The following is a 144,179-nucleotide window of genomic DNA, read 5'->3' as shown; positions in this document are numbered from 1 at the left end:
TTTTGTATTCCATATTTATTGATAGTTTTGTCATTAAAATTGACAAAGGGGGATATTGTTAGAGCACTGCTCGGTCGAACTCGCAAGCGTTGTTATCTTAAGCTTGTTTGTCAAGTTTAGTTGCTAAAACTATAAGTCTCAATTTCTAGTCTACTTATATCTAAGTCTCGGACTAGGATAATAAGTGTAGTTGAGCTCTAGACTCCATGGCGTTCATCTTGCAAAGACGACGAAATACTCAAGGAATTGGTGGAACTTCATCGACAAAAAGGTATGTGGGGACTTGAACTTATCTATCACTCAAAATTCTATCTATCTATTTTATCTCCTATCTTGAGACAAAAGTCGTATTTCTATATAGACTTCGTTTATACACATTTGCTATTTCGAGTCGAGTTTATCTCACTTATCTATTTATCGAAATATGTGTTGGTAAGATTTCGCTTTGGCCAAGTTCGTCTTTACTCTTGAAGAAAGTCATGTTGTTTATTTCAATAACTTTAAAATCGCTTCGATGAAAAATAGTTTGTGAATAACAACTATAGAACATCCTCCAAGAAAGTTTCAATAATTGAAATGAGAGTTTAGAACATGTAACCATCTTTGGATATAGACATTATGTGTTATCACTTTTGTGTAAAAGTCCAAAACCAGGAACCCGAAGTATGCGTACTCGTACTGGCGGTTGTTGGAAATCCAGGTGAGTATGCGTACCCGTACGCGTACTGGCGGAAAGTTCATGTCTGTGAATTTCTGCTGGAGTTTGAAAGTGAAAACAAACTCAATCTGGTTACTTAAGTACGCGTACCTGTTCGCATACTTAGGTAGGTTACTTTTTAAAATCGGTTTTTTCATGAACTAAAACATTTATATAATAATGAATGCAATCTTTGTAAACCGTGGCTATAATGTTCATGAATCGATTCGAGTGAATCAAAACCGAATTTGCTTCGATTGTGTCTTGTATACTTCTACGAGATCTAAGAAATTGAACAACTCTCTAACTAGTTCATTTGATTCAATTGAACTAGTTATGGTGAAGTTCAATAAGGTTGATATGAAAGTTCTCATAAGGCTAACCAATGGTTAACTATTGTTGAACCAACTAAGTGTACACGTTTAGGTACGGTTATTCAAACCTAAATGAAGTTACATTTCATGTGTATATAACAAGCTAAGTTCGATCTAACAGTTGAAATAAATTAGCTTGAATCTAATCAGGTTTTCATCTAACGGTGAATATTGAATGCTTTGTTACCAAGGTAACTTAGATTGCAAACCCTGATTTGGAGACTATATAAAGGAAAACTGTAGCAATTGGGAAACCTAATCCCCACACCTCCCGTGTGATACTGTTTGTGTAAGATAGAGTCGATTCTCCTTTAACCTTAGGTTTTTCACGAAACCTTGTAGGTTAACAACTTAAAGACTTCATTGGGATTGTGAAGCCAGACCCAACTATTTTCTCTGTAGTTGTGTGATCTGATCTTGCTGTTTCTATCGTGATTGAGTGCAATCGTAAGATTGGGTTGAGATTTATATCTTCGATAGTAAAGATAGAAAAGTACTCACAAACACCTAAGATTATTGTGAGGTGATTGATATTTTTAGGATGTTCTTCGGGATTATAAGTCCGGTATATAAATTGGTTCATGTTCACCTTGATTTATCAAAAGACGGAACAAAAACTCGTAAGTATTTCTATAGGAGACATATTTATCCATTCCTGTAGACTTTTCTATGTGAGACAGATTTGTTTATTAAAGTCTTCGACTTTGGGTCGTAACAACTCTTAGTTGTGAGTGAGATCATCTAAGAGAATGAAGTGTGTAGTATCTTGCTGGGATCAGAGACGTAAGGAGCGCAACTGTACCTTGAATCGGTGAGAGATTGATTGGGGCTCAACTACAGTCCAGAACGAAGTTAGTTTGTAGTAGGATAGTGTATTTAGCGGCTTAATACAATATGGTGTTCAACCTAGACTAGGTCCCGGGGTTTTTACTGCATTTGCGGTTTCCTCGTTAACAAAACTTTTGGTGTCTGTGTTATTTCTTTTCCACATTATATTTTGTTATATAATTGAAATATCACAGGTTGTGCATTGAATCGATCAATTGGTAATTCCAACCTTTGGTTGTTGATTGAAATTGATTGATCCTTGAACATTGGTCTTTGGTACCGTTCAAGTTATCTCTCTTATATTCAATCGGGCTCGCAAATTATTATTTGTTTGATTGCGGATTGAATTGAGAGACTGAGATATAACTCTTTGATATGCTTTTCTTAAGATTGAGTCTGACTGTCTAGTTGATTCTCTTGAAAGTATATTGGAGTTAGTCCATACAGATTGCTGAGCGAAATATTGGGTGTGGTTGTTAGACCCCCGCTTTTTCACGTATTGTTACAAAAATAACTCACGAACTGGAAGTAAGTACACGTACTTACCCAGTCGAATATTTTCAGATGCATCAAAATTATTTCTATGAGATAATAAACATTTGAAAAACTCTCAAAAACACCTCTAGACATATTTGATCACATTATAACCTATGGTTGTTACTCAAGTTTAAATTCTAAAAGTGTTATATGAAAATGGTCAAGCTTATAGTTCTCCTGACTAGTTTCGGCTAACATTTCATGAACAAGTCATTATACACGGTTCGGTTATTGTTCATCCTAACCAGAGTGTATATTCTGTTGTGTTTATCTCAAGTCAAATTTTCATCCAACGGTGGAAAAAGATTGCTTGGTTCCAAAGCTACCCTAGCTTAAATCTAAAGAAACTTTCGATCTTAAAAGTATATAAAAGGAAAACCTCAAGCAAGTGGGATTTTTGAATCCCCGACACTATTCTTGTGTGTGTCCTAGTTGTAAAATATATTTGTCCTTTCCTTTAAACCTTTTTAGGTTTAGCGACTAAAAAGACTTCACTTAGGGATTCGTGAATCCAGGTCCGACTATCTTTATCTTGAGTTCTTGTATCCTGATCTTGCTACTGATTGTTGATTCTCACTCTGATCAGAAAAGATAGATAGAAATCATAAATTTCTTGGTCTCAGACTTTGTGATTCCACAAGTTAATTCCTGTATAATGATTATTTGTTGAAATCGTAGTAGGTTTTACTTGTGAGGTGAATAAAAATCTAGGATGCTCTTCGGGAGTCGTAAGTACTGAATACTGAGGTTTGCTAGAGCTAGTATTCTGCAAACGATTTCCTATCTCACCTTGATCTAACGATCAGAATGAGAATCACATATAGGTTTTTCTGAGGGATGCATATTGGTATGAAGTCTTCACTTAGATTTAAGCAACTCTTACGCTGTAAAGGAACTCATCTAAGGGAATCAATTGCGCAGAGTCTTGCGAGATTCAAGAGGCATAAGGAGTGCGACTATAAATTAATTACTGTGATGGTGGATTTGGTCTCAACTACATTCTAGTCCGAAGTTTTTATAGTAGACTAGAGTCTACAACGGCTTAATGTAGTTTAGTGTTCAAGTCTGGACAAGGTCCCAGGATTTTTCTTCATTTGCGGTTTCCTCGTTAACAAAATATCTGGTGTATCTGTTATTTTTTTCCGCATTGTATTGTTTATTTATATAGTTGAATATCACAGGTTGTATGTAAATCAATCAAAGTAGATACGTCCATCTTAATTGTTGGATACGACTTGATTGATCTTGGATATTAATCTTTGGAATCGTCCAAGTACTCTCACGGTATAATCTGGTTCACAGACTTGTCTCTGTTTACATATTGATTGTGAGAGAAAGAGATATCGACTCTTGATATATTTCTTGATTGAGGTTCATTAAGTTATAACTATCAAAATTGTATTTGGGTTTAGTCCATACAAGTTAACTACGAAAAAGTTGGTGGTGTATTTTGGTATCCCCCGAATTTTCAATTGGTATCAGAACATGCAAATACGTGAAAGACCTAATAAGTTTGTGTTCGAAGCAATCTGAATATATAGACAAAATTACAATCTCGATAAACGTACCACCAACCCTTGATGGCACAAATTACTTACGGTGGAAAATGTTATGCATTTTTTACTACAAGCTCGTGACTTTCAGACATGGAAAATTGTTGTAAAAGGATATAATGTTCCATCAGTTGTTGGAGACGAAACTGTTAGCGCATTGCTCGGTCGAACTCACAAGTGTTTCTATCTCAAGCTTGTTGTCAAATTTAGTTGTCAAAATTATATCTTGATTTCTAGTCCACAATTAGTTAAGTCTCGGTCTAGGATATAGGTATTTAAAAAACGAACTAGTCATCATTTTCGTTCTACCGTTTGAAGGAGAAGATCCACTGAAGATTTTGGATAAATTCATCAACAAAAGGTAAGTGAAGACTGAATCACCTATATCTCAAGTTATATCAATTTTCTATCACTAATACGATGTCGCGTAACTAACTAGACTATTATGCATAGACAAGAATTTCGAGTCAAGTTTATCTTGATAATTACTTCCCGGAATATAATGACTAAGCTTAATGAACATTTGTTCATACTTGATAAATTTCGGTTAAGGACTGTTTATTTTTCTGAATCAAAATCATGATTCAAGTTTTATCGTTCAAAAATAGCCTGGAATAGTTATATGTGTCATTGATGTTATTCGGGAATGTTTTGAATCGATTTAGAGAGAAATATATAACTACTCTGGATTCAGATACAAGATAGTATTATCAGTCTTACAAAGCGGGAAAATTGTTATAAGTCTGAACCCGTATTACATGTATTTTACACGTAGCGGAGTATTTATATATCTACTTAAAGATTTGTGATACGCATATTTTTATGCACATCATGTGAAAATCAATTTAACTCGTGAACCGGATCTATATGCATACTCGTATGCAAACCATTTTGGAACTGTGCATAAACCGGGAAAATTGTTATAAGTCTGAACTCGTATTACATGTATTTTACACGTAGCGTAGTATCTATATATCGACTTACAAATTTGTGATACGCATATTTTTATGCACATCATGTGAAAATCAATTTAACTCGTGAACCAAATCTATATGCATACTCGTATGTAAACCATTTTGGAACTGTGGTTACAGAACCGGGTTTAGTATCCAAAACGGTACACAAACAAAAATATTTATATGTTCCCGAACTCAGTATAGTACCCAAACCGTTACACAAACATAATAGTTCTTTGAACTCCATAACCGGTCGTAGTCTTAAGGTTTCCAAACCGTTACGAATACCTAAATAGTTATGTCAACTCCGAAACTTGTTTTGGTTAAATGTTTACAAACCATTACACGTACTCTGACCGACCTGAGTCACGAACGACAATGGTATTTGTACTTTGTGCATGTACTAACCATATCGATTATTCTATGAGATAATTAACATTTGATTAATTAGCTAAAGCATTAGACTTATTTGATGACATGATTGTCACTCAGATATAATGTCTTATGTGTTCATGAAAATGAGTATTAAGATTTTCCGTCTAACCACGTTGAACATAGTCTTTGTACAATGTTCGGTTACGGTTTCACCTAACCACAGTGTATATCTTATTTATGTAAATCAGATTCAAAGATTCATCTAAAGGTGGATATTGTTTGCTTGGTTCCAAAGCTATCTTAGCTTAAGCCTAAAGCAACCTATGCTTTGAATGACTATAAAAGGGAAACTTCAAGCAACTGGGATCTTTGAATCCCGATACTACTTTTTGGTGTGTCCTTGTTGTATCTAGAGTCGTCCACTTCCTCACCCTTTTTAGGATTTAGCGACTACAAAGTCTTCATAGGGATTCGTGAAGCCATGCCCAGTTATATTTCCTTGATAACTCGAGCATCCTGATCTTAATCGATAGCTGAGCTTCTCACTCGATCAAGATAGATAGAAATCATTAAAGTTATATTTGTCTTAAACTTTATTGATTCCACAGGTTTGTGAGGTGAGTAATAATTTAGGCTGCACTTCGTGTTGCATAAGTCCGGATTTTGAGGTTAGCTAGACTTTGTCTATTGCTATAGATTTCCATCACCTTTGATAAAACTTTTTGATTGTAAAAGTAAATCATATATAGGATTAATCTATGGGTGGCAGATTGATTCAAAGTCTTCAATTGAATTGAAGCAACTCTTAGTTGGTCTGAAGTAAGCTAAGGGAATCAATTGCGCGGAGACCTGCTGGGATTGAAGAGGTGTAAGGAGCGCGACTATACCTTAATCGGTGGGATACCTTTTATAGGTCAACTACATTTAATTGGTGGTAGTCTAGTGTTTGTAGTGGCTTAATACAATTTGGTGTTTAATCTGGACTGGTTCCCAAGGTTTTTATGTATTTGCGGTTTCCTAGTTAACAAAACTTCTACTATTTTTTTCCGCCCTGCATTATATTGTTTATCTTTATAATTGAAATATCACAAGTTGTGCGTTAATCAATCATAGTAGATACATTCAACCTAGTTTGTTGGATACGACTTGACTGATTCTTGGACATCGGTCTTTAGTACCGTCTAAGTAATCACGGATTTGGTTCTGTAAACATTCTAATCACAAGAGAGAGAGAGATATAGATAAATATTATTCCTTTATTGAGTTTAACTCTCGGAGTTGTATTGAGCTCTAAAACAGTTCCTGAACTGTCCAAAATAATTTGTGTATAATTGTCGACTCAGAGTTCAAGAACTTTTCATATCCATAAGTCCGTGAACTTTCAAAATCAGTTCGCTTACTAAAGTTATAAAAGTTATCCAGACACTTCCTTAAATTAACCAGTTCGCTTACTAAGCAAGTTCGTGTACTTGAGGATTCAAAACTGTTGAGGAGCATCTCAATATCAACCAATTCGCGAACTGACCAAACCAGTATGTCTTTGCGAGTTAATTAGAGAATAGTTCATCAAATCTTATAATTTATATGTTCTAAGTTTGTGTACTGACCAAATCAGCTCTTGAACATAAAAACTAACTTGACGACTTCCTATGAACTTGATGCGTGATTAGATATGTTGAAACTAAATAACTCTCAACATATTATGCGATAAGTTCTTCATTGCTTAAATTTATGATTCGAGTTCTGCCAAGTACTAGCTTGTTTTTCCTTTGCAATATCCATCATAATACTTATGTCATACGATATTGCCTCAGTAGGTAGAATGGTAAACAATATGAGCAAATAGGATAGTCAGTCTTCACATACCTTTGTTGAAGTTCTCGTAGATATCTCTGATATTCTTTAATTTTCAATCTTCAAGGTTGACTGGTGAATTCTCATACTCAACTACCATGCTTTATTCCTATTACGAGACTGACCTTAAATGACTGTAAATCAAGATATACTTTTGATCAATTAAATTTTACAACTAGCTTGACACACCAAAACTTGTGAGTTTAACCTAGCGATGCTCTAACACAAATATTCAACTTCAATTACACCCTAAAAACCATTATTTCTAAAATTTCGTCATATAATTAATGATTATTTTTTTCGATATACTCTTATTGATAGGCATCCTGTTAGTAAACTCATAAAGTTTGAATCCAAAGTGTTTTACTAGACCAATAAATTAGTGGAAAAAAGTATTTATCTTGGTTATGGTGTTTTTGCTATGGTGGAGTTTAAGGCTTATGTTAGGTATAAACTTAGTGGACTTGGTTTGCTATGCAATTAGTGGTACCAATACCATGTATCCTCTGGTTAAGTTGCGGTGGTATTTCAAGTTACGTTTTTTTCCCCACTTTATCGTCTATTGTTGTTTTAATATTAGTATTGTTATTCAAGAGTGTTAGTGTTACTATCAAAGAATGAGATCATACGTCGTTGTAGATAATAAAAGCTACATAGTTTGGTTTAGAAGGTTCTTTTTCAATATTCTTCAAGGGGCTCGTCTGTGGTCGAAGTGTATAAAGTTTGGGTTACAAGATAAATAATAATAAAATAAAATATAAAAATCGTATATTTCTTCTATAATCCCATGTATATGAATCGTTAATGTAAAATGGAATTACTGTATTATGTGTTGAAGATCAATAATATTTTACCCTACATGGGACGTAGGTCATTATTGTCGAACCATGTAACACGTCAATCAGTTATCTTCTCCTTTTATTTTTGGTTTCTACTCTTATCATAATTCAGTGACATGGGATAAAATAATATCGAGTAAAACCTTCTAGTGATTCAGATTAATATATCGTATATCATTATTTGACCTTTTTCTATACCAAGCGACTCATTTGGATTTTAAACGTACTGTATAATATCGGGGGAGTTCTTTACTACAGTGTTATTCGATCCGACTGAAAATTGGAATCTAATTGCACTTTAATGGTGTTTTTAGGTATGTATCTTAGCTAGAATAACATTTAAAAAAATCTTGTTGGCATGGTCCACAAAAACTTAATTGAAAATTAAAACACCTAGCCGATCAAAAAATAAATAAATTAAAACATCTCCGATGATGTTTAGAGAGCATGCTAGGTGGAAATAAAAATAAGTCATATTTTAATTAGTGTGACCCACAAATAATATTTTTACAAGGTTTTTTAAATTTAGAAAATCTCAAAATTAATGAGTCGGGTTTAGATAGGAGTCTCCGAATATGGATAATCTCGTCCATATTTTGATTGCTTACTGATCCTAATTTTTCTTTATCCAACCATTATCAGAGACTTTTCTTTATTGGTAGAATATTTAAAATCCTAGGTGGCATTAATTATTTAGAAACTCAAACTCCATCGGAGATATCAAAGATTTTCTAATAGAATCGTTATTTACGATGTTATTAATTAAGGAAATAAGTTGTTTTAAGGAATATTAATGAATGTAATCTATCCATTGATTTATTCTTAGACTATCAAAACTAACGCCAACAACAATGTGATATACTTGATTACTAAAGTTAACGACTCTCAGTGTAACTTATTCAGTAACGCATTTACCACTATCATAAATATTCTTAAATAAAAAAAACTGCTTTTTGAAGGATTTCATAACAACATCATAAATATGCCATCTTAGTTGAATCCACGTCAGTTCCTAGTCAACTTTTTTCTTGTTTCCTTGAAATCTCATAAATGCAACATACACATATGACCTGTTTTGATTGCCTCTCCTTTTTTCTTACAAAAAAAAATCAATGTAAAAGACTTTGGTAATGTTGATAGATCTTGAAGAATATTTTAGAGGGATCAAAATGTGATTCATTGAAGAGAATTATAAAACAAATATTTGATTAAGAGCACGATTTTTTTTTCTACGGATGTAGGGATTAAAATTTAAGTCTAGATGATAATTATTAACTTCGGAATGTTGATTCCTCTTGTAAATTGTACGTATAACTAAAAATAAATTATAACGGTTTTTATTCATGTTCCAACTGTTTAATATGCAACTTGCCACGTGAGCTAGATCAATCAGGTGAAAATCGAAAACTAAATTACTCTAGGAACTAAACTAGCTGTCTAGAATTTTAACTATCATATACGCGGCGATTCGAAAATTTAAAAATAGGATTCTCTAACCCCCGACAATATTAAGAAGATAGCATAATTATACGACACGCGAAAAATAAAATAGTTACCGGGTAACAATAGAACAACGTTCGTTAATTATCTTTAATAACAAATTATCATTATATATATAGAGGGAGGATTCACCCACACTGTTACTCTCATGTCATTTCACGTTTTGGATGTCATTCTTTTCATACATAACAAGCGATAACAAATTTGAAAGAAATATTTTGGGAACACCATTTTACAAAACTATACATACCTATCAAAATAAATGTGTAAGTTTCCTAAATTACCCAATCCACAAATATCTTTTGGGTCCTTTGAAAAGGTAAAGATATAGACTATTATAAATGATTCTCCAATTTTCTCTATTATAAATACCCTACTTGGAAATCCATACCACTATACAAACTTACCAAAGAAGTGATAATGGTATAGAGAAAGTGAGATAAAGAAAAAGATGAAACCAAAGTTTTTGGCATAAAAGAAGAGTCATTTAACATTAGACATTAGGATAATCCACCAACAACACCAAAAATTTATATTGGTAATTTCTTTTCCTTTTTTCTCCTATTCTCCTTCGTTCTACTTCAATCATCTTCATAAAATATACATAATCAAGTATGCTTGCTATGAGTTTACTAACATGATACATGTGTATCTTCCTCTCTCTGGGAACTAGTGATCCTCAACACGGATTGGGGATAAAATTATAATTTAGGAGGGATTACTGATTTAAGGCAGTATTCCTATAAAAGGAAAATGGATTCCTAAGAGGTTTGGGAAAACAAACCAAAGTACGGAAGTATACCTAGATAAGGAAATACTTCCTAGACAAGGTGATATTCCTAGAAAGGGAAATATACCTAGAAAGGGAATTATTCCTAGATAAGGAAATAGATTCCTAAAAGGATTGGGAAACCATTAAATCTATAAATAGAGATGTTTAGCTCATAGCTAAGACATCTAGAGTGTGGTTTGTGATACAGACACACCTAGATCAGAGAGAAAAGTTTGTGAGACAATTAATTATTGCAAAGGCAAACTTAGTAAAACAGTTTAAGGTTATCCACTGTTTAGAGAGATTGTGAGCGTAACAAAGAGAGAATTGTAATAGTTTTCTTTTTCATAATCTAGAGAAGATATATTTCTTCGAATTATTACTTTCTATTCCGTTTTCTAGTTTTCTTCTATTATTATTTTGAATTCCGCATCTATAATAATAGTCACCAAGGTATAGAGATCAATACGTATCATATGTAGAATGCAATATTCGCTATTTATAGTGTTATACGACCAAAGTTTGTTTGTAAAGCATGGAATTACCATCCTTAAGGTATGAAATAAATGTATATTTTCGGTTTTGAATTTTTTTGAAAAAGACGAGGGTGCCCAATGTTCGCTGTCGTATACGTCAAAAATAATTACACTTTCAAAATATAAATATAGCAAGGGAAAGAAAGGAGCGTTCCCACAGAGAGGACTAAGGTTGTCAAATTGTTTCGGTTTCCTATAAATACGAATGGGGGGTTTTGTGATTTTTAAAAAGTAAACTAAAATAAAAGCAAATAAAACACACAAATTAAGATGTAAAGATATTGGTTAAGGATTCATCTTCATTCACAAACATGCTTTTTAACAATAACTAGAATTGATATTTTAATCTCTATTTTATCAAAAGCCCTAGGATACCTTGATCGCAAGTATATCCCGCAAATCTCCTATTTTCATCAACAAACACATTAAAAGATGCGAGTACGAATTCTACCTTAGAGAACAACCTAACGTGTAAAATCACTAATCAAGTTTTTTTTTCAAATCGACAACATGATTGGATTTTTTTTTTTTTTTTTTTTAGAATCCAAGCGCATGATTCTTGTCAACAGATTACATGGTAATTCCCGTGGATTCTGCATTCCACGCTTGTTTAGGCGACGGAGACAGGGAGAACACACACATATTACTTTTTCCAAGTGTCAAATTTATTCCGTTTGGTCAATTGGTCGGTCTCTTTTTTTTTTTTTGTAGTAACTCAATCACACTATTTCATCCTAACAACAATAACAAGTCGATGTTAGTGACCCATAAAATCACATAGATATAACATAAAGGTTGCAAAAGTAAAAACAGAAAGTGATATGGTGATATTCCGAGCTATGGTAACAACTTTCATATTATTTCTAACACTTGAATAATTTTGTCCCTTGTAGTTAATGGGTTCCTCAACTCCCGCAGCCAAGATGGTTCCATCCATTTAGATTAATAGTGTCATCCTAAAGGCACATATTTCTATGTTTCGGAGTGTATAAAGCATTTTTTTTTCTAACAAGGCTAAAAACTCTATTTGCTAAAACACTCCCCCACACTTAAACCTTACATTGTCCTCAATGTAAATTAAGTCATCCAAAGTAAAATTTAAGATGGGAAATTCATAACATGATATATATACACAATAAGAAAATAAAATGCATAATAAAAACTCATACTCCAACTCATAGTTATTTCTGAACAATAGAGGTTAAACACTAAACAATCTATTTAGTTGGCATCTAATCCCAACTCAGCCAATATATATACCTCATTGTCAAGAAAAAGTTCCATCTACTTAGAAAAGCTAGTGTTTATTCTAAATTGTTCAAAATTTTCTAAAAGTTGGAGTTTTGATATGCAAATATCCAAAATGAGAAAATAAAGTTAAAAAACTTGAGAAATAAAAAGATAGAGATAGATACACAAAACCAGTGGGTTTCCTCCCATTTAGCGCTTGGTTTAAAGTCGTCATACCGACTTGCAAGACCGATTCCTCATTCACCAATAACCTTAAAAGTTGAGGATCCTTCCATAGAACTTGTTTTGCAAACACTAGCTTCGCACACATATTAGTAATATAAAATAGAAACGAAACTATTAACCGATAAAAGTTTCCCCCACAGTTATTCTTGTCCACACTTGGAAGTGGATATAAAATATAGAATTCGGGAACTTTCATGGTTTCTTGTTCATAAACCTACATAGCATGAGAATCAAATGTTTCCAATGGCGGATATCGATAAACAAAGTCATTCTACAATGTTTTCGAAGCACATACATTCAAACCAATAAGAGATAAAGGAGAAGAAACAAAATGCAAAGGGTTAGACAAACCTTGCACAATCTCTTGTATTACGAAATTCTCTTCATCCTTGAAAAACTCAAGTGAGTTATTCACCTCTTTTATATCATGGTCCTCTATCAAACCTTGCAACCATTCTTCGTCCGTTTCTGCCTTAACCAAAGTCTCGACATAAACATCATCATTACAATCCTTTGCAAGCTCAATTGGGTCTTCCACAATATTGGTCATATCGGTTTCATTCTCAACACACTCTTCTTTGTTGTAAGGCACATATGCTACTGCGGATTCAAGTGTCTCCATCAGAACTTTTTAAGAACACGCATTGCATCATCCTCAAGCTCTACCTTTTGAATAGGTTCTTGATCATTATTAAGATCAATGCTTGAGTAAGCTGCACTAGTGTCATCATATTCCTTTTCATCTTCACCTTGATCGCAAAAAGACTCTATTGTACACTCCTCGGGGATGTCACCATAAATTGGTTCAAGCGTCGTACTTTCATAGTCATCTTCCCTATTATAGTTGACATAAGATTGGATACCACTTCCCAAAGATTGGTCTTTCGCAGAATTTTGCATGTCCTCTTTGTATTCTTCAATGCCTTGTCTTAAAATGGAAACACCTTTTTGAAGCTCTTGGAGTGATCCATCCAAATTTTGAAAATAATGTTCCATTTGTTGGTAAAGCTCGTTCGACAAGGTAAAAGTAGAATCACTTACTTCAGTATTGCTAGGCCAATTATCTTTCAATGGGTGGATGATCATAATTACAATCAGAAATTGGGCCAAACATACTATTAGCATATTCGGTCGACGAAATTGACTCCATGCTTAGTTGTCTACAAACTGACTCCATGCTGACCATAAATTGTTGCATCTAGTCTACCAAACTCGAAGAAATATGAATAGGAGTACAACTAATCTCCCCTCCTTGTGCTTGCTCACTTACATACTCATTGTTCCAATATGCTTCGTCCATAGAAATTGGTACCTGAAATAAGAGTTCTCAAAACAAGGTTAAAAACCAAAAAATAAAGATAAAAACAAAATAAATAAATAAAAACTAAAAACAAAAATAAGAAACCAAAAACAAATGACAACCGCTGCCTCCCCCCCCCCCCCCGGCAACGGCGCCAAAATTTGATCGCTGTCGTATGCGTCAAAAATAACTACACTTTCTTACTACTCAAAATATAAATATAGCAAGGGAAAGAAAGGGTCGTTCCCACAGAGAGGACTAAGGTTGTCAAATTGTTTCGGTTTCCTAAAAATACCAATGAGGGGTTTTCTGATTTTTAAAACGTAAACTAAAATATAACCAAATAAAGCACACAAATCAAGATGCAAAAATGTTGGTTAAGGATTCATCTTCATTCACAAACATGCTTTTTAACAATAACTAGAATTGATATTTTAATCGCTATTTTATCAAAAGCCCTAGGACACCTTGATCGCAAGTATATCCCGCAAATTTCCTATTTTTATCAACAAACACATTAAAAGAGGCGAGTACGAATTCTACCATAGAGAACAACCTAACGTGTAAAAGCACTAATCAATTTTAATTCCCTAGATGCATTAAGTTCTACGAAATCAGGCCAATCAAAGCAATCGAACGTGTAAAAACACTAATCCGATTTAACAAAGGTTATGACTCACTTGTGACTACTAGGATGTATCACTACAAGTAATAATCACAATTATGCTACTTGTAATCAGGAATCTATCACTTTTGCGTATAATAAATCCTAATCTAGCAATAGAGATAAAAACAAACTCGATTGATTCTAGACTCAACCAAACAAATATTCAAACCATGTAACAATATTAATGGTGAATCATAAACGATAATATGGAGACAAAACTAATTCATTGCCTAAAAACCATTATTGGAAATCCAACTTATTCCTCAAACCAATGATAAAATTAAGTACTCATGTTAAAGGAGTTCATCACAAGAAGGAATAGAAAAACCATCATCATGTTTCTAAACCCTAGAACAAAAGTAGAGAAAAAGATATATTCTTTTGATGCTGTGAAGGTATCCTTTTATACCAAAACACCAAATCTCGGTTGTGCCATATCCAAATCTTCCCAGCCCATGCTCACTTCTACAACTCAGGCCTCAAAACAAAGCCCAACAACTTGTTAAGCTTGTCAGTCATATAGAACTGACAAGCTTATCCATCCCATTACCACCATCCTTACGGCTAGAAAATCCTAGAAAAAATTCCACAGATCAACATCACACTCTGTCTTTGTTACTCGTCCTTGGCTTCAGTTGAGATGCTATTCCACTGCAGCATCTGTAGCTGCAACATCTCAACCACCAACTCCATCATACTTCTGCCACACTCCCTGCACTCTTGCTCTTTAGCCTCAATGACATCTGCAACTTCATTAACAACCACCAATTTGTTCTTGCACAACCTAATATTCATCTAGCATACCCATTTCATTCTTTAGCTCAACAGGTCTCGATGCCACTGCCAAAACCTGTAATGTCACCACATGCAAGTCAGGTCCAGCCAATTCTTGCAATTATGCATCTCCATTTTCATGAAGCTCTCAACACATACACCTGCAGCACCACCATTTCCCTGTAAACTCCACCTGAGCTGGATCAGTTCATAGCACCAGAGCCATATTCTCTTCCATTAGCTTCAACTTCAGCTACAACCCTGCAATGCACAGTTCAGTTATCCATTCCATCCTACACATCTTTTCCCATTGCAGCTGCACTTCTTCAAGGCCATCAGCTTCTCAAACCCCTTCCAACTCAGGCCAATCAACACCATATGGATTTGCACCATTACTAAGACCTTCACTGCACCAGTATCAATTCAGAGAAAACAACAACACACTACTACAACAATGCAAACTGCAGCCTCTCAAACCTCAGCGACACTGGTTCTGTCTTCTCTTGCTTATCTCGCAGCTTCAAAATCATCCAGATCTAGCCTTCTCAGCATCACTACATCCTGCCAATCCCTGGAAGTAGCATCACCAGTTGCAACTGCAACCTGTGGCAGCAACAACTATGCAATCCATTTCACACTCTCCAGATTGCAAACTCATTTCAGCTACTTCTTGACCCTTTCATAGCCATCTTCCTATTCCCTGTCTCTATCACCAACATCAACAGCATCATCTCAAACCATTCCCAATTTCATTTCACGCACTGCAATCTCAGCTCAATATCCAGCCATAAATGGCAAAAGCAGCAACAACCCATAATCATCATTTTTCAATTTCAGTTCCCATTGAAACAGCACAGCAGCGACAAGTTCTCGGACACAACACCAAACCCCATCTTCAGCTGCAATACCATTTCCTGTAATACCATCTCACATCCAAACCGCCATACACTCGAAAACAACACCATTCCCTACAGTCCATAACTCAACCAGCTGCATCCTCTCGAGCTTGTACCTGCTACACCAGCTTGCAACTCCATATTCAGCTACAGATTCTTCTTCCAGTTCATATCAGAGCCTTGCCATCATCTCAATGAACCACAATAAAACCCAAATTAGGTGACAACAACTGATTCTCTTCATGTCCAATTCCTTGAACATACCCTTGGACTCCAAATCCTTACCACTTCTTCCACCAACTGAATCACAACTTCTCAGAAATCATCATCTCCATCTTAGTAACAAGTCTTCTCAAATTCATCCCAGATTCGACAACCCATTCTCTAATCTCATCACATTCCATCCATAATTCCACCACCTCAACATCAGAATTCAAACCTTCAGAAACCCTAAATTTCACTCACCTCCGTTCTTCACTTCTTCACTGTGTGAATTCGATCTACCGAAAACCCATATTTGTTCATCGATTTGTAACACCTCAGAAACACCAATTCCTTCCTTTCATCCCCATGAAAATCAGCAGAACAAATTCCTTCTCCCATGTCTCTGAGGTTTAGGTGCCGCCATAGATTCAGAAATAAAAGCTACTGATGAGGAGAAATGATTTCTCTCTCAATTTTTGGGCTGCTGTAGGAAATGAGAGGGGATACAACCACCCAGGTAAGGCAGATAAGGGGTGACCAAGGTGACTCTAGGCACCACTCATCAGATAAGGGCCATCATGGTTGTTTGGCCCCCTTGCTTCTCTAGTGTAAGCTTTAGTGGAGGTCTCCTATTGTTGGGTTGGCTCAGCTTCGCTCCCAATGCACACGAAATGATGTTGTTGCCCCTTTTTGTTCCAAATAACTCCATTGCACCTGATAAACTCAAAAAAACAAACATAAGATACATATTTTACAAGAAAAGTAGCAAAGAAAGCATAAATACTAGATATAAAATTAGGTGTTTTAGACACCTATCAAATTCCCCCACATTTAGAAAATGCTAGTCCTCGAACAAATCAAACAAAATAATTCTAAAAAATACATACAACTCCGTATCGTTGAGCCTACGGTCACTTTTAGCATAAATAACAAGCCTTTGAACCCCTAGGTGTCCCTAGTGGACGAGTTATAGTCTCGTGAAGGTTTACAAGAGGTTTGCCTACAAAACCTATTTTTCAAACTCCATCTACCTGTGACAAATCCATGAATGAATCCAAAATGGATGCAAAAAGAGGTACCTTGTTATGAATCCAAATTAATATATATAAATTAAGCTCTGTTAAGAAAGTCGAACAAGCCACAATCTCGGAAACTAACAAACCACAATCACAAATGAATAGATAAAGAAGATGGAAATAGATATAGATGGTTGCGATGTTTACTAAAGTGATCGATGTTTCCCATATCTGTCTGAAGATCACTGCCAAGATGAACCTATGCATCCTAATGGATTGAGCTACTGGTCTGAATTCTAATATCAACACAGCTAGCATATACAAGGGAACCAGCGGTCGACAAACTTAATTCTACATCAATTCACTGGCATATACAAGGGAATCAATGATCGATTTTATTCAACACAATAATAATTTTTTTTCAAATCGACAACATGATTGGATTTTTTTTTTAGAATCCAAGCGCATGATTCTTGTCAGCAGATTACATGATAATTCACGTGCATCCTGCATTCCACGCTTGTTTAGGCGACGGAGACAGGGAGAACACACACATATTGCTTTATCCAAGTGTCAAATTTATTCCGTTTGGTCAATTGGTCGGTCTCTTTTTTTTTTTTTTTTTCTCGTAGTAACTCAATCACACTATTTCATCCTAACAGCAATAACAAGTCGATGTTAGTGACCCACCAAATCACATAGATATAACATAAAGGTTGCAAAAGTAAAAACAGAAAGTGATATGGTGATATTCCGAGCTATGGTAACAACTTTCATATTATTTCTAACACTTGAATAATTTTTTCCCTTGTAGTTAATGGGTTCGTCAACTCCCGCAGCCAAGATGGTTCCATCTATTTTAGATTAATAGTGTCATCCTAAAGGCACATAGTTCTATGTTTCGGAGTGTATAAAGCATTTTTTTTTCTAACAAGGCTAAAAAATCTATATGCTAAAACACTCCCCCACACTTAAACCTTACATTGTCCTCAATATAAATTAAGTCATCCAAAGTAAAATTTAAGATGGGAAATTCATAACATGATATATATACACAATAAGAAAATAAAATGCATAATAAAAACTCACATTCCAACTCATAGCTATTTCTGAACAATAGAGGATAAACACTAAACAATTTATTTAGTTGTCATCTAATCCCAACTCAGCCAATATATATACTTCATTGTCAAGAAAAAATTCCATCTACTTAGAAAGGATAGTGTTTATTCTAAATTGTTCAAAATTTTTTAAAAGTTGGAGTTTTGATATGCAAATATCCAAAATAAGAAAATAAAGATAAAAGATAGAGATAGATACACAAAACCAGTGGGTTGCCTCCCATTTAGCGCTTGGTTTAAAGTCGTCAGCCTGACTTGCAAGACCGATTCCCCATACACCAATAACCTGAAAAGTTGAGGATCCTTCCATAGAACCTGTTTTGCAAACACTAGCTTCGCACACATATTAGTAATATAAAACAGAAACGAAGCTATTAACCGATAAAAGTTTCCCCCACACATATTCTTGTCCACACTTGGAAGTAGATATAAAATATAGAATTCGGGAACTTTCATGGTTTCTTGTTCACAAACCTGCATAGCATGAGAATCAAATGTTTCCAATGGCGGATATCGAGAAACAAAGTCATTCAACAATGTTTTCGAAGCACATACATTCAAACCAATAAGAGATAAAGGAGAAGAAACAAAATGCAAAGGGTTAGACAAACCTTGCACAATCTCTTGTATTACGGAATTCTCTTCATCCTTGAAAAACTCAAGTGAGTTATTCACCTCTTTTATATCATGGTCCTCTATCAAACCTTACAACCATTATTCGTCCGTTTCTGCCTTAACCAAAGTCTCGACATAAACATACTCATTACAATCCTTTGCAAGCTCAATTGGGTCTTCCACAATATTGGTCATATCGGTTTCATTCTCAACACACTCTTCTTTGTTGTAAGGCACATATGCTACTGCGGATTCAAGTCTCTCCATCAGAACTTTTTAAGAACACGCATTGCATCATCCTCAAGCTCTACCTTTTGAATAGTTTCTTGATCATTATTAAGATCAATGCTTGAGTAAGCTGCACTAGTGTCATCATATTCCTTTTCATCTTCACCTTGATCGCAAAAAGACTCTATTGTACACTCCTCGGGGATGTCACCATAAATTGGTTCAAGCGTCGTACTTTCATAGTCATCGTCCCTATTATAGTTGACATAAGATTGGATACCACTTCCCAAAGATTGGTCTTTCGTAGAATTTTGCATGTCCTCTTTGTATTCTTCAATGCCTTGTCTTAAAATGGTAACACCTTTTTGAAGCTCTTGGAGTGATCCATCCAAATTTTGAAAATAGTGTTCCATTTGTTGGTAAAGCTCGTTCGACAAGGAAAAAGTAGAATCACTTACTTCACTATTGCTAGGCCAATTATATTCCCTTTCAATGGGTGAATGATCATAACTACAATCAGAAATTGGGCCAAACATACTATTAGCATATTCGGTCGACGAAATTGGTTCCATGCTTGGTTGTCTACAAACTGACTCCATGCTGACCATAAATTGTTGCATCTCATCTACCAAACTCGAAGAAATATGAATAGGAGTACAACTAATCTCCCCTCCTTGTGGTTATTCATTTACATACCCATTGTTCCAATATGCTCCGTCCATAGAAATTGGTACCCGAAACAAGAGTTCTCAAAACAAGGTTAAAAACCAGAAAATAAAGATAAAAACAGAACAAATAAATAAAAACTAAAAACAAATGACAACTGCTGCCTCCCCGGCAGCGGCGCCAAAATTTGATCGCTGTCGTATGCGTCAAAAATAATTACACTTTCTTACTATTCAAAATATAAATATAGCAAGGGCAAGAAAGGATCGTTCCCAGAGAGAAGACTAAGGTTGTCAAATTTTTTCGGTTTCCTATAAATACCAATGAGGGGTTTTCTGATTTTTAAAAAGTAAACTAAAATAAAAGCAAATAAAGCACACAAATCAAGATGTAAAGATATTGGTTAAGGATTCATTTTCATTAACAAACATGTTTTTTAACAATAACTAGAATTGATATCTTAATCTCTCTTTTATCAAAAGCCTTAAGATACCTTGATCGCAAGTATATCCCGCAAATCTCCTATTTTCATCAACAAACACATTAAAAGATGCGAGTACGAATTCTACCTTAGAGAACAACCTAACGTGTAAAGGCACTAATCAAGTTTAATTCCCTAGATGCATTAAGTTCTATGAAATCAGGCCAATCAAAGCAATCGAATGTGTAAAAGCACTAATCCGATTTAACAAAGGTTATGACTGACTTGTGACTACTAGGATGTATCACTACAAGCAATAATCACAATTATGCTACTTGTAATCAGGAATCTATCACTTTTGCGTATAATAAATCCTAATTTAGCAATAGAGATGAAAACAATTTCGATTGATTTTAGACTCAACCAAATAAACATTCAAATCATGTAACAATATTAATGGTGAATCATAAACGATAATATGGAGACAAAACTAATTCTTTGCATAAAAATCCATATTTGGAAATCCAACTTATTCCTCAACCAATGATAAAATTAAGTACTCATGTTAAAGGAGTTCATCATAAGAAGGAATAGAAAAACCATCATCATGTTTCTAAACCCTAGAACAAAAGTAGAGAAAAAGATATATTCTTTTCATGCTGTGTAGGTTTCCTTTTATACCAACAAACCAAATCTCGGTTGTGTCATATCCAAATTTGCCCATCCCATGCTCACTCCTACAACTCAGGCCTCAAAACAAAGCCCAACAACTTGTTAAGCTTGTCAGTCATGTGGAACTGACAAGCTTATCCAGCCCATTACCACCATCCTTACGGCTAGCAAATCCTGGCAAAAATGCCACAGATCAACATCACACTCCGTCTCTGTTACTCGTCCTTGGCTTCAGTTGAGCTGCTATTCCACTACAGCATCTGTAGCTGCAACATCTCAACCACCAACTCCATCATACTTCTGCCACACTCCCTGCACTCTTGATCTTTAGCCTCAATGCCATCTGCAACTTCATTAGCAACCACCAATCTGTTCTTGCACAACCTAGTATTCATCTAGCATACCCATTTCAGTCTTTAGCTCAACAGGTCTCGATGCCACTGCTAAAACCTGTAATGTCACCACCTGCAAGTCAGGTCCAGCCAATTCTTGCAATTATGCATCTCCATTTTCATGAAGCTCTCAACACATACACCTGCAGCACCACCATTTCCCTGTAAACTCCACCTGAGTTGGATCAGTTCATAGCACCAGAGCCATATTCTCTTCCATTAGCTTCAACTTCAGCTACAACCCTGCAATGCACAGCTCAGTCATCCATTTCATCCTACACATCTTTTCCCATTGCAGCTGCACTTCTTCAAGGCCATCAGCTGCTCAAACCCCTTGCCACTCAGGCCAATCAACACCATCTGGATTTGCACCATTACTAAGACCTTCACTGCACCAGTATCAGTTCATAAAAAACAACAACACACTACTACAACAGTGCAAACTGCAGCCTCTCAAACCTCAGCGGCACTGGTTCTGTCTTCTCTTGCTTATCTCGCAGCTTCAAAATCATCCAGCTCTAGCCTTCTCAGCATCACTACATCCTGCCAATCCCTGGCAGCAGCATCACCAGTTCCAACTGCAACCTATGGCAGCAACAATCACACTCTCCAGATTGCAAACTCATTTCAGCTCCTTCTTGACCCTTTCATAGCCATCTCTTATTCCCTGTCTCTATCACCAACATTAACAGCATCAGCTCAAACCATTCCCAATTTCAGTTCACGCACTGCAATCTCAGCTTAATATCCAGCCATAAATGGCAAAAGCAGCAACAACCCATAATCATCATTTCTCAATTTAAGTTCCCATTGAAACAGCATAGCAGCGACAAGTTCTCGGACACAGCACCAAACCCCATCTTCAGCTGCAATACCATTTCCTGTAATGCCATCTCACATCCAAACCGCCATACACTCGAAAACAACACCATTCCCTGCAGTCCAGAACTCAACCAGCTGCATCCTCTCGAGCTTGTACCTGCTACACCAGCTTGCAACTCCATATTCAGCTACAGATTCTTCTTCCAGTTCATATCAGAGCCTTGCCATCATCTCAATGAACCACAATAAAACCCAAATTAGGTGACAGAAACAGATTCTCTTCATGCCCAATTCCTTGAACATACCCTTGGACTCCAAATCCTCACCACTTCTTCCACCAACTGAATCACAACTTCTCAGAAATCATCATCTCCATCTCAGTAACAAGTCTTCTCAAATTCATCCCAGATTCAACAACCCATTCTCTAATCTCATCACATTCCATCCCTAATTCTACCACCTCAGTATCAGAATTCAAACCTTCAGAAACCCTAAATTTCACTCACCTCCGTTCTTCACTTCTTCACTGTGTCTGAATTCGATCTACCGAAAACCCATCTTTGTTCATCGATTTGTAACACCACAGAAACACCAATTCCTTCCTTTCATCCCCATGAAAATCAGCAGAACAAATTCCTTCTCCCATGTCTCTGAGGTTTAGGTGCCGCCATAGATTCAGAAATAAAAGCTACTGATGAGGAGAAATGATTTCTCTCTCAATTTTTGGGCTGCTGTAGGAAATGAGAGGGGATACAGCCACCCAGGTAAGGCAGATAAGGGGTGACCAAGGTGACTCTAGGCACCACTCATCAGATAAGGGCCATCATGGTTGTTTGCCCCCCTTGCTTCTCTAGTCTAAGCTTTAGTGGTGGTCTCCTGTTATTGGATTGGCTCAGCTTGGCTCCCAATGCACAAGAAATGACGTTGTTGCTCCTTTTTGTTCCAAATGACTCCGTTGCACCTGATAAACTCAAAAAAAGACAAATATAAGATACATATTTTACAAGAAAAGTAGCAAAGAAAGCATAAATACTAGATATGAAATTAGGTGTTTTAGACACCTATCACCCAAATACACCACAATCTTTTATTTATCAACCTATAAGTCATTTATCAAGTGTGATTGTCTATGGAAAGAGTCAAGACAATACAAGAACTTCAGTACACACTTCGTGTGATCGTCTATGGATACGAGATCGAGACAATACAACAACAAGATCACTTGTGTGATTGACTATGGATTCAAGATCGTGACGATACAAAAATCAAATGTTCAATTGATAATATGTACGATATTAAACCAAAACTCTATAGGAAGCCTTAAAGATGGTAATTCCATGTTGTCCAAACAAACCTTGGTCGTATAACACTATAAATAGTGAATATTGCATTCTACAAACTCATCCATTAACATAGTACCTAACCATTTGTGTAGGAAGCCTACTCGTTGATAGAAGGGAGTAATCTAATTAGGTGAGATCTCTTGCGTTTCCTATATTTAAAGTATTATTTGGGATTAAGAAACATTAGTAGGATACTAAATTGTATTGCTATTTAGTTTTCGGTTATTGATTTAATCGACTAACGGTATAGTTATCCTTTATCGATCACACTTTTTATTTCATGGTCATTATATTTCTTATATAATACTTCTCAAGTTTGTGTGAGGATTGACTATTTCAAATTTACATTGATTCAAGATCTCAAGATAGAACTAATAATCATCCAACGTCAACAGACTTCGTTCTGTATGTAAGCGATAATTGGCAATTAAGTTGTTTGTGCAGGTGATACTTTGAGAATGGAGATCGAAGACTAAAAAACTTTTTCTTTTGGTATTATGATCTTTGTGATATTTCGTGCACACTCGACTTTCTGGGATCTCATAGACAGTTGTTTCGATAAACATTAGGCTTGTGAAAAGATCAGGCAAACAATGCAATATATATCTTTAGTAGTTGAAAATTTTAATAATTAATTTATTACTGTTTAAAATTGCTGGTGTGGACGAGCTATGTTGATGCTGATGGTGAATTTTTGACGAGGGCTGAAATCGTATAATCATAATTTTGCATATTTCTGATTCAGCAATCCGATAAATATGTGAAATTCACGTTTCAGGATTTAGGCATGAAAGCTCATGTCGCCATAATCTCTGACTAAGTGAATAGCCTCTCAGAGCATATAAATATGCAATTATTAAAGCCTCTCAACTGAGCTTTCGATATTTTGCATGTTTCATCAATACTGAGAAACTTCAGTACTCACTTCTGTATATAATCGATAATGATTGGAGGGCTCCTAGATGGATTTACCACTAGTATAGAGCAATAACGTCTTCAGGATGTCGCAATGTTCCCTGACTATATAGAATAAATATTCAAAATAAATAAGACGCTTCAACTAGCCCATATCTCGACTCTCGAATAAATATAATGCTCCTAGATAAATTACCTGCTAGTATAAATCCATAAGTTAATTAATTCTACTCACAAAATTCATCAACTGAACTCCTAGAAAATATTCAACTTTCATCGTAATATTTCATTACTTCAATTCATGGTTTTTCCCAACAGAATTCCATGAGTTCGTAATAAATATTCATCATACGGGAATTTGAGCCACCAACGAGTAAGCCCCGAGAAACTGGTGCAAGTGTACCTAGCAATAATGCACGAACGAGCACCCAAATGAATAAATGAGCATTTAAAAATATGGACGAACAAAGAAACCTATGCAAAATAGGAAAGGAAAATAATAAAGAAATAAACAACAGGCGCGCACGGGACCGGGCCCACTGGTGGGCTGGTCATGCCGCCCTGACCGGCCCCATGCCTCTCCCTTTTATTTTTCACCTTATTTTATTATTTTCCTCATCTCTTGAAAACTCCCTTGTTTGAGCAAACTTCCTCGTTTGAGCAGAACTCCTAGTTTCTCCATATTTCTTTACACGAGGATGAAAAATAATAATATAAAATAGGGAAGAGCATCACTGGACCAGGCCCACTGGCCGGAAATGCTTTGACTGTGGACTGTCCCGTGTCTCCTTAACTTCTTATTTTATTATTGTTTCTTCTCTCATCTCATGAAATTCTCTCGTTTGAGCAAAAAACCCAATTTTTCCATATTTCTCCAATATTGCTCAAACTTCCAAAAATCCAAAAGTGGTTACATGACCATCCGCGCTTTTCACGGAAAATATTAAAATATTGGTCGCGCGAGCAAATTTTTACTTGCTCATTCAAGCAAAATTAAGAGTTTCAGTCAAGATCAAACTCTTTTGAAAATCCAAAATATTGCTCGAACGCACACCAGAATAAAATCCAAATTCTCAAAATTGAGCCATGAGTAACAGGGTGCCACAGGCATGCCACCTTAGTCGTCTAGGGTCTCCCTTTGGCTTGCAGAAGCCGGTCCCACACATTTGATGATTTTTGACCTTGGTCGGCCAGGGTCTCCCTTTGACCTATAAGTCTTTTACCAAGCGTGATCGTCTATGGAAAAAGTTGAGACAATACAACAACTTCGATATACACTTCGTGTGATCGTCTATGGATACAAGATCGAGACAATACAACAAAAAGATCACTTGTGTGATTGATTATGGATTCAAGATTGAGACGATACAACAATGAAGTGTTCACTTGATAATAGGTACGGTATTAAACCAAAACTCTATAGGATCAATATCAAGTGATACATATTAACGTACAAGTGAAATTTACTTTAATTATAATACAACAATTATAATGCAGAATTATAAAGTAAATGGCACATCAAGATTTTGTTAACGAGGAAACTGTAAATGCATAAAAACCTTAGGACCTAATCCAGTTTTGAATACTCTCAGAATTAAGTCGATATACAATCTAATACCAACTTCATATAGTTGAGACCAAGTAGACTACCCCAAGCTACTTAGTTTCCTCAGTATCCTTGCGCCTTCGACTTCGAGAGTCACGCACGTGAATAACAAGTCTTTTGGATCATATTCTAAACAGCAAAGGAAGAATCTTTTTAGTAACCACTCAAATCAATCTTTGCTATAAACATATGTGAGTTGTTGACAAAGACTCTTATGTTTAAAATAATAAACTCCTTTCTATGGTTAAATCAACAAATATTATTTTACAAGGTTTTTAAATTTAAAAAATCTCAAAATTAATGACCTCAATTTGGATAGGATTCTCCAAATATGGATACTATCATCCATATTTTGATTGCTTACTGATCCTAATTTTTCTTTATCCAACCATTATCAAAGAGTTTTCTTTATTGGTAGAGTATCTAAAATTCTAGGTGGCATTAACTATTTAGAAACTCAAACTCCATCGGAGATATCAAAGATGCTCTAATAGAATCGTTATTTACGATGTTATTAATTAGGGAAATAAGTTTTTTAAGGAATATTAGTGAATGTAATCAATTTATTGAGTCATTGTTAGACTATCAAAAGTAACGACAACAACAATGTGAGACACATGATTACTAAAGTTAACGATTCTCACATGTAACTGATTCAATAACGCATTTACCACTGTCATAAATATTCTTAAATAAAAGAAAACTGTTTTTTTAAGGATTTTATAACGACATCAATGAATATTCCATCTTAGTTGAATCCACGTCAGTTCCTAGTCAACTTTTGTGTTTTTTTCTTGAAATCTCATAAATGCAACGTACTCATTTGTCCTGTTTTGATGGCCTCTCCTTTTTCTTACAAAAATAAAATCAATGTAAAAGGCTTAGGTATTATTGATAGATCTCGACGAATATTTTAGAGGGATCAAAATGTGATTCATTGAAGAGAATTATAAAAAAAATATTTGATTAAGAGTACAATACGGATGTAGATATTAAAATTTGAGTCTAGATGATAATTATTAACTTCGGAGTGTTGATTCCTCCCGTAAGTTGTATGTATAACTAGAAATAAATTACAACAGTTTTTATTTATGTTCCAGCTGTTTAAACTTGCCACGTGATCCAGATCAATCAGGTGAAAACTAAAAAATAAATTACTCCAGGAACTAAATTAATTGTCTAGAATTTTAACTATCATATATGCGGCGATTCGAAAATTTAAAAATAGGATTGTCTAACCCCTGACGATATTAAGAAGATAGCATAATTATACGGCGCGTGAAAAATAAAATAGTTATTGGGTAATAATAGAATAACGTTCGTTAATTATCTTAAATAACAAATTATCATCATATATAGATAGGGAGGATTTACCCATACTGTTACTCGCACAGTATTTCACGTTTTGGATGCCATTCTTTTCATACATACCAAGCGAGAACAAATTTGAAGAAAATATTTTGGGAACACCATTTTAGAATACTATACATACCTATCAAAATAAATGTGTAACTTTCCTAAATTACCCAATCCACAAAGTAATAATATCTTTTGGGACCTTTGGAAAGGTAAAGATACTATTATAAATGATTCTCCAATTTTCTCTATTATAAATACCCTACTTGGAAATCCATACCACTACACAAACTTACCAAAGAAATGTTAATGGTATAGAGAAAGTGAGATAAAGAAAAAGATGAAACCAAAGTTTTTGACATAAAAGAAGAGTCATTTGGCATTTGACATTAGGATAATCCATCAACAACACCTAAAATTTATATTATTAATTTACTTTCCTCTTTTCTCCTATTCTCCTTCGTTCTACTTCAATCATCTTCATAAAATATACATAATCAAGTATGCTTGCTATCACTTTTTAGTAGATCTTGAATAATAGTTTCATAGTTTTCATGCTTTTCCATAGTTCTTATATTGTTTTCGATCATTTACACTCAAATATTTTCATTTCTAACAGTTATAGTGTTATTTGACTTATTTTATTTTATCATATTTTTCTTTACTTGTACTTATTAATCAAATTTTTATTTGTCAATTCAAAACATTTTGTACTAAGGATTTTTTTCCATTTTTCTTTTCAGGGAAAATTGAGAGTACTCAATATAAAATATATATATTCAAGAAATAGTTATTTTTGTGGGAACATGAATCACGCACAAATATTTTTATATATATAGTTAAAAGGTTTCTTATGAATCTTAATCTGCATACTATTCCGTATGTCCTCAATCTGCGTGCTTTGAAATCCTCGATAGTTGGTGCTCTTGTTTTATAATTGTTCATATATTGGTCAAGTAACCAAACGTTTAGGTTCAATTTCGCCAATATACATGTTTTTATCCTCCACTTTTAATATAAGGATATTACTATTTCTCAAGATTATTTTTATTAAGTTACTTGACGACTCAACCTTTTTCTGTTTTTTCTGATGCAGATCACGTTGTCTTATTTGAGCGAACCCTATGATATAAGATGAACTTAGCACAGTAATACACTTATGGTATGTTTCAAACCCTTTTTTTTATCACTTCCTTATTTACATAAATTATGAGACAAAATTATATCTTCGTACACGATGCCGGGCCACAAGAGCCGACTTTATTGGTCTATGAAAGTCATCTTACTATTTTGTTTTGAACACGGGTAGCTTCGATTTTTATCTTGTTACCTTTTTAAAAAAATAAGTTTTAGTTATTAACTTTAACAAGTGACTCAAAATTCGTACATCATTAATAAAAATACAATAAATGAGAGATCTAAAATACATTTAAGGTAGAGTAGATATGCAAAGAAATTTTTTGATAAATGGTTTTGGGAGTTCTTACAAACCATTTTGATATCTTCTTGAAGAAGTTATCACAATGGTTATGGTAAGAAAGAACTTTATAAACAATCCTTCAAAAAAACGTATAATTTTCTCTTGAATCATATGTCCTAACGCTGAATAATAACACTTTTCTTTCTATTACTTCAATCTAATGATATTTTTATATATTCTTTTATTTGTAAATATGTAATTAACGGTTTAAATTTATATTCCCGCAGCGGACAACGAGTAACTAAAAGCACAATAAATTTTACATCGGTTCCAAAAATCCAAGATGTATTCACTTGCACATGATCCACGGGCCACAAGTATCGACAGACGCAAGCGATTATGTTATGAAAGTGTTTGGAAATCGATGGACTGTGATATACCAGTAAGCAATAAAAGATGAAGCTTTCATTTTCTAATACTTTAAATTTGTTAGATTTGGTGGGTTAATCTTTTTACTTAATTTTTGATTTCGGGCAACACAAATGATGGGAATAGGTTGTATGGGAAAAATGAGCATCATAGCAATATCTGATGCTGTAGCTCGACAAGAACTTATGGACTTGTGTCCAGCCGAGCTTTTCAGCAAGCCGTTGAGTCGTCACATTTTGCACAATGTTCGAGCTTTTATGGCCAAGGGCAGGCCAATATTCGTAACAATGAACGGGGTTGTTTCTGCTTGTCACTGATAACTATGGGTATAACTTTGGCTCTGTAATCCTAATGGATTACGAGATAATGAATGGGGCACAGGTAAGCAATAAAAGATAAACTCTCATAAAATTGCTATTATAAAGAAGAATATTTGATTTACAGTTGTTTACTTGGATGGTATAGTAACTTGTGATTTTAAATCACAATGGTAGCACTGGTTTTGCATACTTGTTTTCCAAAATGATAATACCGTAAACCATGTGCTTGAAATTATTGACTGCTAATGACTGATTTGCACTACTATCTAGGTGAACTGACAAAGATTATTAATCTAGTACTTTAATTTGTTACATTTTGACATTTTCTGAGTTAATTTTTTATTTTATTTTTGATCTCAGGCTACACAAATGACAGGAATATGTGGTATGGGAATTTTATTTTTGATCTCAGGCAACACAAGTGACAGCAATATGTGGTATGAGAATTACGAGTGTGCATCACAAGTGACAGGAATATGTGGTATGGGAATTATGAGTGCTCATCTTGATAGTCACAGAGGTATATCTCAAAGAAACCGAGAAGTTCAACAATTTGCAAAATTCCTTACGGCCAGAGTATATGCCGATATTTATCACCATAAGTCTAGATGATCGGTGAGAACTGAGAAGCAATGTAGACTTGTTTCCACTGATTAGAGTGAAATTATGCAAGGCTGTTACAAAGGTTTAATGGATCAATAGAGTGTGATACATGGCACTGTTGCTTCCCCGTTACAATGTAATAATTATGTTCCAAACAAGTTTCAATTTTTGAATTACACAACAACCATGATAAATCAAACAAAACCAGGGCACCATCTAGATAACTCTTATTACTCATGCATAATGCAGGTTTGATAGACTGAAACTTAGAGCAGGCAAGCTCATACAAAACAAATGCAAACCGAGAAACAAAAAGTTTAATCCTTTTTCCAAGAGGACAGACTAGGAGTATCTGTATATTTCCAGGCTGAACCCATTCCAGCATACCTGTCACCCTTTACGGAATCTTCGTTGGAAGCCAGAGATTCAAGTTCTGCCAATTCTGATTCTGTCAGTTTCACTGAGAGAGCACCTATATTCTGATTGAGGTTCTCAATCTTGGTCGTGCCTGGTATTGGACAAACATCAATTCCTTGATGATGTACCCATGCCAATGCAAGTTGGGATGGGGTGCATCCTTTCTTTAGAGCCATTTTGTTTACTTGTTCAAAAATATGTTTGTTGTGCTCAAGATTCTCTGCTTGAAACCTAGGTAGACTCTACAAAAATACAACACATTTCAAGGTCGTGAGAAAGTCGGACACAGCTGAATGTCAGAATAGATACTCTCAAACATGATGAGACATCTCTAACCCAACTCAATGTCCTAAGTCGGAGCATATAAGATTATATACCTTTCTGAAGTCTTTATCGGCTAGGCTGTCTACTAACTTTGCCCCAGACGAAAAGAAGCCTCTTCCCAAAGGGCTGTATGGAACAATTCCAATTCCAAGATCTCTGTGTGGCACAAGAAGATTCAGATCAAAATAATGTTTTATAAATAGATAAAATAACTCACTTGAATACTAGTAAATGCAGATGAAGATGGATATATCTCACCTACAAGTAGGAATAATGTCTTCCTCTACATCTCTAGTCCACAATGACCATTCTATCTGAACTGCTGTTATTGGATGAACAGCATGTGCTCTCCTAATTGTTGAAGCAGACGCCTCGGATAGCCCTACGTATTTGATCTTCCCCTCTTCAACAAGTTTTTTGAGTTCCCCCATCTTTAAAGAGGTGAAATGAAAAATAAAGTTTAGATTTGTGAACACACAAGTTAACAAGACAAATGAACAGAATAATAAGATTGTGGAGAAAACATACTGTGACTTCAATGGGGAATTTGGTATCAATTCTGTGCTGATAATAAAGATCAATACAATCAACTCGAAGTCTCTTGAGACTAGCTTCACAACAAGCTCTAACATATTCAGGATCCCCACGAATCGCAATACCCCCATCTCCAAAGCTAACAGCAAATTTGGTAGCTAATTGAACTGTCTCTCTTACCCACAAGTGCTTTCCCAATTAAAATTTCATTAGTAAAAGGACCATACATATCAGATGTATCAAAGAATGTAATACCCTTATCAATGGCGTGATGGATTAGAGCTATCATATCAGATTCAGGCTTTGGAGGACCATAGAAAGCTGACATGCCCATACACCCAAGTCCTTGTTTTGATACTTCAAGACCTTGTGAACCCAATTTCATCTTCCCTACCGCAAATTCACCTTCCATTTTTCCTGTTTTCTGTTATTCTTCAGTTTCTTAGTTTCTATGATCTAATATCTTTCCTCCCCTGCTTCTAAAGTTCTATTTATAGATATACTCATCTCTTTGAAACTTGGTGAGGACAAACGTCATCAATGACGTTTGAATAAACAAAAGAAATTCCACCAAACACAAAGAAAATGAGTCTAGAACTTGTTGTTGGAGACCTTTCTTTTCTAAAGAAAAAATTCTAACAATTGCGGGACATGGGGAGTCCAAGAAATGCACGGAATAAGAACGGTGGGTTGTCGGCCATGAAAAAGAACCTCAATCACAGCCACATACTGAAACGGGTAATGGACTCTGAGTAACACGTCTTTCTAGGTAAACTATGGACCGACTGACCGAGTGAATCAGAGGATTTCTAAAATTGAAAACTCTGCCTGGCCCGAGTGAGGCACGAGCCAGGAAGAGGAAGTGCCACTTTTCTTCCCATTTTATGAGAGTAAACATCAAGCACTCAAGAATCAGTTCAACATACAAGTAGAAATATAGGAAGTAGAAAACAGTGGTATTGCAATTTGAACATATTTCCTATTTGGATCCAGTTTGTTGAAAATATACTGTAATTCCTTTACAGATAGAATATAGTTTAGATGACACAAGACATCAAAATTCTGAATTCTAACGAAGAAGTGGTCTAACAAAACAAATTCACAGAACTTCTAACTGGGTCTCCAGTTACCCATTTGTCATATAAAAGAACTCATAATATGGCAGAAGGAAGATTCTAATCAAATTTCCTCAAACTGCCAAGGGAGACTAGAGAATACAACCTTTTATTGTATAAACTTCTTACCAGAGTTCATGGTGTGTTTCATGAAGTAGATACCATATTTGGAGCAACGATGTCAAGCAGCCCTTTTGGATTGTCGACATGAACCCAATGCCCTGACTTCGGTAGAAGATGAACTGAAACCTTTCCTTCGGATTCTTTACTTCTCCTGGAGGCAAGACTTTCAAGACGATTAACAACACCTGGAGACCACCTGTCACTGTTCTCTGCCCGAACGATGGCAATCTGTAAACCATTAGGTGGGTTCTCCAACAGAGACCAATAACTCCTCTCCCTACAAATTCAATTATGCTCGCAAACCTTCAGAACAAAGCACAAACAGAAACTAATACCAGCAGACTAATGAGGACAATCGGATATACCTGTATGACTTGAACATATCAACAGCACCTTGGAGATCAAAAGCCCATGTTTCATGGTCCCCAGATTTCTTAAGGTTACTGCCAATCCACTGGGAAAGTGATTTGGAGAACCCAAGCTCCATCATGTGATTTACAAGCCACCTAAGTTTTAGAAACATAATATGACATGTCAGATAGTTGATCTACGAACGTCAATTCTCTTATGAAGGTGTGATTTTCCATGAGAGAAGAAAACACTTCCAAATGTGTTGTTCACTGGCAGTTCATGAACTCCAAAAGTTGTCCACCTTTACACTGGATCCATATATAGGGTAGTGTAGTTGAACGTATATATCAACTTCCCAATTGCACAAATGAAAACTGTAACCTACTATACACAAGTACAACAAAAAGAAGGAGAATAACTCTTACTTCCTTGATGGGATTTCTGAGGGTAAACTTTGCAAGGTCTGTAAAACCTTCTCAACTTCACCATCACTCTCTTCAGGATTTACATCTCCAGGAACAGAGTCCAGTACCCAAAGCTGTTCTGCATCAAGGAAGTGTAGAAAACTTCATTACATGGGAGGATGGACATACGGAGTTTATTAGCAACTGAAAGAAGCAGGGGAGGAAGCACAGGTTGACTAAACCTGGCTATAGCCCCCTCTTTTACCTGATAAATCGCACCAAGTTCTTATTTTACCATTGAAAAAAAAAACAAAAACAGTTTAGTCCACCAATCCTTATCAGTTTAGTCCACCAAGAAGAACAGAGGAAGAAAAGAGAAGGAGAGTTAACTACTTCGCTAAAACTGAATGCAATTATTCTTCACAAGATCAACTATCTGTAAGTATTAGGTAAAGATTTTCTTCTATACTTTAGTATAATCAACAAGAGCAATACCTAAATAGTTTAATTTTTGTTTCATGTTACCTAATTAGGTTTTACGGAATTTGAAAGAACTTTTTATGTTAACTGTTTTATGGGGTTTTGGTTGATTGTTAGCTTGAGACTCAAACAATCAGTTTAGGGAAAGAGGGTACCGAAACATGTATGCCCTGAGTTCATGCAAGTGAGGGTTTTTATCTTCGGCATGCAGTTTCGGGGGTTATAACCCATAACTTAATTTGCACTTTATCTAATGTTTTTGTTCTCTACAGTTTGGGCTGGTTTTTCTGTCTTCGGTGCTCTAAATTCTGCCTTAAAGTTAATAACACAAGATGCTTTCAAAAATTCAAAAGAACCTCTTCGCAAGGAGCTAGAAATCGAAATTACCTTTCAAAGGAGAAAAGCCAAATAGCACACATCAAGATATGTTAATCTCTTAATACCTAAAACTTATTATGTGCACCTATTTAAACATATTGCAGTGATACTCTTCGCAATCTCTGTATGGAGCTACTATGTTTACTTCTTTATGCGTACATCTTTCCAGAATTTCCTATTTTAAGTACTGCGTACTGTATCTAAAATTGTTTCTGCTAATCTTGTTGCTAGTGTGGTATACGTACACAAACACTTTCAGGAACCTAGTACTTCCTGTCTACCAGTTACTTTCTAATGTTAGCTTAAGACAATTTTCTATAAAATAGAGAGAATTTAGATTCCTACTTTGGAACGTCTTCAGGAGGATCCTAAAGTATATGGACTGCCTAAGCAACAAAGAATTGTATGTTCAAATCATGGACTTCGCAATCACAGTGTTCCTTATGTATGCATTGCCATTCTTTATTTTCCCCGGGTTGTTGTCCAAAGATACCGGAAGACATAGCTTGGGTACTTGGTAAGTCCTCAGCTACAAAGAACCATAAATTTTATTTTGGAACTTCGTGATTGTATATTCACGTAGTGCCCAAGCAGGTGCAGTTCCTAATCTCAGCTTCACTTTTTTATGTTAACTATCCAAAAGAAAAACTAGACATAGATTAAGGTGCGACAAAAAAAAAAATTTTTTTAGCCCCCCTCATTCTGAAATCCTGGTTCCGCCACTGGAAAGAAGTAAAGATCTCAAAAAAGGTTCTGACTTCTGTGTGTGACTCCTTCACATTTTGTAACAACTTTGTTTAGTAAAAACTGAAAATAAGTAAATAAACATACTAAATGCCAGACCCAAATACTTCGTCTACATTTCGCATCCTTAAATTACAAAAATCCTGAATTCTCTCGAAAGAGGTTATAGCTAAAGAATATTCTTGAACCATTATTACCAGAATGTTTTAGGCTCATGTCAAATTGGCAATTTTCATATACCATTAGGATATTAACAACTGCATTATGCTTCTTGTTAAATGCCAATAAGAAACCATACCATTTATATATTCTGACAAATGGTATAAATGTTTATGATTTTAAGGAGTGACACAAATCCTATAGTGTTCAAACACGACGAATTCAACAAATTTTCACCTACCAGCATATATTCATACAACAGATTGACATACCAAACTAACAACAGTCACGAAAACTGAAACACGAAGTAATTACCTGTTTAGGCAAAGTAGCAGATTCACCATAATCCCCACGAGCACAGCTCTCAGCATACTGTAACGCAACTTTTCCACCCATGGAATGACCAATAACAACATCAGGCCAATCCCAACCCTCAGACTTAACCAAATTAGCCAAATCATTTGCAGCATTTACAAGATCATTCGGCGGTTCAAGACCTTTAATCTCAGCTGATCTCCCATGGTTCCTCATATCCACAAGAACCATCCTCCAATCTACAAAATTTTCAACACGATAAATAAAAATCTCAATTGAGAAGAACAAAAAAAAAATCAACATTAGGATTACCAGATGAATAGGAATTCTTTTCCAGAGAAGAAACAAGGGTTTTAGAGAAAGATCTCCAGTTCCTGGCAGATCCTAAGAGTCCATGAAGAACAAAAGCTGTTGATTTGTAGGGTTTGTCGTTGTTAGCTCGAACCTCTTCATACGCTAAGGTTTGTAATGATCGAGAATTTTGTTTAAACCCTAGAAATGGTGTTGTATTTAGATATCTAGAGAAGAAGAGGAATCGAGGGTTTCTCATTGAGGAACTGTTTATGAGTTTTTCGGGGAAAAAATGTTTTTGAAGGAGAGACCAGAAGAAACCTTAAAAGGTTGCTGAACAAAGTTTTCTTCTCTATAGTGGGGATTTAACTGTAATTATGCTCAAAATATTGGCAAGTACCCGAATAATGTATTCGGCAGAATGAAATCCCCGCGGGTTATCGAGTGGGAGAGAAAGGATGGGACCCAAACCTGCCTCAAGGGGTTGGGGTTCCACCAATTCTCTTTCAATCGCTATTCGGCGGGACTAGTCATTTCTGATACAAGTATAATGTAGCAAAGATATAAAGTTGAATCCTTTGTTCTTTGGGTGAATAAGTTTTCCGTCAGACTTGCTGCTTAGAAGTTGAAGTTCTTAAAGCAACCAGGTAAGGCTGCTTTGAACCAATCTGTTTTTGGAATTTTTGCAAGCTATCATGTGGTTGTTTTCCAAATGCCTAAGCAAATAACCATCAAAATAGTTACAATGTAAAGTGATTTTTTATAAAACAAAGATCAAAATTCTAGGGGCGTATATATGAATAAATGACAAAGTATTGCACTTGCCAAAACCTTAAGCTATTTAAATATAAGGCAGTCTATCTTTATAAACCAAGTCATTTTGGTGAAATTTTCATAGAGACTTGTTGAAAACTTTGACTCTCCGTGGGCCAAGATTATGGAGTATATATATTTTAAAGATTTTGACCCCTTAAATTGTGATTTTCTAAACTGGGCCGGTGGGTTTGGAGGGGAATATATGATAAACTGTCTTTTGTTAATAAGCTTTATTGTAGGGAAATAAGTGATGGAAGTAGCATATCTATATGGACGTATAATTGGGTTCCTTCCTTAGATGGTCTTCCTAATTCTACTTTCCATTCTACCAATGATACCAAAGTTTAGCAACTAATAGATCAAGATAACAAAGTCTTGGATACAAACATTCTACAAGCAATGTTCAATAACCAGACTGTGAATGCCATCAAAGAGATTAGAATACCTCTTACTGGCAAAGACACTATTAGATGGAAACCAACTGAGAATGGGTTATTCTCGATGAAGTAGACATACAAAGTTATCCTTAATAGCCAGCCTTATGTCTCTGCCGTTACTCCGGAAATCAACTGGAAGTCCATTTAGAAAACTCATCTTCCAATTAAAATTCAATATTCTATTTGAAAACTCATTCACCAATGCATACAGACTAGAGATAAGATAACTAGATTCAATAGTTAGTTAGATACCTCTTGTCCTTTATGCTCTGCTTACTCTGAATTCTTACAACACTTATTAGTTGATTGTACCATTAATGTTTATGCGTCCATTGCTAATCTATCTCAAGCTGTGCCGGGATCATCTATTGTTGATTGCGTAAAATCATGGTTTGAACATAATGTTCAAAATAGGGCAAAAAATATAGCTTTATTTTCCAAATTATGTTTTACTATTTGGCAGGTCTGGAAACACAGGTACAAGGTGGTTTTTGAAACCTTACATGTCAATACAAACCTAATTATAAGAAATGTCAAGATATGTCTGATTGCAAAGAATACTTAGTGCCACAAGTGCTAGCAACAAAGATAGTGCAAACTACTCAAACTCATTGCTGGAAAAGACCCAATGAGCACGAAATTAAGATCAATTTTAATGTTTTTTTTGTAAACACAGTAAAAAAACAGGAATAGGTCTAATAGCTCGTAATTTTGTAATTACTCCCAATAGAGCTCGGAGTGAACCAATTACAACAACAACTTTTGAACAAGCATAAGCCTTAGCATCTTTATAATCAATTTGAAAGGCTTGGAAGCAAAGAATCAAGGACATTCACTAGTATGGTGACAGTAAACGAGCAGTAGATGCAATAAATGGGCAAAAGGTGTTGTGAAGTGGACAAATCTAAACTTTATCATTTGTCCTATTACAGAAATCGTCGTGCAGGGACACTTATCTTGTTCTGTTCTACACTTATCTTTCAAGTTTACTACAATTTTGGTCGCTATAATACTACTTTATTTATGCTTCTTTTTTAGAAAAATTGTGAAACTATAAACTATTACTCCCTCCGTTCCATTTTAGATGATGTTTTTGGAGTTTTCACGCAGATTAAGAAATGGAGAGAGATATAAAAAAATTCTATTTATGCCCTTCAGAAAAGTCTTCAAACATTAATTGATATTTGTGTGTTTAGAAATAAACTTATGGTTCCAAGAAAAAATGTGAGGGCATTGATGGTAGTTTTGTAGGAAAAATATGAAAACTATCAAGTAATGTGGAAAAAAAAAACCCTAAACACTCATCTATAATGGAACGGAGGGAGTACAAATAAATGAGTGAAATTATAACGCATGCAGATAAACAATATTTCATACATCTGTTATTTTTCTTCCAGTGAAGTTATTGTAACCTTTATCTCATTCTCTGTTTTTGTTAATATCTAGTCACATGTTGTGGCAAAGGACATTCTCAAGTACCTTCATGAGACTATCGAGCCGGTTATGGATGATGTGCCTCGAAAAGGAGAAGCAAAACTCCTTCTGAAAAAATATAATTTTTTTAATTGTTACTCCATCTAGACTTCTTGATCATCTCCTAAATACCAGAGGGTTTATTTATAAAAATTTGAAGGTATGAATCTGTTATTTGTACCCCTCAACACTTGATACATGTGGTTAGCTATAGTTTTATTTGATGTGTCATTCTCGTTAACTTTTACTTCAAGATTCTTGTTTCGAGATAATTAAAATTTGGAATATTTTTTTCTGCTTAATTTGAAGGTCAGGAAAATTGTTTAGTTTGGATGTTCAGTGCCTCGTTGGATGAGACACTGCACATCTAACGAGAATATGCAGTGCAGTCCAACGAGAAAATTTTGAAATTTTGCGCAAGTATGTTTTCATACTTGTATATCTATATAGTTACAGTTAACATTTTCTTGGATGTGCAGTACCTCGTTGTTGATGAAGCTGATCGAATACTAGAACCAAGCTTTAATGAGGAAATGAAGCATATTTTAAAGCTTTTTCCTGAGGTAAAATATGAACAAAAATGACCATAATATTTTTGCGTGAGTATTATTATTACAGTTCATTTCTAGTATCATATCTTTGTGCATTTATTCTCAAACCATTCGCCAATATTTACTGAATTTCCTTATGTATATCAGACATATTGATAACCGTAATCGTATGATTTACGTTCAAGCTAATTGTATCAATTGCTAATGTTTAGGATAAAAACAGACAACTTCGTTCTCTACGACCCATACTAAGAAGGTTTGTATATGCCATTAAATCATATGTAATCCCAGTTATCATTGTCCATTAATATCCTAAACTAGGCAATACATGTTGCAAGAGGAAGATCTTGTGCGTCTATCATTTCAGACTGCTCACCTATATATTGATGTGGATGAGGGCAGATTCAAGGTAAACATATCATATTAAAGATTTTTGCTTGCATGCTAACCTTTTCTGCAAACAAATCTAAAAAACATTCTTTTGATTGTCGTCCATATTGGGAGGATTGTAGCAAGGTTACTATATCGAGCCTAGTAAAAACATATTCCTCCTGCTATATGCTTACTTGAAGAGGAATTTGTCAAAGAAAGTGACGGTTTTCTTCTCATCATGTATTTCTGTAAAATATCACTCGGAGCTTCTCAGATACATTCATGTGCACTTCTTTGATATCCATGGAAAATAAAATCTGAGGAAACGTATATCGACCTTGTTTGATTATGCAAGGAAGGGAAAGGACTTTTGTTATGCATAGGTGTTGCTGCCTGTGGGCTTGACATCCCTACTATCGTAAGTTATTATCTACAACCTATCTAATCTGTCTTTGACAATCAAACATATTTTTTCTCGTATCTAGTCAAAGAATTCCTACTCTATCCTTTGTATGTATGTCAAACTGACTGGATCGTACCGTATGAGCCTTATCTTTGCACCCATGTATTTCTACACTTTATTTTTTCTTCCACAAGGTGATTCTTTTTATTGCATTTATTATATTTTGTGTTTATGTTCCATAATTCAGGAGTATATTCATAGGGTTGGCTGAATAGCTCGTGGTGAAGGTGTAAAAGGGAATGCTCTTCTCTTCTTACTACCAGAAGACACACCATTTCCAAAATATCCGAAGGTCTTTCTTTAATTCTTTGAAACAAAAGTGTATTGTCTTCTGACTTACTTGTTAAAGTTAATATTATGGTTAATCCTAAATTCATATTCCGCGTGGCGTTTATTATTTATCTGCAGACAGTTGAAGTACCCATGAAAGAGTACGAATATGACGACAAGAAGTTAGCAACACTTTAACCTCACTTGGTAGCTCTCATGGTGGAAAGTGAAAGTTTACCGGAGCCTTAATCATGATGATATCATGCAAAAAACAATTTTTTTTATTATTACGGTAGAACCTCTATATAAGAATACTATAGGGACTACAAAAAAAAAATCTTATATAGAGGTTATTCTTATATGAAGGTCTACCTTGGAAAGACCAAAAAAATTGTTATACACTTACCTAAGAAAAATACATACATAAGCATAGGAAACACCAAAATGTAGTACAAATATTGTTTAGTTTACAAATATCGATATATGAAGTTTGGTATGCACCATAATCCACATAAAACTCCAACTACATGGAAAATGTGCAAAACAAAGCATCAAATCCACTTGGAACTAAAAGGACCATGCAAAATGGTTACAAGAATCTTTTCATCTTGAACTGTGATGTATATATGACTGGTTTCAAACTTTTCCTCATTAAACAAATAAAAATGGTGAGATCCTGGAAGCTTTTTTCTTCTGTGTTTTTTCTTCATCTTCGTTCAGTTCTTCTTCTTCAATGTTCTGCTAATTCAATTACTAATCTAATTTTGATGTAGGTTGTAGAAAATAAACTGAAGCTACCAAAAAAAAACCAAAAAAACCAAAAAATTACAGAAAAAAGTTTAAACCACTAGCATTTTTATTTATTTTTTGCGATTTTGAACTGTTTCTGGCTGAAATTGTTGTGAAAACATGATTATATGTTCAAATTTTGTTATAATTTCGTATTATTATAGATCAAGCTTCAAGATCTAGAATCAGTGAAGCATTTCTAGTATTTTTGTTTTAAAATTTTTAAAATGTTACCAACGAAAATTTATTTCTTCAGCTTTAACGAGGTTTTAGATTTATTTATTTTTATGTGAATTCTACATAAAAATCTTGCTTAATTGATTATCATATAACGAATTTTGATCGTTTTTCTGTTGAAATTCTATGTTTAGGGTGATACTTTATTTACGTTGTTTATTACTTTTGAATCTCCTTAAACATATGAGAAGTGTGATGAAAAATATAATAAATGATGTTTCCCTTTCATATCTTCCTCAGGAATTAGTAATCGTTAACATTCTCGCCAGAGTATCTACTAAAGATCTATGCCAATTCGATTGCATCTGCAAATTATGGTACCATTCCATTGTTGTTGATAATACAAGATTTTCTATTTATCACTTTTCTCATCACTAGGATAAGAGAAATTTGGTTTTTAATCTCCTAAACGTGTATCTCGAAGATAATGATTGTGATTTGGTGTTCATAAATTACTTTTTAAATACAACTTAATCAACATGAGAGTGATCGTTCTTATAATTTAAAACTATTATCAGCATTAAGTGTAGGAGGCTTTATTGAAATAGTGGGTAACACGACTTTAACAACAGACGGTGATCGGGGGTTTATTTGTATGGTTGCCAAATTGGAAGGTAGATCATGGAGAAAGATAGTAACTAGTACTTGTGATATGTCACCACCACCAGGTTTTCCAAGTCCAAAGCTGATAACAAGAATGTCTATTTCGGGGGGAGATACGGATACTCATTTATCATTCACCATTTGTGGAGATGATCTTTTTGTTAGAAAAAACAATTTTTGTTTCTAAACTAAAAATAAATAAAAATGATTTGATACCTAGACCTATTGCTCACTAGATATTTTTTCACGTGAATAGATAAAATATTAGTCCAACATACACTAAAAACCTTTAGAGTTGTTAGACTTAAATACCATGGGTTTTGGATAAAGGGCATGTCCCTTTGGGTAAAAACACTTTTGTGTGAGGGAGAAGACTTAATCTAGGGCAAGGTTGCCTTTACCGTGTGCGTGGTGCTTCACATCGAAGCACGTACACCGGGGGCTCAAGCTTGGGTGTGGGAGTGAGTGCATTAGATCCTATCTTTTTGCTGAAAGTTTTGGTACGTGTTTTCCGCATATGCACATAATTTCTCACTGGATTTTACACGTAAAGAATCTCCTCGTCTCTTTTTATGTCTGACTATTCTTGTGTCTTCAGATTTTTTGAAAGATACTAAAACAAAAAAAAGCTTATTCTTCTCATATTTTTTTCTCTGCTACTGTTTTGTTTCACGGTGACCTTTTGAGTTCACTATCTTACATCACTGTTAAGCTCTTAGAATATTTTTCTTACGTGCTACATCGAGAAATACTAACAATATTTGTATCCTGGAGGCAACTCGTCAATGGATATAGCATCTCGTTGTTTAGAAGAATAGCATGCGATATTTTCTTTAGGTCAACATATATTATACGTGCCTATATTATTCTCTGCTACAATGATTGATGTTGCATATAAGACATCCATCAACTATTGGTCTGAGCTAAGTATAATTTCAGTTATTTATAATTGTTGTTACCAGAACCAACAATCTAAAGACAATATCACTACTTTATTTTCAGTAATAACAATGGGAAAAAATATTGTTGACAAACCTGCTAAGTTTTGCGGAAAAGATTTTAAGCGTTGGCAATCGAAAATGTTATTTTTCTCAAAGACCAAAGACTAGACAACGTTGTTTTGGAAAAACCCTCATCAAGGCTTCATAGACGTGGTTACGAATACGAACTAGATAGATCGACCAGGAAAAATTATACGTGTAAAAATCATATACTTAACTACTTAGATGATTCACTGTATGATTTTTATAATGCAAAATAGGATTTTTCTGCTTTTGATTTATGGGAAGCTTTGGAAGAAAAATTTCTTGCTGAAGCTGCTGGAAGTAAGAAATTCTTGGTGGATAGGTTCCTTGAATACAAAAAGAAAGATGAAAAACTTGTGGTTGATGAATTCATGGAACTTCAGTTAATCATCAATGAAATTCTTGTTGAAGGCATGGTTATTGATCAAGTTTTCTAAGTGTCTGTAGTTACTGAAAAACTTCCACCTTCGTGGACTGAGTAGAAAAGGAGGTTGCGACATAAGACTCGTGAAACCACCATGGTAGAACTGGGGAAAAAGATTCGAGTTAAGAAACTACTTTGCTGCAAGGACAAGAACCTGTTATTGAACAAAGACATGTCCAACAAAGCTTATATCCTAGATGATAATGCTGCGCTAAAGAAAGGAATGATGGAAAATCTGAATCCAGCAAAAATGGCAACAAACGTAACAAATGTCGCAACTACAAAGGTAACCAACTTAAACCTAATGGAAGTGTCTCTAAGAACACTAACAAAGATAAATTATTATAACTGTGGTAATCCCGGACACATGGCCCAAGATTGTAGGGCTAAAAAGACCAAAAATGATCCAAAACAGAAAAATAAGGAAAACCTAGTGGATGAATTTGGATATTATGCTGGCATGGTGTATGAAGTCAACCTTGTATCTAATGTGACCAATGTGAGAGACTGGTGGTTAGATTCTGGAGCCACCAAGCATGTATGCAAGTTCGGAAATGCTCCTTTTATCTCAAAGTAGGAGACGATGAGAAACTGTTTATTGGAAACTCTTCCACCGCGAAAGTGGTGGGAAAAGGCAAGGTTGATTTGAAGCTCACTTCAGGAAAAATTCTTGCATTGAATAACGTGTATCACGTTCTGGATATATGCAAGAATTTTATCTCAAAGACCATCTTATCTTTGAGTCTAACAGCGTTGTAATCTCTAAAGGTGGTGTCTTTGTAGGAAAGAGTTATGTCACTGAAAACATGATTAAGCTTAGTGTAATTGCTTTGAACATGAATAATAATGTATCTTCTTCTGCTTAAATTTGTGACTCCTCATATATTTGGCATGATAGACTAGGACATGTTAATTTCAAATTATCGAAAGACTTGCTAGTTTAGGTTGCATTCTTAAAATAAACATTGACAAAGGTCATAAATGTGAAATTTGTGTTGAATCTTAATATGCAAGAAAACAATTTAACAAAAAGGTTGAACGTGTGGTACAGTTCCCTTAGAACTAATTCACTCGAATTTAGGAGGTTAAAAGTCAACATCGACTAAAGGTGGTAAAAAGTGGTATATCACTTTTATAGATGATTACTCACGGTACTGTCAGGTTTATCTTCTTAGAAGTAAAGATGAGGCCTTAGAGGCTTTTAAATTATATAAAATTGAAGCAGAAAACCAAAAAGGTGTTACAATATATAAAATCTCTAAGGTCAGAGCGTGGCGGTGAGTATGTAATACCTATAGGAGAATTTTGTATACAAAATGGCATTATCCATGAATCTATTGCACCTTCTTAACCTGAGTCAAATGGTATAGCCGAAAGGAAAATCTAACACTCATAGATATGGTGAACGCTATATCGACTAGTTCAGGGTTACCTTCAAACTTGTGGGGGAAGCAATTCTCTCTTCTTGCTATATCTTGAACCTAGTTCGTTTAAGAAATATGATAAAACTCCATATGGGTATGGAAATGTAGAAAACCTTCATATGCATACTTTAAAGTGTGGGGGTGTTTGTCCAAGGTGGTCATTCCTCCTTCCAAGAGAACCAAAATAGGACCTAAAACTGTGGACTGTGTTTTCTTAGGTTATCCTGAGCGTACTAGTGCACATAGGTTCATGGTCATAAGTTCTGACATTGATTTCCATCACTTCTATTTTTGATCTGCCTATACATAAGATGGATGTTAAAACTGCATTCTTATATGGTGAATTGAATAAATAAATTTATATGGACCTACCTGAAAGTTTTATTGTGAAAGTTTGTGAAAATAAAGTACGCAAATTGATTAAATCTATGTATGGTTTGAAAAATTTGATCATGTAATGATATCTGGTGGTTTTAAAAGCAATGAATCTAACAAATATGTTTACATTAAAACTATGGATAATGTTCATGCGATTGTATGCCTGTATGTTGATGATATGCTCATATTAGGCAGTAACATTGATATTATTAAAACCACTAAAAGCATGCTAAATGAAAACGTTGACATGAAAGACTTAGGCGCTGCTGAAGTAATCTTAGGGATGAAAATCAGAAAGACGTCTGATGGACATAGTCTCAGTCAATCTCATTATGTTGAAACTATACTTAAGAAATTTAATCATGAAAATGCTAAACCTGTCTCTAATCTTTATGATCCCAATTGTAACTTGAAAAAGAGCAAGAGTGAGAGAATTTCTCAACTTGAGTATTCCCGCGTAATTGGCAGTTTTATGTATTTTATGAACCATACAAGACCTGATATTACTTACGCTGTGAGTATATTGAGCAGGTACATTTATAACCCTGGGAAGGATCACTAGAATGCTCTCAATAGAGTTCTATGCTACTTAAGAGCACTTAAAACTTTTGCTTATGTTTTGGGAAGTATCCTGCTGTGCTGGAAGGGTATTGTGATGCCAACTGGATATCAGACTCAGATGATTCCAAATCCACTAGTGGGTACATCTTCACACTTGGAGGTGTGTCTCTGTCATGGAAGTCTTCCAAACATACATGTATAGCTCGGTCCACTATGGACTCTGAGTTTATAGCCTTGGATAAAGCTGGAGAGGAAGCTGAATGGATACGAGCTTTTTTGGAAGGGATTCCACTCTGTCCTAAGCCCGTGTCTTCGATCGCGATCCACTATGGCAGTCAATATTCTATTGGTTGTGCAAGGAATAGTGCATACAATGGAAAGTCTAGAAATATAAGAAGGCACAAGACAGTGAAACAACTACTCTCTACTGGTATTATCTCTCTTGACTTCGTAAGATCCAAAGATATTGCATATCCTTTGACGATAGATTTATTTGAAGAGATAGTTAGATCCACATCGACGGGGATGAGACTTAAGCTCATAGAATAAATCACCTTGTGAATGGAAACTACAAGATGAAGGTTTAATAAGACAACTAATTTATGGTGATATCGAGACAAGCACTATCTTTGTCCCTCTCTATGGTGTAATTGTGTGATAGTGCAACCTGCATGAGAGGATGATCTGTTGAGATCTTAATGGGTTTCATAACTTTGTTTAAAGCGGGGTGTGACAGGAAACTCATGATGGACCCACCTATGTGGATGTTGGAAGTAGCACCGCTTCCTATGAGAATTTGAGTTGATTTTCTAGAGACATTCATCAAACTAGGTTTTAGCTTGCCGTCAAAATGGGCACAACCACAAGATCTTGGCAGCTTTAGTTTGAGACAACAAGTGTGGTTCAAGACATCGTGTTCACCGTTACAACAAGAAGTTCCGGTAACTTCTCACTAAGTTAAGGTTCAATCTTTGGGACACCTTAGCCTAAATTTGATATCTTCCGTTTTCTCGTGTTTTATCGATATTTTTTATCATTCATGTGGGGGATTGTTAGAAAAAGCAGTTCTTGTTTTTAAACTAAAAACACATGGACCATGATTGATCCCTAAACCTATTGCTCGCTACATGTTTTTTCATATGAATATATAAAACATTAGTCTCACATAGACTAAAACCTTAAGAGTTGTTAGACTTAAATACCATGGGTTTTGGATAAAGGGCATAGCCCTTTGGGTCAACACACTTTTGTTTGAGGGAAAAGACTTAGGCTAGTGCAAGGTTGCTTTTCCCGTATACGCGGTGTCCGTCCAGTCGGGCAGGCTGGGCTGGTCTCGGGTGTGGTGGGTTCATTAGATCCCATCTTTTTGTTGAAAATTTTGGTACGTATTTTCCACACATGCACATGATTTCTCACTGGATTTTACGCGTGAAGAATATCTTTGTCTCTTTTGATGTCTAACTTCCTAACATGACTGTTATGTTCTCTGGGAAAAAAATGAGTCTTTCATTGTCACTGTTTTTTGTCAACTTTTCCAGTGCGCGTGGGAATCTTTTCAGTCGTTGTCTGACTATTCTTATAACGTTTTGAAAAGTATAAAAGAAAGTCTTCAGATTTTTTGAAAGATATGGAAACAAAAAAAGCTTATTCTTCTCTTCTTTTTTCTCTGCAACTGTTTTGTTTCGCTGTAACCTTTTGAGTTCACTATCTTGCATCACTGCCAAGCTCTTAGAGTATTTTCCTTGTGTGCTATATCGAGAAATACTAACAGTAGTTGTATCCTGGAGGCAACTCGTCAACGACTATATCATCTCTATGTTTAGGGCTAAAATCTTCTCCAAGCTATTAAAATATGTCTTCAAACTTCTTCTTCTTCAATGACAAGATTCAAATCAGGGCTAAAATCCTCAATATCCAACTCCACATAAGACTGATCAGGGTATGAATAGGTGCCAATACATCAGCTGCACGGTTAGTTCCTCTATAAATGTGACCAACTCTAATTCTCTAAAACCACTGACGCATCTGGAAAATTCTTCTCCAAACTTGTAACACTTCCCGACCTAGATAGTGATTTCTATTCTTCAAGATGTCGCAAACTTCCACAGAGTCTGTGTTGATATGATTTTACTTTGGTTTTTCAGAATGACACATTTGATATCAAGGTTTGCACCTTTCCACTCAAGACAAACTACATAATCAGAACCAGAACCATCAATAGCAGCAGCTAGAGGGTTTCTCATAAGAGCAGCGAAGCATCAAAGCTTTCTCCATTAGATCCATCTATATTAAGCATAACTTCATCTGGAGAAGGAAATTGCCATCTTCAAGGTACAAGTTTCTTCTGCTTAAGGATAGAAGAAACTCCCTACTAGTGCAGAAAATATTTCACTGAAGGAGAATCAACATCTGAGAATTTCTCAGATTCTACCTTTGAAAAAGCGGGGGTCTAACAACCACACCCAATTTGTATGGACAAACTCCAATATACTTTCTAGAGAATCAACTAGACACAATCTATAAAAAGTATATCAAAGAGTTATATCTCTCTTTCTCGATTAAATTCTTACTCAAGAAAATAGAAGTATGCGAGTTTAATTGAATACAAGAGAAAACACTTGAATGGTACCAAATACCAATGTTCAAGTATCAATCAATTTCAATCAATAACCAAAGGTCGGATTTCCAATTGACTGATTCAAACGCACAACCTGTGATATTTCTATTATATAACAAAATACATTGAGGAAAGGAAATAACACAGACACCAGAATTTTGTTAACGAGGAAACCGCAAATGCAAAAAAAAAACCGGGACCTAGTCCAGATTGAACACACACTGTATTAATCCTCTACAGACACTAGCATACTTAAAACTAACTTCGGTCTAGACTGTAGTGGAACCCCAATCAATCTCACACTAATCCAAGGTACAGTTGCGCTCCTTACGTCTCTGATCTCAGCAGGATAATACACACTTGATTCCTTTAGCTGATCTCACCCACAATTAAGAGTTGCTACGACCCAAAGTCGAAGACTTTAATAAACAAATCTGTATCACACAGAAAAGTCTATAGTAATAGATAAATATGTCTCCCACAGAAATACCTACGAGTTTTGTTATGTCTTTTGATAAATCAAGGTGAACAGGAACCAATGGATAACCCGGACTTATATTCCCGAAGAACAGCCTAGTATTATCAATCACCTCACAATAATCTTAATCGACGCGGCGAAAGAAGATATTGTGGAATCACAGACGATGAGACGAAGATGTTTGTGATTACTTTTATATCTTGCCTATCAGAGATATTAATCTCAAGCCAATCTTTGCGATTGTACTCGTACGATAGAACATGCAAGATCAGATCACACAACTACGAGAAAGTAGTATCGGTCGGGATTCACAATCCCAATGAAGTCTTTAAGTCGTTAACCTGGTTTAAAAGAAGAAACCAAAGGTTAAAGGAGAATCGACTCTAGATATGCAACTAGTATCACACAGAAGGTACGGGGATTAGGTTTCCCAGTTGCTAGAGTTCTCCTTTATATAGTCTTTCAAATAAGGGTTTGCAATCAATGTTAGCTTGGTAACAAAGCATTCAATATTCACCGTTAGATTGATTAGATTCAAGTTAATATCTTTCAACTGTTAGATCGAAAACTTAGATTGTTACACATGAATGAAATGCACGATTTTAGGTTTGTGTAACCGTACCCAAACATGTACATTTGTTGGTTCAACAATAGTTAACCAAATGTTTAGCCATATGAGCACTTTCATATCAACCATATTCACCATAACTAGTTAAAATGACTCAACTGAACTAGTTAGAGAGTTTTTCAATTGTATAAATCTTATATAACTATAAAAGACACAATCGAAGCAAAAACGATTTGATTCACTCGAATCTATTCATGAACTTTATAGTCACTGTTTGCAATTTGCATTCCTTAGTTTATATAAATATAAGTTCACAAATAATCGGCTTTAGATATAACCAACTCAAGTTCGCGGACTTAAGTTCCCGGAAGGAGTTCACAAACTCCAGCAGATATTCTCGGGATGAGAACCTCCGCCAGTTCGTGTACTGGGTTCGCAGACTGAGTTCACAGACTTAGCTCATAACTCTTGCTCCGGTTTTCCTGATCAACAAAGTACGCATACTTTGGTTCAAGGAATAAGGACTTATACGTATATGTGTTGCCACACAATGCTTATATCCAACATTGGTTACATAATCTAAAATCTCATTTCAATCATTGAAACATTCTTAGAGGACGTTATATAGTTGTTATTCACAAACCATTTTTCGTCAAAGCCATTTTCAAAGTGACTGAAACATAACATGACTTTCGTCACTAGGTAAAGATGAACTTGGCCAAAGCGAAAGCTTACCAACACATATTTCGAGAAATATATAGGCGAGATAAACTCGGCTCGAAATAACAAATGTGTATAATCAAAGTCTATATAGCAAAACGACTTTTGTCTCAAGATAGGAGATAGAGTAGATAGAATTTTGAGTGATAGATAAGTTCAAGTCTCCACATATCTTTTAGTCGATGAAGTTCCACCAGTTCCTTGAATAGTCATTCGTCTTGTATGATGATTGCCATGGAGTTATTGAGCTCAACTACACTTTATATCCTATTCCGAGACTTAGCTATAGTAGACTAGAAATCAAGACTTATAGTTCTGATCACTAACATTGACAAACATGCTTGAGATAGCAACACATGCGAGTTCGACCGAGCACTGCTTTAACAACAAGGCTGAATTGGGGGACCTGGAAAAATAATTGGGGACCCTAGCTACAGGACAAAAAATGTCATGCAATAGTAATTTGGAGTTATCCCCAATTTTTTAAATGGCTAAACTACCCCAAATCATTAGTGGTAATTAAGTTAATTAATTGTTAATTAGTTTAATTAGATTAAAATCAGATTCAGGGATAAAATTTTGATAAAAGAAAAATTGTGTTTTTGTGTTGTGGAGAGGAAGAAGTTGAGTTTTTGGGGGATTCCAGTAGAGGAATCATATTGCTCAAAATGAAGGAACCAATCCTCAAGATGAAGAACCCGAAGCTCAAAACAATCAGGTAAACTTCCTATACTCTTCAAATTGTATGAATGATGTTCCAAGTGGTCGATTCATGTACACTATGCAACTACTCAGAGTGAGGGTCGTTAAGTCGAGAGGGTAATAAACAAACGACTCTAAGGAGTCGTCAATTGCTTGACACAAACTTTGACGACTCAAACCTGCAACTTTTGCAGGTTATGAAAAATCGTCAACCAAGTGTGATATAATTGACGACTCCAGCTAGTTAGGTCATATAGAGTTGTTAACTTAATATGTTTAGAACCAAACGACTCTAAAACTTTTTACTCTCTGAAGATGTTACTCTTAGGGTCGTTAATTAGGCATTCCTATATACTGACGACCCTAGCGAGCTATTTCATAGATCAAGGGTCGGAAAGCAAAATTTATAAAACCAAACGATCAATCCATTTCAATCTCACACTGATCCAAGGTACAGTTGCACTCCTTACGTCTCTGATCTCAGCAGGATAATACGCACTTGATTCCTTTAGCTGATCTCACCCACAACTAAGAGTTGCTACCACCCAAAGTCGAAGACTTTAATAAACAAATCTGTATCACATAGAAAAGTCTATAGTAATAGATAAATCTGTCTCCCACAGAAATACCTACGAGTTTTGTTCCGTCTTTTGATAAATCAAGGTGAACAGGAACTAATTGATAACCCGGACTTATATTCTCGAAGAACAGCCTAGTATTATCAATCACCTCACAATAATCTTAATCGACGCGGCGAAAGAAGATATTGTGGAATCACAAACGATGAGACGAAGATGTCTGTGATTACTTTTATATCTTTCCTAGCAGAGATATTAATCTCAAGCCAATCTTTGTGATTGTACTCGTACGATAATATGCAAGATCAGATCGCACAACTACGAGAAAGTAGTATCGGTCGGGATTCACAATTCCAATGAAGTCTTTAGGTCGTTAACCTGGTTTAAAAGAAGAAACCAAAGGTTAAAGGAGAATCGACTCTAGCTATGCAACTAGTATCACACAGAAGGTGCGGGGATTAGGTTTCCCAGTTGTTAGAGTTCTCCTTTATATAGTCTTTCAAATAAGGGTTTGCAATCAATGTTAGCTTGGTAACAAAGCATTCAATATTCACCGTTAGATAAAAACCTGATTTAGATTCAAGCTAATATCTTTCAACTGTTAGATCAAAAAACCTAGCTTTTTACACACAAATGAAATGTACGATTTTAGGTTTGTGTAACCGTACCCAAACATGTACAATTGTTGGTTCAACAGTAGTTAACCAAATGGTTAGCTATATGAGTACTTTCATACTCAAATGAACTAGTTAGAGAGTTGTTCAATGGAAAGGAAATCTTATGTAACTACACAAAACACAATTGAAGTAAAAATGATTTTATTCACTCGAATCAGTTTATGAGCTTTATATCCACGGTTTGCAAACCTGCATTCCTTAGTTTATATAAACATGATTTCACAAAGAATCGTCTTTAGATATAACCTAACTCAAGTTCACGTACTGGGTTCGCGGGCTTAATTTCCCGGAAGTAGTTCTCAAACTCCAACAGATTTTCTCGGGTCGAGAACTTCCGCCAGTTCGTGGACTGGGTTCGTGGACTGAGTTCGCGGCTCTTGTTTAGGTTCTCTTGATCAATCAAAGTTCCCAAACTTCGGTTCAAGGAATAAGGACTTATACATACATGTGTTTCCACAAAAAGGCTTATATCCAAAAATGGTTATATAATCTAAAATCTCATTTCAATCATTGAAACGTTCTTCTATAATGTTATAATAGTCGTTAGACATAAAGAATCGACTATCGTCATTAAAGCCATTTTCAAAGTGATTTAAACATAACATGACTTTCGTCACTAGGTAAAGATAAGTTTGTCCAAAGAGAAAGCTTACCAACACATATTTTGAGAAATAGATAGCGAGATAAACTCGGATCGAAATAGCAAATGTGTATAATCAAAGTCTATATAGCACAACGACTTTTGTCTCAAGATAGGAGATAGAGTAGATAGACTTTTGAGTGATAGATAAGTTCAAGTCTCCACATACCTTTTAGTCGATGAAGATCCACCAGTTCCTTGAGCAGTCCTTCGTCATGTATGATGATCGCCATGAAGTTCTTGAGCTCAACTACACTTTCGATCCTAGTCCGAGACATTAGCTATAATAGACTAGAAATCAAGACTTATAGTTTTGATCACTAACATTGACAAAAATGCTTGAGATAACAAAGCATGCGAGGTTGACCGAGCAATGCTCTAACAACCTTTAATCGAACATCATTCACAACGAGAAAACTAACAGTATCAGCAGTACTAACCTTATCAGTATGAAGTCTCTTCTTTCTTACTTTCAGAATATGGTAAATAAAACTATTCAGGGCAAGTTTCCTGATAGAGTTAACTATACTTTCCCCAATGAAGTCATCAGTACACCATTTGAGCTCATAATCCCAGTTCACAAACAAGATCGTTGAAAACCCATCTTAACCAATAACCCCTACCGAATGATAGAGGATAAATGACACTTGTTAAACAAGGCTGAATTGGGGGCCATGGAAACTAATTGGGGGTCAGGACACATTTTATACCAACACCAAAAGATATATGGGGCTTCCAAAATGATGGTGAAATAACTATTTTACCCTTCTCTAATAACTTTTTCTCCTCTCATTCTTCTTCTCCTCCGCTCCCTCTCTCCCAATGTTTCCCATTCCATTAACGACTTCTGAGAAAAAAAATTCTCACCGATTCATCGTCGTAAGTGAACTAAAAAAAAATAGGTTTTCAACTGCAAAATTACAGTTATAGTTCCAGGGTCGTTAACCACGGTTTTTTTATTGCTTAACGATTTTTGATGTGCATGTTGAATTGATAAAAAATCGTTAACTATTAGGGTTTAGTAGATAACGACCCTAAACCTGGTTTTCTGCCCTAGAATAGTGTTGTATAGGGATTTCTAAATCGCTAACGACTCTATATGATACAAAATTTGTTCCCTGTTCAAAAAATAGGAAGGGTCGTCATGTCAAATGGTTGTAGACGTTAACTATGTTGAAGGGTCGTCATGTGAAGTCGTTAACGATGTTGAAGGGTCGTTTGGTTTTATAAATTTTGCTTGTCGACCCTTGATCTATGAAATGGCTCGCTAGGGTCGTCAGTATATAGGAATGCCTAATTAACGATCCTAAGAGTAACATCTTCAGAGAGTAAAAAGTTTTAGAGTCGTTGGGTTCTAAACGTATTAAGTTAACGACTCTATATGACCTAACTAGCTGGAGTCGTCAATTATATCACACTTGGTTGACGATTTTTCATAACCTGCAAAAGTTGCAGGTTTGAGTCGTCAAAGGTTGTGTCAAGTAATTGACGACTCCTTAGAGTCGTTTGTTTATTACCCTCTCGACTTAACTACCCTCACTCTGAATAGTTGCATAGTGTACATGAATCGACCACTTGGGACATCATTCATACAATTTGAAGAGTATATGAAGTTTACCTGATTGTTTTGAGCTTCGGGTTCTTCATTTTGAGGATTGGTTCCTTCATTTTGAGCAATATGATTCCTCTACTGGAATCCCCCAAAAACTCAACTTCTTCCTCTCCACAACACAAAAACACAATTTTTCTTTTATCAAAATTTTATCCCTATATTTGATTTTAATCTAATTAAACTAATTAACAATTAATTAACTTAATTACCACTAATGATTTGGGGTAGTTTAGCCATTTAAAAAAGTTGGGGATAATGGATAACTCCAAATTGCTATTTCATGACCTTTTTTGTCATGTAGCTAGGGTCCCCAATTATTTTTCCGGGCCCCACAATTCATCCTTGTTGTTAAAGCAGTGCTCGGTCGAACTCGCATGCGTTGCTATCTCAAGCATGTTTGTCAATGTTTGTGATCAAAACTATAAGTCTTGATTTCTAGTCTACTATAGCTAAGTTTCGGAATAGGATAGAAAGTGTATTTGAGCTCAAGAACTCCATGGCGATCAACATACAAGACGAAGGACTATTCAAGGAACTGGTGGAACTTCATTGACTAAAATATATGTGGAGACTTGAACTTATCTATCACTCAAAAGTCTATCTACTCTATCTCCTATCTTGAGACAAAAGTCGTTTTGCTATATATAATTTGATTATACACATTTGTTATTTCGAGCGGAGTTTATCTCGCCTATATATTTCTCGAAATATGTGTTGGTAAGCTTTCGCTTTGGCCAAGTTCATCTTTACTTAGTGACGAAAGTCATGTTATGTTTCAGTCACTTTGAAAATGACTTTGACGAAAAATGGTTTGTGAATAACAACTATATAACGTCCTCTAAGAATGTTTCAATGATTGAAATGAGAGTTTAGATTATATAACGAATGTTGGATATAAGCATTGTGTGGCAACACATACATGTATAAGTCCTTATTCCTTGAACCAAAGTATGCGTACTTTGTTGATCAGGAAAACCGGAGCAAGAGTTATGAGTTCAGTCCGCGAATCCAGTCTACGAACTGGCGGAGGTTCTCATCCCGAGAATATCTGCTGGAGTTTGTGAACTCCTTCCGGAAACTTAAGTCCGCGAACTTGAGTTGGTTATATATAAAGACAATTATTTGTGAACTTATATTTATATAAACTAAGGAATGCAAATTCCAAACCGTGGCTATAAAGTTCATGAATAGATTCGAGTGCATCAAATCGTTTTTGCTTCGATTGTTTCTTGTATAGTTATATATGATTTATACATTTGAAAAACTCTCTAACTAGTTCATTTGAGTCATTTTAACTAGTTATGGTGAAGAAGAATATGGTTGATATGAAAGTGCCCATATGGCTAACCATTTGGTTAACTATTGTTGAACCAACAAATGTACATGTTTGGGTACGGTTACACAAACCTAAAATCATGCATTTCATTCCTGTGTAACAAGCTAAGTTTTCAATCTAACGGTCGAAAGATATTAGCTTGAATCTAATCAATCTAACGGTGAATATTGAATGCTTTGTTACCAAGCTAACATTGATTGCAAACCCTGATTTGAAAGAGTATATAAGGGGGAACTCTATAAACTGGGAAACCTAATCCCCACACCTCATGTGTGATACTAGTTGTATTAGCTAGAGTTTATTCTCCTTTAACCTTAGGTTTCTTATTGTAAACCATGTTAACGACTTAAAGACTTCATTGGGATTGTGAAGCCAGACCGATACTACTTTCTCGTAGTTATGTGATCTGATCTTTCATATTCTATTGTGTTGAGTACAATCGTAGCGATGGGCTTGAGATTAATATCACCAATAGGCAAGATATAAAAGTAGTCACAAACATCTTCGTCTCATCGTTTGTGATTCCACAATATCTTCTTTCGCCGCGTCGATTAAGATTACTATGAGGTGATTGATAATACTAGGCTGTTCTTCGGAAATATAAGTCCGGGTTATCAATTGGTTCCTGTTCACCTTGATTTATCAATAGACAGAACAAAAACTTGTAGGTATTTCTGTGGGAGACATATTTATCTATTACCGTAGACTTTTCTGTGTGATACAAATTTGTTTATTAAAGTCTTCGACTTTGGGTCGTAGAAACTCTTAGTTGTGGGTGAGATTGGCTAAGGGAATCAAGTGCGTAGTATCCTGCTGGGATCAGAGACGTAAGGAGCGCAACTGTACCTTGGATCAGTGTGAGATTGATTGGGGTTCAACTACAGTCCATACCGAAGTTAGTTTGTAGTAGGCTATTGTCTGTAGCGGCTTAATACAGTGTGTGTTCAATCTGGACTAGGTCCTGGGGTTTTTCTGTATTTGCGGTTTCCTCGTTAACAAAATTCTGGTGTATGTGTTATTTCTTTTCTGTATTATATTTTGTTACATAATTGAAATATCACAGATTGTGCGTTAGAATCAATCAATTGGAAATTCGACCTTTGGTTGTTGATTGAAATTGATTGATACTTGAATATTGGTCTTTGGTACCGCTCAAGTGATTTCTCTTGTATTCAATTAGACTCGCAGATTACTATTTGCTTGAGTAAGAATTGAATCGAGAAAGAGAGATATAACTCTTTGATATACTTTATTAAGATTGAGTCTAGTTGATTCTCTTGAAAGTATACCGGAGTTAGTCCATACAGATTGCTAATCGAAATATTGGGTGTGGTTGTTGTACCCCCGCTTTTCAACACTTACAAAATAAAGGTCCGCAGAGGCATCATTACATAACAAGCAAGAATATTCAGTTATAACACCCCACTTAAAAAGTCTGCATCTAGTCTTAATCTTCTTATGAATTAAAAGCCAACCAATAAACCAATGTCATGGAATAAAACCTTTAAACCAAACTAATCTATGCCTATCCATATCAGAGCTTTGATGAAACGATATGAATAACTAAAAGCTAAGTCATTTTCGATGTAGAGCTTTGTTGTCACTCAACAACGAGAAGATGAATTAAAGGTCAATTTTGTCATCAAAATAAATAATTTTGTACTAAATCTTCCAAAAAAGGACTGACTCGTTTGAGATTGGATAAATTTAGAAAAGAGAGTACCAGGCTTAGGATGGGAGGACTAGAGAGTCTAACGATTATATATATCATAATCAACCCTTTCCAAAACGAAAATACTAGTGTTTGAGGGTGAAAACGGTTTCTGCTGGTTTTGGTAATTTCATGTGATGTGGGTGAGAAACAAATCTAAACCATAAACAATGTAATGCAAGGGAGTACTTTAGATTCGAGAGATCAATCTGTACAAGTCCGGCCTAAACCAAGAAATGGACGTTCCAGACTTGCTTCGGTCACAAAGTGGAGGAGAAGGGTTGGTTTTGTGGAGGGAAGCGAAGAGACTGTTGAGACCCGAATAGTTGATTCTGGAAGAGTAGTTTTTTTGTGACTTGTATCAGAAAGTGGGAAGATAACAGATGGGAAAGCTAGCAAACGTTTTCTGAGTATTGTATGCTCCTGACCAGAACTTGTTGTTCGGTGGAAATAGGTAATGCCTATTTATACAAGTCGAAGTGAAACGTACTCTGGTCTCATTAAGAAATGGAAAACGGGTGAGTAAATGGTAGGAGGTGGTAACCGGTAACGCTTGAAATTGATGTTCCATAAAAGAAAGCGTTTCACCATTACTCCCTGTATTTACTAACCGCCTCATCCTTATGACACTTTCTAATAACGAGCGTAGTGTACACCGCACGCTGTAAACCTCCAAACCAATACCCAATGAGAATCCCCCAGTTTGTGACATGTGTTGATGTCTCGAGTGTTTTCGTGGAAAACATGTAGCATGTTGTTGTTGTCTGGCAAGTTGAGCTTGGGAGGCTTGACGACTCGGTGGTGACCTTCAACGGTCGAGATTTTGCATCTTAAGAGGAAGGTAGCCGTTGATTATTGCAACCTTTCATTTGGTATCCAGTGGAATGAAATTATGATCAGTATGGATTTAATATGGCTCAGTTTAGGTGCGGCCAGAAGTTAAGGTTTTGGCTTTGTTTAGGCGCGACCAAACTAGGGACAAAGGTTGCCATGCGCTAGCTGGTAACCTTGGACGGCTAAGATATGCATCTTAGATGAAAAAGTGGTCGTTGATTGTTGCAGGCCTTCGTTTTGTTATCCGCATAGGGAAGGCTGGCATGGTATGGCGCGACAAGGTGGTTGGCATGCCATTGGCACGTGGCATGGCATGCCTTGGCGCGGTTTGGCGTGGCCAAAACTAGGATTTGGGTCCAAAGGTTACCATGCGTTGTTTGGCGACCTTGAACGGCTAGGATTTGCATCCAGGATGGAAGGGTGGCCGTTGATCGTCACACGCCTTTGTTTTGGTAGCCGCATGGGTAAGGCCGGCATGGTGTGGTGCGGCAAGGTGGTTGGCATGCCATTGGCACATGTGGCATGGCATGCCTTGGCGTTGTCAAAACTAGGGTTTTGGGCCAAAGGTTACTATGCGTTGTTTGGCGACCTTGGACGGCTAGGATTTGCATCTAGGATGGAAGGGTGGTCGTTGATCGTCGCACGCCTTCGTTTTGGTAGCCGCATGGGGAAGGCCGGCATGGTATGGCGCGGCAAGGTGGTTGGCATGCAATTGGCACATGTGGCATGGCATGCCTTGGCTCGGTTTGGCGTGGCCAAAACTAGGATTTTGGGCCAAAGATTACCATGCGTTGTTTGGCGACCTTGGACGGATATGATTTGCATCCAGGATGGAAGGGTGGCCATTGATCGTCGCACGCCTTCGTTTTGGTAGCTGCATGGGGAAGGCCAGCATGGTGTGGCGCGGCAAGGTGGTTGGCATGCCATTGGCACATGTGGCATGGCATGCCTTGGCGTGGCCAAAACTAGGGTTTTGGGCCAAAGGTTACCATGAGTTATTTGGCGACCTTGGACGGCTAGGATTTGCATCCAGGATGGAAGGGTGGTCGTTGGTCGTCGCACACCTTCGTTTTGGTAGCCGCATGGGGAAGGACGGCATGGTATAGCGCGACAAGGTGGTTGGCATGCCATTGGCACATGTGGCATGGCATGCCTTGGCGCGGTTTGGCGTGGCCAAAACTAGGGTTTTGGGCCAAAGGTTACCATGTGTTTTTTGGCGACCTTGGATGGCTAGGATTTGCATCTAGGATGGAAGGGTGGCCGTTGATTGTCGCACGCCTTCGTTTTGGTAGCCGCATAGGGAAGGCCGACATGATGGGGCCAAGGCCAATGGCGCGGATGGCTCGGCATAGTGGGGCCAAGGGTTTGGTACGTACGTTTTGGCATGGTGGGGCCAAGGCAAGGTGCGGTTGGCTTGGCATGGTGGGGCCAAAGGTTTGGCATGCCATTGGTGCATGGTGCGGCAAGCATGGTTGGGGCCAAGGAAAGGCGCGGTTGGCTTGGCATGGTGGGGCCAAGGGTTTGGCATGCCATTGGCGCATGGTGCGGCTAGCATGGTTGGGGCCAAGGCAAGGTGCGGTTGGCTTGGCATGGTGGGGCCAAGGGTTTGGCATGCCATTGGCGCATGGTGCGGCTAGCATGGTTGGCATGCCTTGGCGCGGAGATGTGATAGACGCATTTATGTGTCTAATATGTCTCAATTGGATGTATTGTTAGTGGTCTATTTTGTATTTATTTTGTTTTTTTATGTCTTTGCACGTATTTATAGAGAAATAAGCTCTTGCAGTAAAAATTGGCTCGAAAAGTGGTGTTTTACACCCCAGGATAAAGTACTAAAGGCAACCCAGAAATGCATCGGAAGCACCCCAAAAATATGCCGGAGAAACCCCAGAAAAATTACTATTTACGCCCAAAAATTACTATTTGCACCCCATAAGGCAAGTGCTAAAGGGAAACCCGTACAGGATTAGGGGGAGGACATCTTCTTCTCAAATTCAAAACCAATTTTGGCGGGAAAACATTTCACTTCACTGGAAGAATTTCGATCGAATGTTTGGAGGAGTTTTTGTGTGATTCAATCGCTGAAACTTCATGGGTAGTTGTGATATGTCCTAACAACGCTAGTATGGGTGTTTGTTTCGATCAAATTTGGCTGGATAACTTGGTTTAATCCAAACAGGGAGTTGGAGGAAAAACATGAGCTTGCACGAGTTGTGAGGAATTTAAACGTGTACTGCACGTGTTTGGAAGAGTTGATCGATATTCTGGAGCGTGAAGAAGGTATAGAAGGAAAGAAATACAGCTGCAGACGCGTAGGAAAACGATTTTTGGAAACAATATATTTTCGAGAATAAAAGAAATAATGGGATTAAATAAAGAGATTTTGGGAGATTCAATGTCGAAATGATGTATAAATAGGTTCCTAGGATCACATAGAAGGGGAGGGGAGAGTTTGGGGTCGAGAGGAGAGCTCAGGAAGTGTGAATCAAGAGTTTTCAAAACTCTGTTGCTGCTGCTCGTGAAGAACAGGGAAACATCGACTGTTTCTTCATCCGTCGTAACGGTTTCTTCAAATGCTTGTCACAGTTTCTTCAACTGGTTTGCAACATTTATCTTCATTGTAACAGTTTTTTCATCCTCTTCTGCAACATTTATCTTCATTGTAACAGTTACTTCATCCTCTTCTGCAACATTTATCTTCATATTTGTAAAGGTTATCTTCATCATAACAGTTGAGAGTTGAAACAGTCGGTCTGCAACGCGCATGTGCTGTTGCAGATTTCTTGTTTCACTATTTTCTCTTCTTGTAAACACTTTTTGATCCATGAATACATATTTTGAGTGTGTTTCCAACATGATGAGCTAAACCCAATCTTCCGGGTGATGGAGGAAGCCATTCTTCCAAAAGTTATGTGGTAAAATTTGTTTGAATTTATTTATGCAATTCTTTTATGATTATTTGCACCGAATGAAAATTGAGTAATGATTTTTATTAATTAGTTGTGTTTTCTCTTGATGAAGTATGCTTAGTTTAGGGCTTCTGATACTTCATTCTTGCGATTAACAATTGATGTTTTGAAAATCTAATTTAGGCAATGATTAGAATCACAATTTCTTTTGATTGGAGTTATATTGTCTAGAATTGCATGATAAAAATTAACATTAAATTACATGAATTTTGGTGAATGGTGAAATCCTGAACCCCGGTCTCTCCAATATAATCAGTTTTCATTTACTTTATTTTCTTTAGTTTTAAAATTTAAATCTAAAAGCACAACCTTCACAAGTCTTAAACGAACTCTATTATTTATTACTACAACAACTTTGAAAATACATCAAATTTTTGGCGCCGCTGCCGGGGACTTGCCTTTAGGCTAGAGTTTTTAGATTTTTCTTTTTTTTTAGGTTTTTATTTTTATTTGTTCTTCTTTACGTTTTTGGGTTTTTGTCTTTTTCTTTCAGATTTCGGAATTTGGAGCGAAAGAAAATTTAGCCAAAGCTTTTGGTGAATACTTAAAGACTGGAGTAAAAGGCAAAGCAAAAGGAGCGAAAGAAGAAGATTTTTTTTATATAAAAAAAGAGAGACATTTTTATAGATTTTTATAGATTTTTTTTTCAGACTTTCTTTTTCTTTTGCACTTTATATTTTTGGACTTTGGACTTTAAATTTTGGGACATTATTTTTTAAACCCTACGGAAGGGTGGTTTATATATAAACTGTTTGCAGAGAAGGACGGTGATTACGATATCACCTCGGCCCCTCGGGTTCGTACATGACATAGGAGTCGTGCCCCGAGTCGACTACAAAGGTTCATCCCCTGTCTGGTACGGGAGGTAAGTTTTTCGAAACACTCGCGAATCCCCTGTCAGCGAGTTACTGTCTTCCTTCTTATGCATATATGTTGAGGACTTGAAAACGGATGCTTTAATTTCCTAGTAAAGGGCAAGGACTGGCCATATAAGATAAGGGTTCGGATTTCATCACCGTTCTCTTCTTGCCCGCCTTAGGAAAACTACATCAAACGCGAACCTAAGCCTAAAATTTTGACTAGAACGAGACCGATAGGGTAACGAGCTTAATAGGAAAGTCATTTGAAAGATATTGGTTACTCTTTTAAGCATACTTCGAAGTTCTTGACGGTTACTTTAAGTTGAATGCGTGATTGCGCCGCCTTGTAATACCGGTGAGGCCTTGGGTATCAAAGCTCCACCGAGCTTCCCTCGCCTCTATTCAACTTACTTTAACTCGGATTGATTCCAGAGGGGTTTGCTTAAATTGTAACGAATTCCCGTTCGAAGGATTAAAAGCTGGTCTAGAAACAATCTAAGTGGAGTCATCATGCTTTTTGTTTGCTAGAAATCAGTAGGTTTGCTGTGGTGGAGTCAGCCTTGTTTGTGTTTGCATAAAACGTCCCTTCCTTTTTAGGGTTTTTCTTTTTGATTTTGTTTTTCTAGTGTATGCCCGAAGTTTTTAAACGGGCTTGGAAAAGAAACATTGTAGGTCGTTTGATTAGTGACAAACCTAGTAGTTCTTCTTGTGAAGGCGGGGAGCTCGAAGACTCTTCTTTTGAGAGCCCCGTTTTTGGAAACTTCAGTTTTGAGAATCTGTCTCTTCGTGAGAAAAGTACCCCTAGTACTCCTAGTCCTTTGGTAGTGCCAGAAATGGCAACTTTGAAAGCTTTGCTAAACCCAACTAGGACCTCTCGTCCGTCTTGTATCAAGTTAGCTGAAACCGAGGCAAATTATGAACTGAAACCTGGGACTTTACATATGCTCCCAATGTTTTTAGGGAAGGAGAATGAGAACCCCTATTTTCATGTTAGGGAATTTGAGGAAGTTTGTAGTACTCTGAAAATTAAAAACCTAAGTGATGATGCGTTGAAACTTAGGTTATTCCCCTTTTCCTTAAAAGATAAATCCAAATCTTGGCTGTATAGTTTGGACTCTGAGTCAATTGAAACCTTTGACCAACTTACTTCTGCCTTTATACATAAGTTCTTCCCAAGGCATAAAACATCTTCTATTAGGACACAAACATGTACTTTTTCCCAACAAGAGGGAGAATCTTTATATAGGTACTTAGAAAGGTTCAATGACTTTATATCTCAATGTCCTCATCATGGTTTGGAGAAGGTTAGGTTAGTTCAGATCCTCTACGAGGGTTTAGATTATTTAACAACAACCATGGTTGAGTCCTTATGCACAGGTGGGTTTGAGAATAAAACTATTGATGAAGCGATGGCATTTTTGAATGAAATCGCCGATAAGACCCAACAATGGGAAACTAGTAGGGAACCCCAGAAAACAATTCTTCTAAGTAGAGGAAATGTTAATAGGGTAGAAGGATCTCATGAGTCAGATGCCAAAATAGCAGCTATAGCCAAAAGGTTAGAAGCCTTAGAATTAGGTCATTCTAGTGGTAGTAGTGGAAGAAATGAGCCTTTTTGGGAAGGCCATGCTATTGAAGAGCAAGCCAATGCTCTTTATAACAACACTAGGTTTGATAACCGACAGAAATTAGACCCATATTCAGAAACCTATAACCCTGGCTGGAGAAACCATCCAAACCTTTCTTGGTCCAAGGGCCAGAATCAAGGTCAGTCTAGTAATGCTCAGGTTCCCCAAGGTTTTGCCTATACTAAGAATCTTTCAGCTTCGGCACAGTTTCAGAACCCTTCGGATAAGAAGTTTATGAGTTTAGAAGAGTCTCTTTCTTTGTTAACTCGTAACACTGTGCAGTTTCAGCACTCTGTTGCTCAAGGTTTAGAAGAAAATAAGAGAATAGGTCAGGCTAACTCTCAGGCTATTTCCGAGTTGAAAACCCAGGTTAGTCAGATAAATGAGTCTTTAAGAGAAAGAGGCAAGTTTCCTAGTCAGACTCAACCCAACCCTAGAGGAATTAATGAAATAGGTGAAATACCATCTGATCATGTGAATGCTATTAAAACCCTTAGGAGTGGTAGAGAGATAGACAACAAGGTTTCCATGCCTGATAGTGAACATGCTGCAGTTCACCCTTCTGAACCAGAAACTGAGGAGACTGATAGAGTCTCTAAAGAGACCAATGAGGGTCATATTGAGCCTGGCTTTGTCCCTAGAGCCCCATTCCCACAGCTGCTAGTTCCAACTAAGAGGGAGTCCAATTTTAATGATATATTAGAGGTTTTTAAGTAGGTAACTATCAACCTTCCACTAATATATGCAATTAAGCAGATTCCCTCTTATGCCAAGTTTCTCAAGGATATGTGTACGCGAAAGCGAAAGCTTAATGTCCAGAAGAAAGCCTTTCTAGATAGTCACGTGAGTTCTATTATTCAGAATACCACTACTCCTAAGTATAAAGACCCAGGGTCCCCTACCATTTCTTGCACAATAGGTAAATACCGTGTTGAGAAAGCGTTGCTTGACTTAGGAGCTAGTTTGAACTTACTACCATATTATGTGTACCTTAAGCTAGGACTTGGTGAGATGAAACCTACCCAGATGACACTTCAGTTAGCTGATAGGTCCGTTAAAATTCCTCGTGGTGTGATCGAGGATGTTCTCATAGAGGTTGACAAGTTTATTTATCCAGTGGATTTTGTTATCCTAGATACCCAACCTGTCCCTGACCCAGAGAACCAGATACCGGTAATTTTAGGTCGCCCGTTTTTAGCTACATCCAATGCGATCATTAACTGTCGAAATGGTATTATGAAATTGTCTTTTGGTAATATGACTATTGAGCTGAACATTTTTAATATTAGTAAGCTACCCTCCGAACTAGATGACTCGAACATAGAAGAGGTGAACATGATAGGAACATTAGTCGAGGAGTCATTACCAAACACTTTGTTAGAAGATCCATTAGAGAAATGCCTAGCTCACTTTGGGATTGATTTTGATGATGATAATGTGATTAATGAGGTGAATGCTTTGTTAGATTCAACCCCTTTGTTAGATACTAGTAATGGATGGAAACCTAAAGTCGAACCACTACCAGTTTCTGAGTCTACCCTAGTTCCTTCGTTAGAAGAGCCTCCTAAGTTGGACCTAAAACCATTGCCAGATTCCCTGAAATATAGGTTTTTAGGCCCGTCTGAGACTTTACCTGTGATTATTTCTTCCGTCTTGGATAGTGACCAGGAAAGTAGGCTAGTAACCGTCCTTCAAAACAACAAGGAAGCTTTAGGGTGGACCATAGCTGACATTAAGGGTATAAGTCCCACTGTTTGTATGCATCAGATCTATTTAGAGAGTGATACCAAACCTTCTAGGGAGATGCAACGTCGACTAAACCCTAATATGAAAGAGGTAGTTCGAAACGAGGTCCTTAAGTTGTTAGATGCAGACATTATCTACCCCATTTTCAGACAGTAAGTGGGTCAGCCCCGTTCAGGTTGTTCCCAAGAAATCCGGTATTACTGTAGTCCAGAATGATAACAATGAGTTAATCCCGACCCGAGTGACCACGGGTTGGCGTGTTTGTATTGACTATAGGAAATTGAACAAGGTCACTAGGAAGGACCACTTTCCCCTTCCCTTCATCGACCATATGCTAGAGAGGTTAGCTGGACATAGTCACTACTGCTTTTTAGATGGTTATTCTGGATATAATCAGATCGTTATTGCCCCAGAAGACCAGGAGAAAACCACTTTTACCTGTCCCTTTGGTACCTTTGCGTATAGACGCATGCCTTTTGGGCTTTGTAATGCCCCTGCGACTTTTCAGCGTTGCATGATGAGCATATTTTCTGACATGGTAGAACGGTTCTTAGAGGTCTTTATGGATGATTTTTCAGTGTTTGGTTCGTCTTTCGATGAGTGCTTGAATCATTTGTCACTAGTGTTGGCTAGGTGTAAGGAAAAGAATTTAGTGCTTCATTGGGAGAAATGTCACTTCATGGTTCGTTCAGGAATTGTTTTAGGGCATATCGTATCTTCTAAGGGTATAGAGGTAGATAAAGCCAAAGTTGACCTTATTAAAACTTTACAGGTCCCAAAAATCGTAAGAGATATTAGGTCATTATTAGGGCATGCAGGTTTTTATCGTCGATTCATTAAGGATTTTAGCCTAATTTCTAGACCTCTTTGCAATTTGCTTGCAAAAGATGTTAAGTTTGTCTTTGATGATGCTTGTTTAGAGGCTTTTGAGAAGCTTAAGAATTTACTCACTACCGCCCCCATAGTCCAGGCACCCAACTGGAACCTACCCTTTGAGATCATGTGTGATGCTTCAGATTATGCCGTTGGTGTAGTGCTAGGTCAGCGAGAAAACAAATTACTTCATGTGATTTACTATGCTAGCAAAACTCTGAATGATGCCCAGTTGAACTATACCACTACTGAGAAGGAACTGTTAGCCATTGTGTTTGCCTTAGACAAGTTTAGACCCTATCTCTTAGGTTCTAAGATCATCATATATATTGATCATGCTGCTTTGAAATATCTTTTGTCTGAGAAGGATATAAAACCTAGATTGATTAGGTGGATCCTTTTGTTGCAAGATTTTTCTCCAGACATTAGGGACAAAAAGGGTGCCGAAAATGTTGTAGCAGACCACTTGTCTAGGCTAGTTGTTAGTTCCCCTGATGATTCCCTTCCTATAAGGGATAGCTTTCCTGATGAACAATTTTTCTTTGTTACCTAATTACCTTGGTATGCGAATATAGTGAACTATCTTGTTACTGGTCGAATGCCCCAACATTGGGGTAAACAAGATCATTCTAGGTTTTTAGCTGAGGTTAAGCACTTCTTCTGGGATGATCCTTATTTGTTTAAGTATTGTCCAGACCAGATTATTAGGAGATGTATACCTGAGAGTGACCAATACAATATTATTTCCTTTTGTCATGATCATGCTTGTGGGGGTCACTTTAGTGCTAGGAAAACTGCTGCTAAGATATTGCAGTGTGGATTTTATTGGCCTTCGTTGTTTAAAGATTCCCACAGTTACTGTGTGACTTGTGAACGTTGCCAGAAATTAGGAACCATTTCCCGTAGGAACATGATGCCCTTGAACCCTATTTTAGTTGTGGAGGTCTTTGATGTGTGGGGTATTGACTTTATGGGTCCGTTTCCTAATTCTTTTGGTAACTTATACGTCCTTGTCGTTGTAGACTATGTCTCTAAGTGGATTGAGGCGGCTGCGTGTAAAACCAATGACCATAGGGTTGTGATTGAGTTCTTGAAAAATAATATACTTACACGTTTTGGTACACCGCGAGCTATAATTAGTGATGGAGGGTCGCACTTTTGTAATGGACCTTTTAGGCTTTTGATGAAGAAATATGGTATTACACATAAGGTAGCTACCCCATATCATCCACATACTAGTGGTCAGGTAGAAGTTTCCAATAGGGAGATAAAACGTATATTAGAGAAAACAGTTAATCCTAATCAGAAAGACTGGTCGTCTAGGCTTACTGATGCCTTATGGGCTTACCGAACTGCGTTAAAGACCCCCACTGGAATGTCACCTTATCGACTTGTGTATGGAAAGGCATGTCACTTACCTGTTGAGTTAGAACATAGAGCTTATTGGGCTGTTAAGCAGCTAAATTTTTCACTTGACAAGGCAGGAGCCCATAGGAAACTCCAGCTCAATGAGTTGGAAGAGATTTGTAGAGATGCATACGATAGTGCTAAGGAGTATAAGAACAAAATGAAACTTGTGCATGATAGAAATATCTTAAGAAAGTTATTTTCTCCAGGTCAAAAAGTTCTTCTGTATGATACCCGCTTGCATATTTTCCCTGGGAAGTTACGTTCTCGGTGGATGGGTTCGCACTGTCTTTCCTCATGGAGCTGTTGAGATCGAGACACTGGATGGTAGTAGTTCTTCAAAGGTTAACGGTCAGAGATTGAAACCCTTTTTAGAGCCCTTTCCTACAGATGATATTGAGGAGGTCCCTCTGAAGGACCCTGTTTACCCTTGATTGACCATCGAGGCGATTGTATGTTGTTGTATATTAGTTTTTGATTTCTCTCTTCACCCAGGTACTATCTTTCCGACTTCTCTCTTTACTAATTCCTCATGTTACTTTACTGTTTGGTATTGCTCTTTCATTAGAAACATTGAGGACAATGTTAGATTTAAGTTTGGGGGTAGGGAAGAAACTTTTTGTTAGCTTTTATTTGCAATAAATAAACTCTAGAGCCTAGAAATTTATCCCTATTAAGGATGGCACTAACCAATCTAAGTGGATGGAAGCATTTTGGTTATAGGAGTTGAGGAACCAATCTGACTAGATGGAAACATCTAAAGAGTCTATTCATAAAAGCACAGAGCTCAGGTGTTAGAAATAACATGATAGTTTCACCATATCTCGTTGAGTCCTTTTCACTTCTGTTTTTATTTTGTTTTGTTTTTAAACTATGTTTCTCTAAGTGATTAGGTGGGGCTCACGATTCAAGTTGTTACCAATGCTAGGATCAATTAGAGAGATTGAGATTCAAAAAAAAAAAAAAGACCAGACCATTAGACCAACTGGAATAAATTCAATAAAGTCAACCACTGGAACCCTTGTATATGCCAGTTGTGTTGACCTAGAGTTAGGATTATCGACCACTGGTACCCTTATATATGCCAGTGTACTGATATTAGTCAGACCGGTACCTCAGTCCATTAGGATAGGTTCATTTTGGCAGAGGCCTTCAGACAGATATGAGAAACACCGTTCACCTAGTAAACATCAAAACCATCTATGTTTTTCTATATCCATCTTCTTGATATATCCATGTGATTAGTTTTGACTCCGGATATGGATGTCCATAGTGCGACTATCTGAGTAGAGCTCTATCACTTCATATGAATTTTAGTATGCTTGAGTGCAAACTTGTGTACAACAATTGGAATTTCGCATCAGGGTACTTCCTCCTGTAGTCAATAAGTATGCCAACCAAGGAGATTCTTTAGTGCCTTCCAAGGTTTTGTGTAGATAACTAGGGTCTGGAGTATAAAGGTTTTGTGGGTATACCTCTGGTAAGCCCTCCGGAGACTTCACTCCGCCACTAGGGACACCTAGGGGTTTAAAGGCTTATTGCATATGCTAAATGCAATCGACGATGCCTTCGACAGTGAGTTAGGATTTTATTTTTTCTCGAGGACTAGCAAATAATAAGTTTGGGGGTGTTGATAGACGCATTTATGTGTCTAATATGCCTCAATTATATGTATTGTTAGAGCTCGATTTTGTATTTATTTTGTTATTTTATGTCTTTGCAGGTATTTATAGAGAAATAAGCTCTTGCAGCAAAAATTGGCTCGAAAAGTGGTGTTTTACACCCCAGGATAAAGTACTAAAGGCACCCCAGAAATGCACCGGAAGCACCCCAAAAATGTGTCGGAGAAACCCCGGAAAAATTACTATTTACGCCCAAAAATTACTATTTGCACCCCATAAGGCAAGTGCTAAAGGGAAACCAGTACAGGATTAGGGGGAGGACATCTTCTTCTCAAATTCAAAACCAATTTTGGCGGGAAAACATTTCACTTCACTCAAAGAATTTCGATCGAATGTTTGGAGGAGTTTTTGTGTGATTCAATCGCTGAAACTTCATGGGTAGTTGTGATATGTCCTAACAAAGCTAGTATGTGTGTTTGTTTCGATCAAATTTGGCTGGATAACTTGGTTTAATCCAAACAGGGAGTTGGAGGAAAAACATGAGCTTGCACGAGTTGTGAGAAATTTAAACGTGTATTGCACGTGTTTGGAAGAGTTGATCGATATTCCGGAGCGTGAATAAGGTATAGAAGGAAAGAAATACAGCTGCAGACGCGTAGGAAAACGATTTTTGGAAACAATATATTTTCGAGAATAAAAGAAATAATGGGATTAAATAAAGAGATTTTGGGAGATTCAATGTCGCAATGATGTATAACTAGGTTCCTAGGATCACATAGAAGGGGAGGGGAGAGTTTGGGGTCGAGAGGAGAGCTCAGGAAGCGTGAATCAAGAGTTTTCAGAACTCTGTTGCTGCTTCTCGTGAAGAACAGGGAAACAGCGACGGTTTCTTCATCCGTCGTAACGGTTTCTTCAAATGCTTGTCACAGTTTCTTCAACTGATTTGCAACATTTATCTTCATTGTAACAGTTTATTCACCCTCTTCTGCAACATTTATCTTCATTGTAACAGTTACTTCATCCTCTTCTGCAACATTTATCTTCATATTTGTAACGGTTATCTTCATCATAACAGTTGAGAGTTGAAACGGTCGGTCTGCAACGCGCATATGATGTTGCAGATTTCCTGTTTCACTATTTCTCTTCTTGTAAACACTTTTTGAGCCATGAATACATATTTTGAGTGTGTTTCCAACATGATGAGCTAAACCCAATCTTCCGGGTTCCAAAATTTATGTGGTAAAATTTATTTGAATTTATTTATGCAATTCTTTTATGATTATTTGCACCGAATGAAAATTGAGTAATGATTTTTATTAATTAGTTGTGTTTTCTCTTGATGAAGTATGCTTAGTTTAGGGCTTTTGATATTTCATTCTTGTGATTAACAATTGATGTTTTGAAAATCTAATTTAGGCAATGATTAGAATCACAATTTCTTTTGATTGGAGTTATATTGTCTAGAATTGCATGATAAAAATTAACATTAAATTACATGAATTTCGGTGAATGGTGAAATCCTGAACCCCGGTCTCTCCAATATAATCAGTTTTAATTTACTTTATTTTCTTTAGTTTTAAAATTTAAATCTAAAAGCACAACCTTCACAAGTCTTGAACGAACTCTATTATTTATTACTACAACAACTTTGAAAATACATCAAGATGTGGCTGGCATGGTTTTCCATTGGCACAGTGGTGCGGCTGACATGGTTGGTATGCCTTGGCACGGAGATGTGGCTGGCATGGTTTTCCATTGGCACAGTGGTGTGGTTGGCATGGTTGGCATGCCTTGGCGCGGAGATGTGGCTGGCATGGTTTTCCATTGGCACAGTGGTGCGGTTGGTATGCCTTGGCGCGGAGATGTGGCTGGCATGGTTTGCCATTGGCACAGTGGTGCGGCTGGCATGCCTTGGAGCGGTAGCATGAGAATTATAGTTTGGTATGTACTAATATGATGTCGTTCAATACTAAGGGTTCTGCCGTGGAACATGACACATGTATAAAAAAAAAGGTACCCTGGTAATTCTTACTTAGGTATGTTGAATGATTCAATAAATGCGCTAGTGGTTGTAGTGACGTCATGTTAGATGTAAGGTTTTACGATTTTAACCTTAAGCTAAAAACCACCATCAATATTAAGTCCCCTGATTAGCTCGGAACAGGAGCATTGTGGCGAGGTAAGAATAAGATGGTGACACGTCAGGACAAAATCGAAATGGCAAGTCATGAAAAGATGGTCAGGAAGACCCGACTAACCTTTTCGAGAGGAAAGGAGAATTCGTGATTCTTGTGTTGGCGGCCTTGCGTAAATTCTACTCGTGGTGTTGCTGGATAGACCTTGAAATGATAAGCAACTATAGCGAACAAAGGAACTTTGATTCGAAGTTGGAGGCGAAAAGGAGGAAGACTAGTCAAGATAGATACTCCGCAACCTGGGAAAGGAGAAACCAGCAGTCCTGACATCCTCACCACAAAGATAGAACAAATCATTGAGGAAAAACTCGCAAATTTATTTAAGATGCTGTAAGATGAGGCCAGAATCAATGTGAACAACAGAAAAGGTTCTAATTCTCATCAACAAACAAATGGTTCTGGACCCGAAGACGATCCTCCACCGCATAAAAATAAAAACAAAAATGGGGAATCTGGAAATCCGGAAATCCAGGCGATAGTAATAAAAACCCAACACCAAGCAAAGAGAACTTGGAATTCGAACAATTCAAAGAACATTTAATGAAGAGGCTGTCAACAATTGAAGATAGTACTAGCGTGGAGGGAGAAGTATGGTACACTCCGCCGAAAGGAGACCTACCTGAAGGTTTCAAGTTTCCGAAGATGGAAAAATATAATGGTCGAGGACCCCCACGGTCTCACATTAAGCTGTACCTCAAATACCTAAATCCCCAAGGGCTAACCGACGACTGGCTATTAAACTTGTTCCACCAAAGCTTGACTGGGTTAGCTCTTTACTGGTACCAACATGTAGAGAAATTGAAAATTTCCACATGGCCAGTTATGATTAATTCATTCGTCGAACATTCTGCTAAAAATACAGATTGTACTATGGCCTTACGCCAGCTGGAGTCCCTTCGACAAAGGGCACAGGAAGGGTTCATCGATTGGATGAGTCGGTGGGACAAGAAATATTCGATTGGATGATTCGAATATTTCATCGATTGAAATATTCGAATGACCCTCAGAAGAGGCACAGTTAAAAATGCTAATGAAAAATCTCTCAATGTCTTAAAGGGTATTCGTCAGCATGTCTGCACCAGAAAATCTTTCCAATTTTCGAAGGAAAGGAGCTAGCATCGAAGATGCAATGAGGGACGGTGCATACTCCGGATTTCTTATAGGGCAAAACTCAATAAAGAAAAAGGAAGTAAATTATGTTAACCCAACCCTTGCAAGGCCTACTTACATCAAGGCTGCAGGGAAAGCACCAATAACTGAGACATTTCTCCAGGACAAAGATCAACAATATGTCGGAAAAAGGTGAGCAGGAACCGAGTGTTCTCTGAACTAGATGGAGAAATCGGCGTTTTCCTTCCCGTGATGGTTAAATAAAAATTGATTCAACTTCGGGATCCCAAACCCGTACCTAACCCAAAACCTCGAGGTTACGACGAGTCAAAGATGTGCGGTTACTATCAGAGCGCCGGACACGACACCAATTCATGCTTTGTACTGAAACACCTTATCCAAGACCTATTGGATGAAGGTAAAATACTCATTGAGGAAGCGACAAAGCAACCCAACATCCATCAGAATCCTCTCCCAGCACATCCAGGGAATTGAGGAATCAACTTCATTGAAGCCTACGATGCTGAAGAACGTCAACCATCTCTAATATCGGACCGTATGACAAAGGGTAAGGTCCAAGAAAATGAAGCCTATCGGGTCATTACTGAGAACAATAAGGAATCGGCAAAAATCATTCCAGACGCCAATATATGCAAGGTAAATAAAAAACCATTGTTCATCATTGCAAGGAGCAGCAAGGTCATATACTCGGAACGACTTCCGGAAAAATGAGAAGAGGTGCAACATCATACAAGGGGAGGAAGACAGTTCAAGCCTCCCAACTTGCGGAACGAAAACCCATCTGTCCTGGCTAGGGGAAACCCAATTCAGATCAGGCCAAGCAATCAACAAGAAGCGATAAAGGAAGATAACTTGCTCATTGAGCAATTACGAATATCTCAATTTGGGGATTATTAGAAGCGTCAACCAGTCACCGTCAGGCTCTACAAGAAGCACTAAGCTTGATGCACATTCCCACAGGAATCATGCCCAATGAACTGGTGCACCTAATCGACCAAGCTGCAAGACCATGTGCAATTACTTTCACAGATGACGACCTACCATCGGAGGGAAGAGACCACAACAAAGGGATTTACATTACCATCGGATGGGAGAATATGACCGTACCTTATGTCTTCATGGACAACGGTGATGGTGTTAACATATGCACGTTAAAAGCAACTAAAAAGATGGGGATCGACATGAGTCGTATCACTAAAGCTGATGAATCAGCCTTGACGGTCATATCATTTAAAAATGGTAAGCAGACAGGAATTGGTGAAGTGACCATTAAAATATGGGTTGGTCCATTAAAGACCTGTGCAACTTTCCTTGTAATGGACATCTCCGCAAGCTTCAACCTCCTTCTAGGACGTCCATGGATGCACAAGAACAGAATCGGTGCGTCATCCCTCCATAAGAAAGTGAGATTTCTGGATGGGAAACAAACTAATCACTATACACGGAGATGATGGAGAGAATGAAATAAGGTCCCGTCAGGTCTCTGTGAACATGGTCCCGGAAATCTATAACTAAACTACAGAAATCCGAAATGAGGGTGAAGCTGAAGCATTAATTCACCGCGCATGTACGGGTCAATTCAAATACCGGAACCGAAATATTCCAAAAATGCTTCAGAAAAGCAAGTTTTTCCATGGGATGGGACTTGGGCTCCGACAACAAGGGCATACACAACCAATATCGATTCTAGGAAAAAAGGCATTTGATACGTCAAGTTTGGGATACAGCTCGATCTGAGGAAACTCTACAACCTTCATAAAGAAGCAAGAAGACCAAAGGATCGATTGGAGCCGCCAGCCGTCCTTCCAAGAATAGTTCGTCCGTAAGGGAGAAGACAATGTTCCAGCACCAAGCACACCAGCAAAGATTGTACCCGTAGTAATAAAACAAAGTTCTAGTAAAAAAAAGGAAGTCAGGGAACCTGTTTATGAAAGGGTAAGTCATCTTTTTTCTCCATCTCCTACTAACAGCGCAGGCGAATCCAGCGGACATAACGGAGAGGATGGGTGTGAATTGGAAGTCCCTGATCAAAAGGAGAGTCCAACAAGCCAAACACAGGAAACTGGAGGAACGATCCAATAATGTATGGTTATTACATGCTTAGGGTTGCGATTTCCTAAAAGAAGGAAATTTCCTATCTATAACGGTAAAGGACCCCCCAGCAAACACCTCAAATAATTCTTGTGGTACATGGAGCCATTGGAGATGTACGAAGAGGACTTGAAACAATACTTCGGAAAAATCTTAACTGGAAGTGCATTACTATGGTACTCAACCAATGATCGCGTCCGGTATGCAACATGGCCGACAACGATCAATGCCTTCATCGATTATTTTACGGAGATTCTCCCAGAAGAAATCAACCAAAACCTGGAACGGTACCTTGAATAAAAAAAGGAGAAATTCTGGAGGACCAACGCCATAAGGATGAAACAGTCATCTGATATAAGCATCTGCATGATAATTCCCGATGGAGCTGCAAAAGACGTCGGAACTTCTTCCGACGCAAAAAAAAAACACATGGTAAGAGTGGATGATGAGGATCCACAACTGATGAAGGATGAACCACAAGAATCCTCGTGGACCCCGGAGGATGGTATTTGTATGTTTAATGCACCTTTAATTTAAAAGAAAAATCCAAAAAAATCAGAAAAATTTGAAAAACAAAAAAATGTAGAAAGTATGATTTCAGAAATAAAAGAGTGTGAAAACCAATATGACGTCTTGGATTTGGAGGATGAAATTGTAGGAAATTTTGAATATGAAGATGAAGAAATGATAACCTGCCTAAAAGACGTTCCAGAAGAGATTCAAAACAGCGTCGAAAAACATGAAAAAGAGCCAGAATTCATGAAAGAAGAAACAATCAACTTGGGAACAGAAGAACAACCACGAAATGTGAAGATCGGGACAACATTATCCGCTGAAGAAAGGAAAGAGATGATCGAGATACTCGTCGAGTTCGAGGACGTCTTTGCCTGGTCTTACGAGGACATGTCTGGGTTGGATACTGAGCTGGTGGTCCATTGTTTGCCAACTTATCCAGATGTAAATCCGGTCAAACAAAATCTCGGGAGACTAAGGTCAGAATGGACCTTAAAAGTCAAAGAAGAAGTGGAGAAGCAGCTCAACGCATGCTTTCTCAAAGCAGACACTTATACTGAATGGTTGGTTAACATTGTACCTGTTCCGAAGAAAGACGGAAAGGTAAGGATGTGCATCGATTACCGCAACTTGAATAAAGCAAGCCCAAAGGATGATTTCCCGTTACCACATATTGATATCTTGGCCGACAACACTTCTGGGAAAGGATGTCTTTCATTCATGGATGGCTTCTCCGGATATAATCAAATCAGAATGGCATAAGAATATATGATTAAAACATCCTTCATCACTCCATGAGGAATATTTTGTTACGTGGTTATGCCTTTCTTATTGAAGAACGCTGGAGCCACATACCAACGAGCCATGACGACCATCTTCCACGACATGATGCACAAGGAGCTAGAGATTTACGTCGACGACATGGTGGCAAAATCTGCACATAGCAAGGATCACGTAAATGTTCTAAGAAAAGTGTTTCAACGTCTTCGAAAATTCTAGCTTAAGCTCAATCCCAACAAATGTTTGTTCGGTGCCAAGTCCGGGAAATTGCTAGGTTTCATCATCAGCAACAGAGGAATTGAATGCGACCCATCAAAGTCTAAATCTATCATCGAGACGTCTCTACTAAGAACATAAAAGGAAATCAGGGGATTTCTGGGTTGGTTACAATACATTAGTCGGTTCATAAATAACCTCACTCCCATATGCGAACCAATATTCAAGCATCTAAGAAAGAATGTGCCTACCGTGTGGAATCATGAGTGTCAAAAAGCTTTTGAAAAGATCCAGAAATATCTGACTAATCCACCAATACTTGTTCCCCCTACCCATGGTATTCCTTTCATTTTATATCTATCGGTCACCGAAACCTCTATGGGAGCAATATTGGGACAGTATCATGAAGGCAGCGGCAAGGAGAAGGCCATATACTACATAAGCAAAACTCTTTCAGGGTACGAGTCAAAATACACCATGTTAGAAAAGACTTGCTTTGCGCTTGTCTGGGAAACCCAACGTCTTCGACATTACATGTTGACTCATAAGATTCAGCTGCTATCAAGGATGGATCCTATCAAATACTTGTTCGAGAATCTCATGTTGTCCGGAAGAATGTCAAAATGGAAATTTTTGCTTTCCGAGTTTGATATTACATACATTACGCAGAAATCTGTCAAAGGAAGAGAAATCGTTGATCATCTAGCATCGCATCCTATCCTCGACAACACTGAGCTGAATATTGAGTTCCCAGACGAATGGGTGATGTATGCTGATGTAACCGAAGGTAAACTGTGGATATATTTTGATGGATACCGCAACAAACAAGGAAGGGGCGTGGGGGCACTGCTAGAGTCACCATAAGGTATCCATACACCTATTGTTATCAGGCTATGTTTTCCATGCTCTAATAATGTTGCAGAATATGAATCCTACATAGCTGGATTGAAAGCTTCTATTGAAATCAATGTCAAAAGCATCATAGTATACGGAGATTCACTGCTGATCATCAAGCAAATCCAGAAGGAATGGAGGTTTAACGAACAGTTATCCCAATATCATACATACCTTGAAGATCTCACCAGACAGTTCGATCACATTGAGTTCCACCACATCTATAAAAACAAAAATTACGGTGCTAATGCTCTTTTTGTTTTAGCTTCTACGCTTGCAGTCCCCGAAGGAAAGACGGTAAAACCCATTGAAATAAGTTGGAGAGATGAACCTGCTTTCTGTTATGCCATTCAAATTGCCGCTGAACAATTAGACGACACTCCTTGGTTCGTTGATATCCAAAGGTACCTCAAAGATCAATCATACCCAGAAGATTCAACAAAACAACAAAGGAGATACATCCGAAGAGTAGCATGTCAGTACACAATCTTTGTAAATGTTCTTTACAAATTATCAAGAGACGGAACCTTGTTACGATGTGTGAACGAACACGAAGCAAGAAAGATCCTGGAGAGAGTACACAGTGGTGAGTGTGGTCCTCACATGAATGCACACATGATGAGTAGGAATATAGCTTGCCTGGGATACTACTGGACAACAATGATGTCAGATTACTGCAACTTCATCATGAGGTGTCACCAATGTCAGATACATGGGAACCTTATGCATGTACCTCCTTCTCAACTTCATACTCTATCATCTCCATGACCATTTTCTACCTGGGGAATCGATCTCATAGGTAAAATCCATCCATCTTCCAACGGACACAAGTATATCTTTATTGCAATTGACTACTTCACCAAGTGGGTTGAAGCCATTTCGACCAGAAGTTTCAAAGGAAAGCCGACGGTCGATTTCATACGAAACCATATCATCTGCATATATGGAGTTCCGCATGAAATAATATCAGACAATGGGTCAAACTTTATCGGTGAAGAAACCGAAGAACTGATCGGAAAGTACAAGATTAAGTACCATATAGCTCGTCGTATCGGCCTCAAACCAATGGAGCGGTAGAAGGATCCAACAAGACACTTTTCAAAATCTTGAAGAAAATGACGGAGACATACACAGATTGGAGTGACAAATTACCATATGCTTTGTGGGCATACAGAACCTCAATTCGCACCGCAACCGGGGCTACACCTTTCTCGCTTACATACGGTATGGAGGAAATGCATCCCATAGAGGTGGAAATTCCAACTCTAAGGGTTCTAAAAGAGAGTCAGTTACCCGAAGATGAATGGGTAAAAGTAAGAGTTGAGCAGCTAAATCTTATTGGTGAAAAGAGGTTAGCAGCAGCCTGCTATTCTCAAGTATACCAGAACAGAATTGCACGTAGTTTTAAAAAACATGTGCTACCACGCAACTTCAAAGAAGGAGATCTAGTGCTCAAGGAAATTCGTCCAGTCAAACATACCGACCCAAGGGGAAAGTTCAAGCCAAAGTGGGAAGGCCCGTTCATTTTTAAAAAGATTTTTTATGGAATGGCAGTACAATTGATGGACCTAGATGGAGAAGAACATCCAAGGCCCACGAATGCAGATCAACTCAAGAGATATTATGCCTAATACAAGGAAACATTCCAGCATACATAGTCCCGACATCCTCTCAAAAGATCAACTGGTTTGTCAACACTTATCGCTGTTTTGATAATCATTTTCTATTTCATCAACATGTTTTCAAAAAAAAAAAAGTGCATGTTTTACAAAAGTGTGTCATTACAAAACAAAAACAAAAAAGTGTTTTTTTATTTTAGAAAAAAAATTTGTCGATGATGAAATCCTTAGGATGATACCGTGCCATGCACATACCAAATAGGTAACTGAGGCAAGGTTTTCAAGTTACCATAATAAGTTTTGTCTAATTAATCTATTCAGTTTTTTTTAATGATACTTGTAAAAGACGGATCTGAGTTAAGACTTCTCCACCGGAGTCGGCAGCGATCTAAGAAGACAGTGCAAGTCAAACTAAGGACAAGCGCACCACCAGAACAAAACATTTCATTCACAAATGAAAAATTTACAAGATATTCGTCTACAACAATGTAAATCATGAAAAACTACTGAAGGGTACAAGATCAGATCAAAAAAAAATTAAAAAAAAATAATCTGACGATAAACCAAAGAGGAAGAAGTGAAGACCTAATAAAGAAAAGAGATGATTTTATCTGAGTGTGGACTGAGACCCAACTTCTTCACCATTTACCATTGATTGAAACCAATGGTCCCTGACGGTGAAAGTGCTCATGTGACACATTTGATTCAAATATCTTCATCCCATGCAGATCATCTATACTTGTCATAATACATCTAAATCCAAATCTGGCTTCAACTTTGAATCCGGATTCATCATCGTACATATTTTGAAGCTGCATATGGAATGATCTTGCATCTTTACCTATATCCTCAGATCTTCATCTTCGAGCCGAACATTAATCTGGATCTAAAAGATGTTCACATCGAGCGCAGAAAAAAGAAGATTTATGCAGATCTGTGTTGAGATTCAACCGAAGATATCTCACCTCAGTTAATACAACTTCAAAGAATATGTTTTTCATCTTCTCAGGTTATTGCACATTCCACAAGTAAATGATCACGACGGCAATAAACTAAACAAGCAGAAAATAAAAGAACATGAAGACAGTGGTTAAGAGAATAGATCAAAATTCAGATCTGGTACACAACAATGATCTGATGAACGCTAAAAGAAAAGGAGGCGGATATGCAGAGAAAAAAAAAAAGAGAGAAGCTGATGATTGAGAAGAAGACGAAGTATATAAAGCAGAGAATTATGGCTCCATCAAACCACCCATCCGGGTATTACCTGAAATAAAAACTGACCCACCGCGATCACCCGTACGACTCACTAGCTCCTTTTCCGTATTCAAAAAAAAATGAAAAATGAAAAAAAAAATTATTCTGGTCAACCTCATGAAGCAGTCGTAGTGTAGACAATTCGTCATAAAGAGCTTCAATTCGTGCTTGCCGCTCTAAAGACTCTCTGCTGATGGTGTCATTCCTCAACATGATCTCATACATCTCATTTACTACCGAATTTATCTGGCGATCTCGTCTATCCACCAGACGAAGCGGGTATTCTTGAAAAAATTTCGAGACCTAATAAAAGGTACATGTTAGACAGGGTGTTTGTGATCAAAGCAGAGCATTCATAATGAAGATACCTATGGTATATCGATCGGAAGAGGTAAACCGACAACGCCTTCCCCGTCAAAAGGGCCACCTTCAATTTGAATCACATTCGAAGTACCCAAGATGGGTATTCTAAGATCCCAAGAAGGAATCAGATGACCCAAGCTGATTAAAGGAGCCTGTTGAGTAGGAGGGTTACTTGAGGATCCCGTCAACAACGTACGAGGGGCAAAACCAAGACCTTCCACAACAAAATTATCATCCGGAGCACGAATGGCTAGAGACGTACCCAAAGAAACAGACTCCCAGTACGTGTCAAAATCCAAGTCACGGTCAACCGAGTCTTCATACAAGCGTTGCGGTTGACGAGACATAGTTGTCATATCGTTAAAAGATGCATAAATAAAACATGTATCTCGAGGAGGGGGAAAGCGAGGTTTCGCATTTGGTTGACCGATTTGCTTCCCGAATATATCACCAAGATACCAGGCACAGTAATCCGGGCCTCGTAACAAGTAACGAAGCATGCTAAGCGCCATAGCACGAATAACCCCGTCATCACGATTGTTCAAATGATTCTTCCAAGGATCCTAGCAAATCTACATCAAAAGAGAAGTGAAGGAAAAAAAAAACTTACAGATTCAACAATAGCCTCTTCTAAACAGAGGCGAGCATGTGAAACCGAATGGCTTCGAAAGGCACCTTTCCACCTAGTCATTCTTGGAAACATCTGACTATTAGAGAAGCTGCAATAAAATGGTGGACGACTAGTAGGAAAATACTCATAACACCAGAACTGTAAAGGGAGCAAGAAGATGTGTTAAAGAAAAGCAGTGAGAAAGTTTAGACAAAGTTATCAGGATCCAAGGTGATGGGTACTCACATTCAAGACGGGTCAAAACCCACACAGAACCTTAGCCTGGAGACGAGTCGCTCTGGTGAGACTGTTGAAGAGGAAAGCCATTGCGTAACTTCCCCAGTCATAAAACCCCACCAGGTCAAGATCATTGAAAGCTGCCAAGTAGCCCGATTTGACATAGTCATCTGAAGGATTAGTGAAAGTATACCCAGCAAAATAAATAAGAAAACCTCTAGTAACTTCAATGACTTTAGGATCATCTCTCGGAGCGTCATCAGTAAGTTCCATCTCAGAATTCCAGAAACTTGATCTCAAGTCGGGTAGGCTGACTGACCAATTCATTGGAAAAATATTTCCACAACGCGGTCCCAGCATTTTCCGAACATTAGCCTCGATCATGTTGACAACTCAAGGCATCGGAGCTCCAATCCCCACACGGATTCCGGTAATCATGTAGAGATCCCAAGGAGTGATGGTCAACTCACAGTGCGGAAGATGAAATGAATTGGTGTCACCCCACCATCGCTCCGCCACAATTATGGTGTTATCACGATCCTGGTGCGACCTCAAAGTTTGTATGAAGGAGAACCAACCTATTCGGCGTACAATGTCACGAACACCTATGCATTTTCTCAACACAATCCACCATTCCATTATTCCATTAGTCGTTCCACGGACGCGTGCCCAAGAATGATCTTGCAAAAGCACGCAATAATTAAGAATCTCGGTAAGAATTACCAGAAGACAGACCCAAGGAACATGAAAGGTGGAAACATCAACAAAGGCTTACCGGATTATTACGGATCTTCGCCGAAATGTGATTTTCAACATCATGCAAAACCCCGACCATTCGTCTTTTACGCACCGGTGGCAAAGGAGGAATATCAGAGAAAATTTCAGATGGCTGCTCGGATGTCATGTTGAAAGAGAAAATAATAAAAACAAGAGAAGAAAAGAACTATTGGGTAAGGAAGAGTCTTCTCCTCAATCTTATAAAGAAAGAAAAGTGATTCCTTTTTCAGGAAGCTTAGAATGGAAAAACGACCCTTTCCAAAAGGTTTGTTCCACAAAGGAAAATCAATCATATCAAGTCAAGGAACGACACACCGAAAAGTTGTGACCTCAAGAATATAATCTACAACAGAATGCACAGAGCAAGGCCGGATGCCTCCTAGGAAAAAGAAATCGATAAGCTCAACCAGGGAAAACCTGGCCAGTGTCATAAATTTCTACAACAACTTATGAAATCACCGTCCTTTAGCAAGAAACGATGTGCAAAATCGGGTCCACGACTTTGTTTGTTAACCGTCAGCGGTTACTCTCAAAGAGGGGCAACTGTTGACACCCTAATTTCGCACACTTGACAAAAAATATCAGTCTTATACTTCGAAGCCGGATACAAGAGAAATTCTTCGTAGAGCCATTAAGGATTTTTATATCTTTTAAAATCAAGCCCATAAACATTACCTAACCACCAATTTTATTACCCAATAACCCATTTTACTATCCAACCACCCATTTCATTACCCAAATACCCATTTCATCACCCATGTGAAAACAATTAAAGAAAAAGAGAGAGAGAAAAAAAGAGGGTTTTTATCATAACCAACGTCTGTTTTTCCTTTCCACCAACAATTAAAGGAATTCTCTCCTTCTCTCCCACACACCATAAAATCATCATCCTTTTATATTTTTATTCAACTTCATTACCCAAAAAAGCAAAAATTATCCTTCTCAAATCCCACAAAAAACCACCTTTTCTTACCAAAATAATAAAACTTCGATCATCACACTATCCCAAAAATAGTTTTTAATCTCATCAAATACACCCATGCACCCTCTCTCCTCAATCTAGTCCTCTTTCCACCCGTACAAGTTTGAAAAATGACTTTACACCCAAAAAGAAAAAAGGAAAAAGAGAAAAAGAAAAGTAAATCAATCCCAACATATTTGTTCCCCACTATTTCTTTTCATCATATTCTCCATACCTCTTTTACACCCACCCCCTACCTTTCTACAACTATATAAGGCATGCGTTACTCCATTTGGAAACCAACCAGTTACACACCATCAATCACACTAAAAATTCTGATTTCCAACCAAAAAATTCAAACATCCAAGAAAATCCTATGCAAAGAAGAAAACAACTTCATTTTCTTCACATGCAAAATCAAATATCCTGATTCCCAAAACCACAAACCAAGAGGAATTACTACTATCAAAATAAAAATAGTTCTTCTTACATTATTCAAGTCAATTAGTCCATTCCATTTGAAGCAAATATTCATGTATTTTGCTACTTAATCAAGGAACAATTTCAGTTTCTCATAAATATTAGCAATTGTTGTCATATTGTATTCTTAGTTCAGTTTGAGAAAATCCCAAAAAAATAGAAATAACCAACCAAGTATTGCCTCTAAGTTTTTAAAAAATTAGCATTAAATTGCTGGTACTTTAACTACTTTCAGCATACTTAACCAAAAACACGAAGAAGAGTATATGAATCTCTCCGAAGCAAATACCCTGCCTTAGGTATATTTCAAATAAATTTTCGTGGGTAAATCAAAAATTGTGAGCATAGGGTGGATTCCCCCTCTCATTTTGATTGCACATGTTAGTTCATGTATAATTTATTCTTAGCAGTATTTCATAAATAATTTCAAATTAATCCATATTGTGGGAAGAGTTTAAATATGAGCATAGAGCGGATTCCCCTCTCATATTAGGATCTCACATGTGAATAAAACCTAAATGATTTATTAAATTACCGATTAAGCTGCAGGTTGTCGGTTATTATCCCAAATTTTCAATAAGCTACAAATCGGTAGTCCTTGACAGTTTCCAAATTTTTGTCATCATCCAAGGATATCTAGAACAAATCTAAATTATTTACAAGTTTAAATTTGGCTTATTAATATTTTCAACATGTTAGGAATTGATCTAGATTCCCAATACCTCTTGAATAATTAGTTGTGCTACCGGATATATATATATATATATATATTAGACCAAGAGTCACAAGGGTGGTTAGTACATTGTTAAAGAAAAGTTGTAGATATTATTCCCATTTAATCATGAAGTATAGGCTAATCATATGATTGGGCGACTGATGGGTGCCTAACACCTTCCCATCTCGTACTAGAATCTCCTTACCCAGACTCTCTGATAGCAGACCATAAACATGTAAGTCATAACAAGATTTTGTTTTCCCGAAAGAATTCAAACTAGTTAAAAGGGTCCTGACTCCTCTTAGTCAGGTGGCGACTTCAAGATATCTCTCTGTTCTTTGCGGAGTTAGCTCTCTTACTAACGAACTAGTACGAAGTTATCTCTGCACGGCCTGTGCGACAAACATCCACGAACTGATGGGCACATACACTTCACCTCCATGATAATTACGGATCGGAAAAGGACGACTGCCGACACTCGATTTCTACAATAGGATTTTGGTGTTTCTATTGTCTAGGGTTTAGGGAAAATTTTCTAATATTTCCATGTTTATCCTTTGTTACTTGTAGATGTGAAGAGGGTGTATAAGAGAAGACGTCGACATGGGGCTGGTTTGAAGAATGGTTTAGAGAGTTGGTTTCCATGGTTTTTCCAATGTGCTCTCGGTTGTGTCTTGTTGACTCTTTGGCTCTTATCTTCATTTGAGAAAAGAGCATTAATGATCTTTGTTTATAATAAAAGCTTTTCTGGTGGTGATTTCCATGCATATAGTCTGTAAAGGTGAACCACATACATCTTGTGTTGTGGTTGTGTGCTTATTTATTTTTTGTGTCTTTCTTATTGTTTCTATCATGTTTGGTTCAAATCACCAATTGCCTTTTGTGATCATCTGTTCCACTGCATTCAGGGTGCCAATTTCCCCAACAAGTATCACCTAGGAATTCTATACCAAAACGGAAAACCTCCTAGTTCTCCAATTATAATAGATAATTTTGATGCTTCTTTCAAAGAAAAAGAATAAGACATGGGTCTGAGACTAATAATAATATTTGATGTTTCAGAGAGCTGCAAAGAAGCAGCAAGCATATGTGGGAAGCAACAGATGCATAAGTTACTGTAACCGAAACCGAAGCAGCAATACTCGGAGCGAAGGAGAAGATGAATTGTAATCTTCATTTAGAAGGAGATAGTATTAATGTAATATAAATGTCATAAATGGCAAACTAGGGGTAGTCAAATGGACCTCAATAGTGTAATAGTATATTGCAAAAGGCCCAAAACCATCTGTCAATTTTTGAGTTTTGGATATGTGCTCACGTTCCTAGATAAAGCAATGGGTTTGCTGATCTATTAGCTAAAGAGGCTAGGACAGGTAAAAACGGTGTAGGTTGGGATCAATATGACCTTCCTGAATGGTTGAATATGTACTGGTTAAGCTTTTCCAAATTAAATTCTCCTTTCCTATTAAAAAAAAATGTGTATTATTTTGTAATAACTCGGATTTCAACCATTACAATAAGAGTGGAAAATACAAGTTATATTGATTTCATCAGTAAATAAATAAAATGCAACATTCACCAATTCAATTTCAACCCTACAATCTATATCATAAGAATTTGGTTTCAGGGCATTGAAAACCTGAAGATGAATCCATTCTTGCCATACCTATATCATATTACAAACTGCAAATACAAATATATGTAAGCGGTGATTTATTGATGTTGAAAAGTAGGCTCGGGTTAGTTTTATTTGTAGGGTTCTATTCGAGGACCATGTTCACTAGCCGTAAGCATTCCAGTACATATGCATGTTAGGAACATCACCTACACAAATATGTAAAAATATTTTCAAAAAAAGGAAAATCTTTATCGGCATTAAGATTCTCAATACCCAAAGCATATCAATAACGCAAAAGATGGATTATTCCTGAAGAAAGGGTTTGGTAACGAAGTGAATTATTGCGCAAGAAACGGGGTTCAGCGGCGAAAGGGGATAATATCACAAGAAAGTCGTCGGGATTACCGGCGAAGCATGGAACATAATTAGTTGTCATGCACTTTTTGATCTGTATAAAAGGAAGGAAAAGGAGATAAATAATGGTTGAGTTTTTGGGGTAAGCCATGGGTGTGTAAGTTTTGGAGAGAGCCTGGGGGTTTAGGTCTACAACTTATTCTCTTGTAATCACACATGAATACTATTGAAATTGTTAAGGAAATGTGTGTTCTTTACTATGATGATTTCATTCATATGCTTTTGGATTTGATTTATGTTCATTGATCTTGGTAGTTGTTAGAGTTTGTTCTTTGGGTGTAGTTGTAGGATTTCCTGCAACTACATTAGGATTTAGAGAGTGAGTACGTAGAGATCCTATAAACTTGCTCTAATAAGCCACAAGTTAGGTGCTTAAATTTTGGTTACAAGACCTGAGGGCTATCGAACGGGCCAAACCTGCAAACTTTCTTTTGATCAAGCGATAGCTGGGCCCGGTCCACTGCCTGTTAATTCTCACTATTAACACATTCCTTAATTATGAAACCTGTTTTGAGGCATACTGATTTTTTTTAGGCATAACAAATGGTGACAAAATAGGGTCACTAGATAAAAAATACCATCACCCCTTATCCACCCATTTTTAATAATGGCAAGTATATCCTTATTTAATTAGTATTAATGATAATGATTAGATGTTAATTAGTGTTGTTAAAGATTGATTAAAGTTAAGTAATTAGTAGAAAAAATCTGTTTTTTATGAGAGAGTTTGGGGTTTTGAGAGGAAGAAGAAGTGAAAAAAACCTAGGTTCTAGAGATTTATGAGAAATTTGAGAATTTTGTAATTCAAAATGGGTGATAAGGAATGTTATGCTAATAATACACAAGTATAGTTGTATAAGATGTTTAGTCTCCTTTCTTTGGGTTGAATTCATCAAAAAATTTGGTTTTTTCGGAGATCTGTTTTGGGTTCGGCTGAAAACTAAAAGTCGAACTTTACGCGCGAAGAACCATTCGGCTTATAAATTTAAAGCCGAATCCAAGTATTTGAATTTTTGTTTATGATTCGTCTCATTCGAACTCGTCTAATAGTTAGCCAAACCTTAAGTTTATTCTTTGTAGTTTAAGAGGCGACTTAAAATATTATAATGTTCAGCTCAAAATTGAGCAATACCAAAACCAGCCGAACATCATGAATCTCTGAAATTATTCAAGTCAAAAGTTCGGCTGAAAATATAGCAAAATCGAATCAGCCGAACTTAATGATTTTTAAACTATAAATCTTGTTTGGCTCAAATTTGATATTTGTGGATCAGCCGAACTGTTCTTCTGAAACACAAAAAAATGGGAACGAAGGTAGGTTCAATTAGGGATTTTGCGACAGTTTGATATCTCTCGCGCAAAACTTCGTTTTACTGATTTTACAGTTGTGACTTTAATAAACGATCAAAGATTTATAAGCGAACGATTAATCGACGACAAGAAAATATTCAAACGTTTTGAGAGGGAGAATAAGAGAAGAACAATTCAACTGATTTTGATTAGTTAAGATTAAAATTTTTGATTTTGATTTAGATTGGTTTAGGTTTAAGTAATTTAAAATAATTAAGGGTAACTTAATAATCTACTCGTTGCTAGGACACCCCTTATAAGCATACCATAAATGGTATCATAACAGGTTTTTTAATTATATGCCTCGAAAAAGAAAAAAAAAAGGAGTATGCCTCAAAACAGGTTTCCTACTTGTACAATTTCCTAATCCCGAAGAGGGGTGTTCCCTATATGTATATATGTAGCCCTAATGGAGAAAACGAAAAACAATAAGTTTGATATTGGGAGAGTTTGGTTCGATGGAAGGATTTCAAAATAATACTACCGTGCCACCAGTTTCGGCTAAACTGAATCGGAATTCACTACCAGATTTTGTGAGTAAAACATATGATCTGGTGGATGATCCATCTACAGATGATTTAATTTCTTGGAGTGAAAGTAATAATATAGTCTTGTTATTTGGAAAACACCAGAGTTATTAGCTAGAGGTGTTTTGCGTATGTGTTTTTTAAACATAATAATTTGGAGAGCTTTGTCAAGCAGCTGAATAATTATGTATGCCCCTTTGTCACTTTCCTTTTAATCTCCCTAATTTCTTTAGCGCTTTATCTTTATTTTCTCTGCACTGTATTAAAGAAGTGTTTTAATTGTGTCAAACAAACCTTTGTTGCTGCAGGGGTTCAAAAAGGTCGATCATGACAGGAGTGAGTATGCACACACAGATTTTTTAAGAGGTCAAAAACACTTGTTGACCAGAATCAGGAAGCAGGAATCCGGCAAAGTGAAGAAGCAGCAACAGCAACCTCAAGGACAGCGTTCATCGGTTAGCGCATGTGTTGAAGTGGGGAAATTTGGACTAAAGGAAGAGATAGAGAGACTTAAGAGGGACAAAAATGTGCTTATGCAGGAAGTTGTTAGGCTGAGGCAGCAACAACAATCAACTGATCTTCAGGTGCAGTCTTTAGGGCAGCGGCTGCAAGGTATGAAGCAGCAGCAACAACAGATGGTGCCGTTCTTTGCGAAGGCCATGCAGAATCCCGGTTTCTTAGCCCAGTTGGTGCAGCAAAAAAATGGAAATAACAGACTGATTGCTGGAATTAATAAGAAACGAAGACTTCCTAACCTTGAGGACGATAGTTCTACTACTGCTTCTGATGGACAGATCATCAAATACCAGCCATTCTTGAATGAGGCAGCACAAGCAATGTTGATGCAGCCGAACCTTGCTTCATCATCTCACAGATCAGATATAGATACAAATAGGATAGTATTTCCATTGATGATATATCTTCACCATCCAGTACACAATTAGACAGCGGGAGCACAACAAATCAGATAGCTGGCGCCACTCTTTTGGAGGTCGCTCCAACCTCTGGACATTCACTTTTATCAGTCTCATCAGGGTATCCAGGAATGCATCCCTCAGCCGCTATTTCGGAGATTCAATTTTCTGGTGTTGTAACGGATACGTTAACAACAAGTCCATCGCCAGATATGAGTATCCTTTACACATTGGAAGAGGAACTAATGCAAGACATGGGACTGGAAAACGAAGGCATTGAAATTTTTGGTGCAGATTTTGTGGGTCATGGGACAGGTACCGGGGAACTGTATAATGATTCATTGAGGGTAGATGACACGCTCTCCCCGTCAGGAAGTGGACAGTTCTCACCTCATATAGATGTGGATACATTGGTCGATGGGTACACCACTGATGAAGCGTTCAATAGAACTGATATCTAAAATCTCATGTTTCCGAGATATCGCTCTCGAGTAAAACACTACTTTTTCAATTCATGCAAGACTATCTAATACTAAAACATAGAGCTCCTTATATAGATAATTTTACCTGAACAATTAACTTTTTCCAAAACTATTAAAATAATTATTACCTAAAATAAGAGATATTTCTAAACTAATAAAATCCTTACATTATTAATTATATTTCTAGAGTATTCCTAATTAATAAAAATAACTTAATTTATTACAATATATCTTGTGACATGATTGAAATAAATTAGAGGATAACAAAACTATGCAAGCATATTTTCATACCATAAATACTCCACCATTCTCCCCTTCTCAGAAAAATTCGTCCTCGAATTTTTCCGGTATAATTGGTTGCATTTATGGTTTTGTGATAAAATTTGGATTTCAAGCTTTGATCCAGCCTTCCACGAAGCTCGCGGATTATGTGCAACTCCTTGAAATCCTTCCTCCTTATTACCAACGAGGTTTTTGTTTTCATCACCGGTCACTTCCTCCACTCGTTGTAGGCTAGGACCATGATGGGGCTCTTGATGATGATGCATTTCAGCCAATTGGAGGGTGAGCGCCTTAACCTTCCGTTCTAGATTATCTATTACCGCTTGCTCTTTCTCATCGCTGGGAGCGGCTTTTCGAACAACACCATAATCTCTTCCTCGAAACATGATGCCGGAGCGTTGCCTATCTCTGAACCAACTGATGCAGGGCGGAAGCGTTGAATAGAACTAATATCTAAAACCTCATGTTTCCGAGATACCGCTCTCGAGGAAAACACTACTTTTTCAATTCATCCAAGACTGTCTAATACTAAAACATAGAGTTCCATACATAGATAACTCTACCCGAACAATTAATTATTTCCAAAACTATTAAAATAACTATTACCTAAAATAAGAGATATTTCTAAACTAATAAAATCCCTACATTATTAATTATATTTCTAGAATATTCCTAATTAATAAAAATAACTTAATTTATTACAATATATCTTGTGAAATAATTGAAATAAATTAGATGATAATAAAAATATGCAAGCATATTTTCATACCATAAATACTCCACCAACCACTAAGCCTCCTAACACAAATGATTCTTTTTGGGAACAATTTCTGACAGGGCATCAGCAGCAACACCAGGACGGATGGTATATGGACGGCGAGCATCATAATATGGATCTGCTTACACAACAAATGGGGCTTTTTGCTTCGGAAATTGATGTTGCAGTCTGAATTACCACTGAAATATTAAATTGTCAAATTGCTCAATTAAATTCTCCTTTCCTGTTAAAAAAAAAAACTGAAAGAACAATGTGTATTATTTTGTAATAAAAAGATACGAGACAATTGTCTCGGATTTCAACCATTACAATAAGAGTGGAAAATATATAATTGTATTGATTTTCATCATTAAATAAAAAAACACAACATTCACCAATTCAATTTCAACCCTACAATCTATATCATAAGAATTTAGTTTCAGGGCATTGAAAACCTGAAGCTGAATCCATTCTTGCCACACCTATATCATATTACAAACTGCAAATACGATAGATGTAAACAGGGACTTATAATTGATGTCGAAAAGGAAGCTCGGGTTAGTTTCATTCGAAGGGTTCTATTTGAGGATCATGTTCTCTAGCCATAAGCATTCCAGTACATAAGCATGTTGGGCACATCACCTACACAAATATGTAAAAATATTTTCAAAAAAAAAGGAAAAACTTCATCCGCATTAAGATTCTCAATACCCAAAGCATATCAACAACTCAAAAGGGTCTGGGCCAGTTCAAGCAGTTAAGCTATTTTTTACCACTACATAGATTGAAAAATATAAATTTCTACCTTTCCTGCTCCAGAGCAGTTTGGACATCTTTGAGTTGTTGGTGCACGCAATGGACGATTAGAAGAACCGTTTATTGAGATTGGTTCAATGCTCAAACATACTCCACTGGCAGAACATCGTGCACATGCCAAGTATCCTGCGAGTACTCAAGTTAGCATATACAAAAATATTCACCACTTCTCCCTTCTATCAGGAAATTTATTATTTGATACATTAAGCAAATAGTTAGTGAAAAGACAATCTCAAGAACTTGATATGTACCAGTTCCGACGCAGTACTTGCACCTTTTCTTCTCTTGTTGCTCAACGTTGTTGACTTCAATCAACATTAAAGCTGAAATGACTCCCACTGCTCCTCCTGAAAAAGATGCAACAATGGGATCGACCTGACTGTCAAACAAGTAAACATTGTCAGCCCACTCAAAAGAAAATTGCGATCTATATTTACACAAAAGACTTCCCTTTAACTGGATAAGAAAACAAACTCCTCAGCTTGTACTGGTCAACTGAATTAAGTATCAACTATTACGTATCTTAATTGCAATGGCAAATGTAGACTGCGAATGAAATCTTCATACGACGTGCCACCGATCCCTAATTTCAGCTCAAGCTGCAACAGCAAAAAGAACTAACTTTAAACCCTTTCACTGTTACCATAATTAGAACATAATAACCTACGCCTTCCAAAACAGATTAATCTATGTTTTTATTCTCTATAAACGTCTTCCTGTGAGTATCTGACAAGGATTTCTTAATGCAAGTGTAATTTTTCTAATATATGCATTAAAGTCTTACAGCTGAGAATTCATTACGACGGTATAAGTAGCAGCAGCTTTATTAGCCCGGTTCGTGCACTTAAGCTGCAGATGCTAGTACTTGGATCATCTATCATAAAAGGTTCTTTCAGTAATTCATAAGAAGGCTTCTTAAGGAAATTTAGTGCAGAAATTTACTAAAGGACCTCACTATCAAAGTTGGCTCTCCTTCAAGCACCCGGAGTTCATAAAACATAGACAATTGAATAAAATTGCTCATTAGGCTTCATATTTTCAATGAACAAACTGCTCATTATGAAGCTGAGGGTAGAGTATAGGAATATATAAGTCAGAGAGTAGATTACAAGAACTATTGTTAATTGTACTCACGATTGGCAGAAGAATCAGGTAGAATATACTTATACACAAGCCAACGAACTCAAACATAAGTGGGTGTTCATATATAGACATGAATATAAATCTGCAACTTACAGTGGGTGCTATAAGACCACCAAAGAGAATAATCCCAGAAATAAATGAGAAGCTTGTTAAGTAAAGCTGCTTCAAAGTCTTTGGTTTCTACAAGAATGAAACAAGTAATGTAGCTTAACTCTTAGACAGACATAGTAATAAATTCCCAAGCCTCAAGCAAAACTGAAAAATTAATAATGAAAACTTACCACAAAGGGAGAAAAGGAATAGTTGAAGGGATATCAGGCATTTCATTTGCCTCCTCATCACTACTCTCATCAAGAGCCTTGGCATTTTTTATACGTTGTTGTACCCTTAACCTCCTCACCTGAAAAGAACAAGAGTATAACTACTAAATGAACTGAATTTGAACAGTAAATCAAATCAGATTTTGGATTAAAAATGTTCAAAGATTTCACCTCTTCCATGAGTAAAAAGATTTTATTACGACGACTCCTAATATTATCTTGAATCTCTTTTGATTGCATCTGAACAAAATCTTGTACAGTTTCTGGTCCTTCTATAATACAGAAGCTGTCAATCAAATTAGCAAAATTCATTCTCAGTTCTTCCATTTCAAAGTAAGCTAATTAAACCCCAATTTCAAAAACCCCTAAAAAGAAAATCTCAAACCTGGAGCTATTTTCTCCTGCTGGAATGGAACTAGAAGTATTATCCCCTGCAGAACAGATGATCCTAGACCCATAATTCTTCTTCTGAAATCCAAAACAGCTAGTGTTTCTTCTGTTGCATACAAAAATTAGGGTTTTAGAGGAATCAAGCTTTGAAGAAGAACATAAAGATGATGGAGATTGAGAGAAAACAGCAATGGAAGAATTCATTTCTTTATTTCTTTCTCAGCTCTCAACAATCCAACTGACTCATTTTAGATAGAGTCTGGAATTTTCTGACCCTGGCGGTGGGTAATAAACCAACTCCAGTCCAGATCCATTTCACTCCCCTGCAGTCAGGCCCGTACCTAATGTTAGGCAGGATAGGCAGCCGCCTAGGGCCCCCAAAACCTAGGGCCCCAAAAAAAAAATCTCGTGTATATATGTTGTTGTGTACCGCCGATCAGGGTAAGAAAAAGAAAGGACTGCAGTTTTGGACATAAGCCCAACAAAGAAAAACAATTATCATTATTTTTGGACTTTGGCCCATATTTATTATCCAAGATTCATTAAGTAAAAAAGTAAAAAATATGCAAAGATTCCATTTAGGAATCACTTTACCCAAACCGTTCGTCTCTTCCTCTCTCGTCATTCTCAGTCTCTGCCCTCTGGAAAGTTTTATTCATCAATGATCAGTCATCATTCAGTACTATTATCTACTTATTTTTCTTCTAATTTTATGTTTAAGATCTGGAACGAACAATATTGTTGATGTGGGTATTGATTTCTTAAGATTATTGATAGATATTAGTAATTTTATTCGATTGCTAGTTAGGGTTTCATGATGATTAAAGGAGGAGAAGGAATTAAACAATATAATTGGTGTTGTTTTGTTAAATCTTTTGATTTTAGTTGTTTAATTTCGATTTTAATTCTTATTTGAATTACGGTGTTATGGTTTAATAGTGTTGTGCAAATTATGATGTGAATGAAGATATTGGGTTTACAAATTACTGTCAAAGATCACCCTTTTTTAAACCAGTATTTTTGAATTTAGCTGATATGCTATCCAATTGAATTTTGATTTTTCCTTTTTTTCCTGTGTAGGCTGTGAAGTAACAGAATACAAGAGTGGATTAACTACCAAGTGCTATGACTCGTAGGAAAACAAAATGCCAGAGTAGTGCTTTCAAAGCTAAGAAAAGAAAAAGAATAGAGCAGCTTGAAAGTTCTTTAAGAGGATCGATGAACAAATATTTGGCTCGAACAAGTGATAATGTTGGACTTCCGGAAAGAATAAGTGAAAGTGATGGTCCTGCAGCAACAAAAACAATGAATGACATTAACAGTGATGAAGAATATGCAAATTTGGTTAATGAAATGGAGAAAGAAGATGGTTTGCTCAATGGTGGTAGTAGTAGTGGTGGTCTTAGTGGATATAATCAGAATGTGCAAGGTGAAGAATTGTTACAGCCAACTATAAATGAGAGTGAACACGGGAACGACGAAGTGCAAAATGAAGAGTACGGACCGGTAAACATTTATGATCCAGGAAATTGGAACTTCATTGACCAACATTTCAGAGATTTTTTGGTAGAAAAGGGTCCCATCAGAGTAAGTAAAAATGTCCAATATCCTTACAATGAACATCGTAGACGATTCTCTAATCGTCATTATAAACGAAAAATGAGTAATGGGGAAAGGGTTGATAGGAGATGGCTAGTATATTCAACTGTTAGGGATCGCGTGTTCTGTTTTAGTTTCAAATTGTTTAAGGGAGATGGGGTTGATTGTAAGTTGGATACCATTGGCTCTAATGATTGGCATAATCTTGGTAAAAAACTTAGACAACATGGTACCTGCCATGGGCATCTAGAATCCATGTCTAAATGGAATGAACTGGAAAGAAGATTGAAGAAGAATGAAACTATCGATAAGGCTATGCAAGAACAGATCAAGAGAGAAAAAGAGTATTGGAAACAAGTCTTGGTTAGAATAGTTTCTCTTATCAAAACTCTTGCTAAAAATAATTTAGCTTTCCGTGGTGATAACGAAAAGATTGGCCAATCAAATAACGGCAATTTTTTGAGCTTTATTGAAATGATTGCAGAGTTTGATTTGGTAATGCAAGATCATCTTCGACGTTTCAAAGATCAGGACATTCATCATCATTACCTTAGTCCCAAGATACAAAATGAGTTTATTTCGCTATTGGCACACCATGTGAGAGAGAAAATTATTGAAAAAGTTCACAAAGGAAAATATTTTTCTGTGTTGCTTGATTGTACTTCGGATATAAGCCGTAAAGAACAAATGTCACTTATTGTAAGATCTGTGGATTATTTAACAACTCCAAAAGTTGAAGAACACTTTCTAGGTTTCTTAAAAGTGGAAGAAACCACTGGACTAGGACTTCTTGAGGAGCTGAAAAACCTTTTGGAGAAGCTTAAGATTGATTTTGATGATATCAGTGGACAAGGGTACGATAACTGAGCTAATATGAAGGGGAAAAACAAAGGGGTGCAAAACAGGCTACTCAAGGAAAATCCAAGGGCATTTTATATGCCGTGTGCATGTCATAGTCTTAATCTTATGCTTCTGGATATGGCTAAATCATGTCCTAAAGCAGAATCATTTTTCAGTGTTATGCAGCGGATATACAAGTTGTTTTCAAAATCTACAAAACATTGGCAAGTATTTAAAAAACATGTGACTGGTTTCACTGTTAAGCCGTTATCGGATACTCGATGGGAAAGTCATATAGAGAGTGTTAAAGCAATACGATTCCAACTTCCTAAAATACGGGATGCTTTGCTAGAGTTGTCGGAATCTATTGAATTTAGTGCGAAAACAAGGGGAGAAGCTGATTCGTTATTGACATGCGAGATCGATAATTTTGAATTTATATTTGGCATGGTTGTTTGGCATCATTTTCTTCTTGCAGTCAACTCCGTCAGCAAATTGTTACAAAAAGAGGATATGCATCTTGATATTGCCATGGACCGAGTAAATGATCTACTTTCTTTTTTTGTAAAGTGCAGGGATACTGGATTCGAAGAGTTATTGGAAGAAGCTACTAAGTTGGCAGCAACAATTGGTATAGAACCTACTTTCTATGGGCCACGAATCATTCGAAAGAGAAAACATTTTGACGACATTATGATCGAAGAAGAAGCACCATTATCAGGTAAGCGATCTTTTGAAGTTAACTATTTTAATTATATAGTAGACCAAGCTAGATCCTCACTGACTAGTAGGTTTGAACAATTTCATGAGTTCAATGAAGTTTTTGGGTTCTTATTTCAAGTAAAGAAGTTACACTCTCCTGATGATAGCACTTTAAAGGCGTGTTGTATCAAGCTTCAAAATTACCTAAAGCATGGCATGAGTTCCGATATTGATGGACATGACTTGTATGCTGAACTGAAAGTTCTAAAAAGTTATTTGCCCGGAAGAGACTGAAAGGGAAATTAAAGTGTTGAATTTTTTGAAAGATATGGAAGGTTGTTACCCGAATGCAGAGATAGCATACATGATTTTATTGACAATTCCAGTTACAGTTGCCTCTGCAGAAAGAAGTTTTTCAAAGTTGAAGCTGATCAAGTCTTATCTGCGATCGACAATGTCACAAGAAAGATTGAATGACTTAGCAATGTTATCTATCGAGGTTGATATGGTGAAGAACATTGATTACGATGCCATAATTGATGAGTTTGTATCGAGGAAGCGAAGAAGGTCATTTTTTAGTAGACTAGCTACTTTTATGTAGTTTTTTTTTATGTTTAAATTTGACAGTGTTATGATTTTGTTCGGAGAAAAAAAAAATTAGGCCCCCGTTTTCGGTTTTTGCCTAAGGCCCATATATATAGTTTGGTATGGCTCTGCCTGCAGTGCCACATGTACTATATGGGTCAAAAATGTGATTCGGCTTTTGCTACCCGACAACTAGGAGAGTATCCACCGGAAGGATCCCAAGCCTGTAAAACGACAATGTAGCTGCTCTTCGAATTCTGGTGGCTCATTTACCGCTTTCTCTATCTTTAACCGTTTAACGGTTTGGGAAATCAGGGAGGGAAATAGGGCACACACCAATTGCACTTGCAAGCGGCAGGCCGGTTGTGGCCAGGCCCGTACCTAATGTTAGGCAGGATAGGAAGCCGCCTAGGGCCCCACAAAACCTAGGGCCCCAAAAAAAAATTCTCGTGTATATATGTTGTTGTGTACCGCCGATCAGGGTAAGAAAAAAAAGGACTGCAGTTTTGGACATAAGCCCAACAAAGAAAAACAATTATCATTATCTTTGGACTTTGGACCATATTTATTATCCAAGATTCATTAAGTAAAAAAGTAAAAAACAAGCAAAGATCCCATTTAGGAATCACTTTACCCAAACCGTTCGTCTTTTCCTCTCTCGTTATTCTCAGTCTCTGCCCTCTGGTAAGTTTTATTCATCAATGATCAGTCATCATTCAGTACTATTATCTACTTATTTTTCTTCTAATTTTATGTTTAAGATCTGGAACGAACAATATTGTTGATGTGGGTATTGATTTCTTAAGATTATTAATAGATATTAGTAATTTTATTCAATTGCTAGTTAGGGTTTCATGATGATTAAAGGAAGAGAAGAAATTAAACAATATAATTGGTGTTGTTTTGTTAAATCTTTGATTTTGGTTGTTTAATTTCGATTTTAATTCTTCTTTGAATTACGGTGTTATGGTTTAATAGTGCGGTGCAAATTATGATGTGAATGATGATATTGGGTTTACAAATTACTGTCAAAAATCACCCTTTTTTAAACCAGGATTTTTGAATTTAGCTGATATGTTATCCAATTGAATTTTAATTTTTCCTTTTTTTCCTGTGTAGGCTGTGAAGTAACAGAATACAAGAGTGGATTAACTACCAAGTGTTATGACTCGTAGGAAAACAAAATGCCAGAGTAGTGCTTTCAAAGCTAAGAAAAGAAAAAGAATAGAGCAGCTTGAAAGTTCTTTAAGAGGATCGATGAACAAATATTTGGCTCGAACAAGTGATAGTGTTGGACTTCCGGAAAGAATAAGTGAAAGTGATGGTCCTGCAGCAGCAGAAACAATGAATGACATTAAAAGTGATGAAGAATATGCAAATTTGGTTAATGAAATGGAGAAAGAAGATGGTTTGCTCAATGGTGGTAGTAGTAGTGGTGGTCTTAGTGGATATAATCAGAATGTGCAAGGTGAAGAATTGTTACAGCCAACTATAAATGAGAGTGAACACGGGAACGACGAAGTGCAAAATGAAGAGTACGGACCTGTAAACATTTATGATCCAGGAAATTGGAACTTCATTGACCAACATTTCAGAGATTTTTTGGTAGAAAAGGGTCCCATCAGAGTAAGTAAAAATGTCTTGTATGCTGAACTGAAAGTTCTAAAAAGTTATTTGCCCGGAAGAGACTAAAAGGGCAATTGAAGTGTTGAATTTTTTGAAAGATATGGAAGGTTGCTACCCGAATGCAGAAATCGCATACAGGATTTTATTGACAATTCCAGTTACAGTTGCCTCTGCAGAAAGAAGTTTTTCAAAGTTGAAGCTGATCAAGTCTTATCTGCGATCGACAATGTCACAAGAAAGATTGAATGACTTAGCAATGTTATCTATCGAGGTTGACATGGTGAAGAACATTGATTACGATGCCATAATTGATGAGTTTGTATCGAGGAAGCGAAGAAGGTCATTTTTTAGTAGACTAGCTACTTTTATGTAGTCTTTTTTTATGTTTAAATTTGACAGTGTTATGATTTTTTTCGGCGAAAAAAAAAAATTAGGCCTCCGTTTTCGGTTTTTGTCTAAGGCCCCTAAATAGTTTGGTACGGCCCTCGTTGTGGCGTTAATTCAGCAACAAAATGCACTAAATTTTGACGGGAGTACAGTGTAACAATGTAAAATTGTACTAAAAATTAAATTCACGTTGAAATGCCAAGGTACTATTAACTTAGCAATGTCACTGGATCTTTCCCTCAAGCATAAAATGCACTTTATTTTTATTACATGTGACGAATCTATTCACAAATAACCTTGGAAACATCTATTTACATAACAAAAATTACTTGTAATGAAAGTAATTTAGTACAACATTTGCAAAAGAAGAAACAGACACAGTATCAAAAACCAAAAGAGTATGGAAGGAGTAACTGTGATTCCAAATGGGGAGTTCCTTTCTTCGTAGGGATCCTTACTCCATGACAAGGTTTCCTTTCTGTACTTGCTTTCTTGAACACTAACTTCGTCATTTTCAGATGATTTGATATGAGATAAAATATGTGGGAAAACAAATTTCCAAGAATTTTCACCAATCAAAAGATCTGAATGTCCAAAATCTTCTAAAACCACTCTTGTATGTTTATACAATTTCATATACTGGTTAGCTAGAAATGAAGTTTCTGGTGTTACTAGTAAACTTTTGCCACCAGAAATGTATGTTGTTGGAAGCTTCATTCTCTCTGGATGTATCAAATACGTGTTGGTACCATCAGAGTTAACAATGAAACCAGATAAACAGATTTTCCGAAGGTGTGGGAAAGCAGAGATTGGAAGATGCGGTAAACTTTGTTTGTTAAGCCATTGATGCATTGTTGAGGTTACATTTTTGTGCCAAAATGTGTTGCCAAATATGCCTGAAGAGACTTCACATTCGTCTAGTGTGCACCTTTCGTATCGAGGGATAACTCGAGCTATGCATTTTAGCAGTCGATGACGGAGACTTATTGTCTTTGAAGTCGCTAACAGCGGAAGGATCGTGTTAGTCCCTAGTATTTTCATTGAGATCTGTAGGTTGATAAGTAATAGCATCAGCATTATGTGTGTATCCAGATCAAGTTAGAGAGCGAGCGAGATCGAGAGACTTACAGGGATAAGAGGAAGTCTCATCTTTATTAGCGAAGACACGGTGAGCTTGAAGAACATTGAAGAATTGGTGCAACAAAGAGATACAATATGTGCTGTGGAGATATGACCTCCCATGAGAGCAATGTGAATTGCTAAGCCTCCGACACAGTGTGCCACGACATGAACTCTTACAGAATCTCCATGAACTTCAAGAATCTTTGAGATTGCTGCGACATTATTAAACAACAAACCACCATTATAAAGCTTATGAATTTGTTCATACACTTTAGTCTATGAGGAAATGAAAATTTATCCTTGTCTTTACCTGCAGGAATGTCAAACTTTCCTATATCTTCAATTGTGAAAGCGTTTGAAGGATGAAAAGGATGTAATCTGGCTTGAAGTAACCATGCTTCGTATCCCTCTTCGAGTAAAGTTCTAACCAAATCTTTTGGCTCAGTTGGTAAAAAAAAGCTCTCATCGGAGTACCCATTTATCAGGAGAACCGGATTTTTCCGTCTCTGGTCTTGGTGCTCCGACTCATTCAGTTTGCACTTCCATTGTCTACAGCTGATCATGCACCCATCTTCTGCAAATCTTACAAATATACCAAGCTGTAAGTTACGTCCAAATTACAGAAAAAAAAATTATAATCTGTGAGACCAGAGCCAATTCTGGAACTTCTGGAAATTGGTCTTTGTAATTTACCTGTCATCATCTCATGGATATCACTTTTGGGATAAGGCTTCTGACTAGAACCAAATGAAGATGTGTGCACAGGGTTTCCTCTGGGTATCTGTAAGATATAAGTTCTCCAGAAGGATTGTAATAGTAGACATATGAATCTTCCTCTCTTGTTACCTTCCAAGCTTATCAAGCTCTTTAGTAGATTAACCACTGAAAGATGCAGCTCGCCTTTGATATCCATCTTCTTGGAATTTGAACTGCGTTCGTTAATTCTTTTCAGTGTTACATGTAGTGTTGTAGTTTCCTTCCATGCATATAAGCCAAGGAGATATGGATTCATTATCTTCTTCCCTTCCAGAACATATCTGCATTACCTCATTTTTCTTAGATTCATCATAAGAAGCATACAAGAGATGAAAAAAATGAACATTATGTTATGTACCTTGAACCAGATGCGGATGCAAGGATGAGATGGTAATACATGTATTGTGTGTAAGGAGTCCTGCTATCAACTCTACACATGTCGACTTCTCCGCTGATTACATGGAGTTTATCCTTCTCCACAGCTTTCAGAACAACATACCCACCAACAAGTCCTCTAAGAAGTGGATGAGATTCACCTGAAACCAAATTCGATTCATTTGGTCCATTCTGGATACTGGAATTCATTTTCATTGTCAGATAAGCTGTGCACGGCATACCACCCAAATAACCTGTTATGGTTTCTCTTATGATGACAGCTGGTTTCATCCCAGTTTCTAACTTCTTGCAGGCACCAAGTTTGGGAGTGGAAATTTCAGTTGGATAGGTAGATCTTTTGTACATAAGAGCATCCTGAACTAAGTTTCGACTTACATGCTCAGCAGCTGTAGCAATAGTAAGGCACGGATTTATGCCAATTGAGCATGGAATCAAGGATGCGTCACATACGTAGAGACCTGGATGCACTGATGAGGGACATCGAGGGTCAAAAACTTGACCATTGGAGTTGCAAACGCCTTTGGATGGATCTGACGAAGCATTGCACCCACCTAAGAGATGAACCGATGTGCTCCTGTACCTGGAAATGAAAAGGATTCCTCCTAATCTCTTAGTAAGCTTCTGAAAAGCTTGGATTTTTCGGTTGAGTATCGGATCGCGGGGTGGACTAAAACAAATCTTGTTTGTGTTCTCTTCAAGTGTAATTCTTCCATCACTATCATCGTGTCCCATCACGTTAAGCACCATCGCTTGACTGTCTTGTACACGCATCATGCGCTTCAGTTTGTCTATCAACCCATGTAGAAACCAGCAACCAATTGGCCATCCATAAGTTGTTATTCCCTTGAATAGCAGTGAAGGGAAAGCTGCAGGAAGTACGGCGCTCTAGATAAAGAAACAGGAAACTTAAGTGATTTCTGGCATAATGTACTTGAACTTGAACTCTCGATACGTATGGAAAGAAGGTTCATACCTGGATAGTGAACCCCAAAGAAGAAGTGTATGATGCAGAAATTGATGGTCCATGACGATTCTGAAATGGTGTCTTAGAAAATTGCTGTTTCTCCAATCCATGAGCATTCAGTGGAGCTGGACCACCAATTAGGAAACCAACATTATTGCCATTACAGCTAAATCCACAACCAAGCTGATCTGACACTCTTAGTCCTCTTCTTGCTGACTGGAAAAGTATCTTAGCTGTGCCGAAAATGCCAGCTGAACAAACACAATCCAAATGTTCAATCCTTCTTGTACTTCAGAATATAAGACTAGACAATGTTATTGATATACCTGAGATCACTATAAAATCAGAGGCTACATAATCAATGTCATTGTAATAAATTCTCCATCTACGTTTCCGCTTTCTGCCATTCCCGCTTACGCCTTCACATATTTCTTCAAAATTTTGTTGGAATATTTTCAACACCGCTTACCAAAGGGGGGTCCTGGGGGGCATCGCCCCCCAGGCTGTGGTCGACCTGACAGGTCAGGTCGTGGGGGTCCAGGGGAGACCGCCCCTGGTGGGGGTTTCAAGGGGGCAACGCCCCCGGAAGAATTTTTTGAACTGACGGTTTTATTTGGCCGATAAAAGCCTGTTCGAAAATTTCGAATCCAAAAGACACCATTGATGTCTGTTGATGAAGGAACCCGACGTTTCGTGAATAGAAACCTGTTGGCGAATAAAAACCTATTCCCAACAGGTGCAAAACCCTTTATAAATAGCTTCTCCCAGTTTCGTTTAAACATATAAGAAAAATCAATCTGTTTTCTCTGTTTCAAAAAGCATCATCAGAAATCAGAAATCTCTTTGTGTGTTCTTGATTGAATCAAGGGGTACAAACCTTGAATTCAGTTTTCGTTGCAGGGCTTTCATTGTATCCTGAAGGCAATATTTCGCATACCTGTTGTAATCGCCAATTGTTATTGGGAGGGTAGAAATATTTGTCTAAAAGAAATTTATACAAGCCTTGAAAGTTTTGGAGTGCAACACTTTCTTCTCTGATTCATTCATCCTTTGTGAAACCCAATTTTTTCCAACAAATTTCTCACGACAAACTGAACTTCACATTCTGTTTTTATTGTGCAACCAAACTGCAAGTGGAAGCTAGATCAGTGGGGATGAAAAAAGTGACAGAGAACATAGTAATCTAGCAAAAATTTGTACCTGGACAGCTAAAGCCAGATAATTCTTGTCAGTTGAATTTTTAGGATTATAAGGACAACCTGAAAGGCAATTTCCACAAGCTAAACAGCTACCCATATTTATAGAGGATTGTGATTCTTCGCCGTTGAAATTCATGCTTAACTTGATGGAGTTGGGGTAACACTCTTCTATTTCATCTTCAACTATTTCTTTCATGACTTTAGCATTAGGGAATTCAACTGGAATACTTTGTGCTCTCAGCATAGATGTCGCGGATGCTTCACAAATATCCCAGTCACGTTCCCATTCCTTTGGCCATTTCGAGTTCCGTCTTACAGTAACTGGAGTTGGAATCATTACTCCAGCATTTACTAGTGAGCCTCCACCAAGACCACAAGCATGTGCCGCTAGGGAATCATCCTGTACATGTACCTACACTTTAACAACATTAGCTTAAAAAAAAGATTATCAAATCTATAAACTTTCAGAAGTGACTGTAGCAGTAGGGCTAGAGATGCTTAAATTTCAATGCACCTGAAACAAAGCATCTTTTGGGCCAAAACTGACACCCAAGTTCTTGTTTTCCATCCTTAGCTCAGACATGACTTTGAAACAGGTGGTTGGAAAGTACTGAGCATCCCATTTTCGTCCTTTTTCCATTAAACAGACGTTAACACCTTCCATGGATAACCTACAAGCCACAACGGAACCGCCATATCCTGACCCAATAACAACAGCATCATAACCAAATTCATCCCCATCACAAAACATTTCTACTTCACCATTTTCTCTTTCCATTTTATAAACTAATTGCAAAACTTGTAATGTGGAAGTCTTGTGAAGTAGCTGATTTAGATTGTTAACAAATAAATGATTCGGCCCCTGCATGGTCTTTTATAAAATTTTCCAACGAATCATCTAAGTTAACGGCTTCTTCGAGGAAACCAAAGATGAATATTCTAGATTGTTTTATTGGGACAGGTGTTCACAATTTATCAATGAGACAAACAGCTAGCTGATAGAAGAAACAATGAAGATTCAAATGTTTCTTAGTTATTGGGAATCCGTTTTGGACTTACAATTCAGACAATAAAGCTTACTAAATGCACTCAAGAGTCAAGATTGTATTCTTATTGTATCATTGGAATTAATATGCTACAAAGATTATTGAGTCTATTTCTATTAAGAGAACAAAGCTGACAAAATACAGTTGTTCATTTTAGAAAGATAGATTCTCGTCTTAACCAATCCTTGCTAAGCAAACTGCAAGAGAGGGATACCAACCTTTACACTCAACAAAACTATGACCAGGACATGATGTTACATTTCATCTCCAGGTGCATGGCAGTATATGATCTCAAGATTCATAAATCGGCTGAAAAATAACAGTATGATTAAGTAATGGACTAATGCTTAACAACTTAACAATCGAAAGCGATACAAACAAATATATCGTGTATACGTAATGTTCTTGATTTTGTACATAGAATTTCAATAGTAGTTTCAATTGCTTAATCTGTTTATGGGAACATATGTAGATGGCAAAAATGGCAATACTTCCCATAAAGACTCAAAACCCAGTGGGGTAAAATTTTAATTGATGCACTCCCTGAAGGCAGCATTCAAGCTCAACTAAATATGTTGCATTGAAGAGCTAAAAGAATCCTTACAGATATTCAGATTACAAAAAAAAAAAGAAAAAAAAACAAACAAACAAACTGGATGGCAACAATGAGCAGTACAAACAAAAATCAAAATATTAAAGATTACTAGGAGATTGACTGCTTCAAGAAAGCATCCTTGAATACACCAAGCTTTCTATTGCAACTGCCTACAACCTTTGATTTTGATGCTGACAATTTCCCCCAAAGTAGTCTTCCAATACCTTCAATTTACTCTTTTAAGTGTTTGCAAGATGCATATAACTGATAAAAACCCTCAATTTACAGAAACAGTCAGACCTAGAAATCATCTAGTGAACCGCTTTGCTGAATTGTCTGAGAAGTGGGTAGATATTCTCAAACGCAGTGGATGCCTCACCTTTATTCTTAGCCCCTGTAATAACTATTTTCCCTGACACAAAGATAAGCATTGTAACCTTTGGCTTCTTCATCCTGTATACCATACCCGGGAATAATTCAGGTTCATATTTAGAAAATCTGGCACCATTAGAATATTGAAAGGCCTCGAGCCTGATAACAAAATTGACATCGCAGAATGTAACAATGTTCTGAATCTTGAAAACCTTGAATTTTGCAGGAAACCCTAGTTTCTGTACAATGCGAGCATACTTTCTTGCTGCTAATTTTGATTGTTCTTCAGTTTTGGCACCAGTACAAACAACTTTTCCACTGTCAAATATCAAACCAGTTGTCTTGGGGTCTTTTAATCTCATAATAACTGCGGAAAATCGCCTGGGATTGTACTCTGCATTGCGTGCTTTCAAAGCTATTTCTTTAAGATCCAATTTGCAATCCAAGTCGACGGTTGACACAATATTCTGAATTCTGGGAACAAGTCCTGAAGGATGATTGTTGTGATCGATCAATTCCATATCTTGATCCGCCATGCCAATTACAAAGCTAAAAACAGAAGAAGATGGCATATTTATAGACTATCTTCGTTCCAGTATTTAGAAGTTTAGGCTCTATTTCTATATTTGAGCACGCGGTTCTTACGGGTTATGGGATATCACTAATCAGTGAGAAGTCATAGGATAGTGTATAGCTTTCGCTTTGGCTCGATGTGTTTCAGTTTCACGAGCGTCTTTGGATACACATCCACGGGTAACTTTTTGATTTCTAGAAGTCAAAAAAATAATTTTTGTTAAAGGGAGAGCAAAAAGAGATTCGAGGAGAGCGAAAATCGTAGCCAACTCACTGGATAAACCGGGTTATATAGAAATCAACGAGTCGGACGAAATTATCCTTTCTAGTAGCACGAAATTTTCACATACTCGTCGTCCAGTCATAATCAAACCTACTCCTACCTCGTCTTCTACTTTTCTGTAACCCGAATTATCGTTACAGAGACTTAAACTTCCATTAATGGTGGTGAAGTTTTCTCTTGCTAATTAAATCCACATTAGCCTGTACAACAATTGAATAAATTGTGTAGTAGATGGAGAAATCTACATATTATCACCAACAGAAGCGAGATCATAATCTAAATATTTAAGGCAAAGAGGACAAAATGTTACAACGATTGATTCTAACGTACGGATCCATTCAATCAAGATGGAAGTGTTGTCTGTTCATCTTACCATAGATAATAACAGTGTTTCTTTTAGTTTTTTAGAATGATAACATTGATGATTGATGGATTTTCATTACCTATGAAATTGATACAGATTTTTGGTGAACACACCTCTTAAGTATCGTAACTTAACATTTTTGATTTAATGTACAATGTATTTTATCTTGGAGTTGAGAAGACGATGCAAGAGGTTAGGTTTTATTTGATGTTAAACGTGTGTGAAAAATTTGTGTGATCACGAAGGGTAATTATGTCTGACTCGGACATTTATATTAAATCGAGCCTAGTTAATGAGTCAACAACGATTTTTGCTCTCCTCGGATCTGTTTTTGCTCTCCCTTTAACAAAAATCAAAAAAATAAGAAGCTAATTTGGGTGTAAAATTGTAAAACGACTTCTGAAAGCAAAAAAATCATTTTTTTTATGAAGCAAAATATCTTTACTTCTGATTTCTGCTTATGGAATCCAAACGTGCTAAGCTGACTTTCGGGTTCTCAATTTTAAATTTCTACGTATTTTTCAACCAATCTGCATCGTTTGTCCTTTAAGTGAGCACTAATCCTTGACAATTTTACCTTTTCTACCCCAAATGGCAGAAACCAACAAAGAAAAGGGAACAGACACAAAAACCAGGTAATAAGCTACCACAGTCCAAAATAGCAATGTTGGAAGATTTTGGTAGGAAGATGAACACCAAAACAGATTTGTTGTACTTTTGGCTTTAATGCTATTTTGGACAATAATTCAATCTTCCTGAATAAGATGCGCGGGTACAAATAGGTTACACAATTATTGACTTTGGGATACGACGGATCCTTTCAATAACATTATCAAATTCAAGATTTATGATTTATACGACCTTGATTCGACAAAAAACACACTGCACAGAAAATCTGATAATGCAAGAAAATGAGGAATTGAGAGAGAAGAGAAAGAATTGGTTTTTAGTTTTTTTTTAATTGAGTTCCTGACAACTCTCAATCCTAGATACTTATAGGAATTGAGGCGTCCATGCGATATCAATTGATATCAGGTCAACAAGTGTGAAGTTAAAAGAGTCAGCTCAATTGTGTCTATTGGGATTTGGGGTTTAAAATGCAGATGAATTTCGATATCTAAAATGCACACAATTCGAAAAGGCGTGATTGGTTGGACTTTGGATGAGTGTCAACCACAGTTGACCTGGTCAACATCCTTTGAGCGGGTGAGTAGCCTCACACCCCACCTTAGTAAACGTATTTTTGCCCCTTTTTCCCTGTATAAGATTTGGGATACTATTCTCAAAAGATTGACATTGGTCAAATATCATTGATCGGGTCCTCTCTCACAACAAAACTACAGAGGATCAAAGCACACGGTCGTCCAATTTTGCAAAAGAAAAAAAAAAAAAAACATTGTCAAACTCCTTGAACATAAGAGCCCACAAAAATAAAAAATACTCACTTGAACAATCTGATAATCTGTGTTGAATTATGGATTTTTTCATGAAAACTCGAGGATTACTGTCTCCTTACATTAAATTCCAAAGTTCAATCTTTAGCAACTTAACATCTTAAAGAAAAATAAACAAATACGTAGTAGTGTATATGTATTGTTCCAAATTTGTTCACTAAAAATAAATAATCGAACAACCTTGATAGTTGGACTATTATTGTCGCCTACTCATATAACCACCTGTTTATAATGAATTCCATACCGTATGTGCAATCAATCTAAATCTTAGATCCAACAATGTTAAAAACATATTGGAAATCATGTAGATTCCACACGAAAGCTATGGTCCATATATAAGAGAAAGAAATCAACTTCCTTTTTGTTTGTTTTATTATATATAAGTCATGGTCCATCACATCAGCAACTATTCACCGACGTTATTATTTTTTGGAACATGTTAAATATTACAATATCGATAAATACAACATCAAAAATCAAAGAGAACTGTAATAATAAATACTCATGATAAAGTTTCCTTTCTATACTTATTTTCCAAAGCACTAACTAGACTTTTTCCAGATGATATTATATATGAGAATTACGCGACGAAAAAATAGTTTCGAACAATTTTCACCAATCAAAAATCTATAAAATTTTAGTCGGTTTAAAGGTAATAACACTTTACGGTCAAAGACTCAAAGTACTTTACGGTCAAAGACTCAAAGTTTATGCCCTTGATTTTCGATCAAGAGATTTAATTGGTTTAGATCATAAAAATCGATAAACCATGTATCGCATCTAAGATGTAATCTTTAATTATCTCTCATGGTAGTACGGTGCATGTGTTGCTAATGTGTGATAAACTAAAATCTAAAAAACACTAATCAATAAGTAATTAGATAAGTAATAAAAAGCTAATCTTATTTATTAGATTAACGTATCATACAAAGATAAAAACTTTTTATTTATATGTTAATATACGAGTGAGAAATAAATAAAATATATATGTAATGACAAGCAACCATTAATTACTAGCTATTGGACATATACTATTGTCCTGAGCTACAAGACGAAGAAAACAATGTTAAAGTGGTGGTGTAAGTGGGATGAAAATCCACCATATATTTAATTTATAATCAATTATTCAAGAATTACATGTTGTTCTAACCGCAACATAATCAATACATATTTACATGCCCTTAGGTTTAGTGATAACCAAAACAATATCTAAGAATTTGGGTAAACACATATTTTGAAAAAATTTACGTGCAAACCCTAATTACTAATTTCATATATGCATAAGCATAATTTATTTATTTTTGTTTAGATTTTATTCGATTATATTTTACTTTTTTATTACTTTATTTTATTTTACCATTTTTTTTATTTGTAGTTGCGGGATTTAAATTTCAATTTCAATCAATCTATAAGTACATTTGATGCGCACATACGAGGCCTATGGTCAGACGAAATACCAGAAGCTAAAGAACTTGTATGTCATTGTGTAATTGCAGGTTATGCACCTAATGGTGATCCTAAGATTGCTACATATATAAAAAAAAATAATGGCCAAGTAATAACAATAAATGATATAGTAAAAAGGTAGATAATTGATGAGTCTATTAAAGAAGAAACCAACTATGAGATAAATAAACTTTTAACAGATAAATTAAATTATGAAATTGATGTTGAGAAGGTAGGATTACGGTTGGATAAATATATCCAAAAGACTGGAGCCGGCTGGTTTTATAAGAAACCTAGTCATGATGATAATATTATTGGAGGAAAATCTACGGGTATGCTATTATTTTATTTGAGGACACGCGGTTCTTGCGGGCTAAGTATGGGATAGCCCTAAGCCTTTTCAGTTATAGTGCGTAGGTTTCACCTTTCGCAGAAGAAGATGAAGATAATTTAGAAGCTATAGTTTGTGATTCTGTGTTGTGAGCAAAGGGCTCGAGCAAGTATATTTATAGACTATCTGAGAAAAACGTTCCACTATTTAGAAGTTTGGGCGCCTTCTACATTGTGAAGTCCCTATTTTATTGGCCACATGGATTTTTGTTTTTTTTCCTAAAATTTCATCTCCAACAAGAAGTTTAAAAGAGGAGTCCTGTTAATAGGAGGGAAAGAACAGATTTGAGGAGGAAAAGAAATTCGACAAGTTGTGGTCAATGCATGGTCAAAGTTAAAATGGTGAAAAGTATCTTATTTTTTTCTAAAATACCAAATCTATCCTTGTTATCATCTTCAATTTTGAAACCTACATGCAGTAACGAACATCAAAGTTAACTTAAACTTTCATTTGGTTGATTTTGTTAGCATGTACTACTAATTTTAAGACTATAAGGAGATGCCAGTTTTCTTTCCATCAGTTCTTACCTCTTTATATATACACATCAACAAAGCATGGATGGACCAAACCTTCCTTCATTAATATAATCAACCGTTTTCGATCAAGAATTTCACTGCTTCCTTCCTCCTTTAAATGTTCATATTGTTGTCCTCTTCTTTCCAAGCACAGTAGCACACGATGGGAGTTCACGAGGAACTGCAACAAGGTATCATGATTCTAAGTCAATTAGAGCATGATTTACTTCCAAAATAAAAATTACCCATACGCGGTTCTGAAATCGACTACACGACTTCTCGATTTTAAATTCTTTCCATACTGTTAGGTTGAGGTAATTGAAAAATTAGGGTTCATAACAAAACGCTAGGGGTTTAATTAATTTTAGGTTTCTTTGATCGTTAGTGAAAATAGGATGTTATATACATTTTAATACTTTATAAAACAGTCAATCCCTACTCTAATATTTTGACTCTCTCCTTTTAATCCTTCCCTCCTCAAATCCATTATTTTCCTCCTATTAACAGGACTCTTAAAAGAGGATGTGAGGATTATGTGGCAAGCGGTTATATTCACATCCTCTAGCTCATCCTTTTTTTTCAGAGGTTAACTTAGAGGATGTAGAGAACCTAGTCAGTATCATCTATGGCAACAATTATAGAATCTAATAACGAATTTTGAATCAATGGTTTAAAATATTCTCATCCAAAGTAAAGATAAGTATGGTTGGAGATGTTTTTTATTTAACTTCTTGTATAAAGGAGATTTGAATCTCACATCCATGAAAAAGAACTTCCACCCAGCTTTCACCTTTTGCTTGAGGTGTTTCCAGAGCCGATCCTGAGTCTAGAAGGTCCCTGTGCGAACTTGATCATATGGCCTCTAGGGCGATTTTTTTTCCTGATAACCTTGAAGCAACGATACACAAAGATTAAATATATAAGGAGTTCTTGGTTAATATTCACGGAAAAGACCAACAAAAATGCACGAAAAACTCAAAAGATTTAGTGATTATTGCAATGAGGATTTAACCAATTTCCCCTTGCATCGTTGTTTGAGGGTGAAAACAGTTTTTGCTGATTTCGATAATTTCAAGTGCGTGGGTGAGAGACGAGTCTAAACCCTAAACAATGTACTGCAAGGAAGTACTTTGATCCGAGAGATCAATCTGTACAAATCCGGCCTAAACCAAGAAATGGTCGTTCCAGACTTGCTTCGGTCACAAAGTGAAAGAGAAGGGTTGGTCTAGGGAGGGAAGCGAAGAGAGTGTTGAGACCAGAATAGTTGATTCGGGAAGAGTAGTTGTTTGACGACTTGTATCAGAAAGTGGAAAGCTAACAGAAGGGAAAGCTAACAACTGATTTCTGAGTGTCGTATTCTCCTGACCAAAACTTGTGTTTGGTGGAAATGGGTGAGACCTATTTATACAAGTCGCAACGAAACGTACCCTGGTCTCGTAAGAAGTGGAAACAGTTGAGTAAATGGAAGAAAATGGTAACGGGTAACGCCTGGAATTGATGTTTCCATAATGAGGGAAACGTTTCACCATTACTTCTTATATTTACTAACCGCCTCACCTTTATGACACTTTCCTGTAACGGGCTTAGTGTACGCCACACGCTGTAAACCGCCAGACCAATACCCTAATGAGCATCCCCCAGTTTATGACATGTTTTGATGTCTCGAGTATTTTCATGGAAAACGTGTAGCATGTTGCTATGTGGGGCGTGGCCAAAGGATTTGGCGTTTGTAGCCAAGTTGGTGTCGTGAACAAAGAATAGACATCGTAGCCAGGTTGGTGTCGTGACCAGAGATTTAGCATCGCATCCAGGTTGGTGCCGTGATCAAGAGTTAGCATCGCAGCCAAGACATTGCCACGACTCGTTTGTTGGCAGGTTTGTACGGATGAGATCTGCATCTCAGGAGGAAGGGTAGCTGTAGATTGTTGCAACCCTTTGTTTGGCAACCAGCGGCATGGTTGTAGCGCTTGCATGCTCTTGGCACGGCCAAATTATGGTTTTAGCGTCGTGACCAAGAGATTTCCATAAATCGTTTGGTGCCAAGTTTGTATGGCTGAGATTTATATCTCAGGAGGAAGGGTGGTCGTTGATTGTTGCAACCCTTCGTTTGCAGCCAGTGGCATGGTTTAGGCCCGGCCGAGCTAGGATTTTGGCGTTGTTTAGGTGCGGCCAAAACTAGGATTTTGGCTTAGTTTAGGTGCAGCCAAAATTAGTGCTTGGCATTGGTCCAAAAGTGGCCATGCGTTTGATGACAAGCTTGTACGGTTGATATTTGCATCTCAGGAGGAAGGGCGGTCGTTGATTGTTGCAACCCTTCATTTGGCAGCCAGTGGCATGTGGTAGGGCCGGCATGGCTTTGGCATGTTTTAGGGGCGGCCAAAATTAGGGTTTTGTCATAAACCGTGATGTTTGGCCTTGGGCCGGGAGTTGTCATGTGTTAGGTAGCGAACTTGTACGGCTGAGATCTGCATCTCAAATGGAAGGGTAGCTGTTGATTGTTGCAACCCTTCGTTTGGAAACCAGCGGAATGGTGGTAGGGCCGCATGGATTTGGCATGTTTTTAGGCGAGGCCAAAATTAGGGTTTTGGCATAAACCGTGATGTTTGGCCTTGGACCGAAAGTTGCCAGGCGTTAGGTGGGGAACTTGTACGGATGATATCTGCATCTCAGATGGAAGGGTAGTTGTTGATTGTTGCAACCCTTCGTTTGGCATCCAGCGGCATGGTGGTAGGGCCGCATGGATTTGGCATGTTTTAGGCGCGGCCAAAATTAGGGTTTTGGCTTAAACCATGATATTTGGCCTTGGGCCGGAAGTTGCCATGCGTTAGGTGGCGAACTTGTACGGCTGAGATCAACATCTCAGATGGAAGGATAGCCGTTGATTGTTGCAACCTTTCTTTTGGCAGCCAGCGGCATGGTGGTAGGGCCTCATGGATTTGTCATGTTTTAGGCGCGGCCAAAATTAGGGTTTTGGCATAAACCGTGATGTTTGGCCTTGGGCCGGAAGTTGCCAGGCGTTAGGTGGCGAACTTGTACAGTTGAGATCTGTATCTCATATGGAAGGGTAGTCGTTGATTGTTGCAACCCTTCGTTTGGCAGCCAGCGGCATGGTGGTAGGGCCGCATGGATTTGTCATGTTTTTAGGCGCGGCCAAAATTAGGGTTTTGGCATAAACTGTGATGTTTGGCCTTGGGACGGAAGTTGCCATGCATTAAGTGGCGAACTTGTACGGCTAAGATCTGCATCTCAGATGGAAGGGTAGACGTTGATTGTTGCAACCCTTCGTTTGGCAGCCAGAGGCATGGTGGTAGGGCCGCATGGCTTTGGCATGTTTTTAAGCGCGGCCAAAATTAGGGTTTTAGCATAAACCGTGATGTTTGGCCTTGGGACGGAAGTTTCCATACGTTAGGTGGCGAACTTGTACGGCTGAGATCTGCATCTCAGATGGAAGGGTAGCCGTTCATTGTTGCAACCCTTCGTTTGGCAGCCAGCGGCATGGTGGTAGGGCCGCATGGCTTTGGCATGCTTTAGGCGCTGCCAAAATTAGGGATTTGGCATAAACCGTGATGTTTGGCCTTAGGCCAGAAGTTGCCAGGTATTAGGTGGAGAACTTGTACGGCTGAGATCTGCATCTCAGATGGAAGGGTAGCCGTTGATTGTTGCAACTCTTGATTTGGCATCCAGCGACATGGTGGTAGGGCCTCATGGCTTTGGCACAGTGGTGCGGCTGGCACGGTTGGCATGCCTTGGCGCAGAGATGTGGCTGGTATGGCATGCCTTTGGTACAGTGGTGCATCTGGTATGGTTGGCATGCCTTAGCGTGGCGATGGGGCTGTCATGGCATACCTTTGGCACTGTGGTCCGGCTGGCATGGTTGGCATGCCTTGGCGCGGAGTTGTGGCTGGCATGATATGCCATTGGCACCGTGGTGCGGTTGGCATGGTTGGCATGCCTTGGCGCGGAGATGTGGCTGTCATGGTATGCCATTAGCACTGTGGTGCAGCTGACATGATTGGCATGCCTTGGCGCGGAGATGTGGCTGGCATGGTATGCCATTGGCACTGTGGTGCGGCTGGCATGGTTGGCGTGCCTTGGCGCGGAGATGTGGCTGTCATGGTATGCCATTGGCACCGTGGTGCGGCTGGCATGGTTGGCATTCCTTGGCGTGGAGATGTGGCTGGCATGGTATTCCATTAGCCCTGTGATGCGGCTGGCATGGTTGGCATGCCTTGGCGCGGAGATGTGGCTGGCATGGTTGGCATGCCTTGGTGCGAAGATGTTGCTGGCATGGTATTCCATTGGCACTGTGGTGCATCTGGCATGGTTTGCATGCCTTGGCGCGGAGATGAGGCTGGCATGGTATGTCATTGTGGTGCGGCTGGCATGGTTGGCATGCCTTGGCGCGGAGATGTGTCTGACATGGTATGCCATTATGGTGAGGCTGGCATGGTTGGCATGCCTTGGCGCGAAGATGTGGCTGGCATGGTATGCCATTGGCACCGTGGTGCGGCTGGCATGCCTTGGCGAGGAGATGTGGCTGGCATAGCATGCCATTGGCACGTTTGTCTAGCATGCGTGGATGGCATGTGTAGAGATGATGCCAGTCAGTACCGAGGGCTCTGCCATGGAGCATGGCATATACGTAAAAAAAGGTACCCCGGTAATTTTACACATACATGTTGAAAGGTTCAATAAATGTGCTAGTGGCGACATTATTACTTCAGTGTGACATCACTGTTTGACTAAGGTTTTACGATTTTAACCTTAAGCTAAAAACCACCATCAACAAGCGTATGACCCATATGTAGAATTTAAATCGTGAATTATAACTCAATTTTTCATTTCCAGAATTGAAATATATTAAATCAATTTCTCTCACTGCGTGGATTCTTCATAATATCAAGAAAGTGTTGCAAGATTGATATTTTTAATGTGTTTTTGAATTGGTGAAGTTTCAAATGTGTCGGTATATTAAGATAGTATAGTAGTTATGATACACAAAATGCATGGATTCTTCGTAATATTAAGAAATGTTGTCAGATTGATATTTGTTAATGTGTTTTTGAACTGATAGAGTTTCAAATGTCCTAGTATACTAAGATAGTGTAATATTTATGATACACAAAATATTGGTTAACATTAGAAATTTAACCTTTTAGAAAATTTTCGAGTTTATATAGATGGATGAAATAATGAAAAGAAAAAATAAAAATAAAATTAGGATATTGTTTGATAATTCCGTCCAGAATAGGTCATTACAATATATACGAAGTAGAACATGAACAACTGGACGTAAGCTCAAAAGATCATATATGTCTCGGATGATTGTTACAATCGATCAATTCCATATCTTGATCCTCTATGCCAATTAAAAATCTAATTATGTTAAACTATTGGATTGATTTCTATACTGAGAAGATGAATGCCTATAAAACAGAAGAAGATGGAGATGATGTTGAAGCTAGGGTTTGTGATTTTGTTTTGTGAGCAAACAAGGAAACTAAAGTACTTGAGCAAGTATAATATTTATAGACTATCTAAGATGACGCGTTCCAGTATTTAGAAGTTTAGGCAGGAACTTTCTATATTTGAGCACGTGCGGTTCTTGCGAGCTAGGTATGGAATAGCCCTAAACCTATTCGAGTATAGTGCGTAGATTTCACCGTGTTTCACTAAGCTGCTTTTCGGGTTCTCATTTTTTAACTTTCTATTTTTCAACCAATTCGGATCGCCTGTCTCTAAGTGATCCTTGACAGCTTCTTCTTTTATGCCACCCAAATGACAGAAACCATACAAAGAAAAGGGAAAAGAAACAAAGACTAAGTAAAAAGCTGCTATAGTCCAAAAAATAATGTTGCAAGATGGGTGGGAAGATGAAACATTAAAACAGATTTATTGTGCTTCTAACACTCTAATATAGGTTATTACAGACAATAACTCAATCTTTCTCAATAATATTTGTGAGAAGAAGAGAGCAAAAAAAAATTTCTAACTCCGAAAGAAAAAAAGAAAAACTCTAGCCTTCATCAATCTCTTGCTCAAATTTAGTCCTTTTTGGACCAGATCTGAGCAAGATTTCTTTTCTTTTTTAGGTTTCAGTCATTAAGTAATAAAATAAAACATTTTTATATTGTTTATGTCGTATGGCAAAAAAAAATTACCTTTTGGGGCGGTTTTTCTTCGCCATTTTGGACGATTTGTCTTTTCGCTTTGCTGGCGATTTCTTCAAATCTTTATGAATGGATTGTGGCTTGATAATCTTGATTCAAAAACATCAATCATTCATCATGGTATCTCTTTGAATATTTATTCAATCGAAGAAATTTAGGGCATCCGGGTTCGTTTGATTATACAAGATTACTGACAAAGTACTCCTTTCTTTTAAGAGCATCTCTTATCAAAAAAGAAAAATATCAAATTAAATGGTCAAAATTGATTTAGGATAATACAATCATTCTTCCCTACTACATAAACAAAAATTGGGTATCTTTACGATTTATAGCTCTTTCTTTTTGTGATATACTTGTAATTGGTATATTTAATTGTATTAGGGGCATAATTATCTTATATTTTGATGTTTTTGTTATTCTTGTAAGCAATCATGTAATCAATATTTTGACCTGAATGAATTGAAATATGTTGATTGACCAAAAAAGAAAAAGGAAAAGAAAAAAAAGGTTTGTGAATACGAATAGGTTGCACAATTACAAACTTTCGGTACAATGAATCCCTTCAACAACGTCATCAAATTCAAGGTTTGCATGACCTTGATTCGACCGAGAACATATTTTACAAAAAATCTGATAATGTGATGGGTCGGAGAACCGACTTTGTTTTGCCGCAAGTGCACGGTGTCCAAATTTTAGACAATATAAAATGTGGTTTGTTCCCACGAGGAGTGTAAACTACTTCTAACTAATACAACTAATTTTCTAATCAATATAAATTCAAGAGGATGATTTCTGAAATTTATACTAACAAAAATAAAATGCAAACTAAGCTATTAAGGAGTCGAGCGATATGAGAAATGGTTAAGGATCCGGGAATTCGTTGCAAGTTATGATTACTTGTGTTCTTTTGCAAGAGTCTCGATACTACTCTGAAAATACGAGGGTACCCAAATATACCTCAATCTAAAACTTTTCCACCTATTAGTCATTTTTCCGAAAGTGATTGTCTATGGACTGAGTCGAGACAATACAACAATTCTGTATATGCACTTTGTGTGATCGTCTATGGATACGAGATCGGGACAATACAACAAACAAAGTGTGATTACTTGATACTAGGTTCAGACTTAACCAAATATTATAGGATTGTCTATCAAGTAATAAGGAATTAACATTTGTGTAATTTACTTTAAATTATAATAACAATTATAATTGTGGAAAACAAAAGTAAATGACACAGCAAGATTTTGTTAACGAAGAAAACGCAAATGCAGAAAAACCCCAGGGACCTTTACAGAATTGAATACTCTCAGAATTAAGCCGTTATACAAAATCTAAACCAACTTTGTACAGTTGAGACCAAGCAACTAAACATACAGTTTACCTAGTTCCCTCAGTATCCCTGCGCCTCCAACTTGCAATAAGTCACACACTTGGAACAATTCCTTTGGTTCGTATTCCAAACAGTAAAGGAACAACAAATTTGTTCGGTAACAACTCTTTTCAAACAACGTGATATGAGTTTGACAAAAGGCTCTTCCGCTTATCTCAATAAACTCCTTTGTCGGGTTAAAAGATCAATCTAACTAACAACTACCAAAGTAATTGAGATTAGACTATTGCAATAAATAATAGGATCTGATCAAGATACTAAATACTGATGCCGCTCTACACAACTAATCAATCCAACATACCACAAGGATAAACCGATTATAGTTGGATCCCCAGCCGATCAAGTTTTGTACACACCAAAGATTATGAACCCAATAAAAAATATTTTTATCTTCAAATCTTCTTTGATCTTCAATAAAAACCTGCGTACAAACAACTTGAATCTCTTGTGATCAATCACACACAGAACAGAGTCTGTTAACGTTGGATTATCACAAGATGTCTTTAGATCTACAAACAGTCGACACTTCGATCTAGTTTGAGTGAATCTTATATCATGAGATAAAATTCTCAAGCATAAACAAAATAGGTGCAATCAAAGTTCAACAACCGTTAGTCAATTAATCGAAAACTAATAATAAGCTGCAATTATCTAGTTTCCCACCAACGGTACTCGTAGAGCTTCTCAATCCCAAAGAAGTCTTTAAAATGAGAGGTCGTAAGTGATTTTGCCTAATTAGGGTACTTTCCTCTCTGAATAGACGACTCCACCAGTAACAACACAACTAGGTAGTTTTAATGGCTATGTCCAAGTATTTATAGACAAAGGAAGTTTTGACACCAAGGAATTTCCAAAACCGAATATTCTCAAAGATATGCAATAAACCCCCAAATGGTTTTCATAATTCCTGGAAATGCTTTGTCCAAGTAATGACCGAAATCTCACTAGAAAATATCTAATTAGTAAATGCACATTACTAATTTTTATTCTCCAGAGATATGCATTTAATTGCTGGAAATTAAAAGCATATAAAACTAAAAACCTTAATTGAAAGATTCTCAATTTATTTCGATATGTGATTCTCCTTTAGTTATTAAGGAATAATTTTGAATAATAATAGGTAAGAATTACCGCACATGTTCAAAGTATGTCGACATCTTATTCTTTTTTTAATCCTTTTTCATATTTAAAATCTTAGAACCGATTTGCTACACTTTCAAACAAGTTTAGAATTGGTTCATCTGACTTCCAAGAACTATGTGATTCATTATCATATCAAATCAGCAATCATGGGTTTAACGGTTCTACCAAAAAAGTATCGGTTCTACCTCTATGTGGGTACTAGGACCGGTCACACTAGTTACCAAAAGTTGGTTGACTAGGTACTAGGATCGGTTACCACATATTTATGGTACTTACTTGTGATCGGTTGCATAAGTCATAGGATCGGTTCCCCAATTCCTAAAATTTGTTGCACCTCTTACAAGGATCGATTCCACATGTTTGTAATCGGTTGCACCTCTTACTAGGATCATTTTCCAATATCTAGAGTTGGTCATACCAATTACAACGTATCGATTATACCATCTTAAGAGATTACTTTAGATTGGTTTCATTGATAAAAGTCATACCAATACAAAAATCAGGCCTTGTGAATAGTTTTACCAAGATACATAAACAAGTTTATGAGCGGTTATATTAAACACACATATTAGTAATTCCGTATATTTGCAATGAATAACCATACCAATAAGCCTAGCGATTTCCATTTCGATTCATAAAACAAGTTCATGAATTTACTTCCTTTAAACGAATGTAAAACATTGTTTTCTAGGACGAAATCTTCACTCATACCCATACATAATCACAATAGCATTCAAATGATTATGTCGATGTCTTATATACAAAGTTTAGAGGATAAGCAATAAAATTTGTATTGTATTATTTAATACTATGTATAACTAGAGTATAATCATTCAAACATCTTCGCAGTTATGTTTTCAATATGCACGACTTGAAAGATGCGTTAGAGAATGAAACAGTTTAAGTCAAATATTACTAACCTCAAGAGGAAGGATGATGTCGTCGTTGTAGCTCCATACTTCTTCAAATTCTTCAAGTCTTCACGTAATACTTGTAAGTCTCATATATTAATACTTTCAAGCTAACCTATACGAAGTTGACTCTAGTATTTAATCAAGCGACTCTTTAAATGAGTTTTGGTTCACTAAAATATGACAACCAAACTTGACATACCAACGCCTGGTGCGTTCAACCGAGCTATGCTCTAACACACTGTCTTCTCGATTCTATCCTGAACCATGTCTCTGGAGTACTGCATATCCAAGCTGACTGGTCCTCCTAAAAGATTTACTCCAATAGCAGGTTTTCCAATGGCAGTAGGAAAGTTTCCTGGTGTGTTTCTTCTAGGATCGTAGGAGGGCCAAAAATTCTCAGTCTTGGTGATGTTCAGATGTAGACCTCTCCGTGGGCCATCTTGTTGAATGATTTTGAGAGCCTTGGCGACCTCCAATGTATCTCCTGCGATGGTACCGTCGTCCAAGTACTATGCTTGCAAGGCTGGCGAGCATTCAACGACAATCTTCTCATCAATGAGATATAAATCCAAGGAAAATAACAGGGGACCAATGGGATCTCCCTGTTGTACTCCTTGGTCAGATGAAAGGGTTGTATCATTGTAATAGAGTCGTGTCGGTTTTGAGTAACAAAACTCGATCCAACGGGAAATGCATGGACAGTGAGCTCTAGATTCTCTAATAAGAGTAGGACTGTCAACTAGGTTAAATGAATTAGAGAAGTCTACGAGAAATATCGTCATGGTATTGTCAGCGCCTTTCAACTCCAAAAGCTTGTTAGCTGAGTGCAATATTCCTTTGCCTCCACAAGGTATACCAACTTCGAACTGGTATGTACCCAAATAAGATGATATATCCTTAGAGACCGCAATAGATGCAAGTTTGGAACACAACCGTCGCCATATAGTTCCTACAGCTATGGGTTTTATCCCTCCACCAGGTTTAAGTAAGGGGTTCAGTGGTGCACTTGCGATAAATTAGCCAAGAATAGGTGGGCACTACCTACGAGCCATAAGTTAACTACCCCTATGATAGATTGCAGAAGTTTATCTTCCACCGTGGCCGTTTCCCCACTCATCTCATCTAAGAGATATTGTGCTCGAAGACCGTCTCGTCCACTTGATGTTACTTTAGGGAAACTTTATCTCTCTTCCTTTCCTTGTTTGATCGAACTTCCATATCCTTGTTCTTGCATATTTTTGATGTTTCTTTGAGCACTATTACTAAATACACCCATGCATTTTATGTAGGGATTACTTGGGGGTGCCCTTAATTCTCGAAAGGTGAATATTCATTACTATTCCATGGAATTCAGCTGAGAAAAGCCAAGGATCGGACTCATCGGAGTAAGTGAAATTAGGGTTTAATTATAGGAATTCATCTGATGACTATATCACTAGATTCGATTAATTAGTCGCTTTATACTAGCATGCAATATATTTAGGAGCATCTATAATCGAATAAAATATGAGTCACAATCATCATATTAATTTCGAACATTATTCTGAGAAATTTCACATCACCAGAGATATATTATGAATTCATAAAGAAATGCTGAGACTTTCAGCTTCGATTATAAAATACATGGAATATTGAAAGCCTTGCCTCAAATACCCTAATATTGGCGTTATGTATTGTTACATCCTATGAGGTCAATGAACTATGTTTCACTTCTATTATAGAATGTGAAAACATGAGCCTCTTCTGCTTCTGATGACGATCAGAGCTGCACGATTTCCGATGTGATTTTATGAATATAGCCTTCGTCCAAAACCCACTGTCAACAATATTAATATCCTTGGAACTTATAAATTCTATCCTTGGAGCTGATAAATTAATAAGTTATTAATATAATGAAAATACCAAATTTAAAGTTCAACTTTACAAAAAAAAGTGTATTATGTGTGTGGATGCATATCTGTGATGTTAAAAAATAAATTAATAAGAAGAAAACACAATACAAACAGTGCAAAATTCCTCTAAGGGACTACGGAAAATTAGATATGGAGTCCAAACGTTATACAAATATCAAGCAAAAAAAAATATAATATATAAATATGAATAATAAAAAAAAATTAAATTCTTATTTAATAAGGCACCAAAATATAGGGTCATTACACTGATTATTAATTTATATATTAGTTGGGTCTTATTGCAAACTTCAAATTTTTATTATCTTATAAATTTAGCTGGGTTATTAATTTAGCACACTGGCCAAGTCGGGACCCGTAAAAATTATTATTTTAGCGAAGTTATTAGTTTATCGCGGATTAATTTGTTGAAGTTCTAGTGCATATTTTCAGTTCTTTCTATTTTATGATAACCGGAAGACAATCTATAATATAAAGGTTCCAATGGATGGTTAGGATATAACTAAATCATAATATTTGATAGGGATAAAAAGGTAATTGTAAATTGACTCTAATCAACAATACTTTTACTTTGTTAGTGGGCTCAGCCGGAATTGGTAACAATGATGGTAATTTAGAAAAAAAAATAATTAAAGTGATGGTATTTTAGTTTAGTGGTTATAAAATTGATAGTATTTTGAAGTATTTTCGTGAATCAAATATAACATATCATAAAATTGGTCCAACAATAACTCCTTTTGAAGCCATTTTCAGCTTTGTTCCATGGCACCTAAGAATGACCCAACTGCAATCAACAGAAAACAAAATTGCTCATCTGAATGTAAACAATTTAGTGATCAATGAAAAATAACTAAATTGACGAAATCCAATCAGTGAGCCAACAAAAAATTGTTGTGAGATAAAAATAAAAATTAACCAAGTTTGTTAACCAACCATTGAAATCGATTTTTGTTTGAGGGTATTGACTTCTACTTCTCAGATTGAAGACTACTAAGGTTGCACAGGAATTGGCCTATACCCAAAGAACCGGCTTGGACCGGGAATACTCGGACGGAAACCGGTGTATGGGGTATAGAGAACGAGAATGAAAGTGAAAACCGGTAGACGAGTGCAGGGAACGGTATTATCCCGTTTCTGTTATGTAAAACTTATGGAACAGAGGAATTATGGGTCTATGAATTGAAAATTGATGTGATTTCGGTATCTCTTTCTCTTACACCAAAGGATATGAATCATGTGATAAGTTGGAGAAACCAAAGTAGTTTACCTCTTTGTTCTGTTTGTATCTAGTTTACTTTGCTTCAATGATAGGAAAATCTGAGGTTGTATATTTCAGTTAAGAAAGCATGGATCATCTTGTGTAAGTGATAGGCAGTGCATAATGGCCTCCAAAGGGGAGATTTAATGGGCTTTCTTTATTTTTTTATCTCTTTGAATTAATTATAATTGTCTCATATATTTTGTTATCTGTTGATTTTGTTGAATACGCACAGAAGTGTGGATTTCATTGTGATTTTATGTTTGAACGTCATCTCTTAAATTGATTAATTGACTATAATGGTTGGAGTCTTGCACATCTTTTCAGTATCAATGGGTGAGATGATTACATAATTGTAATGGGTAAAAACCTGGTACCGGTCTTACATGTAGTCAGACATGGAAACCAGTCAATAGGAGGTACATATACTGGGTTCTTATAAGAAACTCGGACCGTACCGACCCGTGTGCATCCTTAAAGACTACATACTTCAATCAATCTAAATCTTCAAAGAACATCCCAAGAATCTCAAAATCTAGAAAATCATAGAACCGACAGCTTTAACGGTAATCTTTCATGAGATGATTATTTATTTAGATCTAGTTGGATATTTTTATTTTAAAAAAAATGGAGAGGAAAACAAAAGGAAAAAAATAAAATAAAAAATAATTGAATCTGTTCCAAAAAAATTCAGATCTACAACTCAAAAAATGAGTTGAGGGGTTTTATAAGAAGAATCAAGAGAAGAGATTGCTAGTGCGGTTACATATAGCAACATCAGGGGTTATTGATGTCTCTTTTTTCTTATGTTAGAGACGGAGGACGAAATAAGAAGAAGAAATAGAGATTGGAAATACGAGAGAAAGATGTATATATCTTCTCAATAATAAAATTTTCCATAGACACATCATTTTTTATCGGTCGCGGCACGGGTAGCAGATTGATGGATAAAATGGTAATTACTTCGCGACCAACTTGATCATTCAAAAGCCACCTGCCATCGAAGAGGGTCGGTTATGTAGGTTTAGCAATCTAGGTTTTTTCTGTGCTTTTTCTTATTTTGTAACCAACTTGATCATTCAAAAGCCAACTACCTTCGATGCGGGTCCTTTTTGTGGGTGGTAAAAACATCATTTTTCACTAATGTAAATATAGGATAACCAGTGTTCACATACCTTCGTTGATGAATTCCTCGCAAATATGTTCATTGTTTTTTCAGGGTTCGGTAAATTATGATACTCAACTACCATAATCATAGTCTGAGACTGACTTTATTAAACTATAAATGAAGATATATATTTTTTCTATAAAATTGACAACAACCCTGACATACCAAAACTTATGAGTTTGACCAAGCGATTCTCTAATAGTTTATTTTGGTTTTCCTGTTTTATCTTACCCAAAAGAGTTATAAATGAATTAAATGATGTTCTCATGAGATTTTTACGCTGATGATGAGTGTGGAAGGAGGCATATAAATGAACTTCCTAATTCTGTTTCATATTCAATTCTCCTTAATAGAAGTAATATGGGTCTGTTCCAGCCGAAGAGAGGCCCTGGGAAGGGGAACTCATGTCCCCTTACCTATACATCATCTGTGTTGAGGCTTTCTTGGCTTACATGAATTATTTGGAGGAATCTCAACTTTTGAATTGGATTAAATGTGCTAAGACGACCCCGACTATTAGTCATCAGTTATTCGCAGATGATAATCTTCTCTCCACCAATGCCACTATACCATATATTTCCATGCCATAAGAAATCGCATGCAATTTCATGTAAACCAAGTTGTCAGGAAATTAACTACAATAAATATGGCGTGATCTTCAGTGGGAAAGTTCACCCAAAGCATAAGTGAATCTTAACAATTTTTTTGAATATCTCTGACATGAGTCTTGGCGAGAAGTATTTGGGAGATCCAATAATTATATTAAATTCTAAGACTCAAACCCATATTTCTCTCTTAAGATTTGTGGAAAATAGAGTTGATGGGTGGCTATAACTCAATTTCTATCACAGGAAAGGAGGACCACCTTGGTGAAACATGTAGGACACGAAATGTCTTTGTATCAAATGGCTAATTTTTTAAATCCGAAAGGCTTATTCCATAAGATTGATACTCACCTTGATAAATATTGGTTGAGAGAAGATCCAAAATATAAAAAGAGAAAGTTGCACCTGATTTCCGTGGACAATATCTGTAAAACAAAGAAGGAAGAGGATTAGGCTTCCGAAAAAGTAAAATAAATAACTTAGCTATGTTTTCTAGGACTGTATGGAGATTTATTGAAAATCCAGATTCTCTCTTAGCAACATTGCTTAAAGAAAAATATTTTGAGAATAAGGATGTGCTTAACTCTAAAGCCCATGGTACTTCTTTTTGGGTATGGAAACGCCTCCACCAAACCATGAGCAAGATAAAACCCTTCATTGCTTGGGTGGTGAAGGAAGGAAACTTTATATACTCATGGTGTGACAACTGGATCCATGGTAAAATAATTGCCACACCAAGGGCCAATACTACGCCAGATAAGAAACTAAAAGTTAAATCCTGATTAATCAGGACTCTAGATCTTGGGATACATCAAAATTTAGTGTTTTGTTTGATTAATAGTCAAATGAATTGATTGAACAGAACCCCTTAAGTTTGGAATCCTCTAGTGATAGAAGAATCTAGACTACTTCTAAAGAGGTACATTTTTATACCAAAACTTCATTTACTACTCTTAGTTTAAGTGGTGATACTTTTAATGCATACCTATGGACGGATGTGTGGAAGCAATATATACCTGTAAGGATTCATCTTTTTATTTGTAAAGCTTTGAAAGACGCTCTGCCTGTAAAAGAAATTCCAACTCTCGCATACATATCTCTGAATTTCTTTTCCCTAAGTGCAAGATGAAGCCATAATCAATTACGCATTTACTTGTTACTTCCCAAAAGCTTAATAAAGTTTGGTTTGTGATCAATGTGAATACTCAACAGTTTCAGATTCATGCCTTTTATTGATGGATCAGATTTCGGATCCAACTCATCCCTTATAAAGCCTCTTCTGGGAGATCTGAAACTTTCCTCTTAGTCGCTTGCCTTTTATGGTCAATTTGGACTAGCATAAATGAGATGGTTCATAATAGCCAAACTGAAGAACCAACAATTATAATGACAAAATCTAAATCAATGATATTGACGTCCCATGGAGCTATTCCTGTCAGTCGAATCTCTATGATTGTTACAAACCATCAAGAATCTTCTCCCTGGGAGTCCCTTACAGAAAGTTGGATAACAATTAACACGAATGGAGCTTGAACTCAAATTCCAGCAATAGGGGAATGGGTTTAATTATCCGAGACTCTAATCACTCATTCATCCAAACTGAATCAACTAACTTGGTTTGTTTCTCCACAGTAAAAGCAGAAGTGCGAGCAATCAGAGAGGCGCTAAGGATAGATTTTTAAGGAAATATGAGAAGGTAGTTGTGGAACAGAGCAGCTACGATGTGGTCGGGCGACATTATAGAAGTATGCGGCCCCTTTTCTTCTTTTTTTTGCCACGTCTCGAAAATCTTTATCTTTTTTTTTTGCTTTTCAGGGGATGTATAGGGCGCTAGATTTATGGAAAATAAGTTTTGATGTTTTTTCGAGTAATAAAATTTGATAGTTTTTTAGTTAAAACTAACTTCTCATTAATGATGTGGCCCGACCATCGTATTATATTTCGTTGTGAAAAATGATGCACCTGGAATTATTGATTAGATTAACAAGATAAAATTTCTGAAGGATCATCATAGTCATCCCCTCTTTGAAGATATCAAAACCGTTAGTCTGAAATTTCAGTTTCTCTTTTTTGTTTATGATAAGCATTTGGCAAACAATGTAATCCATGAGCTTGTCCAGTGGGCTAAAACAAAAGCTAACCATATGGTATGGACTACCCAACCTGTATGGCTAGTGCCGGCCCTAAATCCCGATCATAAAAATAAAAAAGGGTGTATTTGACCCGGAGTGCGTTTACATCCTCAAACACACCCTTAGATAAGAAGCTGGCCGTTTCGAAAAGCAAACCCTAGTGAGCTGAGGTCCATAAGCGGCGCTTGTTAGGGTTTCTTCGCCCCTTTCAAACCTATAAATTAGTCATCTTCCCTAATTCCCTTCATATTTACTTTCTGCTCGAACTCAAAAAAAAAAAAGTCTTTTCTTTAGTTGTTTTTATCGTTGATTGTTGTTTGGGTTTAGACGGAAGAAGAATCCAAGTGATGAAAGAATAACTGCAACAATATGAATTGGAATTAAGATTCCGTGATTCTTAGTATTTAAGTCTCTGATGGTTCTTCCTTTTTTTTTTTTCATCTAAAACAATTTTATTCAATCTTAATTTTGTATGATTTTTTTTTCTTTAATCAAAATACGGTCTGAGGTTGAGATGATGAACAATATATTGGTCCGTGTTTCTGAACAAACAATGTCGATAAACCTTAACCACTTCTGATCTTCCTCAGATCTGATTTTTTTTTTATTTTTTTTTGAATACCAAGAACAATTGTTGCTGGATTTGATTAAGATTTTTTTTTTGAATTTTGCAAGTGATGATAAAACAGACAGGGACATCAGAAATCCTTTCAAGGATAATAATATGTTGACACGTCTTGGGAATCTCTCTGATGCATCTTCATAAAATTTCATACTGATGTTTAGCTTATTAGGGTTTACTTTGCATCTTCATAGAATTTCATAGGATGTTTAGTTGATTTTTAGCTTATTAGGGTTTACTTTATTTTGTTTTGTTCTTTGATTAGTGTCGATGATAGTATTAAATATACTATGAGTTAATAGCTATGAACACAACCTAAAACTGAGACACTAGTCATTGATTTTTCTTAGTTTTATTTTTGATTGAGCCTATTTATGATGTGATTGAGATAGAGGCAGTGCCAATGATGCATAATATACATGTAAATATCAGATTAAGTGATGATGATTTGTTTGTTAATTGTCACTACCGCTGAGGCATTTATGTTGATCTCAATCAAATCAATTAGGACTGTCTAGTATGTATGTAATCTGAAGCAGAGATGTATTGTAATCTGACTGTTTCATCTTGTATTCACCAAGGCAAAATTTCAGGATCAGTAGAAAATTGGCAGTGGGCATTTATTGTGTATCGCAGTGACACTTCCAGAAGGATGATTTTATGATTTTTTAAGTTCATGGCTGCTAATGCCATAAGTTACTCTGTTGAATGAAATACCTCATTTACAAAAAAAGAAAAAAAAAGTTTTTGGAATTTTTCCTACAAGTTTTCTCGGATTTATCTAAATATTTCCGGATAGAAATTTGGAATTCCCCGGGAATTTGATTGTAAGAAGATCAAATTCTATATATCTTTGCAAATCACTAATAAAATTTGGAACATTGATGAGGGTAAATCAGACAACATTAGAAAATTTATAAAAACAAAAAAAATTCTTACTGTAAGAGAATTCTACTTCTCCCCCCATATATATAGGAGACGGAGGGAGTAAAATTTAACTAACCTTCGTGTTAAACCAGTAAAGTAGTATAAAAGTAGTATGAATTTACATATTAGCACCCATGAGTATGATGTCCAGAAAAGTAGTACACATTTACATGCTAGCACCCACAATGCGTGTGATGGTTAAACTGATCACAGATTGAGGAGAGGTTTTCCTCTTTCTAAGGTCTACTTTTAGGGAGGATCTAAAATCTATTAAAACTGTCAGGCACCCCTACAATAAACCTTGAAGAAGTAGACTTCTACCTTTCTCTGAGCACATCAGCTTCTTCTTGTGCAACAGCCTAATCTTACTTTCCAAAGACCAAACATTTTCCTGTGCCTTCTTCCACTCAAGTTTCTCTGCCATTGATAACTTATTTTCCCACAATTCAATCTTTTCATACGACACCTCAGCAAAACAACAATTATGCATATCCATAATGGAAGCCACTATGTCAGTAACTAGTGCAACTTGCGTACCATACAAGTTCTTCATAACTTGGTTTGTAGCAATATGCCCATATCTTAACCATATCTGCCTATACAAAGGCGCTTGAGTTTTTAGAATAGAAAAGCCTCCAATGTCTTCATATTGCTCATCAAGAATGCCTTGGTAATGTTCCCCTTGTTGAAAATGTTGACCAGCAGTTGGATAATTGGGCAAGAGACTTCTATCACCTAGTGTTGGTCCTGCACCATTGGTTTCTGCTTGTGCCACTGAAATAAGAAAAACAAAATACAAAGAAGTCAAAGAAAACAAAACTAAAACTGACTGCAAAACAGTTTAAGCATTTGGATAAGATTTTCAAATTAAAACCCTCATACACCTATGTTGAAAATAAAACAGAGAGTACCAGATGCATTTACCTTTCAGATCTTCGGCGTTATCTGAATCCAAGCCATTTAACTCAGCAGCTTCCTGCTGCATAACATAATAATATGTTAAATTCCGATGCACTAAAATACGACATACGCAATAAAATATATTTGAGATATTGAAGCCTGAAGACAACTGCAGTGATTTGGTGAACACACACAATCTGATCCAATAAATAAGTTATAGACGCTAAAAAAAAAGACAAAGGAGACAGAAAACTTAATAGAAGAAAGACAAGGACAGAAAGAGGAGTCCCGATTTGGCATCATGTCAAAGTGCCAGGTAGGGAAGAGGTCAAAGTTGTGGACAAAGAGATGACACTTGGTTGATCAAAGGATTGAGAAAGTTTGACGAATTTCAGAAAAAAGTAAATAAAAAGAAAGAAAAGAAGGTGAGGAATGATCAATTGTGAAGTTGTACGAAAAACTAATGAGGAGATTATGGTGAAACACACATGACGAAATCATTCATACATGAAAATAATATGGTTAACCACATGTTACAAACTACCTGATTGGTTGGATAAGTTCTTTCCCAGGAACCTTCAGAATGCTCTAAGCCAAGGTGCTGCTCCCAAGCTCCATAAATATCTCTTCCCTACAGAGAAAAAACTATAGTTAATCAACTCAGACCAACACAAACTGTAACTGATTGGGGATAGGGGAGGGGGGGAAAGAACAAAGAAAAAAAAACGAGAACACACCTCAAAACAGCTGGACACTACGTCTGAGTCCTGAAGGTACTTAGCTCGACCCAATGACGAAAATGCAAACTTCCACTGGTGAAAATTAAAGCAGATTTCAATACATAAAAGTGTCAGTTGATAACCTGATATAACTCCATATTATCTCACAAATTAGTGCGCAAAGTCATTACTCTTTAGTAATAAAATGGTTTCTAAACAACAAAAAGAACCATGTCTAAGAACATACCTTAGAGAATTCCTCGCCAGGAACCTGCAGTTTTTGCTGTATGCGCAATTTGACCTGACCGAAAGTCTCTCCTTGATGGATGATCAAAAAGAATGGTTCCCCAAAATTCTTTACCTGCTGTAGAACCAAACGTGAACGACATTCAAACACTTGTGTATGCTTTGCAGTTCACATAGAGTGTAACGGACTGCTACTAAAATTACAAGGTACCATTTGGATTTGAGATGCATCTATTGTGTAGTGATATACATGAATCAAGCGTTCCTGCGGACCCAAGTTATTCTCTTCCTCTGGAATCTGAAAGATGAATATGAAACAAACCATTAAAGATACAAATATAATGTTAGTCTCCATAATAAGGTGTATGATACTTGAGAAATAATCATACAATATGGAATGGCAACTCAACAAACTAATTAGCTTACCTCCTCTGCATGTAGCATCCCGAAACATCAACATTCTCAATCTTTTCACTAAGCGAAAAAATCTGCATCATATGCGTCCAGTATTATTAGTAAAAGTTCATAAAACACAGAAAATGAACTTGTATGACTCATCCTTGAAAAAATTAAATTGGGCCTCAACTGCACCACTAGGGAAACCCACAACAATCATCATTGTCTGGAAGACAGCATGCAACTTTAAAAGTCTCTTTACTTCGAAAAGATCTGCAGCGTCTCATAACAGTTGCAATTGGACAACCTAAGTTTCAATAAGATTCTGTTTTAGTCTGACCACCAACAAGGATATTACTTCCATATTTGACACTAAACAATATAACGCTAGCCAAGAAGAAAGTAGGTATAGGTACCTTTTAGCATAGATCTAACTAGCACATGATAAACACATTACCTTGTAGATCTTGTGGTAGAAAACTTTCAGCAAACGAAGTTCCACCTCAGGATGAGACGGCTCAACCTTCAGAAAGTGTAACAGGGAAACAAATTTGTATAAGAGCATATAATTGGGAATATTCTGCAACCCAAAAGGTAGTTTTGTCGGCAGAAAGAAACTTCTGTCCGCTAACAAGTACAGTGAGACAATGTTTTAACTGAACAGTAAATTACCATTGTCTTCAGCTTGTTAATCAGATCACCTACTGTACTTTGTTTCGGGAGACTAATACTATAAACCACCATCTACGAACAAATCAAATCAGTTGCTGTTAATATCATAGTCTGCACATGATTCATCGTAGAAATTATGAATGTGATACGCTTACTCACATCTTCTTTACTTGCATGATGAAAAGCAACCTTTAGAGTTCTCAAACCTTGCTACTCTGGTAGAGGTATGTCCAAGACTTCGTAATACAAAATACTAGATGTCTGTCGATTAGATTGAGAAAAGTTTCAGCCAGTCATTAAATATAAATATTAGTCATTTCTCTTATATAAACTTTTTTTTTTGTAAAAGCTAGGTCAGGATCAGGAACTACCTGATTGTAGTGAATCAACATCTCAGACAAGTGGTCAACACCTTGGTACTTAATAGCTTGGGGTTTAGGTTGCTGAGAATAACAGTCATGGGGAGTAAGTCTGATCTTGGTTGGGTCATCCAAACCAATATGGCAAGCAACATTTTTGGTGACATCATCGTACGTTAACGCCTTCGACCTGGATAATTAAAGAAAAGGGGAAATGTAACTCAAATAAATGAATCACAAAACACTTTTTGGATATGGAAGTACTTACAGCTCTAAACAAAAATCATCTTCCTTTGGTTTCTCCAGAGATCGGAAATGCACAACCTATCACAGCAAAATAGAAAAAAACTTTTAAAATAGGCTATGAATACACTAAAGGTCATCCAACTGAGCAAATTTCCTGTCACCAATTCTTTGTTTAATCCAAACACTGATGATATGACAATGTGTTTCACAAATACCTGACGGTTATGAACATATTCCAAAAAAGAAGGAACATTAGGATAGCGACATAGTGTCATACTATCAGCTGAAGCGGGTTTCTGGAAGCAAATAATATCCCCATCTTCAAGCTGAAACGGGGCAAAAAAAAAAGGTAGAAGAAGAAAGGCATCTAAGTAAGCAAAATTGAACAATAAAAAATGATCAAACAATAACAACCCAACAGGTAGATTACGCACTTCATCTACATTACCTGGCTAGCACGGAATGTAAGCTTCTTGTCTATGTGCTCACACATAACTGTGGGCTCAAACTTTATTTCCTGGCATCAAAAGATGAGCCCTGATCAGATGCTTGCATTAATGAATAGTTAAAGCTTCAATTTCTGGTTAGAAGAGTACTGAACAATAAACTAAGTACACAAACAGGTTATCATGTAAATCCAAATATCAAAGAAAGCCGAACCTCATAAAGTTCGATTTCTTCATTTGGAGAGAACCCAGCCATCTCATTAAGCTTTTTAAGAATTTCCGAAGGCTTACCACTATCCTTCACAAAAAGTCTCCCCACATACCTGATATATATATCATATGAGTGTCTAAAAACTCGAAGGACAGCCGAATGAAAAATATGACAACTCAAAACTCAATCCATACCGAAGTTCTTCTTTTTCAGCATCATAAAGCTTGAAAAGAGAAGAATATCTTCTTTTGTGCTATCAGGAGGAGGAATGGGATGTAATTCCTGTTGAGTAGTACATATGTCAACACACAGAACAAGAGAATCCAAATATTTAAACCAGATTGATGTGTTAGCACATGAACATAGGAGGACAACACAAACTATACTAAATAGTCAAGAGACAGATTTCTTGCATACAACAATTACCGGCGCAGGCTCTATTTCCAAGAACAACTTTAGTTCCGCATTGTGAGCGTTATTTGAAACTTCTCTCAACTGTCCAACCTACAATCCAAAAATGGAACATGATCAGCCGTGCGCTGTTTTTTTCCCCATGTTTCGTCTCACTTGAATATTGCAGATTAGAAGATCCAGAATCTAGTCTTATGAATTCAGTTGAGGGTTCTGTGTGTGCATTTATAAAAACTACAAAAATGATAAGTGACTCATGAGTCATGAGAAACACAAAGAGCAAGTGTGATAGTACTTCAGCAAATGGAAAAACATTCATGGCTAAGTAATTACAGGTTGTGTCTCCTCTTGAAGCGTTAAAGGTCGGTGTGGACGATAAGCATGATTTTGACGCTTTGCCCATAGCCAAAACCGCTGAAATTGCACAGGTACACCAAACTCTTTAGCAACCTCCTCCTGCAATCAACTTCAAGTAAGAAAACAGCTGTATCCCAGAAGAAAAACCAACTATGAAGCCAGCTGTAATTATTTTTATTTTGAAAACTTTACAAGTAAACATAAGTTTCAAAACACTGACGAATAATGAACACAATAAAAAGACACCTTGAAGAGGTTAAAAGGCATTTGTTTCTGGATACGAAAACTGCAAACTTTGTTGTGATTAACAAGATCAAAATAGATATCCCTCCCAATCTGTTCAAAAAGGTCCTCATTTCGAACAACCTAAAAGCAACCACACTGAATGAGTTACTATTGTGAGATAAAATTAGACACTGATAACCACGGAAGGGTGAGGGCAAGTACCTTTATAATAGTATACAGATGAGCCTCTGCCATTTTCTTCTTCTTATGCTCCAATTCTTCTTGTTCTTTCTTCAACCTAATCTGTTAGATTATAGTGCAAGTCAGTATTAACTCTCCAAGAGACCACAGAAAGTACATACAACGAGCATCTCACCCTCAGGTGTTCAGCGATGTCTTTCTCATCCACGTTACAGAAAATTTTATCTCTATCACTTTCAAGAATATACACAAGCATATATGCATTTGAACATTTTGTAAACTTGAACGGCTTATTATTGAACCCCAGATTTGTCTGAGGCGACTACAAGGTAAAGTGCAAAGAGAAGAAAGTACCAGTTAGGATGAAACTTTTAAGTAAATAATCATATGGTCCTGATATGGACAATAAAAAAAGATAAAGATGATAATAACTTTTTTTTTATGCAATAGAGATAAAGATAATAACACTATTTTAGCAATAACAGAAAACAATTACCAGAGCACTTGATTGCTGAAGATCACCTCCTCCTCCTCCTCCTGCTCCCCACCGTATTGCTCCTCTAATGCCCGTTTGAAGTCTTCTTCTGTTACCCGCTCATCATCAAATTTAAACCTGATAAACACAAATTCTTTAATTACCATGCCAAACCCTGATTTAAAAAACTTTTTATTGGCAGGATAACTCTTCTTATGATTGTGTAACACATACCATTGCTCTGAGAGTGTTGGTCTTATAAAAGCGTAGTAGTGCCCGCTATGTACCTCACCACTGTGAACCGAAACACTACAGCAAAGGAAACAGGAGTAAGATGTTATAAAAAGATGCACTAATATGCATGACATCCAATGAGAATAAGTTTCAAAAAACCAATAAAAGAAGACTAATCTTAATGTTGGCAAACAGAGGCTTGTGAATTCGATTATATAATACTTCTAACAAATGCTAACGTATTACCAGATAAAAGCATGCCCATCTATCTTCCACACACTACTATTCACGCATGACCGGTTTTCATAAGCTCTTACCCATCTATCTCTCATAAGCACTTACCCACTATTTGAATACAACATTGTTACTACAGTATAAACAAAGGTTCCCACTAAGATTACTATTTCTTGCCAACAGTTTCTTTTAACCATTATGAGAGTAAGCTTAAAAGGCTGGACAAAGCAGATTGTTTATCATATGTACACCGCCATTGCCTAATTAACATTCACATAGCAATATACGATCGAGAAGCTAGAACAAGATATCTGCTTCAAGATTCAAAACTTCTTTTGCACAAAATACAGCTCCCAGATTTATGACGTTGATTCTCAATTGGGAAATAGTAAAACCAAGAACTAGCCTAAAGAGCGAATTGCTAGAAACTTAGAAATCTCAGAACTCATGCACTACAAAAAGCTCATCTACATTTAAGCAGAAGCAAGATAGTCAATAATTGCGTCAACTTTGAAACTGTTAGCGAGTTCATACCCATGAAGTATGTAAAGATTGCGAACTCTTCTACCAGCCTCGGGTGATAAGTATTTGCCATCCTCCCTGTCAAGATCAAGTTGCAGGGGGATTTCATACCAATCATTTATCTATACAGGAAAGCACCAGTAATAATTTGTTAATTAACAGCGAAAAAGTTCCACTTTTTTTTTTTAATAATTTGGGAAACAGAAAAGTAAAGACGCCTTGATATGTACCAGTACAATTACAATATACAAACTAACTAACCTTAACCACAGTGTCCCGCATAAAGTCATATTCAAATCTTTTCAGATGGAGCTGGAGAACAGGTGGGAAGTCAAGGAAAAGGACACCCTTCTTTGCATCCTGTAGTAAGAAACAAATTAACACTCTACTTCACTGTCTCCAAAGAGAAGCGCCTCCATAGAAAACTTTGGCTGAAGTTGGATATTGAGATGATATGAAACAGATAGATAAATACTAACTCATTCACAAGAGGACCCTGAAGGTTGAATCATAAATAAATGCATCATTAGACCACGTCATACATATTGCTACTTGCTTACAGTTGGTTAAAAGCTATAAAAATAGCAAGATTTCTAGGCAAACGAAAATTTTGGAACATCTGAAGAAGGATTTCTTTTTCTTTAAACTCCGCCTGTGTAGTTTGTACACAACCTGTCCCAAGCCAGGATAAAGGATGAGGTTCCTGATAGGCTGGGCGAGCCAGCGATAGACCAAAAGAGGGAGAGAGCAGTACTAAGTTGGGTGACCGCTTGGGAAGTCCTCGTATTTAACTTTTTTTTTGGTTGAAAACAAGCCATTCCTTATGAAAGGGCGAGAATAGTACTAAGTTGGGTGACCGCTTGGGGAGTCCTCGTGTTTCCTTTCTAGCATACCCCAACTTGTTTGGGACTTAAGGATTAAAAGAAGAAAAAGAATACATAATAAAGAAACCCATACTTGTTTGATAACATGCCCTTGCATCATCACACTGGTGGACCAGCTCGAGTTTGGTACATTTCATGTGACTAACCTGTAAACTATGTTTATCAGCATGATACTTGTTATCACCTTCAAGACGCTCAACTTCTACATACTTGTCGAAAGACGCATAAACATCCCGACAGCCTTTTATATTAAGTTGAAGGTCTGCAAAATACAGCAATCAGTTCTGGTTCTTCTGAACTAGGTCAGTATCTTAATATATTATGTTTTTCAAAAGTAAGCCAACAAAAAACTGACAATTCAATGTTGTACAAAACATACCATTAAAGGACACCTTTCCAGTATATTTGTGGTCCACATTAGTGCATTCAATGTAGTTCATATAGTGACCTCCGAACAACTGTTGTATTGTACCCTCCACAACAGTCCCCTAATGAAAATAGAGCATAAATTAGTATAAACAAAAAAGGGGGTGTAAAAGAACAAGTAAGATGAAAACTCAATAATGAATTTATTAGTCTTTCCATCCAAAACCTTTATCATGCATATACCTTCATTTTATCTTCAAGCTTTTCACAAAGAACTCTATTAAGTTCCTGCACATCATGATCATATGTATCCCCTCGAAAAGATTCAGTGAGCTCCTTTGTCGCGACGCAATTGTCACTGTACTGAAGCTTATAAAACAAACTCTGAAGAGCCAGAGGGATGCTTGTTGGAATACGGTACACCGCCTAAAATGCAAAATCCACATTATCAAAACATTTATACAATCATAGGGATACCTGTAAATGAACTAAAAATGAGAATCCATATGCAAATCCAAACCTTTCTGAAAGAAGGAATATGATATAGAGTCTGGAGAAGAGAGTTCATACAACATGTTGCCCCCTGATTCTTAAGACCAACATAACCCGTTTCTTTTCTAGAATCATATGTCCAGCAGTCCATGATCTTACGGACAACAACCTCTGCTTCAACCATACAAGTATCATTTACAAGATACCCTTTACCAGGGTCGTAGAGTTCACTAAGAGGCATGAACGTTGTAAAACCCCAGTCACTTTCTCGTGCAGTAAATTGGTGTAGTGTATCTACAGAATGCAGAAGGGATGAAGTTATCGTTAGATTACAAAAGCACTGACACCAACCTACAAAATATGCACATATTTCTTGCAACGCATAATTGGAAAGAAACCAACCTTGCACAATAAACATATAGTTCTTATCATAACATTATTCAAGTGTCTGCTAAGCAGAGATATCAAAATTATAAATCATGTTTGATAATTCCCAGTGGGTGCTACAGTGACAAATACCATGCAGTATATCCAAGTCAATTTTTGCTAAAAATCTCGGAGATAGATACATCAATTTATTTGTAATACCGAATCACAACATAGTTGCAAGAACCTCCAAACTTCTGAACTTTCCATGCAATGATATTTGCCACAAAGATAGACAAACACACGAACATAACCAACAATGAGAATACCTTTTCTCACTGTGTACTTGTCATGCATTTGACTGACGATTGCCAAACTGAACCGCCCATACCTACTCCACCCGTATCGCAAATTAGCAACATCAAGGTATATGGATAAATGATCCACATTGTCTCCCTTGGGAAAAATCAGCAAACGCCTGTTGACAGTAATGCAAATTCAAAGAATTGAGCAAAAACAACAAAATTCAGAACAGAGGAAATAACAGAAAATCAAAACAACAAAATTTAGAAAAGAGGAAAAAACAGAAAATCAAAATCAAAAAAACGAAAACCATTTATAAGTACCAACAGTGAAAGCATCAGAATAAAGTTTTTTAGTATTCAACCTAGAAAAATTCTCAATCGTCCAGGTAAATCTCCGACATGCAGGATTCCCAACTGGCTGATTTTTCACTGTACTATGGGTTTCTGCTGGTGCGACTGTAAAAAAACAAACAACATAAACCCTAAGCGTCACTAAAATTCACTTTACCGCCATAAAACATAAAAAATTTCTAAACCCTACAATAAAATTACCAAATCGAACACTTAAACTACCAGATAATGAAACCCTAAATCTTAAGACGCTTAAAAATTTGTCTTACCTTCCATACTGCACTTTTCTGTAGAAAGTTACAGTTGCAAAAAATGATCGGTCTACAACTAGGATCCAAGTTCACCAAGAGATCAAATTAGCAGAAATTTACACGGAAATCTAACAAGAGCGTGATGGATTTCTCAGGGAAACCAAGCAAAGCTCTAAATGCAATTACTACCTCTGAAGAATTAAGACTTTTTTGCATTTCTTCAATTAGTAGCATTACTTAGTAGAGTGCTAGAAAAAAAGTTTCTCAGCAAAACTTCACATTTATTTCACTTAACTTTATTACTACCTAACCCACCTATACTTTGAAGTAGAAATTATTTACTAATTTACTGTGAACAAATCACCGATAGTACTCAAACTAGTGCAAGTGCCTGTGAATTGTGATGCCTGCAGCAGAAAGAAATTTGAAATCCAAAAGCCAGATGCACAAACATTGTGGTCAGGAGATCATGGTTGAGAATGTCTTTACTTCTTTGTCCAACTTAACTTACAGGACTTCGGATTTCGTTCCAAGGTTTGACGGCAACATAGAATTATAGAAATACTTTTAGGAGTATTAATCTTGTGTTACAGAAATAGCAGTAATAATACAATATATGCTATTCATGCTCAATACATGTTGTATTGAAGAGAAAAATTAAATTGCTACAAGAAAAAAGAAATACCAAGTGCCATCATGAGCAGCACAAAGGAAAAACTAAAGACTACAAGGAATTATGAAGACCAATTATTCTTCTTTAAGAACATCAAAGACTGCTTGCTTGCTTCTGTTTGTTGTTGACAATTACTGCCCTCAAAATAGTCTTCCGGTACCTTTTTTACTCTTGTTCGCGAGTAGAGCATAACAATGTTCTAATACGTGTGACGTTTCCCTTTATTGTTTTCGGTGTTCTCATTTGGTGACCTTGCATTTATCAATTAATTCCTAATCCAGTATCTATTCACCCTTTTGATGTATGGGTTTTTAGCTGTTTGCCGTTTGACATGATGATGACTCAATGGTATATAAATTTATTGTTTGGACGCCTTTTTGTCATTTTGGATACCTTTTCTACTGAGCAAATTTTCAAATTTGTTGATGCCATCCCAGACATTTTTCCCTAAAGCGGGGAGAAGATACATATATCTTATCTATCCTTCAGCAATATATTCCTAACATGTTTTATTTAAGTTCCAGTGTGCAATTTTTGGTTTAAATATAAACATCAACTTAACCTTCAAAGGAGGTACGATTGAAATTTTCACGTGTCAAACAAAAACATAATTCAATTTTATGATAAAAAAGCATACTAAATTTCTCTAAAATACAGAGTATTCTACAATGAAAGAAAAATGATAGGTTTTTAGGGCTTATTCCTATGCATCAGTCAAAACACTCAATTTGGCACTTTTGCACCCATTATGGGTATGGCAAGGTGGCAAATGTAATTGCCTAAGTGTCAAATATACCACGTAATCATACACGATAGAGTCTCTAGCGAGCGATGGAGACTCCATCTCTCGATGGTATTTATAACGCCAACGCGAGTCTTTTTATCGCTCATCATCGCTCAGTAGTTCATCATCTAACAGCCAGAAATCCACCCCTATAAATACCCAACTTCAAATTTATTTCAACTTACACCATCTCAACTTCAAATTCACTTCATCGTGTTAGTGCTCGCTACACCAAAGTGGTTAGTGCTTGTTTTATTCGAAAAGAAGATGTTTCTCTAATGCAATGTTGGATATCAGTTGCAGGAGATATATATTTCAATTTGGAAAATTTTAATTTATGGGACATTGTGTTTCAAATGTTTATGGTGTTGTTGATGGTGGTTTTTAGCTTAGGATTAAAATCGTAAAACCTTAGTCAGACAGTGACGTCAAACTTGAGTAATAATGTCGCCACTAGCACATTTATTGAACCATTCAACGTGTCTGCGTAAAATTACCGGGGTACCTTTCTTATATGTCATGCTCCACGGCAGAGCCCTCGGTACTGACTGGCATCATGTCTGCACATGCCAGCCGCGCATGCTCGCCAAACGTGCCAATCACGCGTGCCACATATTTTAAACTAGGGTTTCGACACGCTAAACCCTAATATCCACATCTTCGCGCCAAAGGCATGCCAACAATGCCAGCCGCACCACCGTGCCAACGGCATGCCATGCCAGCCACATCTCCGTGCCAAAGGCATGCCAGCCGCACCACCGTGCCAATGGCATGCCATGCCAGCCACATCTCCGCGCCAAAGGGATGCCAACCATGCCAGCCGCACCACCGTGTCAATGACATGCCATGCCAGCCACATATCCGCGCCAAAGGCATGCCAATCATGCCATCCGCACCACCGTGCCAATGGCATGTCATGCCAGCCACGTCTCCGCGCCAAAGGAATACCAACTATGCCAGCCGCACCATAGTGCCAATGGCATGTCATGCCATCCACACCTCCACACCAAAGCCATGCCGGCCATGCCGCTGGCTGCCAAACGAAGGGTTGCAACAATCAACGGCCACCCTTCCTTCTGAGATGTAAATTTCAGCCGTCCAAGTTCGCCACCAAATGTGTGGAAACTTTTGGCCCAATGCCAAGCCCTTATTTTGGCCGCGCCTAAACTATGCCAAAACCCTAATTTTGGTCGCGCCTAAACCACGCCAAAGCCATGTCGGCCATGCCTCCATGTCGCTGGTTGCCAAACGAAAGGTTGCAACAATCAACGACCACCCTTCCTTCTGAGATGAAAATCTCAGCCGTCCAAGTTCGCCACCAAACGTGTGGCAACTTTTGGCCCAATGCCAAGCCCTAATTTTGGTCGCGCCTAAAATATGTCAAAACCCTAATTTTGGCCGCGCCTAAAACTATGCCAAAATCCTAGCTTGGCCGCACCTAAACCATGCCAAAGCCACGCCGGCCATGCCTCCATGCCGTTGGCTGCCAAACGGAGGGTTGCAACAATCAACGGCTACCCTTCCCCTGAGATGCAAATATCAGCCGTACAAACTTGCCACCAAACGACTTGTGGCAATCTCTTGGCTACGGTGCCAACTCTTGTCCACGGTGCCAAAACCCTAATTTGGCCACGGTGTCAAAGCCCTAATTTGGCCACGCCAAAGCCATGCCGCTGGCTGCCAAACGGGGGGTTGAAACAATCAATGGTTACCCTTCCCTCTGAGATGCAAATCTCAGCCGTACAAACTTGCCACCAAACGAATTGTGGCAATCTCTTGGATACGGTGCCAACTCTTGGCCACGGTTCCAAAACTCTAATTTGGCCACGCCAAAGCCATGCCGGCCATGCCTCTATGCCACTGGCTTCCAAACGGAAGGTTGCAACAATCAACGGCTATCCTTCCTTCTGAGATGCAAATCTTTGAGAATATTTTCGGTTTTGGAAATTCCTGGGTGTCCAAACTTCCTTGTCTATAAACACTTGAAGTTTGCATTTTATCAAACTAATCCTTCGTGACAGCAAACTTCCTTGGTTGTGTTGTTACTGGTGTAGCCTCCTATTCGGAGAGGAGAGTAACCTAATTAAGCGAAATCTCTTACGGCCGCTCAATTTAAAGTCTTCTTTGGGATTGAGAAGTTCTACGAGTACCGTTGGTGGGAAACTAGATAATTGCGGTTTATCTTGTGTTTTCGATTGATTTGATTGACTAACGGTGGTTGAACTTTGATTGCACCTAGTTTATTTATGCTTGAGAATCTTCTCTTCTGATATAAGATTCACTCAAACTAGATCGAAGTTTCGACATGGATTTTTAGACTGTTGTTAGTGCTAAAGACGATCTTGTGATAATCCATTGTTAAAAGACTCCGTTCTGTGCGTGATTGATCACAAAAGATTCAAGTTGTTGTGTGTAGGTGTTTATTGAAGACCTAAGAAGATTTGAAGACAAAGAAGATATTGAATATTTCTGATTTGTGATGGGATTCCAAGTTGTTGTAGTAGTAATAGGTTCGTTGAGACTTGTGAAAGCAAAAGATTTTAGATTTAATGAAATTTAAAAACAAACAAAACTTAATTCAAGATTATTAGGAATAACCAAGACACTGATTCCTCTATCACACATGAATAAATTATGGCAAATAATCCAAAACTCTAATTATCTTTTAAGTCCCTTATTTCTTAATTCACAAAGAATCAGGCAAATTCTCAAATATCAATTGTATTCCCTAAGCATAGATTATCAATTGACTAAACAAAGTATAACCTATCAGATTGAATCACAACTAATTAAGAAAATTATGCATACAATTTAAAACTCTGAAAAAGCAGTGATTGAGTGAATTATAAATTATAAATTAGAGAAAATATAATAGTTACCAATTATTCATGCGTAAATAGCTTCCTCATTGCCTTGGTTGTGGGAGATTTAGCTCATTATCATGTTGGAAACACGCTCAAAAGTTGATTTCATTGCTCAAATGGTGTTTACAAATGATGAAAAGGGAGAAACAATGCAAAACCGGGTTTGTAACGCTTATAATTGTTGCAAACCAAAGAACGATACAGAGGATGTATCACTGCTATTGTAGCTGAACAGTCGCAAATTCTGTAGCAAAAACGACTGCTTCTGTGGGTCTATGTTCTTCGTGTTCTTCAATAGCAGCAGCAGCAGCAGGTTTCTCTGGTGATCGTGTTTCGTCTCTGTGATGTTCCAAATCCTTCCCAAACTCTCCGTTTCACTCTCTGATATCCTAGCAACTACTTATAACCCAATAGCCTCGAGATCTCACGCAATAACTTCCCATAATTTTCCCCTTTGCTAGACAGTAAATAATATTTTCTTGGGAATATTTTCTTCCCTTTCTTTTCTTCTTACGTTGTTATCCAGTGTTTACACGCTCCAAACATTCTTCCAGATCATCAAGCAATGATTCAACATGCTGAAAACGCATGCAAACTTTCCACAACAGCATCGACACAATCCCGAGTATCTTCCAGACTTTCATTCTGTGTAATTTCACGTTCCCTTCCATTTTTATCGAAACTAAACACGTTACCGGCCCTGTATTATCTCAGTCAATGATTCCATGCAATTCCATTCATTTAGTCTCGGTGAATCGTCCCCAAATCTCAAACCAGAAATCTTCCAGTTGACTGCAAAGAATTCCCGCCAAAACAGACCATTTGAATAAAGAAGATGAAGTGCCCCAAATCCAAAATAGGGGTGCCTTTAACAGATGGGGTGCCTGGGGGTGCTCTTATCCAAAATGAGGGTGCCTTTAGTACTTTTCCGGGGGTGCCCTGAGCAACTTTTCGAGCCGAATTTTCCAAAAATGTTTATTTCCAAAAAATACCTACAAACACATAAAAAACCATAATAAGAATGAAATCGAGTACCAACAATACAGAATATTGAGGACAAATTAGACACAAAAATGTGTTTATCAAATACCCCAAACTTATTATTTGCTAGTCCTCGAGCAAAACTAATCTATAAAATAAAATGACTACACTTAGCACGTGCAGTAAGACGTTAAACCGCTAGGTGGCCCTAGCGGCGGAGTGTTGTCTCCGGAGGGTTTACTAGAGGTGTACCCACAAAACCTTTACTCCAGACCCTAGTTATCTACGCAGAACCTTGGAAGGCACTAAAGAATCTCCTTGGTAGGTATACAAACATTGATTATAGGAGGAAGTACCTTGATGCGAAATTCCAATTGTTGTACACGAGGTTGCACTCAGCATACTAAAATTCATATATAAGTGACAGAGGTCTACTCAGATAGTTTCTGGACATCATAACCGGAGTCAACCAATCACATGAAAAGATCAAGAAGATGGATAAAGAGAAAAAATAGATGGTTAAAGTGAACGGTGTTTCCCATATCTGTCTGAAGGCCTCTGCCAAGATGATCCTATCATA

At 36.9% G+C, this 144,179-nt stretch overlaps 4 protein-coding genes, 3 non-coding genes and 6 pseudogenes across 7 annotated transcripts; 6 read left to right on the top strand and 7 right to left on the bottom strand.

Moving 5' to 3' along the window:
• Positions 1-30,149: 30,149 nt before the first annotated feature.
• LOC113338755 lies at positions 30,150-32,200 on the bottom strand (annotated as a pseudogene).
• Positions 32,201-32,331: 131 nt separating this feature from the next.
• LOC113338756 (protein ABHD11-like) lies at positions 32,332-36,088 on the bottom strand. Its single transcript, XM_026584143.1, has 5 exons — positions 35,740-36,088; positions 35,428-35,666; positions 33,373-33,485; positions 32,962-33,102; positions 32,332-32,873 (listed from the first exon to the last, which is right to left on the bottom strand). The coding sequence occupies exons 1-5, from the start codon at positions 35,975-35,977 to the stop codon at positions 32,621-32,623; spliced, it is 984 nt and encodes a 327-aa protein (XP_026439928.1). The 5' UTR covers positions 35,978-36,088; the 3' UTR covers positions 32,332-32,620.
• A 26,952-nt stretch (positions 36,089-63,040) lies between these two features.
• Positions 63,041-63,140, bottom strand: LOC113339127 (annotated as a pseudogene).
• Positions 63,141-76,423: 13,283 nt separating this feature from the next.
• On the top strand, positions 76,424-77,707 carry LOC113338497. The gene is made up of 2 exons (XM_026583907.1): positions 76,424-76,832; positions 76,968-77,707. Exons 1-2 carry the CDS (start codon positions 76,424-76,426, stop codon positions 77,705-77,707), a joined length of 1,149 nt encoding a protein of 382 aa, XP_026439692.1.
• A 10,091-nt stretch (positions 77,708-87,798) lies between these two features.
• LOC113338496 lies at positions 87,799-89,242 on the top strand (annotated as a pseudogene).
• A 1,398-nt stretch (positions 89,243-90,640) lies between these two features.
• On the bottom strand, positions 90,641-93,235 carry LOC113338374 (annotated as a pseudogene).
• An 861-nt stretch (positions 93,236-94,096) lies between these two features.
• Positions 94,097-95,437, top strand: LOC113338495 (zinc finger MYM-type protein 1-like). The gene has a single exon (XM_026583905.1). It carries the CDS (start codon positions 94,097-94,099, stop codon positions 95,435-95,437), a length of 1,341 nt encoding a protein of 446 aa, XP_026439690.1.
• Positions 95,438-99,055: 3,618 nt separating this feature from the next.
• On the bottom strand, positions 99,056-103,925 carry LOC113338494. Its single transcript, XM_026583904.1, has 9 exons — positions 103,662-103,925; positions 103,149-103,559; positions 101,958-102,164; positions 100,947-101,869; positions 100,713-100,869; positions 100,526-100,613; positions 100,143-100,406; positions 99,839-100,044; positions 99,056-99,757 (listed from the first exon to the last, which is right to left on the bottom strand). The coding sequence occupies exons 1-9, from the start codon at positions 103,923-103,925 to the stop codon at positions 99,056-99,058; spliced, it is 3,222 nt and encodes a 1,073-aa protein (XP_026439689.1).
• A 1,114-nt stretch (positions 103,926-105,039) lies between these two features.
• On the bottom strand, positions 105,040-105,696 carry LOC113338332 (annotated as a pseudogene).
• Positions 105,697-127,216: 21,520 nt separating this feature from the next.
• On the top strand, positions 127,217-127,300 carry LOC113339137. Its single transcript, XR_003354967.1, has one exon. It is a non-coding gene; the product is annotated as a small nucleolar RNA Z199 (small nucleolar RNA).
• A 246-nt stretch (positions 127,301-127,546) lies between these two features.
• LOC113339144 lies at positions 127,547-127,638 on the top strand. Its single transcript, XR_003354974.1, has one exon. It is a non-coding gene; the product is annotated as a small nucleolar RNA R44/J54/Z268 family (small nucleolar RNA).
• A 124-nt stretch (positions 127,639-127,762) lies between these two features.
• Positions 127,763-127,834, top strand: LOC113339143. The gene has a single exon (XR_003354973.1). It is a non-coding gene; the product is annotated as a small nucleolar RNA Z267 (small nucleolar RNA).
• Positions 127,835-128,443: 609 nt separating this feature from the next.
• On the bottom strand, positions 128,444-138,562 carry LOC113338393 (annotated as a pseudogene).
• Positions 138,563-144,179: the final 5,617 nt, after the last annotated feature.

This window comes from Papaver somniferum, unplaced genomic scaffold (genome assembly GCF_003573695.1).
Source record: "Papaver somniferum cultivar HN1 unplaced genomic scaffold, ASM357369v1 unplaced-scaffold_19, whole genome shotgun sequence".
Classification (NCBI taxonomy): Eukaryota; Viridiplantae; Streptophyta; class Magnoliopsida; order Ranunculales; family Papaveraceae; genus Papaver; species Papaver somniferum.
Note: the sequence above shows the minus strand (reverse complement) of the source record. Positions and strands in the feature narration are given on the sequence as shown.

Coding starts and splice junctions, on each gene's coding strand:
- LOC113338756 (XM_026584143.1), bottom strand. CDS start 35,977: ATGAGAAACCCTCGATTCCTCTTCTTCTCTAGATATCTAAATACAACA. Junction 33,486..35,427: donor CTGCTACTTTGCCTAAACAG/GTAATTACTTCG, acceptor GATGCAGAACAG/CTTTGGGTACTGGACTCTGT. Junction 32,874..32,961: donor GATATGTTCAAGTCATACAG/GTATATCCGATT, acceptor TTGAATTTGTAG/GGAGAGGAGTTATTGGTCTC.
- LOC113338495 (XM_026583905.1), top strand. CDS start 94,097: ATGACTCGTAGGAAAACAAAATGCCAGAGTAGTGCTTTCAAAGCTAAG.
- LOC113338497 (XM_026583907.1), top strand. CDS start 76,424: ATGGGAGCAATATTGGGACAGTATCATGAAGGCAGCGGCAAGGAGAAG. Junction 76,833..76,967: donor GTATGCTGATGTAACCGAAG/GTAAACTGTGGA, acceptor ATAATGTTGCAG/AATATGAATCCTACATAGCT.
- LOC113338494 (XM_026583904.1), bottom strand. CDS start 103,925: ATGGAAAGAGAAAATGGTGAAGTAGAAATGTTTTGTGATGGGGATGAA. Junction 102,165..103,148: donor ATCTGGCTTTAGCTGTCCAG/GTACAAATTTTT, acceptor ATACTTTTCCAG/TCAGCAAGAAGAGGACTAAG. Junction 99,758..99,838: donor TGAGACTTCCTCTTATCCCT/GTAAGTCTCTCG, acceptor ATCAACCTACAG/ATCTCAATGAAAATACTAGG.